Source organism: Gavia stellata, chromosome 23 (assembly GCF_030936135.1).
Source record: "Gavia stellata isolate bGavSte3 chromosome 23, bGavSte3.hap2, whole genome shotgun sequence".
NCBI classification, from domain to species: Eukaryota; Metazoa; Chordata; class Aves; order Gaviiformes; family Gaviidae; genus Gavia; species Gavia stellata.
Genome location: NC_082616.1, coordinates 4,053,534 through 4,166,759, shown reverse-complemented (window position 1 = coordinate 4,166,759; position 113,226 = coordinate 4,053,534). Strand labels below are relative to the sequence as shown.

Here is a 113,226-nt window from a genome sequence, read left to right as displayed (position 1 = left end):
AAACAAACAAGTGAAGTTGGACTACAGAAAGCACTGCCGATCAGTGGTGGAGATCCTGCAGCATCTGCCATTACAGTGCTGGAGAACTCAGACAACTACAAAGATTGTTTCCACGATGCTCTAACACTCACTGAATTTCTCTGTATAACAAGATATACACAAGTGAAGAATCACAAGCTTTTGTGAGTTCTCCCACTGCAATCATTGGAGTTTGTAATCTTTGGACCTGCAATGAGTTGCACCACTCAGGTATGAGCACATAGATACAATTAGATCTCTGTCAGAGACAGGCGTAAAAGCAATGACAGCTTTTCCATCAATGCTGATGCCAAAAAATCTTAAATTAAAAAATAATTCATAACAGCACATCTGCATTGACAAAATATAAGGCTTTGATATTCTGTTTTTCCTCATTTGGACAAACTTGCGCCTCAATGCTGTCATGTACAAGTGCTTCATATGCTATTCATAAGGCCTTTGTTTCCCTCCCCCCAAGAGCAGACGCTCCTACTCCCTTTATCCCAAATAGCAAGGAACAGCCTGGTATCCCATCTGGTAACTTCTGCAGCCTTCGAACAATCCTGAGAGAAGCAATAACAAACTATCAGTTGATGATGAAGGCAGCACAGACAAGAACCATATGACTGTCTTGGAGGTAAGATGGACCTTCTGCCCACTCTCAGCATGGTAACTACAAGGTTAGGTGCCATCCTGCTGTTACGGGAGTGACTGCAATAACGTCATTGGTAATACCTACATTAAGCTGCAGCATATGCACTACAGGGACCAAATGTTCTCAGAAGCTTGAACTGAATCATTATGAGTTTAATGTGAACCCCAGAGGACCTTGTCTGCAGAGAAATGGCAGTAGCATGCAATAATATCACAACATACACTATTTTCTGACTATAATGGCACTCTTCCACTCAGTCTAAGTTGCTATGCCAACAGATTCACCTAAGCTACTTCCACATTTCAGACTTACTGTAGAGAACAAGCCCTGGCCAATTCTATGTATAGAATATATAGTCTAAAGTTAGTAGATTTTTTCTTTTTTTGTTTTTAATTAACGGTATTATTTTTACTTCTGGCTTCAGAGACATCTCTGCCTACCTACTACACTACAGGCAAGCTGAGCAAATGCAAGAAATACCGCTGCGTGAAAATACAACTGCAGTCATCCTTGTTCTGTATGGTAACTATGTGACTGCACTCCAAAGATTTAAAAGCATTAAAACAAAACAGAAAGGCTTCATGCGACTTTCAGTTCTGTCGCAGACTGAACACTGTTCAAAAGGCTTGCAACATTTTGTCTATCAGAACAAGGCAATAGTCATATATAAACGTGCTGACCATCTTATTTCCAAATGCACAATGCTTACACTGAACTTTGCTGCCCTTGAGGTGGACTGTTAAGAAACCAAGAAAAGGTGCCAGATGCACTCCTGGTACAAAGTTCCACCAAAACGTATGGAGTTAACACCAGGGACAAATTTGCCCCAATATGCTAATATGTGGATTAACAGCCCTTGCTTAAAACAGAACTGTAGGAATTTAGACCTATCCATCTTAATACAAATGAAATATAACTGAGGAAATACTTCCAGAGGGGTTATTTGTCTTAAATACAGTGAAAAGATTTGCCCTATCTCAGAAAAATCTTCCTTTTTCTCCAAGGATCAAGAACTAACATTTTGTGCTTGTATACAGGTACAGAACCAGTTATATAATGAGCTAACAGAGCTTGAAAGTTTCTTGCACTTTTTTTTGTTTTTAAACTAAAACCAGCTATCAATTATTACTTCCTTCTGCTTCAGCCCTGCAATGCCAGCAGCGGCAGCCCTCAAGCACAAATAAGCAAGCAAAGAAGGAATGCTGCCACATACTTAGCTCCAGGACTGAGATATGATCCAAATAGCACAGGAAAGGGAGATTATTAGCCACCTTGTCAGTCCTCCTATAGCCTTTATTCTTGGAGAACCATGACTAGGCCAGGTAAGTATATGTCTTTTTTTTCCCATGCATTCCATTCTACAAATCCACAAGTGATCATGCCTTATCTGAGACACCGGCTTCTATCTAAAGGGAAAACAGTGGAGGGGCATGAGCTTGGAGTCATGGCACTATAGAAACAGCGAGAGAGACAGGAGAATCTCAGAGCGTATCCAAAGACACTGAGCTTTTGACACACAGGCAGCGGGGGAAACAGTCACTAGGAGTCTTCGAATGAAAATATAACAATACCAGAGAACACCCAAAAAAATTCTTTTGGTAGGCTCCAGCTCAATCATCTCTAATACTCCTTCAAGGTTCTGCTAGAAAGACTGCTCCTAACCTCAAAAATCTCCTACAGAACTTCCCATGGTTTTTATTGGTAAGTAGCTTTAAGCTTCTGGCTCACTAAGCTCAGCATCAGTAACTTTCCACAGATTTCATACCAATCTCAAAACTTTTCGGATCTCACTAGGGCATTCTCCAGGCAGCCAGTAGTTGTTAGTGAATACTGTCATAGCTTACCTACCATGCCCTAACGTCCTGCCTCATCTTGCATCCATAACGGAGAGACAAAAGAGGCTTTCCCTTCTCTCACCATTTGTTGTTCAATCTATTACTCATTTGCCTTGAAAGCTCTGCAGTAAGTAGCTATTTACAAAACTTGTAAGGTCCCCAGTCATTCAATAATTTTTAATGTAATAATCCAAGGGGGTAGGGGAAGCAGCGCTATATTCCATATTCTAGGACAGGCAAGGAAGCCCTTACACAGAGGGCATACCGACTGAGTACATCAACACCCTGTGGAGCAGCACCCCTCAGAGATACTAGGAAGTACTCAAAGCAGAAGTTGGCACAGCTTGGACAGGCAGGGTTCATTGCTCTGATTTTGTGCCATTTTCTACTCTGGTTCAAGCAGCACTACTGCAGTCTTTGAACTGCCTTCCCGTGAGGCACAGCTATAACAAAAAAGAACAAGTGGCTAAGGAAACCAGAGAGCACTTCTTAGTTCAGCCCTGTCCGAAGCCAAATTCAGCACCAGGATAAAATGTGGACATGCAGCAGCCTGCTTCCTCTGACTGCTGCATCCTATTTTCCCACAGAAATGAAACCTTGGGCAACAGTCCAGGTGTAAATCAAGACTGAAGGACTCGCTGTACTCTTGTAGGGAAGCCTGGATAGAATACAGCGTTAACCTGTATCACATCATGACCAGGCTAGCCTCTTAGCAACTGTCTCACCCATCTTTATTCTAATCAAAATACCAAAATGTAGACATTAACCGTGTTGCCATCACAGCCTTCTACCTGCTATGTCACTACTGATTCTCTAGAAGAGCAGATTATGAAGAGAATAACCTTATACTGGGAGAAGAGGCACAGATTCTCACTGGTTAGCACACACTACTTGTTTTTATTTCTCTGGCTCCAAAGAAAAGACAAATCTAAACTGTTTAGCAATCCACCTTCTGACAAGTACTTGATGCAAGCAAGCTACTCTTGGCTGTGAAAAAATCAAGTAACTGGAATCCTAAAATCCAAAGTGATTATTTCTGCAGAAGGCACCATTTTTACAGTGTTCTTCTACAGAATGGAAGTGTTTTCTCTGCCAAGACAAAGAGCCCAGGAAAACTCAGAGACAAATTTCACTGTCACTGTTCCCATTTGCTTGTTCTAAAGACTGTATTAATTTTATTTTTATTTTTCAGATTCTTAATTTCTGCATGCTACAAATCTCGATGTAAGCTAATAATTTGTGTGGACAAACAATGCAGTTACTTAAATAGCCATGTAGTTTTCCCTTTTACAGTACATTTGGTAAAACAACTAGTTCCTACTTTCTGGAGAGAAAGATGACAAGAACTCACATACCCATATGCACATTCAGACACAAGCACACATGAAGAAGTGTTTTAATGTGTTGAACATTAGCCCCAATTTTAAGGATTATTTACAAATAAAAAGGGGCAAAACCCAAGTTAACAGCAAGTTCAACTGTCAAATTCAGGAAATCTTTCTCCTTTATGTGCTCATTACAAGTGTCATGCAAAGACCTTCCATTTCACAAGATTCAAGCTTGTTTTACTCCATGTTTTATTTGATACTGGAAAACTTCAACTGAAGAGAAAAAAGGTGGAATCAATTTTTAGTCCATCTCCTTCCTACCTTCTGGGCTTTTATTAAACAGTCACAGAAATGAAAGATTAAATGAGGTAATGGTCCTTAGGATGCTGTGAAAAAGTAGGCTGGCTCTATCATATCTCAGATCAGTTATGAGTTACCTGCTGAGGATTCTGGGATTTGAAGCAATGTTCTTTCAGCTCACAGTTGCTTCACAGAAATCATCATCATGTGAATACTAAAAACATAGCAAAAATTTTTACTTTACTTTTGTTCTCAGTAGTATATCACAACAAACCATAGAACTTAATATCCTGTCTGTCTCCTGTGGATTCTCTGGTGCTTTAATATTACAGTACAACTCATGTTTCAGCCCATCTGTCATTATGGACACTAATTTCAACTACTCTACTCTGTTCAGATATGTAAGTTCATAAAACCCGAAGCAACTCAGTTTGGGACCTCAGCCCCTCTTTTGATTTTCATGAAAAACATTTAACACTGGGGGTGGAGGGGTGCAGAGGAGGAAGAGCATGACAAAATGCACTCAACACAAGCTTCAATTTCTTAAGAAACCAGACTAGAATTCCCACAGGGGAAAAAGCAGCAATCAAAAATACTCCAGGCAATCACTAGATGGTGCTACTAAGAGGAAATGTACCATGAAAGAACTTTAAAAAAAACGAGGAGCCACCTGTAAGCCACATGAAAGACTCCCCATTCCATTTGTAACTGTGTAGGCCACTTCTCCTCCCACACAAAAGCACTAAAATCTTGCAGAACCTAGTGCAAGTACTTATACACAAAAGGGACTCCCCTTTGCTATTACTGAGTTTCTTTTAATTCAAATTGGCACCTGAAGAGCAGCAGCCACCGAGTGCTCTGTGGTCCAGAAGATGAGAGACAGACAGAGGTCTGGGGAGCTCACACCTGACTAATAGGGCGCTTCTGACAGCATCCCTCATTACCCTGACTTTAGCCTTTGTTGCATGCAGCCTCATGAGAAGTTTCTGCTTTCCCACAGGTTCAGGAGCTTGCATTTTTGACATGCACAATCATAAGGACTATTCATCCAAGCTATAGCACCTTCACAGTTCTTATCAATTAGGATACTACTTCCTTAACAAGAGCAACTATTCCCCACTTTAAAGATAACTCCAAACTGTACCAAAATGAGCAGGTACACCGTAAGTTTCTGAAAACAGAACTAAATCTCACTTCACCATTACATATCACAAAGAATGTGCCAAATCACATGCTTCTGTAACCAAAGTTATGTCCATGTTGCTGTGTACCACAAGCTAGAACCCAGCTAGCTCTGAACAAGATCGTAATTGAGCATTTTGCCAGTTAACAGGATCCCAATACCCAATCTCAACACAGCATTTTTCTGCAGTGGGTCAGCAAACTCTGTGCTGTCTCAGTCCTCTACCTGGCAATGAATCTGAGTTGGTAAATGTAAATCTCCACTGTAATGCTAAATGATCTGTCTCTCCCCACCGCCTCCAAAGTGCTTCATTCTCAGGGGAATAACATTAGCATTTATGGAAGTAAATGCCTCAGGGTTTTGCTAATGTGCTAATGAGCTAGAGCCTTCCACCTTCAGATCACAAGCATGAATCTTATTCAGCTCAAAGGTAAAAATACTGTTTCTAGCAGAAATCTGATATCAAGATGAGTTCTAGTTACAGCTCCTCCATTACAAATTCATCTTCATGCTTCCTATGCGGTTGTATTTTGCAAGTAAGACAGGGCTTTGAGCTCAGCAGAGCCTTCTACCAAGGACCCCAAATTGCAGCAAGATCCAAAATTATTTTGATACAGATCTTCAGAATATACAGAACAGATTATCACACTTAAGAAAGGGAAAAATAGAAAGAATTTAAAAAAGTAAAAAAGTTCTATGAACTGGAATTCACAGAAGTGCCAAAAATACTGAGGCTTTTCAGCAGAGCTACGGAAAGAAAAATCTGTATAACTATCAGCTGCTTTAGACCCCTTTAACACTAAAGATTCCACTGCGGTCACATTATATTATTTAAACTACCCAGTTTTGCCTACACACAGCAAACAGCTTTAATTGATAAACATTTTTAGAAAGAAGCTATACAAAAGCTGAAGAACTTGCTTTGAGAAAAAATAACAGGGAACAGGGTTTTGAATTCCAGCATCTGAAAACACCTACAGAGCTTGTGCCCCTTTTTCCTGGTAATTTAAAAATCACAGTGTTATGCCCTAACATTGCTCCTAGTCACTGCAGAGGTTCCTCGCTTCCACAGGAGGGAGCTTTTCTCTTGCAAAGATGACTGAATCCCTTTCGCAGTTCTCATTTTGGAAACGTGTAGGAGCTCTAAACAGTTCTGGAGGGCCCCACGCCTGACATCTTCCACACAGGATTAGCAAAGAAGATACAGAAAATGAAGAAAAAAAACCCAGAAAACGAAAGATCAAGCATTTCGAAGCTAAACCATTCTTGGATCCTTGTCTTGTATCACACTATTACTCCTCCCCACCCACCACCCCAACCCTAATGCAATTACTTATGTAGCAGAAAAACCTGAAAATGTCAAGTCCAACACCGTTTATGTCCAGACATATCTGACATATATAAAATTCACTCATGTGACTGAAGGTATCAGCTATGTAGACAGTACTAGAAGAGGGACAATAAACCACAGCAATTCAAAGAGCATAACATCTCAAGAAGAAATCTGTCCTAACAGCTGAAAGAAATAACTGAATACAACTTTGAAAACATATTTTAAAGGACACAAATGAAAGCAATCCTCTCTCTGGACAACCATTTATTAATGCAGCAAGTGACAGTCAGCTTTTGCTAGGGTTAACCTGGATGGCTGCTTTTTCCAGAAAAACAGCTCACTTCCATCATTCAAAATTCTGTGCCACGCTTGATCTGCAGCTCTGAGCTGCAATTTCTATCAAGGTAGCATTGTGCTATCATCATGTATCACAGCTGCTACTTCCACTACTGTTTCCTTTGAAAAAAAAAAAAAAAAAAATCACAAAATGCAGAGATGACAAGCCAAGTAGGAGCAGTGCTTAAGCTGTGCTGTTCTCAGCATCTAATAGTTAGACAATTTCATATTCCCTGATGTCTAAGTTCTAGTCCAATGGGTATATCCTCCTCCTGATGTGTATAGCTAATTCCCATTGTCAACAGTGGGAATAACACATGCACACAAAGGGGACAATGAGCCCTTGAGGCCTGTTGTGATAGTAATTTCAAAATATCAGGGTAAACATATTTTGCATGTGATAGGTAATAAGCCTGGGCATCAGTTTCTGTGTTTCAGAATGCTTTATGGGTTTGCACCCTCAGAGCACTAGAGATACCCTACTCACCTAGCTTCCAGCTTTGTACGAGTTTCAAAAATGGTTCTGCCGTGAATAACTAGCTGCTATATATACAGATCTATACACAGAGATCTAATCACAGATCAAAGCTCTGTGGAGCAAAATGGGGTAGAAAGGATTAGGCGAAATACAGCTTCTGCTCCAGAGGTCTTAAAATCTTGATTTATGACTAGCTACATAAAAAATAGCACATGCTGCTCAGAACTCTTTTCTCCTATTAAAGTCATAACTTAAAAAAATATTACAAGTCTTCCCTGTCCTCAATACTTGCTATTCCTTCAAAGCCAACTATGGTATAAGCATGCAGCTGTGTTTTGGCTTACACATAATCAGCACTAGTAAAGATAGATTCAGCTGCAGGCGATGATCAGCTAAACAGAAGGCTAAATATTAAGTCAGAAAAGCCAGCTCTGGTGTGATAACTTCGTGGTGTTAAATTTTCTTTAATTAAAGCCCTATCTAACATTTTAGAAAAAACCCACATCCAACAATCTGCAGACCACATCAGATCACACTCTATGCTCAGAATATTTTTTCATAACAAAACTTTTCCTGTTCACAGGTAATTGACCCTGCAAAATTATCATGCTATATGGTAAATGTAAATTGCTAACAAAATATTAATAATGAAACAAAACAGGCCAGACAGCATAGTTTGAGAAAAGACCGCCAAGTCCCAATACAAGCAAAGGCAACCAGAGAGGCTTGTTTGTATAACACTTAATAAGTCTCAGAGGGAAAAGGGACAGCTGTGTAAAGCTGCCTTGGTTGTCCCTTTTTTTCCTCATAATTACATCTGTTGCTGATGTTTCATACAATGAAAAGTCCAGAATGTCTCCTGAAAGTTCAGTGTGAATACTGATAAAGCTTGAACATAGAAAGCAGATAAAAAACATCCTCAGTGATACATTCTGGAAGGTAGCCAAGATCATCTTGGAAGGTTAAATCTCCTTAGGTCAAGTAACTCCTTAGATCAAGAGGAACACTGCATTTTCAGCACTTCATTTGACTTATTTTGAGTACAAGGACTTAAAGTGAACTTGACATCAAGTTTCCCAGTAGGACTTCTAGCTTACAAAGACAGCATGTCAATATTTACACTCACTCCATGATTCCTGTTCTATTTCTTTAAGTAGATTTTTTTTTTTTTGCTACATTTGAAAAGAAATTAGGGACTTTTTAAAGATCCTGAAAAGAATCGCTCTCTTACAACTTGAAACTGCAACTGAGAAACACAAAACACTGGAGTAGATTTTACTCTTAAGATAAAAAGGCAAAGGACAGAGTACAAGGTGGGTAATTAGAATTGAATTCTAGGAAACAACAATTATTTGGTTTCACTCCAGTTCCAATAATCACTCTTATAAACTGATCCAGAATGTTTTAACCAAAGCTAGATACCTGGATATATAGCTTGAATTTCAGAATTGCTAAGCATTTACCTGCTTTATTTGACTTGAAAGAAAAAGGGACATCACAAGCTGTAAGAATCAGAAAAAATCTCAGACAATTCTGAAAAGGGAACAGTTGTCCCTTGTTATTTAAACTATTTCCTAATATTAAACGTCCTTCAGAAATGAGTTACTCTTCTAATAAAGTTCAGAAAAACACATGCCAACTAAAACCTTATCAAAACCTTTTCATTTTCAAGCATATTTAGCAGAAGTGAAATATTTACACACAAAAAGTTAACTGGAAGTTTGGGACGCTTAATTTGTTTGATCTAGTAGCTGGAAATTTTGTAACAGAAAGTTTAGATCAAAACAGTTTTTTGTAGAAAAAAGCTATTTCTCCATAAGTAGTATTTCATAACTAAGATTGTCTATAACTAGGTAGTATTATAGACTACTTACCTCTGTATCATGACTGTAAAATTACTATGGCTCATTGACATAAGACTGATAAACATCAAGTGTGATTTTTTTTTACCTTCTAAGTATTGCTTTCTAACAAGATGAAGGGTTAAAACGATAATTTGGCTCTCTAAGGTTCCCTTGGCCTCAACCCTTTTTATTCCAAATTAGCAAAAATAAATGGTAGGGTATGATCCTTACTAAGCTACATACCTACTTAACCCTGAACATTAATGAGTACCAGGCCTTTTATCCCAATATGGTTCCTTTCTGTGCTACTCTTGCATAGGAGGCATACCACAATTTTAACTAAAGAAAAGGGGATGTGACTGGAGAGTCCAAACTGCAGTCTCCAGAGGGCATGATTTAACTCCTGCCTGGCAAAGTGAGCACAAGAAGTGAGCACAGAAAACCAGAACAGTTATAGGGACTTTTCTGCTTCAATTAGACTGCTATTTGAGCGTGAAACTCAAACTTTGGCAACTACAGTGCCTCCAGCTTAGGAGCAAAGTCAATACATTGATTTGGAAGCTCACTTTTATGGAACATGAAACACTCACATGGTGCCTGGACATCATTAAAACATGTATGAAGCTTTACAGAAGGCATTGAATCCTTTTAAAGGGTTTACCATCCAGAATGGCTTTATTTAAGGTATTTGACCTGCCTGGTAAGAGTGCATTTACAACATTCTATGTGATGCACAGCCATTCCTGAGTAATTCGTATCTGTGAAATATCAATGGAGACAAAAGTGTTCTACTTTCCATACTTTGAATACAACAATTAAATAAGAGCAGGAGCCTGCAAAAGTGCCTGCATTGAAGTAGAAGTGTAAGTAACTAAAATCTAAAATTCTCTACATAAATACCTGCTATTTAAGAAAAATTGAGAAAGCATATGGACAGCTTCACTAATATTTGAAACAGATTGATCATATTGAAATAGACGAACCGAAAATGATCCCTTTTTGGCAGTTTAGTTCCTCCCTGATACACATGAGTATTGGAATTACTCCAAATTGCTTTTAATCATGTCTATAATGGGAAATAATACTAAACCAAAAATAGATCAGCAAAAGTAATTGACAGTAGAAAAAAGGGCTGAGTCCAGTTGTGATAAAAGGTTTCAGATCCCATCAGATTCGCTGGGATTTGAGAGAACACAAACTGTACTGAGTCAGGCCATAACTCTATTATATCTCCAATTCTAATACTGTTCAGTGAACTTTTGCACCTGTATTTGCAACACGCCAGAAAGCTAGCACAATCATCCCCCCAAATACCAGCTGTCTCAACTTTTCAGGAACTGAAAACTGGGAAAAAAAAATAAATCTGTCCTTAGTACCAGAAATAAAGAAGCTTGGTTTCCTGAGCACTAATATTCCATATTTGATTGTCTGGTCTTTAAAGAGTTGAGACCTCCAGTTAAAGCTTTTTATACAAGTAGGACAATAAGGTGTTAGTCCTCTATGGATTTTTGGTGTTTAACAAAAGTTAGTTTTATATATCTTCCCTTCCATAAGGATAATACAAAAATCTTTCTCCTCTGCTCTGTGGCCCGTTTTCACACAGGTAACTTAGTATTTTGGAAAATTTTGCTTGTCAAATGCAGCTGATCATCACTGCATAGACCTTGTTCCTTAAAGCTAGCTAAAAAAGGCTTCTCAAAATGTCAGTGGCAGTAATACTCCTTCCCTTAGCTGTGGTGTTTTTTTTTTTTTTAAAGCTCAAATAGTTACTGGCATTCACACCAGCAAAATGCATCTATCTACAAGATTTTAAAGCAAAAAGGGGTGTGTGGGTGTGGATGTCTAAACCAGAACAGTTATAGCCATAATGTAAGCACTGTTATAGCTCACTGCCAGCATACCTTAACCCTCATCTGGGAGGACCACATTTAGCCTTTGTATCCATTCCCTGGAAGAGCAACAGGAACTCAAATGTTCCAGCAATGACATTCTTTTCATCAGCAGTGCCAGAAATTTAATGTGCACAATTCTTCCAGGAGGCTACCAGATCACTCAATCTGGCTAATAGAGTAAAACCTTGCACAGTACTAACACCACATATGGAGAGCTGCAGACTCCAGTTTTCTTACATCTATGTTCTTTTTTAAATGGTACTCAGAACACGCACAAGATGTTTTTATTAGAGCTGCAGTCAAGGACACATCAGCTATAATGAAACAGGAAAATTTAACTGCTGCCAACAACATTCTGCTTTGGTCTACAGTCAGCAAGCTTCTGCCCAACATCCACTTGCTATCAGGCCCCCATACAGTGACACTAAGCTGCTACATCAAGAGTCTTAAAGTTTATTTTGCTTTTACTGCAACTCTTCACTATGCAGTTGCGCAGTAGTAAACATGACCTTAACATCGAGTGGAAGTTTGGCAACAACTTGATTGCAAATGTAATCTACAACAGCCACAGAAGTTAACCAAGCCAAAAGCAGAGTTACAGCTCTTAAAAACTCAGACTATAAATGGCTATACAAGATCACATTTCATGCTGCAGTTTGCTAGTGTGATTAACTGTAGTGCTGTGTTACACCTGCAAATCATTTATCTTTTTGAAACTACTACAGAAGTAATGTAGATGCCCCAGTACCTCACTGTCTTCAAATCAGGTAACAGTAGGAAGAGTAATAAATCAGCGGTACCAATTGAAACATCCATTGTTAAACAAGTGTCCAAGTCTCCGTGGGATCAGGACCTTGGATGGTGACGTGATGATCTAAAGTGCACTGGAAAATAAAATGGCACCATAATTTTAAAGGCTCAAACTGAAGGCCTGGTTAACGTAGCAGATAAAAAGTAAAAGCCCTCATCAAGTTTTTAGGATAAATATGTTTTTGAAGCTGAGTCTGTAAAGTTTTGTAGTTATAAACCACATTCTATTGTAATGTTTTAGAAGGCAGAGGGAGCAGATGAAAAAGGAATACATCTGAGATTTATTTACAAATACGCTACAGAAATAGCTAGCTACTACCCTTGCTGCTGTTAAAAAGAAAGCTGAAGCAAAAAGATGAGGCTTATCTGAAATAAATTGTCTAGGTACAGATAAAAAGAAGATAAAACTGAAACTAAAGAGATGCAGTAAGTTGATTGTAACAGAGCTCCTGAAGTGAACATTCTGATAAAACACTGTGGCCACTTTTCAGAGGTCAGTGTATGAGAAAAGACATCAAATTTCCATCCTTTTAGCATTTTCTTTTCTCATAACAGCACTTCAGTATAGGCAGTAGATACACTTGGCTCGGGAATAAAAACACTTCAAAATTAATACGTGTTAGATCACTTTGACACTTTAACTGGTTTAACTCCCAACCCAATACCTGTTTTTCAACGATTTTAGCTACAGCATAGTCAGGCCCTAAACAAGTAGCTCCAGCAGTAGCTTCATGATCAGCTTAATTTGTAGCTGTCTCCCCGCACTTACCACAATCACACATTCTTGACCCTTCTCAGTGTCTCAGTAGTGCTCATGCAAGCATGTGATCAGCCAGATGAGAAGGACGATTTGGTACACAGTAATTTTTGGGGAGGTTATTTTTCAGTCACATTAGCTCCCTGATCCCACCATGCTTGCAGCCACAGGAACATGAATAGTGGGACAAGGGAGAGAGGTCAAGAAGGTGTAACAAAGACTAGCTGTGCCTCATCCAACTGTGAAACCACACTTTCATATAGAACTTCAAGCCTTGGCTCACTACAGTGTATTTGCAACCCTGCTCAGCAAAGCACACTGACTTGAGGCCTCAGTTACTATGGAGATGAGCACGAAATAAATGTTTATATATAATTAGATAAATTCTCCCTTCGAGGAAGCAGTTGTCCTTCTCACAGGCAGCTAATCATATTTTTTTTAACTAAACAGATGTAAAAAAGTATTAAAATTTTAAAGCTTAACAATCAGTATTATTCATTAGTAAGTTAATGATAATTTAAACCTATGGCAAGACTTTAAAAAGCACATGAAAAATTAGTCAATGAGAATCCCATCTCTTCTGAAAATTAAACTGCTAAACTCCCTAGAAATGAAGCTAGTGCTTGGTTTTATGCATTTTAGGTTTCTGCTTAAGAAAAACAGGAATTTTATTACTAAAACTCTATCTCATTGTTTAACAAAGCTTAAGAAATACTTATTTGGATAAAAAAAATGAATGCACAAGCCCTTTTCTTCTATGCAATCACTAAACTGAATCACCCCTACTTGTAAAATCTAAGCAGTATTTCCTAACTCTAAGCTTACTGTAAAAGCAGTAAGCTGATATAAACAAGTTAACCAAGTTGAAATGCTTAGTTCATAAACTCATGATGAGTAGCTCCCTTTTTCAAAAGATCATGAATCAGTAATTACAGTAGAACCATCTGCCACAAAGATGAATATTCTGCTTAGGGTTTTGGGGAACCCTTTGCCGTAACATTTACATATAACTTGGACTCTTTTTGATTAAGAAACTCCAGTCCTAAAATGTGATCACTAATCATATTCCTTAGCATCTAGAATTGCTTTAAATTTAAAGCAATTTTAAATTCAGAGTAGACAAGATGATTTCCTGGGATCAATGACTATAAAAACTAATGACAAAACTTAACCAAACACTGAATTCTTCCCTGAAGAAAAACAAATAATTGGCAAAATACGGCAGAAACATTGCCAGCTGATGAGCTGCCTCATTCTTTCCACTATGATGACATCTATTGCCAGCTCTTCCCTGTCCCCATGCACTACACTCCCTCTGACTCTCAGCCTGACCCAGATCCAGCCCTGGTCTCAAGTCTGACAATGAAATCCAGCTTTACCTACCCTACAGGTGTCAACAACTACACCTCTAGTTGGAGGTGGTGCTTTGGTGACAGTGGGCAAGTAAAGAGGCTTCTCCTCCCAGCCACCGATTACAGCTCTTTTCTTTCACTGAAATTTTTCTCCCTTCTCCCCAGCCTGCCAACATAACTGTATTAGCTTTCCAACCCAACTGTTGGAGTAATTAACTTTAGAAAAACTTCAACTGCATGAAGTGTTTAAGCTAAGAGGGATAGTATTTTAAGAACTGAGTTAGGAAGCAGCCACACACAGTTCATGCAAGTAGAGCATATGGGGGAAACTTCCAGTAAGAAGGGCAAAACCAACTTTTCTTTTCCTGCAGCACAGTAGGAGCCAATATACACACCTGGAATCTATCCACACACTATAACCTAGCAGTAAAGAATAGTGAGATCTTAATCCTAATAAAATCATTGAATAACATTTCAGTCTTTACATTTAGGCTGTAAATTTCTCCAAGACAAAGACTTTCTTCTGTGCCTTGCACACATCATTGATACACAAGAGATAGAAAGATGTACAGCTGTTCATAAAGAAGCAGAGTGTAATTTTGACTTGCTCTAAGAATAGGCCAAACGCCTTCCTCCAGTTTGCATGCAAATTTATTACTGAAGACAATGCAGGTATTTGAGGGAAGAAACTCAGCTTAGAATCTGAATATCCCTTGAGGGACCATCCAAATCAAAACCAGATCTTCTCAAACACTGAAGTCTACAGCTTTAGCATCATCTATCAAAGGATTTTTAAGTGACAAACATTTACATACTTATAGAATTGATCTTTGTTTCAGTTTAGTATTTAGCTACAGCTGCAGGGAACAGTGCGTTATTGCAAAAGGCAATAACTAGATAATTAGGTCAAACAATCTCCTTTTTTCCTTAAAAACCATGCATTACTATTAATTCACAAAACATTCATTTACATGTACAAGATAATCCACAGCAAGGGACCAGACATCCCCAAACACTGACACTAGAGCCATCGGTTGCGCTGAGAGCCAGGTAAATTGCTTATTGTACAGCTAAGCAATCTCAAAGTGGATTTTCTTATTAATATCTTTAATATTTTGAGTAATTTTCAAACTTTATGGTACACAGTCTTAGAGATCCTGTTTTCATTTAAACATGAAAAAGTAAAGAGCTGAGTATCTTTACTTAAAAAAAAGGAATTACTATGAATTTAGACTGTAGTACTGAAACAAAGAAAATACATAGTTTAAGATTTTTTCTCCCTTCCAATACCTGAAATTTGATTGGTGAGCTATTCTGTTTCTCTCTTACAAAGACTTTTGCAGATCATAAAAGTTTCCAAGTGTAATCTATCAACAGTGTTAGGTGAATTTTTTTAAGTCAAGAAGCAGCCTTTTTTTTTTTTTCATTTTTCCTCTGCAAAAAAGTATTTAGGCTGGACATGTCAAGCAATGTTGGATTTACAATATTTGAAAATCATGTACTTTTTTGTAAGCAATTATAGATTATACTATGTAAATATCAATGCACATATAAATACACTACGTATTTGTGTAAAAATTTCTAAATCCTCCACCTAGTAGTGCTATTGTCTTTCAAAGAGGAAATTTCAAAAGAGGCCTTGAAGTTTACATGCCCACCTGAGATACCCAGGTGTGTAAGGCCACATAGCAAATGAGTGACAAATTTGGTGATAAAAATCCTCTATTTAGACTCAGCGGTGTGAACAGAGTATTAGTGGAGGTGTTCCCGAAGTGACATCCAGAAAAGCACATATGCTAGAAAACCCGTCTTAGACTTTAATAGGTGGATAAGTGTTAACCCTAAAGTGATTGATTTGCTAATAGTGGTAGCAAAGAATCACTGTGGTCCTGATCAGGGTTTGGCATACCCAACGCTACAGAAAACTTAGCACTGAAGTAATCCCATAAAACAGAACAGAAATAACAGGGTGTAAACTAAACCTTATGCAGATAAGAATGTCTGAACCCGTTCTGTGGTCTTCATCACCACAGCAGCAGGCAGGAGCACATTACTACAGATTAGGACACGTTTGACTAAGGTGTGGTTCCTGAACAGGACCACACACCGCATGGGGACTGTAAGGATGCTGAAAAGCCTATGTGCTAGCCCTAAGGGAGTGGGCACAGGGGCTGCCCACAGCAATAGCCTTTCATTGATCTGCCCAGGGATTAGGCATGCTTCCAGCTCAAGCTCCTACCTCAGTGGAACCAGACACTCCCTGGGAAACCATTTTCACTTCTTAACTGGAAGTTACCTGCAGAGCTCCCCCCAACCCAAACTCTCTCAAAATGTAATTATCATCCCAGAATTGTCATGAAATACACAGAAGACTGAAAGCTGGCTACTTATGAATGGAGATATTGAGCAAACACTTAAAACTGGCTACTATGATGCCAAGAACTGAATATTTTAAGCTTCCATGTTCTATAGCATACATCTACAGATGTATGCATTCAGTCAGAACAAACACCCACATATTCAGAACAAGATAAATGTACATGTTCACTAAGAAATTAACGATTTGAGCAGTAAAATGGGCGCTGAATGTTACTAAAATACCAATAAACTAAAGGACTTATCATTGGGGGGGGGGGAGCAAGTTCTCCCTTAACGATTATACAAACCAGATATTTAACTGAACACTGTACAAACAAGATATTTCCAAACCTGGAGTTACAGTAGTGCAAGTTTTTCATTTAATTTTTATACCCATTTCACTCCACATTAATATGAATTAAAAGATGGCATAGTCCCTGGTTAAGTTGTATCTTAGTTCAGTTAAAGAACTCCCAAGAATCTAGTGCTTTATCCACAAATCCCAAGTGCTTTAGAAGATTCCAGCTCCAACAGCTTCAATGATGGATGTTTTTCATCTTTGTACCACAAGCTTTACTGGCTTTAGACACTCTCCGCTTTTTTCTAGCACCTTCAGGGGCCTTGATCAGGTAGCAGCTTTTGCTCTTTAAAAAGTCCATTTGCAGGGTCACTCAGACTTTGCAGGAACTGGAAGGCTCCGAAAGTAACACAGCTCTGATCTGGGAAAGCTTTTTATTTTGTTTTATTTTAAAACACTGCTTATTCCACACAACTATTTCAAAGACTCTAACCTCCCAAGGTTTGCAACAAACAAACAGTTTTAGGCTATATCGGCTATATCCAAAGGTTTCTGAGTGTTGACAACCAGGTTATACTGATAATTATTTCCCTGGAGAATTAATCTAAAATATGTTCTATTTATTGCACTCAGAACAGCGGTGCTTAAAAAAACCTAATAGCCCACACAAGAAGGGCTGCAGGTTGTTCAACATGAAAGGTAGACCTCCATTTACGTGTCTGAGAAAGAGGAATCCTCCATACATGCTGGACAAATTCTCTCACCATACTAGATGTGGGTACATCTGGCACACTATCGATCAAGACTGTCCTGGTCAGCAGAGGGAGAAAGGGGTTCACTCCCAAGAGGATTACACAGCAGGCCTCTTTTCCCCCACCTCAAGCTAAATCCAGTAGTAACTGCTCCTGTATTTGATCAGCAGAAGACTAGGTATGTGTTTCCTGGTATCGAGGCATAAATTAGCCCCGTTCATCCCAGGGTCTGATTACAGGATGAGGCACAGGGAATGAAAGCTCTCAGTTGCTTACTACTGAGGTCCTGCTCAAAGTATTGCTAGAGGTAGAACGCTCATATTCAACAGGGCAAGATAGTATTGATGACCTGTATTTATTCTTTGCTACAAATGCCAAAATCAGTAAGTAGCATGCTGCCTCACCATGCCATGAGGGGTGTTTCTCAATAGTTTCTATTTGCAAGAGGCCCAGAACATAAACATTTCCTAGACATGTCCTACACTTTTAGCTCTGCTGGTTAGCAACAGGAAGGTAGCAAAATACTCCTGTGAGGACAAGCCAGCCAGAAAGCTGCACATTACATTCACCAAAAAGCCACTACACCGTTGTTTATTCTAGTCCAAAATTGGTGTGAGCTGTAACAGGAAAGAAACACTGACTGCAACTACACCAACAAGGTTTGTCAGAATGGCAGTACTGTCTCATCCACAGGCTGCTGTTACCTTGGGAATAGCGGGTCCAGCAGAACTGTAAACACCTCAGTAAATCTTCATTCAGTTTTGACCCATTCAGTTGTAGAATTACTCAGAGGTAACATGCTTATTACAACACTAAACAAGTTTCCATATTTTTTTAATACCGAGTTTTATATGCATTACAGAGCTCTCATGGTATTGTGAAGTACAGTTGTGTACTTCACCTACTTGTACATTAACTCGCCATTGCAATTTTACCAGGTATCCCTAAGTCCGCAGAAAGGGTCATGTAACAACTTCAGTTGAATGGGAAAAGACATGAAGTTGAAGTCCTTTACATGATAAGATGATTTTTTTCAACACAAATAGTCTTACCTCATTAGTATTACCCTGCTAACGTATAATCAACACTATTCTTTTTTGTGTGACACTGTTCTCTTAAACCTCCATTCACCTATTTTATGCATAAACACATGCACCCAAGTCACAACATGTTCTTTTGAGTTTTCCACCAGCTGAAAAGCATTAGAATCACTACCGGCCTTATTCTTCCTGCCACAGACAAGGCTTACAGGAGTGGGTTTTTTGAAACTAGATTTCACATTAAGGACAGCCTGGAGCATCTCTTGTTGTGTGATATATGCTGCTTAAACTAGGGACAGCACATTTGAGGAGATTATCATCCAGTGGTAAAGTTATTTGGGCTGTAGTAAAATACCAATGGCGGTGCTCTACAGTACAAAATCTGAAGCCGTTTTCAGTGTGCAAAGCAGGCTGCAAAATAAAATGCACAGTTTCCAGAGAGCAGAATTCTTCCCTATTGACAGAGGGAAGAAAAATAGTACTGTATGACTAAGTCACCCAAAATTTAATGGTATTTATTTAGGAACTTCACTTTCATTATGCATACCTTTTGTCTGCAGGGAGACAGAAGTAGTAGCGGGAAATCTGATAAGAAAATATGAGCAAATGTCTTTATTCTGACTTTTGAAATCTCCTCTGGAAACTCTGCAGGTCCTTCTGGAAAAGGAAAATCTCCACTTTTTTTCTTGTGGGAGAGTTCAGCAACAGCATGATTGATCAGAAGCTAATGTTAAATCCACTGAAGTTGTAAGTCCATTCCACCAGAAAGTAGATGGTACTTTGCCAAATAGGTAGGAGGCAGAAGCATCATGACTTACAGTGTACCACAGTAACAGGCTGCACCCCATCCCTAGCAAGTGCCCCTTTTAATTAGGCTGTCTTTTGCAACATGAAGGCCCAAAGACTTAAATCACACAAGATCTTCAGATTAGCACAGATTAACAGCAAGTCCAGCCAAGTTATAATTCCTGTATGGGACTCTTTAACCTCTGTGCAAAGCAAGAGCTCCCAGCAGCTGTAATGACTCTGCACAAAAAAAGTTGCAGTCTTTTTACTACTCTTTCTCTACGGAAGAGGATGCCAGGGAGCTAAATCTTTTTATGATTCCTTAGGTGACCATACTATGCTAAAAGTGTAAAGACCAAGCATTCAGTGGCAGAATCTACCCCTTTCAGCATCAGGGTGAAAGGATGAAACCTAGGATGTCCAAACAGAACAGATGTTCAGAACCTGAACCTGCTTTATGGGAACAAAACACAGAATCCCCATCCAGCAGCATGACAGCAACTTCACTTTTCTACTGAAAGCAGCAGAACAGGACTGAATCTTCACCCACCACCAAAGAGCTGACATGATTTTCTAGACCCATGCTAGAGATCCAGAATATCTGAAGACTACCATGGTAAGAAAAAGGCAGTATCCAATGATGATCCAAACACTGACAAGACAGGCAGAGATGACAGACTAAATGTTTTGTACCTTGAGAAAAGAAAAAACGTGTCTTGCCATGTCTAGAGTAGTAAAACCTGTCATGGCTCTAAAAATACAGGTAGTATTCTGTATTAACACCAAACTAGTTCCTTCGGAGTTCCTAGACACACTTCTGAATTCCTGTGGCAAAAAAATCACATCCTGTGGCAAACAGACCTAGTTGGCTTACGGGATTATACTCCCTCTTATTTCTCAAATTGAAACAACAAACCACAGAGTCCTCAATATACACTCCCAAGAAAGTCTCTGCATGGAACAGAGGCACAGAGTGGATAATCACACACGCACAGTGCTTACCTCAGTATGGTCTCACCTCCTCAGCTGAGAGGGCCTTGAACATTGACTTGAATACATGTGATCATGGTGCATCATGTTTTCCCTGAAAGCTCTAACAAGCCACTTCCATTTTTCATACAGATGACTGCATTGCAAATGAAAACAGATTGCCATGATCTCGGTGCTCATGTAATCAAAGCTATGGAAAAATGCACAGCTAAGATGGATGCAATTTACCATATCGTATCACAGACAGCATTTGTTAATACCATTATTTTTCTCTTCCATGACCACAAAAAGGGTTAATAGACACAGAACTTCACACTACATTCATTGAATTCCCCACAACTCATACCAAGATGCTAAAAGGTACTCCACATGACAACATCATCTATTTTAATTAGTTTTGAAAGGGTCAGGTTACTTACCAGTATTCAAAATTTGTCCCCAACTCAAACTGTTAGGGAATCAACAATCAAGCAATTCCCCAGTTTTGTCTCTGCCACAAGAAAAAGAAAGAACAAATTAAAACCTTTTGGCATTGTTTCAGTTCAGACTCTGTTGTTTCATTAAATTATCGGTCTAGTTTGCTGCCTGAGTCATCACCTTCAGAATTTGTACTGGCCCAAACCTGAACCAGTCAGCCAACACATGACCAGTGATAAAACAGGTACCACCTTAAAATAATTCAAGTGGTTGTTTCCACAAGATTGAAGTTACATATATTAATAGCTTATTAATATCCTGTGCAGGCCAACTTCTACTGCCTAATCAGTTACTGCAGGAAGATAAGAACTTCACAAGTCAGACCGACACATTTATATCTCTAGCAGAAATAAATAAAAGCAATAAGCCTTTACAACAGTGGTAGGCAAGCACATCAGTGAAAAAAAAATCAAACACTGTATTCGTGCTTGCAGCACTTACCTCCAGTTGTTGCAAGGTCTTTGAGCAGCCAGCCCACAGCTCTTATCAGAGCTCCTCAGAACAAATGTCTTAAGAAAAAAGCAGCCAATTATACCAACCCCAGCTACAGCTGGATGCCATAAAGAAATCTTATCACCTGCTAGGCAAATAAGATCAGTACATGAAATTGTATTATGCAAACAACAGAGTCTCAAGAAAAATGTAACCTTTTAGTCCCAGCTTTCTTGCAAATTGTTTCTATATATTTGTTCTGCAGAGCCCTATCTGACACAATGATAGGATTACAGGCACAGGGTCAAAGATACAGAAAGCACTTTTATCCCGTTTATCCTAGCCAGAACTGGCAGCAAGTTTGAGAAATCACAAGACCAGTCTTTATAACCCATTTCTAAAAAAAAAAGTTTCATGCAATGATTTTCAATCTGTGGCTTCAAGTCCTTGGGGGCTGTTAATTATCATCAAGAGCTGAAAAGGGTACCCGAAGAAATAATCCTACTATCAGGACATTTAATTCACACCACCTTAGGCAGCAAGATCCACAGATCAGAAGCATTTTCAACCATTGTTTCAGTCAATAGACATATGCTAGGGACAACTATCCATCCGTACTTGCTCAAGCAATTTTAAATCCAGCATCCTGCAGTGAGGCAGAATGACCCAATAGGTAACTAAAAAGCACTCTATTAACCTACAGCTTCACAAGGCTCCTGTGGCCCACATCTTTCTTCTGGTCTTAAGGAGAGTCCAGTTCTTCATCTTCTAGGTAAAGAAAGCAGTGTTCCCCTGCATCCCTAACCCTTTTCATTTGACAAGTTTTTTCAGCTGTGCCTTACTGGATCTGAAATGTATCATCTCCCGCTTCTCCCAAATCTTGGCGATTTATACATGCTCTCACAAATATGTGAGAAAATAAGGGGCAGACTCCCTTCGATTTCTTTCAACTGAAAAGACAAATGTAGGTGTAAGAGAGATACAATGAGAGACACTATCTTTCCAACCATTTCAGTTCTACTCAGTATTACATCTTTAAATTTGTTTATTATTCTACCTGTTATTACAAATGAAATTAGATTAATAAATATGGTGCATCAGTTTTACAGACATTAGAGTTCAGGACTTGCAGTAATAGGGCAATTCAAACATGCTGAGAAAGGAAGTTTTTATTTCTATCTAAAAAGGCTTCCTCTTTTGCTGATAAAATACAGCTTCCCCTGCCCACTGTAGCTGAAAGCACTTTCCCTTAAAGCCAGTTCATAAAAGGTGGCTTTCCTTTTTTTCCCCCTTCTAGAGCATTAAAGAGTTTATTTATTTTTATAAAACACTACTGAAGCCTATAAGAACACGCATATGCTTAAAAATCATGCATTTTCAAGCTTTACTGCACCGTCCCAAGAGTTTACCTGCTTTGCTGGGAAAAGCTGCTTATAGCCTCTTCAGGGTCAGGGCAGAAGATTATTTAATTAGGTGGCAGCCCTCCCCCTGGGTTAACAGAGAGGGGAAGGCTCCATACAAAATACATCCATTTACATTTGTAAGGGATGTTTATATATAGACCAGCACAAGGCAAGACAAAGAAGGATATTCTCCGGGAATCAAAGATACATGCTATATTAAAACACCTCAGAACTTAGAGACAGATAAGGCATCACAAATAGCACTTTAGAAGCATGCCATGAAAAGAACTGCAGCTAGATCCAGACACATAAGCAGGAGCATGGAAATTGGTTTCCAGACATTAGGTCAAGCACTATGCAAGCCACATCATTATTGTTAATTACACTGAACAACTCAAACAGGTACAGAGTTTACATACCTGTTTATTTATCTGTAGCTAAACGAGCTTCCAATTACATGGAAATACATATTTATCCTAGTTTGAATGGTTGTAATTATGCTGCAAAGGAGCTTTACTAAAACCAGAAACTGACAAAACACAGAGTTGTCTGAAACTTACTCTAAAAAAAAATTCAAATATCAATATTTGCAAAAATACTAGTCAGAAATACAGATAATATAATGCAAAGTGTTAAATGCACGTCATGGCTTTCTACAGACTCTTATCTACATACTAACAAATGTCATCTTGTATTTTTAACTCTTTGGAAGTCACATATAAAAAAGAAAAGCAATTTTGACACATTTGCACAACAGAAAAAGGAACTAAAAATGAATTAGCTCATCTTTGTACTGTATCTAGAGGTTCAAAACTAAGAGTAGTGACATAACCGCATTACAAGATAAAAATTGTATTTTCATAAATTGTTGGCTGTCTCTACTTGGAACTTAAAAAGGTAACAATTAAGGCATTGTATTCCTCATTTCTGTTTATTTTAGTCCCATTACATTATGTAATAGAAATTCTAGCCACATTCAACTTCATTTAGCTGATTTTACTCCAGATTTGCATCTGCTAGATAAGGCTGCAGTGACAGATATGTACGCAGCAAGAGCGTTTTACATCAGAATTTCTTTTACTTTTAGAGATCTTAAGTTATTATTTTTTATTTTTATTTTTCGGCTAGAGTCCAGTCAGTTTTAATACTAGTTTTCAATGAAACCTAAGGATGTTTTATTCCTAGACATCATAGCAACTAGAATTTTCTTTAACCCCAGAAGAATTGTCCTAACCACCTGTATCTGTTAGTAAGAAAAGGCAGGAAATTCCTCCCCTGGATGAGACCATTTTACCACATATAACCTCTCACTGTGGCCAGGCCCAGGTTCTTACCAGCAAGGCCTTTTTTGTTGATTTGCTATTAACTCAAAGCTTACAGTTATGCATTAGTGTTTGTTTTGCTTTCTTCTGGTGCAAATTACCTTTTGTTCGCCACCACTTATTTTCACTCTTCACCATGTTCTTCATTCACTTATTTTTGCTAGATTTTTTCTGTGCAGTCTCCCTAATCCACTCTTCATTCTTCCTGGTCAAGCTCACCCCTTTCTGCAGATATGAAGGCACGCCGAGTATCAGTTTTCGAACAGAACCTTCGTCAGTCATTAATAATTTTAAAAACCACACATTTATTGCTGTGCTTTGCTTCAGTCTTTTAGATGAGAACTTCTAATCTGTCTTTAACTTCACGGTCACCCTTTATTCACCTAGTTTCCTGAGCGGGCTTCGATATAGCAGATTCCCCATTCCTCTTAGCATTTGCCCATCAGCATTTGATTTCAAGATTCCAGGTTTCTCCAGGAACTCTTAAGGTAACCTTTGCTAGCCTTAGACCAGCTCAAGACTCCCACAAACAGGGCAACAGTGACGAGGCAGTTCCTTTGCAGAGGCAGCTGAAGGGAGAGGAAATTACCATTTTAGACTGGAAAGCTCATGCTTGGCTACAGTCCTAAAAAATTAACCTTGTTTTAAAGTAACAATCCAGTCTTCCCTTCCCCCACAAATTAGGTTGCCATTCACCTTGAACTTGGCAGGATTGACTTGCATTTCCCTGGCAAAGTATCTAGCTCTTGTGAGCCAAATAACAAATGCCTGAAAAACAACATCAACATGGTACCGAATCTTCTCTTTGGCAGTATTAACACAACAATATTTTATATGTAATTATTATTTTCACATCACCACTTCATTCATCACAGTGTTATGCGCTGTGTCATGGTGCTCCAAAATAAACACGTTCAGCAGAGCGAGCAGAGAAAGAAGGGCAAAAACAGCAAAGGGAATGTGAAATCAACCCATCTTTACTTACTATTTTACTTTACCCTTCACAGAGGTTTTTAAAGGTGTCATCTGGCCTACTTAAAACTTTACAATATATAGAGATCACTCCCTGAGGGTCAGCATTACTTATGCAAGCAGTTGCATTGCCCTAAATCTTGCCTCAAAGGGGTTATTAAGACTACATCTTTCATCTTAGTTCTCATTCAACTGTTATCAGTCATTTTATTTTGTAAACTGTCCACAATACAAAGCATTAGCTACCAGCATGAAACCACAAACACACAAGTAAACACTTTTAAGAATTACGTCATCACAGCGCAATTCCTTTAGTTTTGTACAATTAACTATTAACACTACTGAAACACAATACCCTAAAATCCATTAAGTACTGAGCACCATCCAGCCTGGATAACCTCTTGCAATACAACATGAAAAACCTGAAGAAAATAACAGCCAGAACATAAGGAGAGCAGGTGCCACTCAGAGCCACACTTCTAAAGGCCCACCTGTGCCACGACTTCTTGTTGCCTGAAGTTTTTTTTTTTTCTTTTGCAGAGAGCAGAAGTCACACAAGGAACAAGGAAGGAAGACAGAGCAGCAAAAGCTCCAGCAGCAGAGCTTATGAAGTGGCTGAAAGAACCAGCATAAGCAGAGGATGTGTGGGAGAACGAGAACAACCAGCAACTCTGACAGCCCCCAGAGCACCTGAGGGAACTCCTCCCTAGGCCTAAGGGAGCAGGCACAGGCCTATTTTGTGGTAACGCTCAAGATCTGAGGTATTGCAAAAGGGATCTCTTGGCAGCAGAGCAGTCCCTCAGCCGCAACTCCCACATCCCAAGCTTCACAAAGCCTTCCCATGACTCTTAATGAACCCAACAGAGCAGCTACAGCTGCAGCCGCTCCCGCCTACCTACACCCCCACATCCCCTCCCGCCCTCACCCCGCCGCCATTTTGTACACCCCTCCGCTCCTTTCCCTCCCCCGCCTCGCTGGCTGACGTCACGGCCGCGCCCCGCCCCTCCCGCGAGGGCGGTGCTCGGCGCGGCGGGTGCCCGGATGTGGGAGGCTCCGCCCCCGCTGCCGAGCGTTAGCGCCGCTCGCGCCCCCTCCCTCGCTCCCTGTGCGCCGTTGCGGGTCAGCGCGAGCCACTGCCGCAGTGAGGGGAGCCGGAGCCGGCAGCAGCGGCGGGCCCGGGCGCGCGGCGGCGGCGACGCCGAACACGCATAGGCGAGGCCGGGGCTCGGTGGATTCAGCTGCGGGGGACACGCCTGACGCCCACCCGCCACCATGGTGAGGACCCTCCCTCGCTTCCCCTCCCCGCAGAGCCCCCCGCTCCCGCCCCGCCGGAATATTCCAGACCGGGCCGGGCCGCGGGGGTGGGGGGCGAGGCGATGGGCCCCGCGGCCCGGCCCGGCCGCCGCTCCGCCTCGCTGCTGCTGCCCTGCTTCTGACCCGTCTCCTCCGCCTCCCGCCCCCGAGCTGTCCACGTCCTCCCGCGGGCGAGCGCCTCGCTGGGCTTCCCCCCTCCCTTCCTCCGGGCCGCCGCTGCGGCCGCCCCGCGCCTCTCCCCGGGGGCAGGCACGTCCCCCCGCTTCCCCTCCGCCGCCCACGGCGGCCGCCTCGCCCCCGTGCGCCCCGCCGCCTCTCCGCCTGCTCCCGCCGCCCCCGGCAGCGCTCATCGGGCTCGGCCCTTCCCTTTCTCCCCCGTCCCCCGCTCTCCGGCACCCCCTCACCTCACGGCCGCCCCCAAACGCGTTCACCTGCCCCCCGCTTCCCCTCAGGCCGGGGGTTCGCGTTCCCCGGCCTGCGCTTCATCTGTTGTCCAGATGTATCAGCAGCGCCCTGAGCAAGCCCGGCATTTTGGTAGCGATGTCTTGTGGGGGTTGTTTTGCCAGCTAATCTCCGTAGGGTTCCCCCCCCCCCCCCCCGCCCTTGGTGCAGCAGCGTTTTCTGTTCATGTGCAGACCGGAAAGCTATAATGCACGTCGCCCATGGCAGGGAGGCAGGCTAGATAACGTATACTTTAATTGGTCCGGGGTTAGAAAGCTGACACTTCAAATATGATAGGCATGTGGGTTTTGAGACTGCAGGAAGAAGGTATGCGGTATGTCCAGGTGTGTGTATTTGAGTTGCTCTGTTTTTTAAATCATGACGATTTAAATTTCCCTTTTACTGCCGTAAAATTAACCCGGAGATACAGTATGGAGTCCTGTAGTATTTTACGTCGACACTAGGGGTGTCTCCTGCTTTTCACCGCTGCCAAGAAATCAACGCCCTTTTTTAATAAACATTTATTTTAACCTAAATTATCCAGTACCCTGGCTGCAGGAAGACTCTGGCAATATTTTGGTTTTACAGCTGGAGAAATACAAGTGGTTTAAACTTCGTAGTTCTTAACCCTTTAAAAGCAAGGCCAGCTGTTTATCACATTTTGCATTAGACCTCCCAGGGCCTGAGAGCCGAAAATGGGTTTCCTTTTGTTTTTAAGGAGGGGATTGCAGTCTGTCTTTTAAAAAATAAAGTTATAGCAGAAACCGTTGCGCCATGCTCGGGTTGTCTTTGTGTGTACACTTGAATGTCTGTTGGACGTGCATTTGGAGAAATATTTTGAAATGTGTAAAGGTTTGGTTTCAGCTGGGGACTAAACCAATGTGTTTACTGAATGCCTTCGCGCAGTCTTGGAGTACGTTAAGGCTGTGAGAAAAGAAGGCTTGTATTTTGAGAACAAGGAATTAATGAAGTAGACTTAAAAAGAAAAAAGTTATGATTAGAAATTACATGATGGTTGCAATACTGTTAATTGCTGTGAATGTGTAGATGAACAGTGATCATCTTCCACACAACAGTTGTGCTCGTGCTGCTATTAGTTGGGTCTTTTGTGAAAATTTTGTTCTCGGAGAATCGCCTGGTGAGATATGCTAACTATGCATAAAAGGAAAGAAAATGATATTTAACCATGATGCCATTGTGTATGTTAGTGACCTGTAATGAACCTAACTTTCATGAATGATTAACTTTTTTTTTTCTTTCTTCTGTTGTGACTAGAGCTGTCCTAGCATCTTTTGATGGTACAATCATGTTGATTATTACTGTGTGACTTCTTGAACAATATTTGTATATGATCAATTGCAATGTGTAAATGCAGATGCTGGGGAAAAAAAGGTATGCTGGATATTATCTCTGCTGGTAAAGGTGTTCACTTGCTCACATAAGCAGTAACACCAGGAGAGTTTTCACTGTAGCTGTATCAGTATGCTGGTTCTGATAACACCTGATCTTAGGTGCCTTATAGTCTGAAAACCAAGCTAAAACTAAACAGCTGATAAAGATTAAAAAACCCCCGTTTCATTTAAGTTGCCATTCTTTTTGCTGCCATTACCCTGTGGATGTTTTCACTGAAAGAGTTCAGTTCTAATGAAGAAATAGAGTACACCTTGTTTCAGCCTTTACTTTATTAGAATAGAGCATTTTTTTTTCACAGTTTAGAGTAACATTTCTTTCGTGCTCTTACAGGACCAGAGAGCTGACACTTACAGTGAAGAAAGAGGTGAACATACTGTTGTGTTCATAGTAGGTAGCTTAAGATAAAACATAAACATCTAGTGAGTCAAAGAATGTAGTTCTGGATGTTTTGGTATAGCCAGTTCTAAAATAATCTTTCAGGCAGAGCATAAGATGATGAGTCCATTACGTAATGCTAGAAGTAATGTTGATATGCTATTTCTGTCAGAGTTGACTTAGCAAGTTTTTCCTATGAGTAGTATTTTCTAGGAAAAGGTAAATAACACAGGTAGATGCTATTAAACAGTCTTGGGTTTGGATAGATAAATTCTGTTTTCTTGGGATGGTCTGCATTCTGGTTTATATCCAGCTCTTGAGCTTTACAGTTGTACAGGAGTCACCCAAACCATGTTACGTACCCATCTTCTTAGCTAGGCTCTATTCAGTTGTTTTGACTCACTTTACTTGAGTAGTGGTGCTTCTGGTGCATTTTCTCCAGCTGAAGCTGATCTAACAGTGTTTCTAAATTACTGAAGCCAAGAACCATCAGAACATTTTTTTGCAATAAAACAAAAAAAACCCAGAAGACCATCTTGAATAATCGTTTACTGTTTAGCAGGGGGGGTATTAAATAAGTTGGTTCTTAGCTGAAGGAAAAAACTACTTATTCTATTACCAAATGATAATTTCAGTGCTATCATTACAAACATCTGAATGAAATGTAGTGAAACATCAGTTGAGTTTTGTAAGAGGTGGCAGGAACTGAGAGGCACTCACATGGTCTGTCTTATGTCTTAAAGCCTACTGGTGGTCTTCTGCCACAGGTGGAATGACTGGTCTAGGATTCAAACTGTGATGCTCATGTGTAGGTCTTAAGAAGTATTTGATAGGCTTATTTAAGCTAGTTTGTTCAATAAAAGATTTCAGTTTGGAAGTAATTTTCAGAGGCATAGTTTAGAGGCTAATTTGAGTATGCGAGTTTACTTAACTCTGATCTACAAAGGAAGACAGATCCTGTTGGTGGAGGAAGAAAGAGACTTTTTAAAAAGTAATTACATTTTTTCACTATTTCTGTGGTTGAAGTAGAATTCTGTCTTTATATGGTTAAACTATTAATTTAACAATAGGGAAGAAGGAAAATTGAGTAGTTTAAGGGAAGATGGTTTGTGGTGGGCATGCCTCGGGAACTTCAGAATACTCATCTTCTAAGGCATCTGACTTAGCACTAAAAGGGAAGCTTTAAAAGGGAGTGAGATTAATCAACATCTAAATTGGGGGTTTTATTCATATCTTAAAGGAGATGGGACTATCTTCTGTTGATCAGTGCCAGAAAAGGAGGCTTCGGTAATTCTGGTATTTCTGGGGAAACAAAGGGGGCAGAAATGCACATTTTAGTGCCAAACCATTTCTTGGTCTGCTTCTGCCTCCTCATTTCCCTCACTTTTGTATGTCAGAAGGACATACAAAAAATTGTTAAGGTGTAGCCAGGCTACTATTAGAAAATTATTTATCAGTTTTGATTGACATAATACATACTTTCAAGAAGAAATGAATCTAGTAATGAAGATCTTACAGCTTTCTTGCAGCTGGGTGTGGAATCAGTGCTTACCTGGTGGTGTTGCAGAAGGAATAGCTTTTTTTTAATTGTAGGTATGCTTAATAGTGTTCTCCTACTGTAATTCATAAATTACACTTGCGTAAGATTTTTCAACATTGCTTTGATTTCCCTGCTAGTAAAAGAATTCTTTTGCTTTCCCTCCCCTTTTTTACTGCCTGTGTTTAGCTGAGTTTTGTTAAAGAAAATTGTGTCTTCTCCTAAAATGTAAGTCTGAAAGGTAGTTGAGCATGAAGCTGTTAAGGCTTTGGTTTAGTTATATGAAATGGTGACCAAAAATTGTGTTCATAGGAAAACCTTTTTTGTAATCTGAGCCAATATATGGCTACTTGAAAGTGATTTGCTCTTGATTTCCTTGCCCCTCCTCTTTCCTCCCAAGCCTGTTCTCCGGGCTCTGGGTAGTATCATCTGTGAATTTCTAATCGGGAGAGAAATTACACTGCACTGTTTGTTGATTAGCAGCCAATTCATTTAGTGACACATTTTGCTATTTTCCATCCCTTCCTTCTTCTGGCCTATATGTTTTTCTCTTTTCCTAAGCTTGTTTATTCCTGTGTGTTCCCTACAGAAGGAGCACGGGGCAAAGGGGGCTGGCTGTTCCCATGCTTCCTACATGCTAGTTCTTTGCCAGAATCGTCAGCAGAAATAGGGAAGGTGCTGCTGGGTGATGTCCTTGTCATGATCAAACTCCTCTGCTTCTGGAGGAGCAAGCACTGCAAGGATGGGGGAGTAAAGATTGAAGTGATGGGGAAGGAATGATGAGAGGCATGGATCTACATCAAAAGAGAAGAGTGAAAAGTGCGTATGCTTAAAGGTTACACAGTTGGAACCTTCTGAGCAGGATATTGTAAGAGAATAAGTATCTTGTTTTACTTGCATGCCCCTGTTAATTAAAACGGAAAAAGAAGTTGGGACTCCTGGAAACTGTAAGAGTTTTGTTGGCCGACTTGATTATATAAATTACTTAAACATGTTCTTTCTTTCCCAAAGACTATAAGAGCTTATCTTTCTGTGCTCTTATGAAGCTGGTAAATATTGTCCTTGTTGTACAAATGAAAAAGGTTGAGGTCATGGCGGGGTAATAACTTATCCAAGGCCCTTTTTATTGTTTAGAAGTTAACATTAGTATGTGATGTCGGAAATGGATAATGTATTTGTAGCTCTGAAAATAAAAAGAAGCCTAAATCAAATTAACTGCTACAAAATTTGAGGTCTTGGGGCTGATGAGTTATTTGAGTTAGAATGCAGCCACTAGAAAACTTGCTGTACTCTGTCCATTTGGCTTAAGGCGGCATGTGATGGTGTGCAGTGGTTGAAAGCTTGGCCATACACTACCTTCTTTCAACATCTTTGTAGCATTGTGTTAGCCACTTGAAGTGACTTCTTTCAGAGATTAGACCTGGAAATGGGCCTTTTATATTCCATAAAAGCTATTCAGTTTCGTAGATGTCAGCAGCCTAAAGTAATCTTGCCACCAGCAGTTCGAGAAAGATCTGCCACAAAGATTACCTTAGTGTGCTGAGTGAAGTGGGACAGGCTTGGATGTGGACCAACCAACATCTTTTAATCTGGAATAGATAGATCTTTCAGTATACCAGTTCAAGTATTTTGGGAATGTTTTCACTGCTGTTTCTCTGGATCAATGATCAGGGAGCTTAAATGACTTGAAATTCATGATTTCATAATGATTTAAGTGCAAGACTAGAAGCAATATATTCTGCTTGATGTATGATGTAGCTAGATTATTTTGGTCACTGTTTTGAAATACTGTATTTCCTTAGTAATATTGAATATTGAGGTAAATTTAACCAGGGTTAAACTTTAACTATGGCTTGTCTTCCTGTTCAGGTCTGGTCTATATAATTTGGATGGCAAAAGTCTGTGGAGAGGGTTGTTGGTTGGGTTTTTTTTTTAAAGTTCCGGGTATGTTTAAGAATAAAACCCACATCTTTCAAGTGAAGTAATTTTTTGAGTGACAGTTCTTTTAAATAGGAAAATTTAATCTTGACATTTTATGTAGCTTTCTAAATGTGTAACTTGAAAATTTTAATTTTGTAACTATACTTTATTAGGCCTTTTCCACAAAGACAGACCTTTAAAATGTTTTAATATATTGCTTTTAGATTGTACCTGGCACAGCCACAAGCACATTGTTACTTTAACTGCTTGGGAAAACTGTGTAGATGGTGCAAAAGAGGCTGGAGACTGTCTGACTTGCTTGTAACTTGACAGTCAGTTGGCCCTGCTATTGATACTCCATTCCACAAATAAGGAAGAATCCCTAGTGATATAAATAATAATCCTTAACTGTGTTAAAGAAGTCTCAGAAACCATTTAAATGCTTTGGATTAAAGGACAGCATTGCTCATGAACTGCCAATAAAAATCTTGGCTTCCAAGCTGTAAACAGGTTGTGCCAGTTAATACATTCAGGTGAGTATTTGTGAAGTCTGTGTTGGTAGGCATTTTCAAGCAAACTGTTAAGGCAAAGAACAGGAACTCCCCCAGTAGGCTGATAACTGTGCCTATTTTAAAAAGCTGATGCAGTCAGTTTGAAGTTCAGAAACACTTTATATCATTGTCTGAGTTAGGTAAAGTAGCAATTAAAGAAGTTGTAAGACAGTTGTTAGTTAAAGAACTTCAGTCAGAATTTGGGAGGGGCAGGAGAGGGAGGGATTGGGTAACAGATAGGAAGGCCAGGGTTAATATGTTTCTGGGAAGAAACTCAGGTACTGGAAAAGTGGATTCAGCTGTGATTCTCACAAGAATGTAATCTTAGGATTATCTTTAAATGCTGTGGAACTTCTTTTCTTCCTCCGGTATATTTGTGACCTTTATTTTAAGCAGCTGGAAACTTTGGGAAGGAAGACATCAGCTACAGTACTCCTCTCTCTTTCTGCCCCGTCTCTGTTGTCACCCTGTGAATAGCTCTTCTGTGTACATTTATCAGGTGTTTCAGTCTTTTTGTAATAGGTAGTAAAAGACAAAACAACTGTTGTTTCACTGCTGACTGCATAGGTTCTGAATAGCATCACTGAAGTTGGAAGAAGTCACTTGAATACCCTCTGCTCAATGATACTATGGCTGGCAGAGAGGACTTGAAAAGGAGGTTTTTTGGAAGCAAACTCCATGGGTATGACTTTAGGCTTGAACTTATGAAGGAGAACTTCTCATGTACTTTGTAGGCATGATGACTGAACAGCTTTTTCAGTGTTGTGTATGTAATGGTGTTCCCTTGGGGAAGTTTAATTTAGTATTAAGCCACTGCTTAACAGGCTTAGCACCTTGGTATCTGACCAGTTGTGGGTCAATTTTGTTGATAACACTGAAGGAACACTTCACAGATTTCACAGGTAAAAGTTTAATTGCATGTAGATCTGCTAACAAGTCTAGAAAAAAAACATGATAAATAGGAGAACTTCTAAACAGCAATAACAAAAAATGCCATATGAATAAATAGACTTGATTTTCATATTTGACTTAAGTAGACTATCTTAGTACTCTAATTGCTGTTCTTCATAGGGGTATCTAGTAAAATACCTGTTCCCTACTTATTCTTAAACTTTTTAGAGATTCTTATAAAAATGGTGTTAGTTTTCCTGAAGTATTTTATTCAAAACACTACATTTGGTTCTTTTAGTAAAAAGATTAAAGCATTTGCATTGGGTACCACTGGTGTTAGTTTTTTATTTCAGACAGTACGTTGAAAAATCAGAGTAGTGATGAACGTAATTTATAAAATATGAAAGGTTAGTAAGTTTGAATCTTGTGTAGTCTTTAATGTTAGAGTGCAACTCTAATGTTGGTGTAGCTGGGTTTGCCGGAGTTCAATTCTGAAAAATTCTCTTTGGAGAGGCCTTGAAAAAATGAACAGTGAGCTAGAAGGTGGCCAAATTCCCTTTCTTGGTGAGGAAAAAAAGTCACATGACTAAAAGGGACTAAAGTTGAGATGAAGTAGAAGATGGTGGTATACGATTTAGGCATTGTATGTAATGATGTAGTAGTACTGTAATGCTCTATCGTGGGGGGCAGAGCAGCTAAAGATTCCAGAAAAACTGGGAAGAATTGATTTGAGTGAGTGATTTTTTTAGCAATAGTTTTATCTTGGCTACTTTCTCAGAAGTATTGTTTAGCATCTGTGCAGTGTCATAAATGTTTTGTGAAGTCAATCCATGTTACCCAGCATCTCACAAAGAGCAGTTAGAACACTTATTTTAAAATTAGAAGTGTTCTTTGATTTGCAGTTCATATTACAGACTGGTGTACAAATGTACACATATTATATGCTGTCTTTAAGGTTTGCAAGCAGTAAATTTTTGGAAGGGTAGCCTAGGAAGAGGTAAGATGGGAAGTAGCAGAAAGATGGTAGCCTGTGTTTCTGTGGGCAGACTGTGTACATGTGCACAGTTGTGTCAGTGAGTCTTTGGGGGATGGATGCTGTTACTTGTACGGTGCGTTGGACTAGGATGACTACATTCTTGATCGCGAGCCTCCAGAGCAACTGGAAATTATTACTGGAAGTCACTGGGACTCTGCAGGGGTGCATCTACTTGACTTATTTTGAGACCTGTGGACCCTATAAATAGCAGTAATTTATGTACATTTACAACTTCTGAAAATTTACAGCTCTTCAGGACAGCTGTTTTTAATTGTATTGCTAGTTACAGCAATTAATAAGCTTTGATTTCTGACAGGAAGAAGGAATCTTTTCTTTAGCAAGTGCTGTGAATCTTTACCAAAAATAATGCTAACATCTATAAGTAAATGAGATTTTTGATAATTCTTCAAACATTTAACATAAGCTTGTTTATAAACTACTGAAACTGGGTTGGAATTCTAATGTAATCTTTTGAGTACCCTTTTATTAGCTTGTAGCAAAAGTGCTAGATGTCTCTATTTGATACTGAATGTTAAATATTTGCATTCCTGTACATAAATATAAGAAACAAGTCAGTTCCTGCACTGAAGAACTTAACCTAAAATATTCTATCTTTTTAATTGCATTTGAATATTATTTCATGTAACTAACTCCTGAATGGACACGATCTTAGTATTATTATTAAAAAAAAGTCAGTCATTTTGCTTTCCTTTGATCAGAAAGTCTATGATAATGATAATTGGGAGACTTTGGATATTTGCAGTGCTTCTTTTTCAGAAAATAAATTCCTAATTTGCTGGAAATTCTAGAGTGCTGGAAATTGTAAGTATTCACTTAGAATGGAAGCTGGTAATGCCTGGAAGACCTGTTTAATGTTTTGTAAAGTTCTTGATATTTTAATTACAATGGTTTTGATCCCTCTGTATTGGATCACAGTGTTGGTAGGGACTGTTTTCAAACCATATGACTCATCTTTATTCTTTACTGAATTCTTCATGAGTCCTTGAGTGGCATAAACTAAACCAGAGCTTGTTAGAATGTCTCAATTTAATAGCTGACAAGCTGTAAGTTCTGATGAAGTTATTTTGCTTTTGGAAAAAAAGGGAATTAAGTATGAAGATTAGTGTTAACTGTTAGAGGTGGTTAAGAATACTGGAATACAATGTCTATTTTGCAGATTCTGTATCTATGCAACAATTCCCCTTCAGCATAGTCTGCTTCTTCCTCTGATTTGCACGTCTTGCCCAGTTCTGCAGCTTTGCCTCCTTGATTGTTTTCTGTTCTTGTGAGCTCGTGAAATCAAATCCCATTTTTGAACTATCTTTCCTCTTTTCAGATACATGTCCTTTATACAATTCTTGGCAATGTTCTTCAGCATCTTTTGTGATAGATCCTGAATGACATTTTATTAATTGTCTACTTTCTTTTGTGATCTTTTATGCTCTACAGTTTCTGTTTTTTCTTGTTGGCCAGCCATAAGACATCTCCCTTTTTTCCAACTCAGATTTCCCTTTTTCTAAGTGGTTTTAAACTGTTTATAAGTTTCTTAAATGGGAAGAAGGGCTGGTGACAACATCTATTCATGCAACCTGTTTCTGTGCTCTTGTACCATTTGATCAAGTACTGTACACTGACCTGTGTCACTTCCCCGAAACTTTTAAGTAGTTGTGGCATAGCCTATGTGAATTGGCGATGTTCTCTGAATTAGCACTTAAACTTCCCAGCTCAAGGATGTTTGACTCTCAAGCTGTTAGTAGACTGATGTATACTGTAGAGCTGCATCAGCTTTCCTTTCCCTCCAGGCCTTCTTGGATCCATTTAAAAATATCTGTGCAACTGTTCCCAAAGCCTTAACCTTTGCAGTTAACTCATTACTTGAATGCAGTGTTAAAATCTAAAAACTTAGGATAATCAGTTGGTAGAGAAAGATCCGCTGGTCACATTGTTCTTGACTATTTCCAATCTATTTCTGTGAATAGGGAATTATATTCAACTGTAGTATAGTCTTTTACACTTTGTGTCTTCATTTCTACAATGTATCTTCCCTATTTTCTTTCCCCTCTGCAAATACCACTTGCAGCAGTACAGTGAATCTGCTCTATCTAAACCCGCTACAAAAATGAAGCTTTCTAAACTTATTTTATAACTGATACCGATCCATTCTTTGCTTGCACAAGTTGGTGAACAATTTGTAGCGAGGGAACTTTGGTATACCAGATACCTTGGGAACCAATACATTAATTTGTATGTTTGTCGGTTGCTGTCAGAGTATAACATGCTCCATTTCATTTCCAGCTAGGTTCTCATCTTTCATATTTGCCTCAGCCTGAAACATGTGTGAGGTATCTCTGATCAGTCACAAGCAGGCCTGTAGCCATTTCTCTTCAAAGAGAGGTATTACTCCATTTTAATGCTCACAGCGTTGCTGAGGAGTAGTAGTGTGAAACAGATCTAATGATTATCAGTTTTCTTCCTGCCTGTAGAGTTAGGGCTTTTAGTGTTATATCTGATCGTTTTGGTACAAGCAAAATCAGGAAGTTCAGAAACTTCAGAATACTGAGCCACCCTTAGTTTTACTCACTTTTTTTGTATCTAGAGTGTCACAAATCATATTTTTAAGAGGTAAAGTGTTTGATTCTACAGATGTTGATAACACTTGCCTTTAGCTTTTTGAAAATTACTCCAAAAAAAAGTTTAACTTTGCAAGTGTGGTAACAAGTACTATACCTTTAAGTGACAGCAATTTCCACAACATAGTAAAGTATGCTTAAAAAACAATGCAGAAAAAAGAAAAGCCTACCTTTTACGCCCCTCGTCAATACAGTGGCAAAAGAGCTTGACTGGAAGTATTATAGAGAATATAACTTTTTTGACTGTTTCTGTTGATTTTGGAGGGGAGGTATTGAACTACCAATTAATTTGGCAGAGTTTTTACTGGGATTGTTCTAGAGAGCTGTTTGAAGCTCCCTAGTTCTTTTTGGTTTTACAGTACCTGGAAGTGCTGAGAATTAAATTGGCATAATTGAAAACAGCCTCATGAGAGTATATCTATATATAGCAAATTATATTTCAGTATGGCTTTAGGTCAAGTTAATATCTTCTTGTAAAGAAACTGTCTGTTCCTATTTCTATGTAGGTCAGCCAGTGATTAATTCTCAGTTTTTATGGACCACTGTTTTATTGCTTTGTGTTGGAGTGAAAGTTTTGAACATTGTCTGTTTTCTGGGAAGGTACTCCAGACAAAAACTCTTTTGTCTCCAAATAGTTGCAGAGAAAGGGAGAAGCTGAGAGCTTTAATTGCCTAGTAAATATTTTACCTGTAGAATGGGTGTTTTGACTCTTTTGGGTAGTTTTGTGTTTCTTCATTTGACAGGCTATAAGATGCTAAATAGTAGCTTAAGTATAGTATGTTAATTAGTAGTGAAAACTGTGTGACTTTGTCCACAGTCCCTCTGGGTTCTCCCTGATGCTTCCATACTTTGGCTTAATGTTGAGAATGAAGTTTTATTTCCTTTGTTCTATGTGTTACTCTATTTTTCCAAATCTGAAGTTGTTGTTCTTTCACACAGGCATGTACACAATTTACTGTTTTCAGCTGCTTGGATTTTCTATGTTCATATTCACCAGTAAAGGGAAAACATACCTTTTTATTAATAAAAATAATTAAATCAGAGAAGATTATAAATGGCTGATATCCAATTTATATCCATTACTGTCCCTAAGAACAAGATCAACATGATATGCTTTGGGTTTTATTCCCTTTAGTATCCCCTCAAGTGTAAGGTGTCTTTGATTTTGAAGGAATTTGTGGCCTATTTGACACCCTACTCATTGTCATTTCTTTGTTATTAAGATGTTGACCCTTAACTCTGATAATCCCGTGACATCTTAGTCGCTTGTTATAATCTTCAGTCATGTTTTTTGCTTTCTCCCATACTGTTTATTATAAGCTTTTGCACTATATGCTGACAAACAAAATGGCCTTATTTGAAATGCTCTCTAAAACTCTTTAACTCCGCTTTTGTTATGCATAGAGGTTTATGGTTTGGTTTTTTTAATTTGTCACTGACATGTCTGTTGCCTTGCAGCCTTCTCTGTATTTTCTGCATTGTTTTGTACTTGGATTACAAATTTTCTGGTTGGACAGCATGGTCTTGTTTTTGTTTTCACTAGCATGGTCTTTGTCAATGTGACAACACAGTCATGGAGTGGATTGGTTGGGGAAACTATTGCAGTTACCTTTAAAGTTGGGAAAGAAGGCTGCTGTGGGCTCTTTAGCTAAGGGAATTGAATAAACTTCAGTGAAGAGACTTGTGCAGTAAACCTGCTAAGAGGTTTTGTAGGTGAAACCAATATGTTAACATAAGTGGAACAAATCAATTAGTGTCTTGCAAATTTTTTGTCACTTCGCTAGAAGCAATGGAGGACCAACCTGTCTCACCCCAAAGACTTTCTAATGTGAACTCTTAATTGCATCAGAACTTACTTTGATTTAGTGGTGACAGAACTTTATTGTTCCCCTACTGAAGGTTGAGTTGCTTCAGAGTCTTTCTGGGAAACTCCTTTTCTTGGCTTTTGAAGAGTTCATTATTCATTTATATGCAGTTAAAATTACAGGGTTCTGAGAACTTTCAAGAGTGATGCAAGCTTTAGAAATGCCAGCTCCATAGCGATTGCATAAGTAGACTGGGTTGCTACCTCTAAGACTAGTGGCTGGGAACTGCCAGAAGTGAAATTGTCTAATAGCACACAGGGAATTGTACCTTAGCTCATAAAGTTAACACTTTTTTTCCTGTGACTCTTTTTCTTTCAAGTTTATTTGCAGATTGCAGTGCTTATGCAAGTTTTTGCAACGACAGATCTTGTTATTTTGGATGAGAGTTTGTAGTTTCTTGTATGTACAAGGTTTTGCTTTTCTTCAAGTAACAAGATTTATTTGTTAGTTTTCTAAATATGGCACAATCTTTTCTCTGCCTCACCTTGTTTTAAAAACTGCATTGTGTTTGTCTCAAGCACTGTTAATTAACTCCACCTGATGTTGCAAACTGTCAGGGAGGTCGTTAAATAGAGCAGAAAACTTGAATATTCGCACATTACAAATGCAACGATGGAGTTACATTAAGTTTAAAGCAATCGCAGTTATCTTCTAGGGTTTTATTATGCCTACATCAAACTTACGTAAGAACTTCTGGGCATAGACACGTATCTATTGAATGATACTGTCAGTGCTAACTGTATGCTTTGGCTTGGTGGCTCCTTTTCTCCTCTAAATTCAGGAAAAGGACTTTGCAGTTAAACAGTTTTCCATCTATGGATCATGCTTTCTTCTTAAGCAGTTTTAACAAACTGTTTTCTTTGGTGATTCTACTGAGTCCTTATGTCTCATTCTGTCTTAGGTGACAATTCGTCTTGAAGACACTTAGTTTATCTGCAGATGAGTAAGTGTAAATGCAATGTTGCGTGTGTATGTATGTATAGGTATGTGATTAAACCAAGCATTTTATTGTACCTTCGAGGCCATGCAAGTTTAGATTTTCACTGAAAGCTCTGCAATTGTAACGGAGTTCAGATAGGAAATGCTGTGGTGTTTACGTACATGAATATAAATCTCATAATCCCTGCTATAACTTTACGGGTTGCTTTTTGGTCCTGAACACTTCGAATTCAAAACATTAAAATTTAAAATGAGTGGTTTTACTCTATTTGACTAGATATGTTTTATTTCTATCTTTCCTTTAATATTAATAAAGCAAAAGGGCATATTAAAGATAAAGGCTGAACCCTCTTATAATTATACTCTTGCTTTCTTTAGTTTTCCTGTCTGGTAGAGGCTTTGGCAACAGTAGCTATCTCTAATTTTGGGTTTGCTTCTTGCTTCATTGGTATAGGGCTTCCCTGTGGTATCCTAGAATAGCTACTTGACTGTGATGGCCTTAAGCCATTAATATCTCATTTTGGAGGAGACCCATGGACAGTGGAGGATTTAAATAAAGCATAGCAGAAGTGACTGGCCAAGTGCCAGCCAGAGGACAAGTGGCTTCCCTTAAAATGACTGACAGAGCTTGAGCAGAGCCATGACTGGATTAGATGGTGACTAAGGGGTAAAGTGCAGGCTTTTCCTAAGACTTGTACAGTCTTTCTTGCCTCCTGCATCCTGAGGGGGGATGTGATACAACCTGATGTACATCCGAGAGGGAAGAATCTTCTAAAGAATCATTACTACTTTTGTTATGAACAAATTGAACAAATGTATCTAAAATAAGGTTTTTGTAGTAAGACTTTTTCTTTTTTCAACATGGCAAAGGGAATTTTAACACTTAACTCTGCGTACTTGCAAAGAACAACAATGCCGGAATGCTGTAACAGCTTTAACCTGACCTGATCTCTACTGTAATCCCAAATCCGGCAATCCACTTTGCCTTGGTTCATTATCTCTGATGTCTGCAATTTAAATGCCATGTTCAAGAATTAGGTATTAATCTTTTTTTGAGTTCCTTCAGTACTGAAGGTCACAGAGCGTTTTCTTTAGAGGCAAGATTAACAAATTTAGGCTACTTTAGGGATAACACACTTAAAACTTGGAATCTTCTCCTTCCAAAAGTAAGTTAAAAGAAGCTGTGTTTTTTTTTTTAGCAGTGCCCTTTTTTGACTACAGAATGCTTGTAGCCTTCCTTAATGTTTGCTGTTGATTAGCATTCAGGTGAGATATTGAGTTAGACTATTAACAGCAGCTGCAAGTCCTGTCCCATTTACCTTTGTAGTTTCACCTTTGAGTTAAGAACATACATAAAAACTGAGCGCTGATACAAGTTTGGTAGTTTATCGGAATTCTAGTAAACTTCCCAAGAAGTGTAACCGAAAGTGTTGGGCAAACAGTTACCATAGCTTCAAGGGACGATGATTACGCTCATTGGCAGGTACAGAAGAGAGCACAGTTTATGCTGTAGTCCCGGAATGGAGACTGTAACCAAAGATGAAGGTGGAAGGAAGCATATGTTGGTAGGCTTATGTTATTGGTCTTAAACAGCTAGGTGGAATTGTAAGAGAGATGCTGAGGAGTTGTGGATGTATCATGTGAGATAGTTGTATCCTCTTGACAACTCTGGCTGCCAGAAAATGGAAAATGTCTCCACCTCCTCAAAGGAAACCATAAATTAATTGGACAACAAAGTGTTAACTAAATAGAACTGTAAGATTTTTTTAATCCCACATGAAACTCCTTCATTTTCTCTAGCTCTTTGAGATTATTTTTTTAAAGAGAAAAGATTATTAGACCTTCTAAAGCATTTGACACTTCAGTTATTGCATTATCTGGGCCATTAAAAACATGCTTCTCAGTTTTTTTTCAACTCTTGTAGAACTGAAATTTGGATAATATTTGTGTATGTGAATAAAAAGTGGAGGAGAACACGTTAGCAATCCCTTGGCAAATTTAGAGTTGAAAAATGTGTACATTTTATGCATTAAGGTGCAAGAATTAGATGATAACAATTTTCAGTTTCTCTCCGTTCATTTCTTTGTGGGCCACATCTGGTTTAGTGTCTCCAACATGAGAAGCTTCAAGTATTGGGTTGTAGCTGAGTCAGAGAAGTTAAAAATAGTTAGAGAAATCCCTAAATAAAATAAACTCTTGTACCAGAATAAGTAGTCTTCCTGCAACTTTTTTCCTCATGCTTTATGGGTTTTTCCCAATGACCAACAGTCATACTTGGGAAAGCAAGTATGTCCCAAAACCACTTGGAATAACTTTAAAGCAAGTTCAAGTTTGCGGGATTTCTTAATGTTTAGGGTGCATCCTAAAACTTGGTGGATGCTGAATCCATTTCTTGTCTCTGTATACTTAGGAAACTCCTAAACAGCTCATAGGAAGTACTAACTAAATACCAAGATTGAAGGTCTACATAAATTTCATAGTTTGCTTCTGTATATGTATCTTGTGTTCAAAGTCCAGGAGAAAATAACTATAACCCATTGCGGTAATATGCACCTTGTTTCTGATTGACTACAGAATTAAAGAAATAAATGGTGGATACTCTTCCATAAAAATACTGTTTATTCTTTTGCTAACATAACGTTGCAAAATTTATTTGGTAAAGACCATGTTCTGTGTTTCTTCCATGACCCATGCCATTCTGTGAATTCAATATATGATGACAATTCTAGCTTGGAGTTTTAATAATAAAAATTATCAGTTTTAATGGGAAGTTTTACTCAAAGATCAGAAGATCACAACTCTTAAGTACCAACTGAATGCCTGAGTCCTTTACTGTCACGCTTGTGGTCTGTGCTGCTTACCTGGTACCATTACTGCAGCTTCTATGTTTTTCTTCCTTGCCTTTTCTTTCCTTATTTTTTTTCTGTAATCACTTGCTTTTCTGGATAACCTGTAAGAATTCTTTGCTTGTTTGTGACCTGTTTAATTCCTTCTGTTGCACATGTGGACAACGGAATGTTCACACCAAAGGGTAACAAGGTGCCCAGATTCGACAGTCCAAATGCCAGAGGTGAAATGAGATTGTTTCCAACTTTCAGGTGCTGTATTGGACTTCTAGGTAGACAAGATGATGACTATGAAATATGTGGTGGGACTCTTCCACAGCTTTGGTTACAAAAATGAGTGGGGCATAAGCAGAGCTGAGGTTGTGAAAATTGTGTAATTGTGAAGGTTCAGTAAATTGTCATCTGAGTTGGATTCAGCTTGTAAGTCTTGCATCTTAAACTGCTGTCGTACTATTTTAGCTTCAGGATTAGAGGGGCAAGGAATTAGACTGCCCCTCAGAAGAGTGAATGGATTTGTTGATGGCTGGGGAAAAATAATGTCAGATTGGGCAGTGTAGTATGGCGTACCACTAGAAGATACTTAATTTTGGAACTTACTGAATGTGAGGCGGGTGTCGGGCATTTTTATGTATTTCTTTAATTCCTTCTGTGGGTCATGATCTTAGAAACTAGGCTGAGAATTTGGGGTCAACAGTGAAACTATCACTGCTCTTAAGTTGCTTGAACTTCAAGGTGTCTTCTAATTTAATGCCCTGTAATTTCTTGACTTCACTTAATTCTTCTGCATCACAGTATCCGGCTCAACATTAGTATGGTCATAAGAACCTCAGAGGTAGATCTATCCTCTTAGTATTTGAGCAGAAGTCTTGTGCTAGAGAGCTGCTAATTCTGAGAAGCTAGTATTTGGGGGAGTTGCACTTTCTGTGCCTGGAATACTTTTATTGAAAGCAAATACTTGGTATCTGCTTTGCGTAAAACAATGTAAAAGTCACCAAGTTGTTTTACATGCTAATTTCTAAATTTAATTCTAAATTTCCTCACTATTATCAGCTCTTAAATTAAGTCCAGTCTTGTTTTAAGTAGATTTCTTTTAGTGGCTGCAATGAAAAGCCTAAAAGGTGACTTAATTACTCCGAGTCAAACACAAATGCCAAATTTCCTAGCAATCTTATCTAGGACATCTCCTTTACAAGTTTCCTTTTGTAGTGTACAAACAGATACTCCTGTTAAATATACTGGAAGATAATCAGTAGCATGTTTTTCTTGATTCATGGGCTCCTCTTGGGCTAAGTCACTTCTCTGTATTGGGTAGTTTGAGTGTTTTGTTTTTTTCTAATTAGATTTAACCAAAAAAGGCAAAGTATATTCACACTGTTTCTGAATGGGTAGATGAAGGTGTGTTTATTGCTGCTTTTTTTCCCCAGTCAAACCTTATTCCTGTTTGTCTTGTTTTAAGCTGTATTTGTTGTGGTGTCTACAGAAACTTTAGGCATGTCTTTTCATCTGTGCTCTGGTAAACTTCTTTTAGGCTTTAATTGCTCCAGTAAGTTGCATATGAAATGTACAAATTACAGTAGGTGACATTTTGCATATTTTTCTGACCGTCAGTTAATTCAGAAATTCAAATATTTAAGTGGCTTAAAGCCTCTGGGCTTCGTCTAAAATTCATTTTAACAAATATTTAAACCACTGTGGATGTTGTCTGTGTGCCGTGTTCTATTCACGCGAAAGTTTCTGCAGCCTCGATAACAAATACCGTCCTTTTTAGTTTGCCAACTTGCCTGGTGGTTGTTGATGAAGCATACAGTGCCAACCTATGACAGCCAAAGCTCTAATAACTTGTTAAACAAGGGCTATTAAAATAAAAACAACAACGAAAAAACCCCCAAACTCCAAACTTGTCTTCACCAAGCTGGCAGTTCTTCATTGTTAAAGCTTTGTGAAAATGGCAGTGCATGGAAAATGAGCTCAAAGGAGGACGAGGAGGAGGAAGAATTCTCTGCAACAGGTAATTTTCATTAATTGTTAATTTTGGTGGTATGGGGAAGCATGAGAAAAGATAGAGAAGCATTTTGTGTGTTTGTGGAAGAGGAAGGAGGGTCTTCTGAGTAGGCTCTCTTTAAATGCTGACTGCCAGCCTCTGCCATATTTCTTCTTAATACTCCCATTCTTTTCTAGTTGTGGTAGTAGGTGATGGAAAACAGCTTTTTGTGTAACTGGAGAATTGATTATCTTGATAATCCCTAGTCCTGACCCCCAGCTGACATGGCTTGGCTAACAGTTTCACTTGCACACTGTAGTTTCTTTCTTGTGATAACAAAGATAATTCGTAATGTAGAAGGTGCAGGAGCAAATGCAGGAAGCACAACATACAGCATGGTGACAACACCCCACAAGGTGCCCACACATCAGAAACACGAATGCAGAAACATTAGTAATGTTCCTTTTCTGTGGGAAGCTTTGGTGCATAGGTGTAACAGCTGCAGCTCAAGGCAGTTTGCACGTTTAAGGCCAGTTACAAGGATGAGCTTATTACTCTTCTTTGCATGTTGCTGCAGAAATCGTAGTAAATCTCTGACAACTACTCCTGTACATGTACTAAACAGATCTTGGGCGACCACTCTTGCTCTTGCCACTTGTTGAATTAGTTCATTGGCTATGGAAACAAATCAAAAGCTTTGAAACAATCTAACTTTTAAACTCTCCCAGGAGGTCATTTGTATTTGTAGTCCCTCATACACCACCTTTTAAGAACTAAATTTAGATGAGTCCGAAGCTTGACGTTGTGGCTTGCTGGCATTTAAACACATTTTCTGCTTTTATAAAAGCAGAAAGCTAATTGAAGGCTGACGCTATAATTTAAGTCTCTGAACTCTTTACAAAAAGATTTACATCATGTAGAAAAGTAACATAGAATTAAAGAGGTCTAGAAAGTATATTTTACTAATGTATGCTGAAGAACTGTTCTGCAGTCTGATATCTTACTGTGTACAAGCTGTTTTGTATAAACAACTTCAGCTAAGAATTTAGCTTCTGTTGCTAATTTTGCTAATTGCGAATTTCCTTTTTTATTTTTTATCCGCAGCTCTTCATGTCTTTCACTAAGAGGAAACTTGTCAAGATAATTGCCCTTAACTATCCTACCTTGGAGGAGTATGTACAAAACTGATCTTAAGAAGAGAGAGCGATTAGTATTTGAAGTAACTGCCAAAGAAAGAAATCAAGAAGCACGTTTTTATGGATAACCTACAGAAGAAATGAGGCTAAAGTCCATTGATAGGTTATCCTTAATCAGTAAAGAGGCACAGTTGCTGAAAGGAGAAAAAGGAAAATAATTGGTAGAGAATAAAATTGCAAAGAATATTTTTATTCTTAAAGGAACAAACTACATGTCATATGAAGTTCTGAAATATTTTAGTGACGTGTTTTGACTTATCTCTAGTGAACTGATATTTCTGCAGTATTCAGAACTTGGTCAGCTTTCTGTTAGTAGACTCTGGGCTGTTCCCTGATCTATAGTTATTTCTGTCTATAAGCCATGATTTTGCTCCTGTTTAACCAGGAATTAACTTCTAGGGATGTAAATGCATTCAAAAAAATTCCAAAACTATTCTAAAAGGATAAGGCTGTTCAAAATATCTGTAGTATTCCAGCTGCTTGTTCTCATTGTGTAACTCGAGAGGGAAGAGTTGAACTCCAGCAGTATGGTAGTGATACCCAGATGCAGCTGAGGAAAGCATGTTTTATACTAGGCGTAGGTGACAAGTAAATCTGTTGTGGAGTGTTGATGCTGTACAAGCTGCATTTCTTCAACAAACCATGTGTCACTTGTTTCTAAATGTGCTAATATGGTGTATATGAGAGGATAGTCTCACTTCATGTGAGGTATGCTAAATATGTATCTGGCAGGAAAGACTAGTATTATAATGAGTTTTTTTAAGTTGACAATCTTAAGAGAATTGTATCAGAACCTTGTTACTCTACACATTGATTTGTATAAATTAAGTCTGCATCCGAGGTGAAACGGCAGATGCTGTTTGGAGATTTTACAGTGACTTTTGTCTTTACAAATGAGTATAATTTTTTTAAAAATTTATAAAATAAAAAAAAGTCAATGCAGTGTTCTTCTGCTGAATAAGGTTTATAACTATGATGTAAAATTTTCTGTTAGTACATCCGATCACAAAGTTATATTTTCCAGCATTCTTTGGAATCCTACCTAGTCCTGGTGTTAAACTGTGGTAACTGTTTACATTAAAACTGTACAGATGACAATGGGTAATCTATTTTTTTTCCTTTTCTTAAAGGGCTCATTTGATACTTTATGAAGCCTCATAGCTGTGCTTCCCTCCCTGCTTTTTTTCGTAACACATTAATGTAGCTAGACCTTCATCTTAACTACCTACCTATTCTTAAGCAGCAAGAAAAAATTCAACCTATTTAGCAGTTGTGTTTCAGGGCTTACATCTTGTACAGCGTGTACACCTACTGATTGTATTTGGGGATAAATAAGTGACCTTTTTGTACTGCTGTTCAGAATACGATGAAAAATGCCTGCCCCCAAGACCAAATCATTAATCTTCATGTCTGAGGATCAAGTCTTTGGTATAGAGGAACACCTCTGTGTTTGTTCAGGTCACAGCTGTGCAAACAGGAATCTTGGCATGAGGAGCTTGAACACTTATTGGTACAAAAAAAAAAAAAAAATCAAAATATTTTTAAAACTTAGTAGAATTTTGGATTCTGCTGTGAAGATCAACACTCAGCACATCAATAGCAGGTAACTACTTTTTAAAATACCTTATTTAAATACTATGTAGTAAATATTGAATAATCATGTAACTTTTACATTGTCACTTACTAGATTTTTCTAATTTTTTGTAGATACCGAAGTTCCAGTCCTGGATAGGTAAGTATTCTTAACACTTCTTTTTAGCAGTAACTGTTTCACAGAAAAACTAAGCTGAAGTTTATTCACTGTTTTCTCTGCTCTCCAAATATTTTTTTAGGCTACTTCATGTAGATAACTTGATTATGGCTTAGCATGTGCATCTAGACGCATAGTAAGACTCCTTATAAATACTACACTTAGTTCACGAAATGAAAAAAGTTACTCCCGTTTTTAATTTTTCCTGCTCAATTTTCAGAAGCATTTTATGCTTCTTTAGGCAGATTGATTTTAGTAGCCTGTACTAGAAATTAACTTTCTCCCAATACCTGAAAAAGGATGTAAGTGCCCAGAACAGTCTTCAAATGTAGTTATGATTGTTTATTTGTGTGTGCATGTGCATAAGTGCACTGGTTTTAATTCAACTTTCTCCTTTAATTTGCAGCCTTCCAGTCTGGTGTTTTTCTTGCCTCTTCATGACCTCGTGTCTTGAGCAGCCTAGCTGGATCCCCTGGTTCCTGTTTCTTCTTGTTTCAAAATTCTGCTTTCCCCCATTTTAAATCCCCTACCCTTTTATATTCATATACATACAGTAGGCTTTTACTTCCTGTTGTGGTCTTCACTGTTTTTAATAAGACTTTGACTGGATTCTTTCCAAGGTTTTCCATGTGGCACTGTTCTCCTAGCTTCTTTGCCACAGTGGAATGAGTTTCTTTCGTAGAATATCTCAGTCATGCTTTTGAGGTTTTTAGGGACCTGATGGCCGTTGTCTACGTTTCTATCCTGCTACTATGTCTTGCTATAAGTAGACATCGGGGAAGAAGGGAAGAAGTTAAGGCTGTATCTTTTGCTGTTCTACTTATAAAGCAAGTGTATTAACTTTTTTAAAGAAGCAAGAGAGCTTGTGGATTGTGGGGGATAAGCAAAGTGTATGTGTTTTGGATGTTAAAAAAGCAAACAACCCCTCCACAACAACACATCTTCTCAGACATGTTTAGATTCATGAGACATTCGTTCTGCCCCTTTCTGTCCTTATTAGGAAATGCAGTTGCATGCTTCCAGGCTAAATGTAGTTCTTCCTTTTTTTTTCTTCTTTCAAGTAATCTCTGTATTTCTGTTCAATTTTGTATAATTTTGAGGAGTCTTTCTGTGCAAGTGCTCAGCTATGGAATCCCTTACGCTCCACACCGTTAAGAGAATCACTGCTGAATAGAATGTGTCTTAGACTCATCTTAAATATGTTTTGTTCTCTTGTATAAAACACTCCCTTAAAAATAACTTTTTGAAAATGTTTGGTTATGAATCTCTTCAGTTATCTGGTCACTCCTTTGCTGACTGATTCTGAAAAAATATTAAGCATGTGTGTATTTTGATCTTCTCTGGATCAAAGGGAAGCATTTGGGAAACAATACCAACTTTTAATTTTAGTGTCTTTTGGCGTTCATGTTGCAGTAGTTGTGGATTTCTGTATGTGCAAGTTCAAAGTGGCTGTACACTCAAAGTTTTAATTTTTCTTTCTATGACTGTGTTGTAGTGCAGCAAGGATTTAAAAATCTTAATTTAACTTTCCATTCAGCTACAAAACAGGAACATATTAACATAGTACATTACAAAAATATTTAAGTGTAAAGCTGTTATGTCTGAATTTCTGATCATGTAAACCACTTTTTTGCATCATTCTTCCTGTGTGAATCCTTTTTGGGGGGAGTGGGCAGGTGGCTCTGAGGAGAAAATACACTGTGATTTTCTTATGCTAATTGGGAAGGTTTGTCATGGTAATTCGTAAGGACATGTCTGTTTCTGTGTATAAAATAAAATGGTAAAGCAGATTATGTGAAGTCTTGAAATTAAATATTATTTTAACTTGAAAAGTAGCATTTGCACAATATATAAGTAGTGAGGGTTTTTTTGGGAGTTTAGAATATGGGCTTGAAGTTCTTATTGTGTGGACTGCTGATATTTTCATGGGAATTCTCATCAAAGGAGACCTCTCAATGGTTTTATATTTATTTGTATGTTTTGGTAACACAGACCTGTCCAAATAAAACACTGTCTGTGGTGGTTGGGTTTAAATTTTTTTTAAATAACCATGTAACTTGTATTGCCCGAGATCTTTACAGTGCTGAAACTTAAAATAGCTCCTCTAAGCTAACTTGGGAATAATTGCAACTTTATTCTTTTTTTGTGTTTCAGGGAAATGAGGCAAGCTACCCTTTGGAAATGTGCTCGCACTGTAAGTTTTTTAATTTCTACATTATATTGTTAGAGAGGTTAATCTTATTTGGAGATGGATACGTACAACTATCATATATGAATTTACTGAATTTAATGCTTGAGAAGTTACGCAGTTTATATACTAACCAAAAGAGTAAAATTAAAAGGTGAAAGATTACCTTTGGAAATAATATAGCTTTTGCTGTTAGATTGTAAAATCAAAAAGCAGTTCATCTTTAAAAAAAAAATCGCAAAGATTTTTTTATTTTTCCATTAGAATACAGAACAAACTTATGGTAGTTTTGATGTCTGTGCAGTGAAGCGTTATAACTGGTAGTTCAACTGGTGGGGCTTTTCCGTCAGTCCCAGTTTCTCAGAGATGTGGAACAGCTTGTGCTGCAGTATGTGCTATGTTAAGAGCAAAGCGTTTTGCCTAAGCTGTCTTTGCACCCTCAGAGGAAAGAGAGGTTGAGGCTAAAAGAGCATTTTTTTCCTCTGTATGCTTGCAACCAGGCATTTAGGTGAGAAGCCACTTGGTGTTACTTGCTTTTGGCCACGTGAGCATAAAATTCATTGCTTCATCTCATGGGGTTAGTCTACCCTGTAAAAATAACAAAGTATTTCTTTCCTAAAGCTGACCAAAGAAATGGTTGTCTTGTGAAGCGTCCCTGTGGTGTTATGCTAACTGTACTTATTTTTAACTGTTTTTTTTCCGTTAATGTTTTTCTTCAGCACTAAATCATGCATAGACCTCTGTGTGTGTATGTATATATGGACTGCTTGATAAAATTCCCATTCTTCGGTTAATCAGATCTTGTTCTTAAAACAAGATAATAAATTCTTCAAGATCAGGATGATCTGCTGCTTTCACAGTGCTAGTCATAACTGAACTCCAGGTCTCATAAGTCAAACAGTCATACAAAATACATAATCATGGAGGATTTCTTCCTAAAGAAATTTTTCAGAGGAATGAGGTTTTTGCAAGTAATTTTAAAATATTCTATGCTTAATATACATGTCCACATGAATTATAATTTGAGTCATCAGTTTGTAAACACTTGAGAACCTTATCCACAGCACTACATTGCTGTGTTATGCTCTCAGTGTATATTTTGTTAAATATGGATATGTGGGTGGAAGTTTCATATTTGATGAAGACTACTGAAGTCTTTTTCTGGATCATATATATTAATCTCAGGTTACTGTGCCATTGGTCAGTTTTTCCTTAGGGAAAGATATTTTTTTAACTAGATATGTCTCTGCCAGAGTTGTAAGCAGTGTGTTGCCATCCTTAACTTTTGATTCTAGAACACACTATATTCATTGGTAGCTACTGCCAACCTAGAGGTATATTACTGAGCTTGTTTGCCCCCTTTTGTTGCAGAGAAGGAGGAGATTTCTGCGTTATATTCTGTGGTTAAACTGTATTTTGGGGATATTGTTGTGTAAATCTGAGGTTTTGCATGATTAAAGCTTTTTCTGCTTTGATGGCCCTTCTCACAGTAGAAAATAAGCCGCTTCTCTGGGCAACATAACTACATACACTAGGGGAGATGTAGTTATCACAGATGTCCCTTTGGTTGTGCCTTATCACTGGAGTGATTGCACTGGGCTTAAAGATCCTGCATGCCTGAATATACCAAAAGAGCAGGGTTTGTTTGGGGCACAGATGTGTACAGTAGCATGGCTGTGAGTAAGTGCACTAAGTAGGTATTCACCTTGTTCTTCAAATGTTAAATGTTCATGCTGCTTCCAAGTAGTTGTCAGTGACAGGACAAAAGCTTTTCAGGGCAAGACCAGGCAATGTTTTTGAAGATCATTTGATAAGGATTGTGAATGGTTAGACTTCTGTGACACTGCCAGTTAGCAATAACATATTTATGCTGTTTGCGTGGTGGCATTGGGTCATAACCTCTGCCTGGCACTGCAGTCACTATTTTGGTGTCTCATTTTAAAAGAATGTTTTTGTTTTAAAGTTGGCAGTTACAGGAAGCAAATTCAGGATACTATGCAGAGGATGCACACCATTAAATAGTCAAGAATATTCTTTTTACCCTTCGTTTTAGAACACTAGTTCTTTTCAGTGGGTGAATTAGTGGCATTGGATTCCTTAAAACAGTATGGGTTTGTTTCTTGGCTGTGCTGTCTGAGAAATTACTGAAAATCTAGTGCTGTTTTGAAAATTTGATGTCAGCCAAACTATGTCAAATTACCCATAAGAAAATGTTATCACAGCAAAAAGCTGTGAAGAAAACTTTCAGGATATAGAAGACAGTATTTTGTAGTGTAGTATTTTATAGTAGAAAATAGTTTATAGTATTTTATAGTATAAACAATATTTTATAGTATGTTTTGGTTTTGGGATAAGGAGACTAGGATCTCTTTTCTAACTTAGGAAAGGGTAATTGACACATCTGAAGTCATGAAAAGGATTAGGCCAGCTGTGTGTAAGCATATACAAGACAAGTGGTTGAATGTGTTCTCAAGGGCGTCATCTTTTTGAAATCTGATCTCCAAGACTGAAATGGCTGTCTTGGTTGCTACTCTGAAACATTATATTGGTGAATCAGACAAGACTGTAGATAGAGGTGAGAGCTTTTGCTGAAGGTCTGTTTTATTTTGAGATGTCTGCAATCCATTCGTATTAGGAAAAAACATTTTTTTTTTTAACCTGGAAACATTTAAAACAAGTTTCTGAACATGTTTTATTTACTTTTTTACTAATACCTTAGTAATATTATTTATAATGATCTCATATTTGAAAAATATGCGGAAACTAGCCTCTCTGTGACCACACTCTGGTCTGTTTTTTGTTAGTTATACCTTTGAGCCAGTATTTTAGGAGTATTTGAAAAGCCAACCTTTTAAATACAGGTTTAAACATTTAGGTAGACAGATTTCAGAAGTGCTCAGCATCTCTTTGAGAGAGGTACATCTTTTCCAAGGTTTGTACACTTCTGCTGCGTGAGCGTTGTGTAGTCTGCAGCGATGGATGTACAGTGCTTCTGAATACATAAGCAATTATCCTGTTAAAATATCACTGAATCTAGTGGATTTCAGAGAGATCTGTATTTTTAAGGCATTCTTTACTTTTGACTACCATATTACTAGGAAGCTAGCTATGTGCCTTTATGTTGACTAGAAAAAAAACACTATAACTTTTTCTGAAATTACTTTTTTCAGTGTAGAGCACACTGCACTCCAGAAACTTGCTTTTAATGAAGCTTTTTGAGTTGCCACTTGAATGCTTTTTTACAATACCATCTGAGCAACAGTTATGTGAATAACAGCTTGAAACAAACACTTGTTTTAAAACATAATGGATCATCCTCTGCTGTTGTGCTGGAGGAAAGGAGGGGGATATTCAGTAGTACGTATCAACGTATTAGAGTGTCCAACTGGAAGGTAAACTCCTGTGCTAAAATGGGAGTTACACAGAGCATTTGCATGTGGTTTCTTGGAAGCATGGAGTTCTTGCATTTTAACTGATTCATCACATTTTTAGATGTATGCAAATGAATTCAAGATACGAAGCAGGTATTGTTGGTTCTAGAATTTTAATACTTAAATGGAAGACGAATCTTTTGAAAATACTGATAATTCTTTAACAAAAAATGCTTAATACTGGAATGGCTTAAAAAACCCTACCTTGTTGTGTTAGTTACAAGGTGAATGAAATTCAAAATGGATTATGAAATAAAGCACACTGAATTATTTATGTTTAAAACAGTGGATAATTTGATGTTTCTACAGGGCTACTAGAAAAGCCCTTTAAAAGAAAACATTTAACAGGTATTATTTCCAGCCAGTTAGTAAGTTTGTAAGCTCAGGCATCAGTGTCGAGCTGATGGGATACTTAGGGGTTCTGCTGAAAAGCATCGGAAGCATAGAGCCTCACGTCAGCTGGTGAGCAAAGCACAAAAAAGGCTAACTTGAGTTTGAGGTTAGAGGAACGCTGACTGCGGCCAGAGCTCAAGGAAGCTCAGACCGCTGTGATGAGTCACAGGCAAACTCTGCCTCAAATGATGTAAACAAAGCTTGATCCTCCTTATTTTGCTCAGTGATGTTATCACCCTGTTTACACTGTTGTGGACTTGGACCTCCTTGGATTTCCTAGTGGTTTCATCTCTGTCCTGGTCTCCTGAGCTTGTCCTGTAAAATCCTGTCTGCTGCTGCCACCATCAGTCTTTCCGGCTCGGAAACTTTCACTGTATCCGAACTACCCTGTGCCTTGCATTTCCAGTATAGCTTCAGGATGTTTGTGTAGGCACTAGGTTGCTTGTAAGGAGCCGTCAGAGAAGAGGTGTTTTGCTCAGGCTCTGATAAATTAATTCAGTACTCTGTTCTTCAGTGATAGCTGTGTGAAACTTCAAGAAAGTCCATTGATAAATACTGAAGAAAAAGTGGTCTTGTAAAAGTGGCGCATCCATCATAGATGAGGACTGTTGTATATGTGCGTTCGTGAAGGAAATCGGAACAAAAAATGAATAGGATATGTTTTAAATTTGCTGTTATACATAAGTGTTTGCTGTTTTCCTTTAAAAATTCGAAACAAATCAAACAAAACACAAAACCCAGAAAACCTACATAGTTTTTAGGTAAGTTCAGCCCAGGCAGAGAGAGTCAGCAGAAACGACAACTGTGAATTGTTGGAAGAAAGAATAGATAAAAACTACGCAAATTTAAAATAAAGCTTATACTGTAATGCATTCATCCCTTATTTTATATTCTTATTTCATTTTTAAAGCTACTTTATGAAGACAAAGATGTTACTGAAATATGACTTTTCTAAAGTGTATAAGCTTTTAAATTTCAGCTTGTGGAAAGGATTTTAAAGGTAGGTGAGGTGCTTGTAATATATTTAAGGAAATAATGAAATTGTTCTGATATGAAATTCTCACACAGTCAGTTATGAAACACTGATCTGCAGATGTTGCTTTTATCCATATATGTTCATTACAAACAGAGGCTTTTATGCTTATGAACTATTAAAGGAAATTTTCCTAATCCTGTAATTACTTTGATTTTTATTAGATCTTCCTCCAAGTACTCTATCCATGGTGTGTCTGTTGCCAGAAACAAAATGTTGGACGAGATTGATATTTGGACAGCTTTTGGCAGAGTTACTAATTTCTTCAGTACTCTCCTTTGACTTGTTTTTTTTTCCCCCAAGAGTAGAACCTCTCTTAGCTCTCTAATGCAGGCAAATCCTTTGCTTGAATGTTTCCAGGTTAGGAATGAGAAATTTGTAATACCCATTTCTAGTAGAAACTGCTGCTAAACATATGTACCTGGACTCTGTATTGCAGGTGAACTGGAATTGACCATAGGAGCTATGACATTGGATGTGTGTACATGTGCAGAAAGAGTAATTAACATTTTTTTAAGCATGAAGACTCTTTAATTTCATAATTTAGGCGGTTGTTGCTTGGCTACAGTTCAGCAAAACACAAAAACATTCTTAAGAATTGTTCTTACATGCCTCTCCAACCTCTTCCCCTTCCCATTATCTGATTCTTGTCCTTATCATCCATAATCTTGACCTCCTTGACTACGATCTTTAAAAGGAAAAAAAAAAAAAAAATGGTGATTAATCTTTTCTTAAGCATTGCTGGTTTCTATGTTTAAGTATCCGGCTAATTGCAAACGCAAGGCTTAACTGAAGAGTGGATCTTAGAGCCAGCAGATGATGGCAGAGCATGTATTTTCAACATAGCATCGCTTGTTAACGTTGTGTGCTGTGGATCTGTCTCTGAAAATCCCTATAAAATGTTCTTTTTGAATTCATAGTGGTAGGTCCTGCTAAAAGATAGAGTTAGAACACTGCTGTGTTCTGATACTTAGGGTTTTCTTAAGTTTAAGTTAGAAACATTTCAAAACTTGCAGTTCATTAACTCAAGTTAAGTGAGTCTTAAGTGAGAAGAGATCCAGCTATGTTAATGCTTCTTTCATTTTTCTCCTGTGTGTGAAATTACAGAACTGTGAAGTATTTCAGGTTGCTTAGGAGGCGTTAATCTTTCCATTTTAGTCAGTGCTAGTCTTAATATTGGAAGTGAGATTTCACTGGTGTGGTAAGAGGACGAAGGTGCATTACATATACTATGGATAATACTTTCAATTTGCTGCTTAGTTGTTTAAAAGTGAAGTTAATTTTTTTAAAGAAATAAATAATGCCTGTACCTTTTATTGTTGTTGTTTTTTCCAGTAGGAGATAGTTATAATAGTAACCCTTGCAGAACTTATTTCAAGGTTTCCCAGCATGAGTTCTAGATGCAATTGCAAAATTCTGATTTCAAAAATAGATAATTTGTGAGGGATTTGTCTTAACAAAATAATGGCCAGTTACTTGAAAGATAAAGTGATTTCTGAGTCCAGGTAAGGCAGCAGAAGAGTTGTGGTTGGATCAGGACAGCATTTTAAACATGACTAATAAAAGTAGAGAGAGACTAATGTCGTGGCTGGACAGGTCCTTATGCACATTATTGTAATATAGGTATAAATTATACCTATTCATACATTCATTTTACATTGGAAAAATCTGTTTACATATGTAGTGTGGCTAGCCACACTTAATGGTTTTGTGCTTTTTTCAAATGCTTATGCTGTGAGGATTTTTTTAGGATATTAACTCTTTTGATGAGAGTTGCAAGTCTGGAATAGAGCTTGCAGTAAAAACGAGATTCCCATGTTAGCAGCCTGCGAAGGTGCTGGCTTTGCATTAAACTGTAATGGGTCCGATCATTTCAGGGTGGCAGGACAGGGAGCGGGGTAGGTAGTGCCTATCATTTCAAAAACTGACTGACTTCATTTACAGTTTTAAGATTTTGAGGAAAATGCAAACCAAGGAGTTTCTGTGGACAGAAGCAAGAGTTGGCGAATATCTTCAGTATATTGGTGAGAAGAAGCATTTTGTGCTGGCAGAACTCAAAAGCAACTATAGAGGCTAATTGCCAGTGGAGCTCTGCTTTGCCATTCTCTTCTAATACTGTATTCTTTTAGTCTCATGATTATGCTCTATATAGAGCTTACCATATGGTGATACGGCTCCTTTCGTGTGATCCGGAGGGGCTTCTGTATAGCTATGCCGACAGTAATGTGCCTTTGATGCTGCAGTGCAATGTCGTGCAGTTAAGGGCACACCTTTGATCATGTTCTAGGTTTCTGCATAAACTGGTGGAAAGAGGAATGTGGTTTTATTGCTGTCGAGTGCCTAATTAACTGAAATACCAAATTGCATACTGGAAACTGAGGAAACAACCTTAAGCCTCTGCAAATGCTGTTTAGCCTTATTTTTAGGGCCCTAGAGGCAGACTCAGATCTGTCAGTTGCTGGCACAGCAAAGGGAAGATTGTTCTGGGAGTATTAACCCTTTTTTGCCCTCTGCCTCTAGTTGCAAGCAGTTACCAAGACTGACTAACTGTAGAATGTCAGAATTTATTATTCAGGCAAAATGACAGAAAATCATCTTCTGCTTCTGGACTTCTGGTGTGCTCTCTTCCTTTCGTTCTGAAATAGTGCAGTTGTGTGTATCTCTGGATGTGTCTGGTTGGTTTTTAGACAAGGATATTAAGAAATTTAAGTAGAAGTTTGTTACTGCTTTGGTAGAGGATCAGGTTTCTGAATCGGCTACAATTTCTAAACATAAAGCTCTGCATGTTGGCTGACCTTACGTATGGGAAAGACTTAGGTGCTGTTTGTTTTTATGCTGCACTTTTTGTAAAAGCCTAAGAAGGTATTAATGTGATGTGAAGTGGATCAGGTGTTATGTATGTGCCTTGTGGAAGTTAAGAAACAGTTTCTTAACTATTGGAGCAAATGCATTAAACGGACCTAAGAAATGTTGAGGAGACTGTTCATGTTAGGAAAGAAACTGGTATGGGGAGTCTGAAAGCTTCAGGTTCTGTAAGGTATGTTTGCTGTGGTTTGCTGTGTGCTGGCCACTTCCTAAGAACCTCAGTTCCTCCTTCGTACCCAAACACAGGGAGCAGTTTGTGAACTAACTTTGGTCTCGTAAATCAAGCTGCTGATAAGGAATTTTTAGGTTGTTACAGGGAAAATTTTTCAAGCTTTTCAGCAGTAACAGAGTATAAGGTTTCTTTTTGGTCATTTTTATAGATTTGCAAATTTAGTCTATTCCTGGCAAAAGCAGAAGTGTAAAGTAGGGTACTAGGTATATGCTTTAATTGAGATTCTCTGTAAATTTGAAGAGGATAGATGAAGTGGTCCTGCTGCAGAACCTGAATCTGCTTTAATTTCTGGGGCAAAAAAAATAGATGTATGCGGGTCGTGGCTACAGGTATGTTCATTTCCTGTTTGAGATGGAGAAAAAAAATTATCTTCGGTATGTCTGGGTAATGTTTTGAGTAGGTGAGTGATAACTGGTCAACAGTGGGACTGTGTTAACCTGCTTAACTTGGCATGTATCCCAGCAGATCTCATATGTTTGGTGTGCTGAAGAAGCACTAGTTTTGCTAATGTTTACTAATATAGTTGTGTTTCTAACTTATTATGTTAGTCAAGTGTAAATGTAATGCTAGCTCCTTCAAAGAAAACTTGGTCTCTTCTTTAATGTCTTCATACCTGGTATTTGTAAGAGCTGTCTGACTTAAGAACTAGCTAAGCATCCTCAATCCTTAAAAACGTTGTGTCAGCGTGTGGTATTCAGTGGGTCACAAGGCGAACTGTACTATGGCTGGTGCAGGGAGGAAAAAAGGTAAGGTTTATTTAAAAAATGAAAAGGCTTGCGTTTGTCCTCAGAATTTGACATTATCTTTATAATCTTCCATGAGAGTGTTTAATAGTTTTAATAAAGTACAAGAAATTCTGGTAGGAAAGCAATAAAGAAATATGTGTTGTGCTTAACTGGCAAAGAGTTTACTGAAGTGTTTCTGAGAACAGGTTTGGTTTTTTTCCTTTCAGTTGATGCTGATGAGATAAAACGACTAGGAAAGAGATTTAAGAAGCTTGATTTGGACAACTCTGGTTCTTTGAGCGTGGAAGAGTTCATGTCTTTACCTGAATTGCAACAGAACCCATTAGTACAGCGAGTAATAGATATATTTGACACGGATGGAAACGGAGAAGTAGACTTCAAAGGTAAGACACAGTGCTTTGTGACAGGTGGTGGGTGTTATTTTATCGGAATTCCTGGAGCGCTGGTTTTCAAATTTTACTTCAGCTGAGAGAGGAGTGGTGAAGAAAACTTGTTAATCAAAATAAGGTGCTAATTCCTAGTGCAACTGAATGCCGACAAAACTAGTTTCTCTGGCGCATTAGGGCAGCGCACTCCTGAATGAAATGCTTAAAAGAGCAGGTTCTTTAGTAATAGCTTTCCAGGACATACTGATTTAGGAATACTCATTAAGTATCTCCTTAAAGTACACTAACTCAGACTTTTAATTGTGGTGCTATCTGAAGTATATTCGTAGGCTGAAGAGACTATGAAAAAAGTGGGGTAGGCTGTGTAAGTGGTGTGTCTGTGCATAAGTTGTATTTATCCAAATGTTATGAGATCTTTTCTGCAGTATTTTGAAAATAGGTTTCTGAATTGTGAAAAGGGTCCAAAGTTTTCTGTTGATACTTCCCATACAGGATTCTTTTTATGATCTTAGGTAGACAATTCAAGCGAAACCCAAAAGTTTTGATTTAGTGCATTCCTTCAAAATTTTAGACTTATTTTAAATGTTCATGATTAAAAGGGCCAGCAGGTTAAAAATCTTCATTCCTAGTTTATGTTAAAACAGTCACTGACCCTTCAAAGTGGTAATGTCTGTAACTTCTCTTCAAGGTAATACATATTATCTGTTATTGCTCATGACTAGAAAAGGTTAATCAGTTTTTCTTGAAATTCTTTTTTTATTTGGAAAAAGTTATCGAATCTCATTTATACTGACAGGCTGATGTTTTAAATAAAACGATAACATACAAAAGCTGCTAACCTTTACAGAACCCTTTACAGTTCTATAGGGAGAACTACAGTGTAACTGGAATGTTGAGTTTGAGACTTTCTTGGTATCAGCAGTTTCCAAAGCACTAAATCTTGTATGTAACTGTCCAGAATTCCCTTGTGGAAAATAGGCGGTGATGAAAGATGGTGGTATATTGGATGTGACATTGAGCTGTGATGAATATAATTGCCACGAGCTGTTCCTCTTGGGTGGGAACAGGAAGTTTTCAAAATTCATTTTCCGTAGTAAAATGATGCTGCTGCAATAAGTGGCAATGAATTCTATTGTCATCTGGCCAAGTTTGAGTCATTTAATTTCTTTATTTCTGTCTCAGAGGGAAGCTCAAAGGAAAGGTTTTAAACTGACGGGGAATAGGTTTAGATTGGACATAAGGAAGAAATTTTTCATCATGTGGGCGGTGAGGCACTGGAACAGGTTGCCTAGGGAAGTTGTGGATGCCCCATCACTGGACGTGTTCAAGGTTGGGTTGGATGGGATTTTGAGCTACCTGGTCTAGTGGAAGGTGTCCCTGCCATGGCAGGAGGGTTGGACTAGATAACCTTTGAAGGTCCCTTCCAACCCAAACCATTCTGTGATTCTATGAAAAGGAAAATTACTAGTGTGAGGAGACTTGCATTCTTTTGTTGAAAGACCTAAGATTTTTTTGTAGATTAATCTTTAAGCATAATGATGAAAAAAATAATCAAGTTATCAGTCAAGCGTTTTGTTAATAAATCATATAGGAACTCTTGATTTAATTTCACAAAACTTGTTGAAATGGTAGTAGGCCTTTCAACCTATACTGCTATACCTCTGTATTATCTCTATACCATAGTTCAGCTTGTAGTTTTGAACTGTTGTCATTTTTACCACCCAAAGCTCTAGGAAGTCTCATTACAGGCTCATCACTTGCCAGGGTTGTTTGGGTTTTTTTGGCAACTCACGAGTTTGCTCGTGAGATAATGACTTCATTGTTAAACAGCGTAAGCTTTCTTTCTACCCTATTCCTTATAGAAAAATATATTTTTTTAGGAATTTATTTTAGAGCAGTTTTCACTTTGCTCTAATTCTTGCTTCAAGTTGAGAAACCAATCTTGAGAGGAGCTGTACAATTAGAGTCCCCACTGGAGTAGCTTTAGTAGAGATCTCGAGGGAGTTTATATCAAATTCTGGTGAAAGTCTAGTTCAGAATTACTTAAACACTGGTGTGAACAAGTCTGTTCAGTGAGCGCAGTACTGGATTTGAAGTGCGTCCCACTAAAGAACATTAAAGGATCGAAGTATGTGGACACTTAAGTGTCACAAGGTAGAAAATATTTTAAAGATTTTAGGGTAATTTAGATTCCTTTTACAATTTCTAAAAATTTCTGAGTGTTGATTTCCTTGGTTTATTAAAAAACACACTTTTTTGTAAATGTTGTTCTTGTATTCTTTAGAATTTATAGAAGGAGTCTCGCAGTTCAGTGTCAAAGGAGATAAGGAACAGAAGTTGAGGTGTAAGTATTATGATTTTCCTTAACAATTTTTTGATCCTCGTAAATATACTTTTTGTTATTTAACATTGAAAAATCAGCAAATCCAGATTCTTTTAAAAAGTGGGAAATCACGAAGGCAGATTGTAAGCTTTTGCGCACATTGTCATTTGTGTGAAGAATTCGCCAGCAGTCTTTTCTGCAGGGAATGTTTGAGGAGGTTGCCTTCTGAGTATCTTCAGTTGCTTCCCACTTCAAAAAAAAAAAAAATTCATTTAAGGGTACTTAGTTCACAAAACTGTGTAGCAATGTGCATTGCTTTATGGGAGCGTAAGAATAATATTACATTTTTTTGCTACTACAGTAGAACAGCACTAAATTCTTGTTTGAGAACACAACGTGACCCAAGCTTTTGGAGTGGCGTTAAGGGATTGGTTCAGTCATGGATGTAGCTTTCAGTAACTCAGACATAATACAGGTTTAGGAAGGAAATCTGCTGTGCTGAAGTGTTTAAAAATAAATTCAGTCTTAATGCCAAACTGTTTGCAGCAAAGTAACCAGGTGGGATTTTGATTCATGTGTTCCCTGGAAGGTTGTAATTTTTTCTGCTTTGCAAGTGAGCTGCTACCTGGGTGCTTTACTTGTGGTGGTGAAGACTTCCCAGTTCAGTGTTTATAAAGTTCTCTTACTGCTGGTGCTAAAATAATCTCGATCGACATTTCTGAAGTGAGTTTTTTTTCTTTTAAATTCCATAGTAGCACCATTCATTGTATTGTTTCTGATGTTTCATGTTTTTCAGAATGAAACTGAAAGGCTGTTAAAAATCTCACTTAAAATCAGTATTGTTCTCAGTTTGTGCAGGATTCTGTCATCGCTTATTGTTAATGCAAAGCACATGAATGCATATTGCTCTTTTCCAACCACATTTGTTACCGAAAGTTTTACAGATACATATATATTTTACTTCTGCAGTTGCATTTCGCATTTATGATATGGACAAAGACGGTTATATCTCAAATGGCGAGCTCTTCCAGGTGCTGAAGATGATGGTTGGGAACAATCTCAAAGACACTCAGTTACAGCAAATTGTAGATAAAACCATAATTAATGCAGATAAGGATGGTGATGGAAGAATATCCTTTGAAGAATTCTGTGCTGTAAGTAACCTCTAAAGAAAACTTGGATAATTTGGAATTAAAGTGAAGGAGGAAAAATGATAAACAGTATAAAGGGTAAGGTTATCAAAGCAGAGTATTTTTTCTGATGCTGCAACAGTCACCCTTTGACACAGCTTCATTATAGATGGTATTGTTGTCTCATGGCTTCCAAGAGAGCAACGTGTCTTACGGCGTTATGAGCAAGTCGTGAATGGGTTCCTTCGGGATGCAGGCTTTCTCCACTGAATCTAGCATGCCAGAAGAAGAGGGTGTTTCATTCAGAGCACAGCAACTTGTATAAAGTAATTTCTATGTCATTTTATGACGTAATAAACACAAGATGAGTCCTAATTATTTTTGCATATAGATGGAAATGCTAGACTGACAGGAAGACATATATATTGGGTTCCAGTCTCTACGCTGGTAGAAAATAGCAGCTTTAAAGATGAGTTGCGAGTGACTGGCTTGTCGTAGGAGGCTGGTTTTCCTTGTTTTCAATAGTTAAATTTGATTAAAAAAGCACCAGCACTTTCAGTTGTTTTAAATGTCTCTAGCTGCTTAATAGAATACACTGAGTGAAAAAATTGGAAGCATGGTGGGGCAGGCATGTACAGTCTGCCGAGGGAATAAAAACACTTCAAACCACCTGAAAGCAGTAAAACCAGAATAGGTCATAATGGATCTCTTTCAAAAAGTGTCACTGTCAGGGTAGGGGGTGCGTGGAGGGGAGAGGTGTGTTCCACAGAGGTGAACTTCAGGTTAATCTCCCAATCTCTAAACTAGGTGTCTGCTCCAAATCACCCTTTAGAAAGGTTTATCGTTGCAGGGTGTGGAGAGAGCCTGGGGAGATTATCACCAGCTGCGGAACATGGGGATTTTACAAAGGCCAGGGTAGTGGGATTTGTGTCAGTTACAGGGAGAGTAACCCCTCCAGTGCTGCTCTTGAAAGAGCACAAACAGTTGAAAGGTGCATTGTAAAAACTCTTTGGGTATTACTGAGCAGAATGCTTGAATGTAGTGCTTGAGACTTGAAATGGTTGATTTTCACCTATGTTGTGTATTTGTTTAATTAGTTGACAGCAAGTTTTAAATTTCTTCTCTCTTTAAAGAGAAGTAAATGACACATTGAAATGTGAACATTTGAAAATGGCAATAATGAGTGTTTACACATTGATTTTAAATGGTGTATTAATGAACATACACCTGGGTAGTGCAATTTGAGTCAATAGGCACTCAAGCATTGCTTTTGTTTCCTACTCTTTGAATTTACAACCTCAGTTCAAATGTAACTTGTTTATGCACACAATCAATGCAAGTTCTAAAAAAAAGGAAAAAAAAAATAATCTGCCTTCTTCCAAAGTATTAGAGCAAAATAGTTCTATGGTCTGCATAGGTTTTTGTAGAGTTATTTTCATGGCATTGTGTGAAAACCTGTGGTCATCTGCGAAGAACTCACGATGAGTTCTTCCTTGAACACAGCAGCCTGCGAACACCTAGATTAGTGAAATACCTGTTTGTTGCTTGCACGGGGCGGTCTGCTAGTCACCCATCAAATATAAAGTTGCCTTTTCTTTTATCCTTGGGCTTCGCCCAGACTTCCTGTCTTGTACTATTTGGTTTGCCTCTTCCTTTCTTTTAATTTCTTCAGTTTTCATTAACCTCCTGACAAGACACCTCTTATTTCTACACTCTTTTATCCCCTTCCCTCTTGCATTTTATCTTCCTCTGAATTTTGTGCCATCTATCTAGACAAGTATTTCTTTTGTGGCATTTGGCCTTTGAATTTTGTTTCTGCATTATAAAAGGCTCCTCTGACATCGCATATTTCTTCCCTTCTCTATGTATGAATCGTACACCTTTGAACACTGGTAATTCTTTTTTGGGTGCATGTGGTTTTGTCAGAAATCCTGCTGCCTTTCCTAAGGCCCTTTGCTTCTCCTGTAAAGATGCACAGTTTTACAGGCTGTTCTAGAAGTAAAGTTAGCATTCCATTTAACGTGCAGGAACATCAAGGTCAGAATATGAGGGGAAGGAGAGCCAAAACAGTGTAATTTATACTGGTTTTCTCAGACACTTGAGTGTGGAAATAGTACTAATATAATTACCTGGGTTCATACGTAATTCATTCACATATCTCACAGTACTTGTGAAATGTTAATTAGTTTGGCGAGGCCAGGGAAGCACTGTAATTATGATGGACCTGAATGCATCCTCTGAGCAAAGTGTGTTCTTTGTATCTTGCTAACTCAATTCTCTTCTCTTTATGAACCCTTGTTTTTCTCCCAGGTTGTAGGAGGCCTAGATATCCACAAAAAGATGGTCGTAGACGTGTGACTCTGTAGGGCACCACCCAACACTTTTGCTTTCTTCTCCATCTCTGAAGATCTGCTCAAGACGTCCAGCAATGCTCTCTGTGTATTTAAATGGAAGTATTTTTCTCTGTGAAGCCACATTTTCCAACATGAGCCTCATGAAGCCAACTAAGTGTTATTGAACTTTTATTCTCTCAATAACTCAGTGTAGCACTTTAAAGTCTGAAGGACAGCAAAGATGGAAAGAGCATATCAGTGTGGTGGAGAAAGGGAAGGGGGTTGGCTTTTTAATTTATTTTTCTTCATCTTTTATAACAAGGAAATATCTATCTATATATATATATGTGTGTGTGTATTTATATATAGATATATATGTAGCTTTCTATATGTAGTAGCTAGGTGGGCTTTAATTTAATATACTTGATTCAGAAACAAAACTAGAGTACAAAGTGCCAAGCAGAATATTAACAGTTCAATATATGGATATACATCCTTACTTTTATTTCACACAGTTTTATATATATAGTAGAAGAATGTAAAATTTTAACTGGGTGTTAGGTCAACTCTTTTCCTTTTCCTGTGACTGTTCAGATGTTTCTATATATTGACTGGCTGACAAAGCATTGCTTCTTATTAATTCACCTTAATTACATTTTTGTAACACAGGAGACTAAGTTTATTTATACCTGTTAATATATTACCAGGGACTGTGTCTCTTTGCTAAATAACTTAGTACATTTCAACTTACTATGAGAATAGAGTTTAATGCTACTGCCAAGAACTAGCCCTCGTGTGCACATAGTAACTGCAGAATGCTTTGGCCGCTAGATTTCGTCACCTAGGAATGCGGAGCAGTTGCAGCTGTCCTGAAGTGAAGGCGAATCTGCTGTCCGGGATTCATTTTGGATACAGCTGCTCAAGGTGTTAGACGCATTCATGATTTTTCTCTTGTGCTTAGCTTAATGAAATTAGGATGGACATAACTGCAGGATTCCCATCTACTTATTTTATACCGTACTTAGATTATAAAATGTTCTTGCCATTTAAATTCTGTTGTTTCAATCATGATAGTTTCCCCTCTGCATTTAAATACTACTACAGGTAGCATAAATAACTGGTAATATTTTATATATATATGTATATAGGATTCATACAGGGGGAAAATCTTGTTAACCTATGCCATAGAGGAGGAAGACTTCACACTTATCTAAATTTATACCTCTTGCGGTTCTCCAGTCCTTTGCCTGGAGGATGTTTTTCTTTTCTAGATTTGTCCATATCATAATTTGTAACGGATGGTAACTTGATATATTTTGTGTGATATAAAAGTAGCGAGCCATGTTTTACAACTTTATATCATCCCTTCCCTTTTCTGCAATGGTACTATTGGCTGGAAGAAAAACATTTGCTAGATTTTTTTAGGGCAGTACATCTTTCCTGTATAGTAGTTTTTCTATTAAAAAAATGGTTTTGTAATCAGCAGTGGAAAGCGCAGGTTGTCTGAACCTACTTCAGTCGAGCACCTGTCTGCCACAGCTGTTCCTTCAACTGAGTGCTGCACATCATGGGCTCTGTCTGTGAGAGAGAAATCCAGGTGCTTGGTGTCCTTGCATGACATGAAGTTTTGCATGTAGATCGATTTGAAATGTTCCTCTTGTTTACATAATTTGCATAATTTAAACGATAATGTTGCCAAACTTTGGTAAATGTTAATGTTCAAAACAAAAACCTCCACTACATGTAACTTTTTTCTTCCTCTGGATCAGTACGTGGCTTACAGTCCCGGCCAGTGGTTGTATCTGTTCCAGTGTCAACTGCCATGTGCTCTGCTTCAAGGGGGAACTAGTCTTTTGTGAATTTTTTGTACATAAGTATTTGTTACAAACATTTTAGCAACTGCTTTCGGTTTCTCTTACTTGCTTGTGCATATCTTGGCTGGCATTATAGAAGTTAGTGCTAATGTTATTTCCTTAGGGGGACTGGAAGGGGAGGGATGAGGTTTTTTTTAAGTTTGTGTGGGGAAAAATGATTTATGTTGAATGTTTAGTTTTTCCTCTGCATGCTACATCATATGTTGTGGGAACTATAAGAACCTTCATACTATATGAATACAAAATAAAATATTTGAACCTTGGCTGGGGTGCTTCAGTACTTACCTAGGCCTTTCCTCTTCAACTTAAGGCAGCTCTGCACCCTGCTCTCAAGAAAAGAGAACCTGCTGTTCATAGTTTTTGTCCCTTCTTTGATGAGAAAGATTTACTGAAAAACTGCAGGGTGCAGACAGTCCCCTGAATACTTCTAGGCTTCATTTCAGTGTTTCAAGACCACTTAAGTATTTTTTTTTTTTTTAAGGCACGCCTCGTTCTCTTTGCTCTGTCCCAGTTGGATAAAATACCTTGTTTTAAATCCTACTAAATTCAGAATGATTGTGGTAAGTGGAAGGTGGTTTAAAAACGAAAACAAACAAAACAACCCCCTAACCTTAATGTAGGTGGGGAATGAAAGGCAGCCTCTTTCTCAGGGAAAGGTCTGAGAGCTCTGCTCCTGAAAACAGTCCTCCCTGGGGCAGGTATGTCCTTTGCAGGAGCTGTTTGCTGCTGTTTTGTGATGCTGCCCTCTCCCTTTCTAGTGCTTTGGGTCGCTGTCAGTATGCTCCTGCTTTAGGATAAAGATTAATTTACTTCTGTGTGTCCTTGCCTCGCTCTCCCCTTATCTTTCAACCGAATTGAGATAAATGATGTAAGCAACCAATGAACAGAAAGTGTGCTAACCAGGTGCGTGCACGGCTTTACTTTGAGCTGCTCAAAACCAACACGCTCTCCCCTATGGAGCTCAGACTGCAGCAACCTGTATGTTCAGGTAACTCAGCAAGTCTTAAATCTCGTAGCAGCTGAAGGCTTGAATGAATTTGGCTGGAGTAACCATCCCGTACTGCAATGTGCTGCACTGGAACCTCAGACATTGAGAGAAGTGCTTACTCGATTTGCTAATGGTTTTGATAATCTCTTTCCACTTTTTGTGTTCGTTCACAAACCTAAACGGAATTATTTTGCAAGAGACTTGGTAACAAGTTTGGCTGGCTGGGCGGGAGAAGAGGGCCCATGTTTAAGTCAAATGGGGACTGTGGCTGGGCTATGTCATCTCTGCCAACTCTGTTGCACGCAGGTAGCATTTTAAGGAGGAGACACAGCACTTTGCAGTTGTTTGTGCTCTTGTACACTGGCAAGTATTTAACTTGGAGGCTCTTAGCTCTTACAGATCATTTGTGAGAGAAAAAAAATGAATACAGTCTCTATAAGTGCAGATCCTAGGATTAAGTTCAAACACTACCTCTTTGTCGTCTTACCATTGTCCTATCAGTAGCAGAGACTCGGGCAGCCTGCCCTGGAACTTTACATTCCAGTTGACTCTTCCTTTTCCCAGGAAGATACTGATCGGTGGTGTGTGGTTATGAGCACTTAACTATGCTGATTCCTTGAGGCTCAAACTCAAAGGCTTTCTCCTCACAGCAGTCTCTTTAATACTTTGATGTTCAGAAAGTCAGTAATGAAGCGTGTTTTTGTTCAAGGATAAGTTTAAATAAAATCAGGTACTTACACTTTGATATAGACACAACCCGTTTAAAATAACTTTTAATCACTGTACAGAAATATTAAGCGTGTTCAAATCGGATGTGCTGACTGATTTGAAATTAGACTGTACAAACAGTGCCTGTTTTCTTCTGGGCTTCCAAATCAAGGAGAATACAGAGCACTTGTGTAGGTCCAGGCCCCTCCTGCATACTGAAACCATGACTCCCAGCCCCAGTCCTTGGTGGTGCAGCCACGCTGCAGCTCAGAATCTTTCAGCTGCTCTGCTGGCCACTGCCCGAATATTGCCATAAACTTTGGACGGAGGACTTCCTGCAGAAGAAAGCACAAATTCAGTCAGCAAACAAGGTAACGTATGTCACAGAAACAGATGTTTTGCTCTCATGTCTGTGTTAAAAGTGGAGAAATAAGTCCACAGGTGAGGAGGATGGCGAAGGTTAGCCACCCTGTCTATTACTGCAGGCACAGAGTTAAGCTGCTGCTGTGGCGTGGTTGCCACCTTTGGCTTTCTAAGCAGTGCATTCAAAACAGCCCCTCGGGGAACGCTGCAGCTAACGCCAAAAGCAGGAAGGCAGGAAATCTTCCTTCTGCACCACAGAGGGAGGTCTTCCTTCTGCTCCAAGCCCTGGGCTTGCTGCTTCTTCCCCAAACCCTTCTCTTAGGGGCAACAAGACAACTCCCAGCAAGCTACCTGCTCCAAATGCAGGTGTGGAGCCACCAGGGAAGAAGGTAAGGCCCACAGAAAGCTGTTTCTCAGACTGCAAGATTTATTTATATGTAATGGAGAAGATTAGGTAACAGGACTTACCTAAAATTAGATTGCAGATTGCTGTTCGTGCCATTTTAATGTTCTGAAAAGATCCCAAAATATGAATTTTCCTGTAAAAAGCAGTCCAAGTAACATTAGTGAACGGAAAAAAACCTCCCTGTGATTACATGGCTAACAAAGCATCTAAGTTGGAGGTGAGAGATGAACGTGGAATTTCAGATGAGTGATGCACAGTTGTAATTAAGAAAACCCCAAACACTCAAAATCAGAAAAACCTACACCACCGAACCTGTGCTCTTCTAAATCCTGTATAAAACAGATTTACAATTGGTAAATTTACCAGCGTAGCAGCTTCAGGAGGAAAACATTGTTGCCGGGTTGGTGGGTTCAACTTTGATTATTCAGAGGAAGGAATTCTTATGCTGTGTAGAATCACTCGATTCTAGCTGTCCTGGTGACATTGTCATCGTGCTCAAAAGGTCAAATAAATACTCAAACAGTTGACGTTCATTAAAAATAACACATCATTTGTCTTGCTACTGTTCTACACCAGTTTCAAAAATTTCAAGTTATCTTTGTTCCTGGAAGAGGACAGGGATTAATCTAGGGACTGTGCTCTGCCTAAAAGGAAGTCAGTCAATACTTACGCGTCAGCAAGAACGATTCGCGTCCTGGTTACGTTTTCTATAGTGAATTTTGTTTTTCCGCCTTTCCCGGCTATTCTCCCTATTGCTCTTGAGAGATGATCTCCTTTCAAAGGTTTGACTAAAATGAGAATAACGCACTCAGTAAAACAGCAGTGCTCTGTATTTCTGTAACGCTTCCCTTGTTGAAGTTAACTGGAAACAACTCCTTTTAAGTAATACAAAAGCAACTCTACTATAGGTGAAATAGATGTATCTATATTCACCTATGACTAGAAGTGAAAGTTGCATCCAGTAGTACATGACCATGGGTGTCGGAGAGAACTCATACAGAAGAAACTGCAATGGAAGGCATTCCCTTCATTACTGAGCAATTACGATCGAGGCAAGAAAGAGCCAGAGCGAGCACAATTAACACCGGTAGAAATTAAATGAATCACATTTAGGTGCTGCTCTCCTTGGAGCCAGCTCCAAGGAGGTCCAGTAATACAGGAAATAATAAATCTTCCCACTGCCTACTTCCCAGCCCTTGCTGTCAGGGTCGTGGAAGGAACAAAGCCTGTCCCAGTTTAAAAATCTAGTGGATGTATTCCCCAAAATGCTCCATGTCACCTTTAAGTTTAAAATGTTTACGCTGTGACAAGGAAACTCCAGTCACCGACAAAGTGGATGAAGGTTTGGGGGGTTTTGTTGGGACATCTTACACAAACGACAACTCTTTCAAGACAGCAATACCATGTATTGGCATGAAAGTGTTCCTGATCCCTGGGGATAAGTGACACAAGTGAGGCGGGGGGGGAACCCCAAAAATGTGTTCGCAGATGGTATGTACAACCGCTTCAATACCGCCGCAGAAACTACTTACCGTCTGTAACTTCAAATGATTCTAGAAAAAGATCGTCTAATCTGATGAGAGCAAGAGCGTCCTAAAATATTAAGAGATTTGTTATCAGCACGTGTTACGGTACCACTGCAGAGCTGCAAGCTGATACGTCATCTTTACACATACAGATGACATCAGTGGTGTTTCCCCACCTAACATATCAAACAATAGCCAGCTGAAGTTAGATCAGCTATTTTTGCCATGGCAATATAAGCATTTCTTTCCGTGTGGAGACCCCTACAAATGCTTACACCCCCCACATTCACTGCAGACACACCTATACTAGGGAAGTCAGTGCAGGTCTGTGGCAACGAGCAGCCTGTACGATACTGCAAAAAGCGGGTTTGTTTTCTCCAAGTAAATCCTGAGTTTTGAACAGACTGATAGTTGTTGACTGGGACGAAAGCAAAATGAACTGTCTCTACATATGCAGGGCACCTCGTGGCCAGACAAAATGTAATTTCCTGCTTGCCTCTCATGTACCATTAAATACCTCCTCCTTTTCCTAACTTGAACTATGTGCTGTTTGAAGATTACCTTTTTGTTCTGCATTGGTGTAAGACATTAGACTTCCGCTCCAGTCACAATTTCAAACAAATTTATTTCTAGAAAACCACCTAACAATTTTTATTTCTTTTTTACTGTAATTTGCAGAGAGGCCGAAGGCTTCATGCAAGCAAATTCAAGCAATCCCACAATCGAGCTGTTGGGAGACTCACCTCTACTTGAAACCCAAGTATAAATGCTTTCACAAAATCAGCTGCTTTCGTGAGAGCACTGAGATCCTTTGTCTCCTGACAAGTCTGCAAGAGAAGAAGTTATGTTTGCAAATTAAGACCATGCAAATAGGATCAGGACTTGAAAAGATGAAGGCTAACTGTTAAAACCCCACATTCAGGTAATGCTCCTATACCGCGTTCCCCTGAAAGACCCAAAGGATAAACTTTGTGCTTCTTCATAATGTTGACCCTCAACCACAAGAATGCACCAGCTACCAGAGCCTGCGTTTGGAGGGGAGGGAAAAGAGAAACTGCTGAAAATCCTCACCACCAGTGACCAAGAAGAGCCTTTTTTATGAAAAAAAAACCACAAAATCAAAACCCAAAAAACAACCACAATCAAACCAAACCAAACAACCCCAAACTAAACTGCAACACAGAAGAACAGAATAAAAGAGAAGGATGGCAGGAGACAGCCTGAGGAGGGACAGTTATTCTCGTGACAATATCCTAAAGATGTTTGAGCAGGTGATTAGAAACATGGACGGGTTCAATAAACATACAGGACAAGAGAAACAAGGTATCTGGAACAGGACCAAATCCACCTGACGCATCCACAAGTGTCGGAGTTTTATACTTCCCCCCACCCCGCCCCAGCAGAGGCCACAGGATTTGTTGCCGGGGGCATTTTTTCAGCTCATGTTCTAAAAGCGGGCCAAAGCATTCCTCTGCTGCCAGCGAAAAAGTCTGCGCACATCTGCGCTTACAGATCCTAACAGGGACAACTTAGGAAAGAGCAGTCTTTGAAGCTGTAAGAGAAGAAAAGCAGGAAACAATGATTAAGGAAGATAATTATGTTCAGGTCTGGAATACATCAAAGGTCTTCTGAAGCGTCATTCACAGCTTCCACACCACTTCAAAGAAATGACAGAAACTCATTTCAAAGTTTTCAATTGTTTTATATTCGCGATAGATACAGGCAAAGTGAAATCGGCTCGATCCAGAACACAACTACCTTCCTTTCCAACCAGACATCGTTTCATATCAAAAAGCGGTGTTAAAATCCCAGGTTTTTCACCTGGGCAGTTACTCAGTGGGATTACTCAGGAGCGTTCCTGCTCCGCCCTAACCTTCCTTCAAGTTATTTCTAGGAAGTGTGAATAAGGGATAGGCCGGTTGCCTGTCCTAATAAGCTGGCCAACTTGTTGTTAACGACACATTTTTTTTCCTCTAGTCACTACCATCAAACCTGTGGCAAGGTTTCAAGGTTAGGGAGCAAAATTACTGCCGGTGTCAGTATTTTCGCCATTACGTTACAGAATCTCACACCTCAACGCTGCCAGTACAGTAACTCGTACGTCAAAGGCATAGCACGAGCTTTGCGTATACACTTAAAAACAGCTAATCTGAATGTTCCTGAGAGGGAAGAAGAATGAAGGACAAGCATCTACAAGACTTAACGATTATATACCGGTGTCTGTTCCCTGAGCTATTTCAGTGCAACCCGTTAAAGAAAAACCACAAGCTATTGACCTACAGGCCCTTCTGCCACAAACGAAAGACGTTAGAAGATTTGGTGGCCCCCTCAAAAGACAGTTAGCTCAAAATTGTCACCTAAGTGTTTAGCAGCCTTAAACAGCCGGAAAACATTGTGTTCCAAAATCGTATCTAACACGTAGACTCGTTAATTCCCGAGTACATAATTTCCTCCTATAAAAACCGACACGCACACACACCGCCCAGCTTACGCTGGCCCCTTCCAGAAGAGGCGAACACTTTTGAATGTCACTCGCATTAACTAGCTGCTTCCAAGCCGTAACCGACAGTCTGTTTCCACCCCCAGCGGGGCTCGCCGGTTCGCCGACGCTGCGTCCCCTCCCCGAGTGCGGGGGGCACTCGGGGGGCACTCGGGCCCCTTCCGCAGCCTCCCACGGGCGGGGCCGAGCACCGTGAGGAGGGCACCGCGCTCCGGCGCTGGCCGGGGCGGCGGGAGCGCCTTACCTTGATTTCAACGTTCCTCGTCTTCAGGTTAAACCTGATTTGCAGCTGCAGGTGCTCCACGACCGGCGTGAATATCTTCATCCAGTTCTCCTTCAGCGGGGTGTACCTGTTGGCCGGCACCGCCACCTTCCGCACTTCGCCCCTTCCGACCTAGCCGGGAGAGAGGGCGGTGAAGCAGGGGCAGGCCGGGAGCCGCGGCCCCGGCCCCGCGCACCCGGCTCCTCCCGGCCCCGCGGCCGGGCCGGCACTGCCCCGCCCGCCGCCCCGCCTACCCCCAGGGCCTGGGCGGCCACCGGCGGGAAGGCCGGCCTCTTGCTGGGCCGCGGCTCCGCCGTGTCCATGGCGGCCCCCGCCGCCGGGCCCTCCCCGCCCGCCGCCGCCCGCCGCTTCCGCCGGCTCCGCTTGGACAAGACGCTGGTGAAGCCGCCCTCGCCCGCCGCCGCCGCCTCGGTCTCCATGGCGACGGCCGTTGGAGCCGTTGGAGCCGTTAGAGCCGTCGCCCCGCTCCTTCCGCGCGAGCCCACGTGCGCTCCCACCGGCCGCCGGAAGGGGCCTCGCGGCCGCTTCCGCCCCGGCAGTCCGCTTCCTGCGGCGCCCGCGGCGGTGCCGGAGCGCGGGCGTCAGGCGGCGGGGCGGGCAGCCCGGCGGGGCGGCGGCGGCGGCGGGATGTCGGCGGCGGGGCTGGAGCGGCCGCAGCTGGTGGCGCACGTGCAGCAGGCGCTGAACTACACCCTCTTCGACTGCAAGTGGGTGCCCCGCAGCGCGCGCCTCCTCTGCCTGGGCAGCGCCGCGCGCGGCACCGGCCTCCTCCAGCTCTACGAGCTGCGGGGCGGCCGCCTGGCGCTGCTGCGGGAGGTGAGCGCCGCCGGCGGGCGGGAGGGCGCGGGCAGCCGCGGGGTGGGCCTCGGCCGCAGCGTCCCCAGCCCCGCCGCGGCGGCGCCGGGCCCGGGCCCGCCCGGGGAGGGAGACCCAGGCGCTTGTCCGGAGCCAGCGGGACTCGCTAGCGGGGAAAAAAAACCGGGAGGAAACGCAGGATATTGGGTCTGGCTTGCGCGTTAGATGCGCTTGCGGCGTAGCGTGCGTCGCTCCGTTCACTCTCGCTGGCCTCGGCGGCGGGGTGTCACGGTTGGCGTTACAGGGAACGCCGGAGGCTCCGGTTGTGTTGGGTTTTGGGGGTTCGTCCTCTTTTCCCTTACCTCGCGCCGACCTGCGGGGATGCGGTTGCCGGGGGGCCCCGCCTCGGGCGCACGGAGCCCCCCGGGGCGCCACAGGCGCTGGCGGCCGAGGCGGGTCCGCAGGGGCGAGGGGCGGTGCGGGCCGGAGGCACCGGCGGGAGCCGGGACTCCCGCCCCGGCTCTTGGCAAAGCGGGGGGGCGGCAGCCTCGGGGTGTCCCTCGCAAGCTGAGGTGAGAGGGGCTTTTAAGAGCACTAAACTGAAGTCTCCGCTTTTCTGCGCGCAAAGAAATAAACGCGAAGTGTAATTTGCCTTTGATAGCGTTTTGGTGGTATTTTACGCCAAATCCTACGTCCGTTTCACGGAAATCTGCCACCCGTGGCCTCTGAAGAAACTGCTGCCGCGGTCTGCGGTTGTGTTGGTTTTTTCCCGTGTGCTGACGCAGAGTGTATCCTTTTTTTAAAAGATTGAAAAGGCTAAACCTATAAAATGTGGAACTTTTGGTGCTACATCTCTGCAGCAAAGATACTTAGCTACAGGAGATTTTGGTGGAAACCTTAACATATGGTAAGCACACATATTCTTTCAAAGCTTTTTCATTTGATGTCGTACGTGTCTGTCTGAACTGATGTTTCTGTATGTGGCTGGCTCTTCTGTAAGATGCTCTCTGTGCTGCGTATGGTGGGGACCCACTTGTAAGCTTCGCTGGCTACCGTGTTGGAACACGCCTGTTTCATAAAAACAGCATGAATTCTGCAAAATGGTTTAATTCAGCGCTGTTTCACTTGCATCTTCTGTGTGCCGCTACAAAAACCTCTTAAAGTTCTGCTAGGTCCTCTTCTGAAAAGAGGCTTTTGAATGGATGCACAAGTACAAATAAGAGGTTGTGTTCAACCTAGAGTTGATGTCTAGATGAAATACATACTTTAAATCTTGAAGTTTCAGATGTTTTTTCAGGTCGCTGAATAATTTGTATAATTAATTTGTCTAGGTAAATTGGTTATCAAATGAAGTTATAGGGTAAAAAAGGGGTTGTTTTATGTTGCTGTTATATTTCCCTTGCCAAGGAACTATTGGTTCTATTTTATTGGATTCAAAGCATGACATGGATTAGTCACTAGTTGAAATTTAAAATAAAATTCAGAAGGATTCTCAGAGGATGAGAATCAGTGGGAACGAACCGTGAAACCCACAGCTGGATGCAGCTTTCACGTGAAGTTGAAGAGCAGTAGTCAGAGCTAGGTGGGGATCAGTGGATAAGGTCATTTTATACACTTACTGAAAGTAAAGCTAATTGGAGTATTTTGATCTGTAGCGTGATTAATTTTGAGCCCAGCATAAAAACTGGTTCTTAAGGGTTGCTGTGGCGAATCCCGCAACTGCCTTTACAAACAGGAAAGTCCAGAACCGAGCAAGAACTTCCAGACCAGCCTAAAGCAGTAGCCAAAGAAGGAATCGAACAAAGACTCGTGGTTCTTAATGGTGATATCCATGTTTTGCTCCCACTGTTAATCTGAGCTTATATAATTTGTGCTCAAGTTTCCTCTCATTTTTATATAAATCCTGAGTGTCAAGGAAAATGCCATATTATCTGTTCTTTTTCTTTCTTGCCTAGGAATTTAGAAGCTCCTGAAATACCAGTGTATTCTGTGAAAGGTCATAAGGAAATCATAAACAGTATAGATGGTGTAGGTGGCTTAGGAATTGGGGAAGGTGCACCAGAAATTGTGACTGGCAGTCGAGATGGTGAGTTAGCGAACTCTAAAAAGTCCTTTCAGTTATTCTGAGAAAGTAGTCTGCAAGCTTTGATGGCAGGGCGCAGTCTGCCATCTGAACTAGTTACAGATCCACTGCAACTAGTTCTTCATACGCTGTTTTTTGATTCTTGCTTGGGACAAATTTTCTCTAATTCTTTTAGAAGCTGCTGTAGATAAGCAAAAGATACTGTTGTGACTGAGCATGGGACAGAAGGAATAAAAAGCAGAATAAATGTCAAATATCAGCTAGAGAAAATATATCCTTAACAAATGCTTTTGCTTTATTTCTGGTTTGGTTTTTTTCTGTCTGCTAAATGCAGTCTGGCTTTCTGGAATTGAAAGAGAAGCTCCTGTGTTTTGAATGATCAGGCTGAAAAGCAAAGGCCTTCCCTTGGAATATGAATGCAACATGGCAGTGTATCCAGAACGCAACATGGCAGTGTATCCATAACACAAAATCCACTGTCCTTCTTCCACAGGAACCGTGAAGGTATGGGACCCGAGACAGAAGGATACTCCTGTTGCTAATATGGAACCTGTACAGGGGGAGAGCAAAAGAGACTGCTGGACAGTAGCATTTGGTAATTTATCAGATTATAACTGTTCCACCCTCTAATATGACTGTGCTTTGACAGTCATCAAAGTATTTCAGGATGTTATGAAATAGTTTATTTTGTATGGACCAATAGCAGGTTTTGCTTTTCAATGTTGTCAAATTTATGTGTTTTTCAAAAGAAGCCAATTTTGTGATGGCTGGGTTTTGGAGTCTTACCACCTTTGGTCAATCACTTCACAGATAACCTGTGCCAGCTTTATTTCTATGCCTAGGAATGTAAAAACAGTATGTCCAGCTGCGTTGTCCTGAAGGAGTGTAAATGTTGCAGTGCACAAGGAACCAATCGCTGTTGTAGCGTAGTTCCAACTATCAAGCGTTAAGGCATTTATTTAAGAGAAGATCCTTGAAGCTAAGAGCTAATTAAAGGCAACAGAGATGCTTGATGTGTGCTCTGCATTTTTCCTTTGGAGAGAGAGAACAAGCTGCTTGTGTTCTACACTAGCTGGTATTTCTGGATTAGCTCTGTTTTTCCCTTCAGAGTCAGGGATTGAGTTTTACAGACTGCTAATAAGAGCGTGGATTATAATAACAAAAGTGGTAGTAAGGAGAGGGCATTTTGTGGCAAGAAGGTGCAACTGCAATGCTCATTGCTATTGATACCTTTGTCTTCTGCTTTGATGAACGGAGAAAAAAGTGGCCTCGTATTTTCGTCAACTTTCTTTTGAGTTACTGAAGCTTGAGCCAAGGCCAGGTTCATCTTGAGCGACGTGCTCTGGGCTAACTTCTTTCAGACACTGATGTGCTTCCTTGATCCTGTCAGCTGAGAGTTTTTAGAGGCAGACTTCTGCATCTGTCTGGTGATGGCCGTGGTAACATGCAGAGCCTCCCTGCGGGTCTGTGTCTGCAGAAGAGTCTTCTTGTCCCACTAAAGTTTCACGCTTGAGAGTCTGGCTAAGCAACTGCTTTCTGCCCTGGTGCTGTCTGGGGAGCGTGGTTTAGAGCAGATGAAGATTTAGAGAAGGAATGTATTGTACAGGTTTACAGGAACAGTGCGCAGTACTTAGTCTGTGCGGTTTAGGCAGTACTTGGCATGGGGAATAAGGATTTTGTGCTTATTTTTAAAAGAAACAGACTGCCAGTTTTGAAGCTGTATTTTCTATACCTTTCATGTTTGAAAACCAGACTGTTCATTAAATCTTAATATCCCAATAGTAATATTTTTCTGGAATAAATGTAAGTTGAAATTGCAGGCTTAGGAGGTCTGAAATTTACAGACTAAAGAGGATTTCTGTATTCTGATTAATTCTTTCTCTGTGTCCAGGCAATGCTTACAATCAAGAGGAACGTGTTGTATGTGCTGGATACGACAATGGGGACATTAAATTGTTTGACTTAAAAACCATGTCACTACGATGGGAGACCAACATTAAGAATGGGGTAAGGAAACCACGGAAGTATTTTTCATTCCAGGTCCTATGCAGGAGGGGAAAATTACAAGGACTCTGTCTACCCGAGATCTACCCAGAAGACATTTCTGCTGGGATTGTACCTAGGAATCGTTTTTGAGTTCACCAAATTGTACCCCTCAAGTTCTTGGTCTGGATAGCATGGGGTATTTTTCAGTGGATTCATGTTTTCAGATGGTTTTGTTATTTCCAAATTGGTGATGTTGTCATTGTAAAAACAACCAATGATTAATATATGTTTACAAATAGCAAATGCCTCATTTTTTCAGCAGTAGCTGAATTTCAAGGCTGAATCTGGTTTTTTGTACTTCCAGGTTTGCAGTGTGGAGTTTGACAGAAAAGATGTAAATATGAACAAGCTAGTGGCCACATCACTTGAGGGAAAATTTCATGTTTTCGATATGAGAACTCAGCATCCAACCAAAGGTTTTGCTTCTGTTTCAGAGAAGGTATGGGGAGACAGAGAATTTCTTAGTAAGAGACAAACTTTTTGAATGTATGCTGTCGAAGTACCACAGGTCTGTGACTATTGTCTTCGATAGTTAATAGATGCTCAGGTTACTGGGGCACAAGCTGTGTGGTAGCATGGCTGGTGTGGCCCCAGGTGCGAGCAGTGAAGGGGCCCCTGTGTATCTAGCTGCCAGCACTCACCCAGGTTTCCTTCCTTCTATAACCTGATATTTGGGCTTCTCTTGTCTTTGGGTCCTGTTGCAGGTTCTGTTCCTATGTGATCTTGCTGTTTCCTGGCTGAGATTTAAGTTTGAATTGTAGATTGTTTGTTGTGTTTGCACAGTGTTTGTAGTATATTTCCTTTCAGTAATGACTTTAAACGATGTCAGACATTGAAATTAACCTTGTGGCGACTGTGTCACCTAAGAGCCTGAGAATCCTGTAGTTCTAGAGCAGTTCCTAAAGACATGCTTATGCAGCTACTTTACCTCTCTTCAACCTTGCTCACATGGCCGGTCCCGAAGAAGCTGAAGTACCAGTGAGCTGCAGCCTTGGCAGGGCTGCTGCCTTATCCCTGTGGAAGAACAGGGTGCGTTGGAGGCCTGACTTGGCTTCTCCTGTGTGAGAACTGGCTGCTCTTGCGGCAGCAGGTTGCAAGGCCAGAGGAAGGGAGGGTACCTCAGAACAGACTTCCAATATCCACCATGAGAAGGCCGGGTTCTCTTCATGCAAGTGATTGCTGTTTCAGATTTTGCATCCTTTCTTGTGAAGCTCACCCGTAACTGACTTTCTATACAATGCTGGTTTGTTGTTGTTTTTTTTTTTTAATTAGGCGCAAAAATCTACCATATGGCAGGTTCGGCACCTACCACAGAACAGAGATATATTTATGACGAGTGGAGGAGCTGGGAGCCTTCATCTCTGGAAATAGTAAGTGATCACTCTCCAGCCTGCAACAGGGGGAATAAGAAACCAACCATTTAATGTTTTAAGAAAGAATCTTCCTGAAAATGATGAGTGGGGTCCTGCTTCCAACCTCAGAATATCTAGTTAAAATGATTGCTTACAAATGCAGTAGAAAGGGTGATTTCAGTGATCTGGAATCTTGAATTGATCCCTAAAAGGATGGGACAACGGCACAGGTGAATTCTGCCCTTGTCAGTTTTCTTAACATAATCAAGATCTAATTACATCCTTGGTTAAGAAGGTGATAAATGGAAGAAAATGGGTTTCTTAAAGTTCTCCTATGGTGGCAGTTATGTGTGAAAATATTGAAAGCCTGGGCTTTTAATGATTCTTATGTTTACATCTTCTTACATTACATGGCAAAATAATTTAATCATCCTAAATGCAGCGAAGTAGGTGCATTAAGTTTCAGAGGGATAGCTGAGATAAAATTTTCTTGCCTTTGGCAAAAGCCAAACAGTTAAAAAATGAAGGGCTATAGGAGAGAGGTGTCAGGATTCAAAACTTCCTGCCTCATTTTTTCTTTCATGAAATATTTAGTAAATATGCAGTGTGGATACAGCTGGATATGATGATTCATTATTTTTAAGACATTTATTTGCCTTATCTTGAGAACAGAGGAAACTCTTCTTTTGAAAATAAAGAGGATAATGATGTGTTTGTATCAGTAAATTCTAAGTGCGTTTTACTTTTCTTATTGCCAGTGAGTACCCAGCTCAGCGCTCGAAGAAGGATTCTGAAGGAGCTGAGATGGGGGTGGCAGGTTCAGTCAGCCTCTTGCAGAATGTGACTCTGTCAACGCAGCCCATTTCTAGCCTAGACTGGAGCCCTGACAAAAAGGGACTGTGTGTCTGTGGTGCCTTTGACCAAACTGTGAGGGTGCTGATAGTTACGAAGCTTAACAAAGTTTGACAGGAAAACTTAAAATTTCTGATGAGAAAGCAATGTAGTTTGCAGTCTGTAAATATGGGAGGGAAAGCCCTCCTGTTTCTAATTTAACTTTTCCTTTATTAAAACTGGATTAAAGAAATAGAAACCAGATCTTTCTATTGAAAGTTCAGACACATGCAGTTAGAGTTGTTTGCCTGATTGTGCCGCAATGACTTAAAGTTGCCTGGGCACAAAACTTTTACCTTCTAGAAATGTGAATTTACATTTAAAATAAAGTGTGCCTTTGTGTTAACGAAACCTGTAATTTCAGAAATCACTTTAAAATTGTTTGTGTGCAGTTTAATCACAGTGCAAATCTGTTCAGACTTGTTAAATCTTTTGGCTTTTTTATATATAGTATTGTCTGTATGCATTCATGCAATGGAAACGACTATATCCTCTCACAGAAACTCTTGTGTTACTGGATATGTTAATTAGAATGTTTGCTAAAGTGACTTAGGATTCTTTAATACACTATAGAAACTAAAATGATGCTGAAATATTCAGGTTTAATGGAGTAAGCTTTTTATTGAAGATCATATTGAAATTAAACTATTGAGCAAAATGCACTGGTTTATTATTTTAGTTTGGTTTCATAACAAGTTTTTATGTTCTGTTGTTTTTATATCTGTTTGTAACTTGGTATTCTACAAATAAAATTACATGGAGTGTTGTCTTAATACGAACAAAGTATATTATTCAAACCTCCAGAGATTTAGAGAAGGAATGTACTTCTATATGTTTACAAGAACAGTGTGCAGTACTTAGATAAAGCTTAGCTCGTTTTGCAGCCAAAGTCACTAAAACTTACCTTCATCGTGAAAAACTTTATAAGGTAGCCAAAGTACTGTCTCTTTTTTTTTAACGGATTCATTATTTCTTCAAAATCTGATGTGACAGAGTAGCTTTCTTTCTGTAGTTTCACCTGAACTTCTTTTTGTAATTCCCCTTATCTCCAATGTGTTTCTCTTCTGATTTTACTAGTGTGTGCTGCTGCCAGTTATTTTTAGCAGGCACATCCAGTTATTGTGCTCTATTTGTGGATGAATGGTGGGGACTTTCTTAATTTCAGTAAGCAGTAATTACTTCATTTGTCACTTCTTGGTCTGGTGTTAGCTTTCAGCTGACCTGTATGTGCATATGCAAGTTTCAGGTAAAAGTATTTAGCCATTTCTGAAACTAGATTGTGATGGGAAGATGTTGGCTTTGTCCAGGTTAACAACCAAAAAGCCCCTGTGTGGCCATTTGCAAAGAAGCTCTGTTTTCTCAGGCTTGGGAATGAGGAACTGGTATCTGACAAATGCATGTGAGTTACCTGCATGGCATCAAGCCTGACCTTCCAGGGGCTGCTCCTGAAAACCAGAGCCTGTTCTGCAGAGAGAGAGGTGCTGGGGCTTTGTCTGTACTGGTCCTGCCACCAGCTGGTGCCCAAGCAAGATGCAGGAGGAAGAGGAAACAGCCAAATACTGAACGTTAAGGTAGGGAAAGTGGGAAATAGGAGAAGCAGTGTGGAAGCCAGAGACTACTGAAAGTAGAATGGGAAACTGGGTTGAAAGGAGAGGTGAGGAGCTGTAGCAGAACGGCAACACTGAGGCTGCAAACCTGGCACCATGTGATGTCCTCAGACTTCTTCCTCTGATCTAAGATTCCAGCTAAATACAAGTGAGAGAGAATTGTCCTTATTAACTCCTGGGTATGTTAATTGATTAAAACAGCTGAGGAAAAAGAGAGCAGGCACCTGTGGGTAGAAAAGGCTCACAGGCTGTTAAACCTTAAGCCTGGTGAAACAGAGAAATGATCAATGCTTTTGTATCAGAGAGGGGCCAGCAGGAAGATTGTAATAGACCATAAACCCAATGTGTCTGTGGAAGTCCATGGTTCTAGTAGGTCAGTGATCCTCAGCTCTAGCCTGCCTTCAAATTTAGTCTCCTCTATCTTGGGTTCAGCAAGAGCCAGCAGGGATGAAAGCACAGTAACTGATAGTAACAAACTGGGAGGCATCTGAAACTTAACAAAAGTTTATTTCCAGTGAAGCAGACCTTAGGTCTGACAAGTGGGAATCTGTTCCACCGTCAAGGAGGCATCTAGCTCAGTGGCTTGGCACGGGGAAGGTGCCCCAGTATGGCCAGAACCATGGGGATGTCCTGACGAGGAAGATTCCCAGTGCTGTGGGCCGGCACCAGAGCTGTGGAGGCTGAGCCCAGAATTTCAAGATCCCCGAGCAAGGGCTAATGAGGTCTGTTCATCTGTCAAAAACGTGCCGTGCTAACCTCTGCTGCAGGTGTACATGCAGGTTTCACTCTGGCTTGGCAAGCAAATGGCAAGTTGTGTGGCATGTTAGATGTACATAGGTCCACAAGTGCTCTTTCAAGGGATGTAGGGTAAATATTTGGTGGAAGGCAAAGATTTATGAGATCCAGCTGTCTTCCCTAAGACCTGATGGTTTGCTTTCAAGTGTAATATTTAGTATATGATTTTTTTTGACACAAGTAATCCCATCTGCTTGTGTGCATAGCGTAATGCTGAGAGCATATTCTGGAATTATTTCGAATGTTGTCCCTCTTAGGGTGCATCCCAGCAGGAGGGAACAGGGGGAACTACTGCTCTGCAATCTTGGCTGCAGCTTGCTTTGAAAAACTGGGGGTGTGGAGTTCAAAGAATCAATTCAAGTGCTTTGAGTCTAAAATGTACTGTTCAGAGACGGCCTCCATTAGCTTTGTGTTGTAAATAAAATACACTCACCGAAAGGTATGCTAGGCAGTGGAAATTTGTGGAAATATGGTTTCTCTCTTTTAATAGTAATTCTGAGTCAAGCACAGAGTAAGGGAAGAAAAAACTCTCAGTATAGGTACCTGTGAGGGAAAACGAAGAACTCTGGGTGCAGGACTGAGCTCTTGGTGGTATTTTTATTACGTATTTGGCGCACAGCAAAAATGTCCCTTCCTTCTACAAACAACTCCAGGGAGAGCTCCTAGTGAGCCTACATGATGGTGATACAAATTAGAGCAAGAACTAATAAAGAACACTTCTTAAAGCTCCCGGGGCCTCCAAAAGATGAAATGTGTGTTACCTCAGGGTACTTAATTTTAGGATTAATTTTATCTGTTGTTTTGAAAATGAAGGAATGCACTTCCCTCACAAGTAGCTGGTTTCATGAAAGCACATGATGGTTTGTATGGCAAGAGTTTGCAAAAAGCTGAGAGAGCTGGAGGGAAGTATAGATGAATGGTAGCGCTGTCCTTGTTCAGGAAAGGCAAGTGGCTGTATCTGTGTACCTAAAAAATGAAAGGTAGTTACTGGCTGGAGAGACGAGCTGTTGCTAGTGCCTGTACTGTGCTGTATCTCCTCAGCAGATTGGATTTCTGCTTCTCCCAGGCTAAACAAGAAACTTAAGCAGACCAAGAGCTGCCTGTGGCAGCCAAGCCTGCTCTGTTTATAGTCCTTCCCCCTCTTGCTGAAGACTGGCGCCTTGCCTCTGCAGCCTGGAGGCTGAAGAACTAAAGTGTTTTCTAAATAAAATCATAATGCATCAGAGATGAAATGCACAGGGCCAAATCCTCTCTGACGCAGCACCGAGGCGCGCTCTGGAAAACCCCTGCCTTGCCCAGGGCCAGGGAATGGAATGTGCTACTGAGTTTGATGGCTCTACCGTGAGTGACCACATTTAACAAGTATATCTGCTTGGCAGCTCTCTCGTTTCCTGTGCAAACCATCCTTGTATGCTCATGGAAGAGAAAAATCTGTTTATGGGCAAGACTGCAGCCAGAATATAGGTACGTGTTACAGAGTAGGGGTTTTGGGGGTTTTTTTTTGTTGTTTTTTTGTTTGTTTGTTTTTACCAGGTGTTGCCCAAATCCCCAGCTATTACAAATTAGGGTTTTTTCCTTCACATCGATATAGTTACTTTGACTTTCAACACTTGTACAGGTCCTTGGAGATTACAGCCCTCCCAGTTTTCATCACAAAAAAAAAATAAGTATTTATAGCTTAGCCATGACTTGGATTGAATTTTAAGCAAAGTAAGGCAAGTTATAGCTCTGTATGGGAAGCCACAATACAGTGTGCTGTTGAGGTGAGTGAAACATCACCTATTGTCTCTTATTTTTTCCAGAATTCAGCTGTGATATAGAAGGTATTCAGAACCAGTAACAAAAAAGCTATGACAGAAGACAGGACTGAGGAAAATGTTAAGTAGCATGCCAGTATTTGAGAATTTACCCAATTAAGTTAGAATTGCTCATGTGTGAACTGTATTAGTGTATAATTACTTATTGCTTGTGCCAACCAAGATTGCCCTGAAGTTCAGAGTTACGGTTGCTGAGTTGAAGCAGGGAATAAATGGCAAACCTGTGAGGTGCCCAGCATATACTAACATTTGGAAGTGCACGTGCCCTTGCCTCTTCACAACCACTGATGCTGTAAGGGACATCATGGGATTGGTACACAGAAGGAAGACAGGGAATTGCATGGAAAAAAAGACATCTGTCTTCCAGTGATAACTTCAGACACAGCAGATACAGCTTGCCAGTAGAATTCAGCTCATCTTCCCTAAATTATTGCCATCAAGTATATTCAATAGCAAACAGGGATTTTTTGGCTAAGCTGACTGATTTATAAGTAAGAAGCTACTAACTTGTGGCCTGGATATTCATCACTGTAATAAAGTTGTCTAACTGTAAAGTTGGTATCGACAAACTGCCAGGAAATATGTTGATTTACTATGCTTTGGGGTTTTTTTCCCAATTATTAATCCTGCATTTTCCTGCTCCTGATGCTGTTACTGCTGTATTTTCAGTAGTAGGCACTCTGAAGAGAACAACTGCCCACTCCTCAAAGAATCTCCAGATCACAGTCCATATGTCTGGAGTGTATTTAAAGCCTTTGTGCACACAAGGTATTTTGTAGTAGCAAACACAGCCAATGCAAGTCCCGGTACTTTGGGCACGGGCAGCTGCTAACTCAGGCAGGAGCTGAGAGCTGAATTAGTGTGCAGTGTAAGGCATGGCTATGGGACTGCTGGCGGCAGCACAGGTTCAGCACAGAGGAAAGACCAGATGGGATTTCTGTGGAACTCGGCCAGAGCTATTTGGCGACTTGGTGACGTGGCCGGTTCTAGCCTTGGCCATACAAGGTTTTCATTCCTTGCTGGCCTTTTTGGGAGGACTTGCTTCTCGCTGCACAGCCTGCCCTTGCAGTTGCACAGCATTGTCCGCAGAGGGCACTGGAAGTGGGTCAGTGTTGCTTGACAGCTGCAAGAGTTATCTAGCGTCTCAAGGGCAGTGAGTAGCTGCCCCATGCTCTGGCCTTTCTCCTCCTCAGCCACCAATAAGGCAGTTGCCAGTGAAGAGGTGGAGAATTTTTGCAGGACCCTGCAGCAAAGGGGATCACAGCAGAATACCTCTTCCCTATAATACCCCGCAGTGTTACACTCTTAACTAATTGATCTGGGCCAACTAGCAACTGGCCCAATAATTTGCTGGTGTGATTCAGGACTGTAGCATGAGCAGGGGCAGCTCCCCATAGGCAGCCTGTGTGTGGCAGCCCTGCTTTGGAGACCAGCTCGATTTATCAGTACGGCCACAAGCTGTGCCAGCTGGTCTCTGAGCCAGAGAACAAGCCTGTCGCTGTTTAGCTTAGTAGTACAGCGACAGCCTCTGGGACAGATGTGTCTGCTCCAGTTTTCTCTATTTCCAAGAGATCTCCTTCCTTCCTGCTTGTACTACCCTGCCTCCACAATGTTAGTAAATCTTTAGCCACCATCTCCATGTCTGGGGGTGTGCAGAGAGAGCTGAGCTGCAGAACCATGTGGAGGCACCTGTAAGTTCCCTCCTCTGTCGAGCTTGGCAGTAAAAACAGCCTGTGCAGAAGGCACAGATTGGGCTTCCCTTCCCAGACCAATGGCTTCTTCCTCTCTTGTCAGTGTGCAAGAGGCCACCCAAGGTTGCCAGCGTCTCAGGGTATTTCCTGATCAGAACATTACACCCTGACCTTCTTAAGCATGGCAGTGAAGCTGTTTTTCATCACTATGGAAAGCACATCAGCAACATAAATAAAACAAGCACAGGCAAGCTCTCCTAGGTTGCTTGGGATTTTAAGGTTATGAAACATTTAAGACATTCTCTGAAGCCAGAGGCTGTGTGGGTTGAAGAATGGCAGTAAGGCCCACAGAACTGCACAGCAATCAGGACCTGATGAGACCTTTTTTGTGGCAGTGATTCAGAACTAGTAGCTCAGCCTCTTTACCAGATTGCATTGTATCAGTTGCCCACTGTTAGACTGACTGTTACAGTCTTGCAGTTGAACCTACTCTTTCTTTCAAGTAAATTACTGGTTAAGTCTCCAAGTCCTAGCTGCTTTCAGTTCCTTCTCTTACAGGCAGGGGCTGCTTACATTAAAACCTATCACTGGCAATATCTCTGTTTCAGAAAATGAATGTGATTTTTTTGTGCGACCATTTCCATCAGCACAGATATCCTCACTTTGCACGGATGTGAATGACTACACGTGGCACAAAGCCTTAAGTTGGTCTTATTTGTGGATTTGCTGGGAGGGCTAAGGGAGCTGCACCCTCTTGCCTCCTTCTCTGTCACAGAGCAGAATGGAGCTGTACACCTCTTCTACTGCAGTTGTAGCTGTTTCTGCCTCTGATTACGCTGGGATGTTGCTTCAGCCTGTCCTGCATCTGTCCACCAGAAATAATCCAACACTAGCGATGTCCTCTGTGTACTAAAGGCTTTTTCCTTCTGCTCTCTTAATCTTTCGCCTTTTGCTTATTGTTTACAATTTCTGAGACAGAGACAATCTTCTTATGAGTACTTCCAGCTTGGAGCACCATGAGGCTTACGTTTCTAGGCAGCGCTGCAGCAACAATGAAAAATAAGAATAGAAGGTAGGTGCAGCTAATGAAATCTGTTCAGTTCAGTTGCATCCCATGCTAAACCTTTCATTTTCTGAGTCATCAATCTTCCTGCAGAGATGACAGAATCTCTCCTTCATGCTTCTTTCTGGCATAGCTCAACCAGGCAGGACTTTGGGGCCTGTTCAGCAGATGTGGGGGACAGACCCTTCCTGCTGCCTTGCAGAAATGTGCAGTGGCACGGGCCTGTGGCATCTTCATATCCGGCAGTGTTTTCCCTTCCTGACATTCACATTCCCTTCCTCCCACATCCTGCTGTTGCAGAGTGTATGAGAAACATAAGCGCAGCCACACTGGGTTAGACCAAAGATCCTTCCAGTCCTGTATCCTGCCACTTCAGGGGCCATGTGTAAATAAATAAATATAAAAAACCCTTTAAAATTACAACTGCAATTTGGGTCCTAAGTTTAATTTACTCCTAAAGTTGTCCTAGACTTCCTGCTAAAACAGAGTATGAACTCTATGGTTCTATTCAATTTATGCACAGAAGCTGACAAGTGAGAATGGTGGAATGCTAATGCGTTTAGAAATAAACCTCAATTTCTAATACAATTTACTTCCACAATCTTAGTGAGAGAGACAGCTATAAAAAATTACAGCTTTACATACTAATTGGGAGAAATGCAATCTTAGAACAATTTCAGAACAAATGCTCTACACATGGTAGATTGCTTTCCATTTATTTCTACAGTTTCCATATATAAAGGCATATAACCTAATAGATATATCTACATTCAGCGAATAAAGCTTTGTATGTAAAGTAACCAGATATGGTACCCAGCACTTCACCACATCCTGTCATTTAATCTAGTTGGCATGAACACAAGCTCTTTTGATCTGTACTAACTATCTTTATCTCAGTGTAGATCTCATCCTCCCTATGTTATGTTAAAAAAGCTTTAATCAGAGGGTTTAAGCTAGTCTTATTGAATTATATTATTTTTCCTCCCTAAAACAAAGCTACATCAAGCTCAGTTTCCTTCTTTCCATGTACTTTTACATCTGTATTTTGATTAGAAATGTTATGTTTTCAAAAGGGAAAAGAGTCTGTGTTTAGTAGGTTTAAAGTAATTCTAATTTAATTTGAGTGCAGAAAAAAAGACATTTCCAGAGCATTTTAACAGAAAGGTGAGTCTAAGTTCACCTGGGCTTAGGTTGCCACATATGCTGTCCCCAAGTCCAGCAAACTGTATCACAACATGGAAAATGATGGAGGTTACACTTTTTTTCCGCTGTCCTAAGTGTCACTGCTACAGGTTTTTTAGTTCCTGAAGATGTGAGACTTCCCTGTGGGTTAGCCTCTATTCCCCTTCTTACCCTTTCCAGTGGCTGGGGCACAAACGTGGCAGCCAGATACCTTGGGATCTCTTCCGGGACTCACCATCTGCCTTGCAATAAATCACTGTAAACTCTCTATTCCTGCCCTGCCTCCCCGCTCCCTGCATATATCTGGTCTCTGTAGAGTACAAGCAGAGACATAAGTTACCGTAAACATGCCATCGAGCCAGGCAGCTGCCTGTAACTGTCCTTTTGCAAGTATTTGTTTTCTGATGTGCCAGCAGAAACATCAGGTACTCACCCCTCTTCCACTGAGTGGCAAGTACACGCAGGCAGGCAGGTACAGGCAAGCAGATGGATGTTCATGCTTCAGCTTACTCCTGCTACACCCTCTTCTGGTAACTTGCTGGTCTGCCTACACATCAGATTGCAAATTCATTAGATTACACTGCAAAGAAAGAGGCCTCACAATCACAAAATGTCTATCTCAGAAATGCCCAATGTTGCTGAGGCCCTCCAGACACAAGTGAACTACACATACTAACATCTCCCAAGCTGGTCTGCTCACTCCGACCTGGGATTTTAAAAGGTACCGTCTCATACTCTGCTTTTTAATGACTTTGGCCATAACTTGACTTTAAACATGCTAGACCAGGAACTGTCATGAAATGGTCTGCAGCTCAGGTTACCCAGCTGCAGACTAACTCGCTCTTGAAATAGTTTAAAATGTGATGTTGCACAAATTTAGACAAACACATTTTAAACCCAAGCTACAGACTGGCCAGAGGTAACGCAAAATTTCTCAGTTTAGTTTCAACACAGCGTAACTGTACTCTCACTGACTTAATCTCATTTAGGTCTGCACTGGTTTAGCATTTTCAGCATGGCTGCTGAATCTCTAGAGGTTTAAGACAGACTGACAGAGTAAAAGGGAATGTTCTCTGTGTCCGGATGTACTGGCTTTCTAGTAATTGCTAGAAAGGGCTTATGGTGGACACTGATAAAAAGTGTCGACTTAGAAAGGTTGAATTATTTAATGAAGTACCTCTGCTGCTCCCGTTAAGACTCACATTAAAAGGCCAAAAAGAGCGATTAGCGTCAGAAGAAGCTGGACTTGCAGACAAAGCGATACTATTGCTTTATTTTCTCCCTTAGGATGACTGTCAATGTCTGTTACAACCCCCTTTTGCTTTTGGTCTGATTTTAGCATCTGCATTTTTATTCTGCCAATGATTCATTAACCGTTTTGTTACAAGTAGCTTCTAACATCCTTATTTGTATTCACACCAGATTCACAGCAGAAGAATCTAGGCTTTTTTTTTTTTATTTATCTTGTCTTCTAAATGAGCACCTCCAAAAGCTGTTTTAGTGGCATTGTTTCTGGGAGTTGGAGTTGCCATAGCTGGTCTGTACGTCAGGCTGTGGTGCTTTGCATGACCCAGGCTGAGGTCAAGGCTACAGGACTTGGCCTCCATGTCTGCTCCGCAAAGAACATTGACTCCGCAGCAGTCAATACTATGTGGAATGAATGAGATAGATACATCATAATAAAGGAATAATTATATTAAAGAAGCCTGTCACTTTGACTACTTTGGAGAAAATATTCAGGATTGTTTTCTGTTGTTTTGGGAACGATAGAGAAAAATCAATAATCATTCATAGGCCTCTCAAATGAAATGGCTTCCATTAAGTACCGGATGGCAGTACAGCTTTTCTTGGATAGATTTTTGTATATATATCCATATATAAAATCATAATATATTTTCAGAGTGGCACTAGCATAAAACAATTGAATTATATGAGCTGTATCTCAATCAGATTTTGACTGGGATAAATGTAAATCCTTAACTCCTCACTCTCTGCTCTCAAAAACCAACCCAGCAACACAGCCACTTTAAGCAGAAAACTAATGCTTATATACCTAGTAATCCTCTGAGTGAACTGCCTCAAGAAACCCCAAGACCTATGGCACTCAGTATAGGAATTCCAGTTAATGGAACAAAAGTATAAATCCATAGTAGTTTGGAGCCAGTAGCAAATCTGTAACAGATGTAAACCACTAGAAGGAGACAGAGAGCCACACTGTGTGATCATGAAATACTCTGACTCCAACCTGTACTGCATTACTGCTATACGTGGTTACAATCTTCCGCAAACAGACTTGGCTGAATCTGAACATTGATCAGCATGTGTTGCATTTTCCTTTGATCTTGTAATTGAAACAAAATATTGGGTTTAGGAAATAAGAGTCTGGCAGAAACTTCCTACCTAACGTTTGGTAAATTAATTAGTCTATCAATCAACCTCCCTCTCTGTATTTCCCAACCTGTGGCATGTGAATACTGAGGTAAGAATGAACTAAACATATGTCAAGTGTTCTGAGGTCCTTGTAGACACTTGGCACACTGGAATTGCAAAGTATTATTTTATTTGGGAGTGCAGGTCTTGCTATTTCTCTGCTACCCTTCAGACTATTGCATTTCTGAATTTTTTTCAAAAAAATCTCTCCTGAATTCCTTTTTACCTGCTGTGCTCAATTCTGTAGTTGTACTAGTAAAAATTAACACGATAAAATAGTTAAGACTGTGTTTTTTGAAAATAAGAAATGGTTATGAAAATTCAGTGAAACATTGTATTATTACACTAAAATATTAGAAGACAGTAGGGATACCATTCCCTACCCCAGAGGTTCTACTATCCGTATGTGCATCCCACATACAGCTGAAAGGCTCTTAAGGAATCGCTGTGTTTGCTGCTTTCATAAATACTCTGTTACAAAAAAAATATTTGTATTGCTTTTGCAGCCATTTTTGGTTGAAACTGAAAACCTGAACCTCTAAATCTCCTGGAGGAAAAGGAGATGACAAGATGTAAACAAGCAACTACTCCATCTGAAGATCTTTAGATATGCTTCCAACCGGGAGTAGGGAGAAAGACTCTCATTTGCAGCCATACTGATTTAATTAGAATAGACACAGTATAGCACTTACTTAGATGTAAACCAACTTATTAAACGGAGGCTCACTTTTGCAATATTTTAAATTGCGTTGAAGGCACAGAGAAGTGCACTGAAGCTAGGTAAGACCCCAAACTTCTAGTCCTGTTCCCCCTACAAACACACCCTGCCACTTTCCCCAGCCTTGACCTCGTCCTTCTTCAGACTGAACCTGTTTTTCTTATTCTAGAAACCCTGATGCTGAGTAAGCCAGCTCAGCACATTCCCTTCAGGCAACCAGCCACGACTTAATCAGCCACATACACTCCTGCGTAACCTATAGTTGAGAACAGGCCCTCTTCAACCACACTGAAGGATGCCAGTGATCCGATCTTAATCTGCCTTGGAGGGGATAGGCTGCGGACTTTAGTTACAGTAAGCTTCAGATGAGATTGTGAACAGAAAGGAGGCAAAAGAGGTCACTGGCTAGCAATGCCAACACTTTTGATGTGGATACTGACTTCCATTTTACTATTTTTCAGAATGTATATCTGTAAAATGTGGATCTTGTCTTCGGGAGCCACAGAGGTGTTTGTACAATCTTCCAGTCAGTAAGCTCTCACAGTGGAGAAATAGTAATCCGCTGCATTTTGAACCCAGATTTATTTGCGGAAATCTTGAGGAGAAACACAGTGGAAATTACAACTAATAACGCTATTAGAAACCAACCCTCATTCGAGGACGAGGTGAAGATGTGCAACGTCAGTCAGGACCTGATGCCCTCCCCCTGGGATGCCTCCGTGCAAGCAAGGGCTGTCTGCCATTAAGGGACCCTCTCTCCAACCGGTTTGTGCCTCCCTTTTTCCAGGAAGCAACTGGAAGCGTGAGGGAACAGCCGGCTGTTTACCTCCTCCACCTAAAGGAGCTGGCTGCCGAAAAGCACGTTTTCTGCCCTAAAAGAGCGGCCCCCTTCTTTTTGCTACGGACGGAAGTCGCCGTCACCACCGTAACTGGCACGTCACCGGTACTCCGGCTACACGCGGTGAACACCCGCACCGCGGGCAGGGGCGTCCGAGCGTACGAGAAGCGGCTACCCGCCGGGACGCGGCAGGACCCTCTCCCCTTCCCCGGAACCGCCCCACGGCGGACACGCGTGCGGCGACAACCGCCCCTCCCGCCCGGCGGCCCTGGAACTGACGTCACAGCTGCGCGCCGGAGGAGGCTCCGCCCCCTCGTCGCTCTCCCCCGCCCCACACGCGGCGCGTGGGGCTAAGCCGCTTGCCCGGAGGTAAGAGCGGCTCCTCCCGCCTTCTCCCTTCTCCTCGCCCCGCGCGTGGGGCTGCGTAGGCATTCCCCCCCCCCCCTCCCCGAGATGGGCTCGCCCGCTTTGCCCCCCCCTTCCCCGGCGCTGGGTGGTACGGCTCGGGGTCTCGCGCAGCCGGCGAGCCGGGGCGGTGGGGGGCCGGGGCGGTCTGCCCGTGGGGTCGGGGTTGTTACCCACGCAGTCAGATGGCTTCGCGCGGTTTTAGGGGTTTTCAGAGGCGCTTGAAAAGAGGGAAGTGCGTTGTGGGGAGTCAGGGCCTCTGATGGCTGTTGGCCCCTGGGTTTTCAGGGGGTGGAGAGGCAGAGGTGAGGTTGGCGAGGAAGGCCGGTGTCAGGCCGCGGCCCTGTGCTGTACGCAGCAGTCCTGCCTGGGCCTTCCAGGGTACCTCCAGCGCCTGTAGGAAATCCTCTGAGCGAGTGCCTCCGGGAAGTCGGGTCAGATGCTAAAAACTCCATTTTACCATGTCTCTAAAGGATCGGTAAGGTGTTTCATCTTACAGAGAGGTGTTAGAACAGCGGGGTTTGGTTCTAAACCACCGGGAAAGCCTCGGTTTGCAGGCGTGCCTGCTTCACCTGGTGTGCCTGCGACCGAGGAACCTGTGTGTGGCCTGAGAGCTAAGCTAGGCTTCCAGGGGAGCTGTAAGTCAAGGTTAAAACAGTCCAAGGTGCTCTGTTGTCACTGTCCCAAATGCGTGGATGCTCCTCCGTAACTTCCCAGAACTGAGGGGCAAGTTGTGTGCGGTACCGATTCTATTGGTGAGCATAAACACGGTTTAATGCGTGACTTGTTTAGTTACCCATGAGGAAGAGAATAGGGACTACAGGCTTTTCAGCTGGCGCCATGCCTTGTGGATGGCTGTGCCTAGGAAGGTTGTACTCTAGGCAGTGAACAGTTATGTTCCTATTAAAAGTCAGTAAAATAGTGTTGCAACTCGAGGAGCCTTGAGAACTGGGTAATTGTTGTAAGAAGAGTGTGATTTTCAAAGCAAAGATACAGTTTGCACGTACAGGTCATGGTTAAAATAGTTCAGCAGCACGCTTTTCCCTTAACAGAAAGGCAGGTGATACTTAAAATTACTAAGCTCAAGTGCTTTATTACAAAGTAGACCTCATTACGTGTCTCATATTGCTGCAAAGGTGAAGATGTCCCCTTCCTTACGCTTTGTCACAGCTTTCTGACTGCAAGATTAGTTGCTGCTAGCAACTTACAAGGGACTTTGACTTGCAAATTAAACTTTAGATTATGCTAACTAAAAGGCCTCATTTTTGAGACAAACAAAAATGGAAAGACTTGATTGTAAAGTAAATGAAAATTGAAAGGTGTCTGGCACATTTCTTGGTTTTAAAAATATAAAATAACACTTCAACCGAAAATACTTGGGTATTGCTTATCCTGTGGCAGTATGACCCTTGCTAAAGAAATCAGAAAGCACTTAAGGCTATAATCCAGAATGTGAGAAACTTGAAGGTGCTTGTTAGAATTCTTAGTCTTCCTATCAGAAATGGGGTGCAGAAATCACACAGACCTTTCTGATAAGCACATTTCTCTTTGAAGATTTTTAGAACCAGTTCTTCATCTTTACACAGTTGGTCTGCTTTTCGTATGAACTGCCAGCTTTTAGTAAAGATTGTTTGCTTGTTTTTAATGGCAGCAGTAGAAAATTCTAGGATGTATATGGAATGGAATGGTGAATGGAGAAAAACATCAATTCCTTTAAATAAATAAACAGTGCACTGGAATGGTACTGGTCACCACAGCTCCAGGTACATGTTGCAGAACCAGAGCTGGAAAAGGCAGCACAGAAAGAAGAGACAAAGGTGACTGATCGAGGGGTAACAATGAGAGTCAAGCTTGACATTGTTAACTTTAGAGATGATGCCAAGGGGATGTCATAACAGACTATGAAAGCTTTGAGGTTACCGACTTTATTACCTTTGTCTGAGCTCTCTTTGTTCACTATAACTATGTGCTTCTCTCCATTCTTCATGCAGGCTTGCTATGAGGCATTCTGCTGGCAGTGTTCCCCATGCATGCTGTTCTGTATGAGCTCCATTTTTCTGTGCTGGGAAATTGCTCAGGTTCCTTTTTCCCGTCTTTCTCTGTTCTCCTGGTTCTTTGTTCTCCCTTCCATGTCAGGCTGTGGTTACTGCCATGCCCTTGCATCTCTGTTCTCCATCCTACAATGTTTGATTTCATCTATTTCAATCCTTCTGAAAACTGAATGTCCCCAAATGAGTTTCCCCTATTACTCGCTCACTTCTGTGATTTTGTGCATTCCCTTTCTTTGCTCATAGTAGTTGGTCTCCTTTTTGTCAGGTTATCAGCTGTTAAATTCTGTTTAGGGGATAGGTAGAAAAGAGTTTCCCTGTTTTACTCCGGCATCAATAAGATTGATGCTTAGAACACAACATCCCACAGTTACTGCATTATGTTCAACCAAAAAATGGATAAATATGCCTGTAATAGTTGAACAGAGTCTTGTTAGCACAGTCAAATAATGACCAGCCAAAAATAGATTGGGGGTCGCTGTTCTAAACAGTAGAGAAAGGTACTGCATGAAGTGCAAATACAGGAAATGGAATTCTGGTAAAAGGAAGTACTTTTTCACACATTGTGGAACTAGTGGCTAAAGGAAACAAAGGAGGTCAGCAGTTTAAAAGGATTAAAAAACTCCTTGATATTAATGGTGCTGATACCAGTGGAGAGTGGCAGCAAATTTTAGAAGAGGTAGTAAACTCCATGGTTTAGAGCGTACAGGAGCTATAGACTGGAGGCAGGTTATTTCCCGTTCACTGCAAATTCAGTAGGAGGAAGTATTCAGTATTGAGTGCTGTCACGAACAAAAACCCACTGGAATACAGACATACTGAGTTTCATCCACTCTGACGATGTGCAAACTTTTATGCAAGGAGACAGTATTTTGCTGTACAAGAAGTTCTTGCTAGGTTCAGTGCAACCAAAAATACATGTTTTAAAGACCAGTTTAGATGTAAAAATTGTAACATTACTTTAAAGCCCCAGTCTTGAACTGAGCTGTGGTAGCATAGTCTGAGTGTGAGAGCTTTTATGAAAATGTCTCACTAAGAAGTGTTCTGGACATACCTAAAGAAAGCTGGTTTTATCATCGTACTGACTGAAGGGTGTACTGACAGGTTGGAGCCAAACAAGAGCCAGGATATATTGGATTTGTTCAGAAGAGGAAACGACTATGTAATGAAAGATGTGGAATCTAGGACAGCTGATTAAAGAGAATAAAAAAAATATGAATCATGCAGATCGAGTTGAAGGTTTACATCAAAGTTGGTTTGTGAGGATATAGATGGGGCTGCAGTGAATATGGGTTGTTTAAGCCAAGCTGAGATACCTGTTTTCTCATGTGATATTCCCCATGGGCTGAAGTGTAAGTGAGCCTCAAAAATACTATTCCCTCCCTTTAAATATTAATCTTCTTTTAAGACAGATCAGAATAAACTTTGCAAATCCTCTGAGGCTGAAGAGAGTTTATCTCAGTGGCATCAGCAAGAACCTGGTGGCTGTGAAATGTTTAGTAGGGTTCTTCTGTGCACGCTGGGATGCTGACTGGAGCCTAGCTTTGAAGGCAGCGTTAAAAATGATTGCTTGGCTGTTGCCCATTTGTAATATAGCGCAAAGAGTGCATTGGATAACTACCATGGCTTGAGTTGGGATATTTTTAAGGGGATCAAGATAAGCCCATTGGTGCATACTTGGTATTTCATGGTAGGCATAATTACTTTTGCAAGGGAAATCTTTCTTGTAAACAAGATTGTGAGTTAGCATTGCAAGAGCGCTCTGACTAATTGTACTAGATGTGCTCTCCAGCTGCCCCAATCTGGCTTGAAAGGCATTAGTAGCAAAACATATCTATGGACACAGTGATGACTAGGGGGCAACTAATTATTTATTATGCAGCAACAATGCTGAGGAATCTCTGTCACAGATTAGAGCCTGTCGTACTTAGAGCTTTGCAAACATGGAATAAAGCGGATTTCTCTGCCCAAAAGAGGTTTGTGATCAAAGAACTTAGTCATGATCTCTGGTAGCTTTAAATTTGAGATGCTTGTTCCTTGTTGCTCTGTTATCCTGTAGCTCCAGCAGTGAACTACAGTGTTAAAACAGAAGGGACATCTCTGCTGTGCTTGCACATCAGCTACATTCACTGCAGGTTGTGAGTCGAACTCAGGAGAGGGAGGACAGTGTCAGTTTTTAGGAGCTGGCAGAGATGGTTTGTCATCTTGATGTTGCTAATGCATTTGTTTTGAATTTGAGAGCGTTTTTATACGCCCTGGCCAAAAAGTTTTGGGGACACTGAGCATTTTTTAGTTCTGTCTTTTGGGGTTTCCTACTGCCACGTTGATATATGCATGTAGCCTCTGTTACTTTCACCGTGCATCTTCAGCAAAATCTCTTATAGAGGTGCCTAGGGCCTAATTAGAGTTTATATCTTTCAGTACGACAGATACAGTTTTGCTGTGGGGGTGGGCAGGAGGGGAGGTTTGGTTTTGCTTTTTAAGCCAGCTGGCAATTACTTTGTCAGGCTAGTGTTAAAACACCAGATATATTAAAAGAGTATTCATAAAAGCCACCTGCAAATTCTCTGCAGTTTCCCTTTTTCCTTTTCTTACCTTTGTATGCCAGTCACAGGTGTGCTTTTCTTGAAAGGAGTCTGTGGAGTTCTTCTCTTCATTCTCCTGAAAGATAAATGTGAAGATGGATGATTTTGCTAGTTGTATTGTGCACAATCATCTGTATTTTGGTTTTTTTTTTATTTAAACTTCCTTAATGCAGCATTTAACTCAGTTGTATCTTAGATCAATAGTCACATTAGCACTAAGGCAAGCTACTTCTGATTGTCATTGGTTTAGTCTTTTTTATACAGAAGATGATGTATTTTCTTTTACTTTTTCCTTTCCGTATTTGTGTCTTTTCTGTGGTTCATAATGTCTGATATTTCCCTCCCTTCCCTTTTTTCAGGTTGAGTGTATTACTTGATCTGATTTATATTATGTTGACAGTAGAGAAAACAAGGTGTTCCTTGTTTTCTAAGCAGAAGTTTACATAAGTGTAGTCATGTTTCTGAATAAATGATAATTTATTCAGAATTTTTCAGAAATTTTAGAATATTCAGAAATTTTCCACCTGTGGAAACTCCTAAGACAATTTTTGATCAGACTTAAATGCAATGAATAAGTTTTCCCATGAAAATGGTTTACTTTTGTGATCTGAAGTCCTTTTCTTCCTCAGGTATATTTTTCTTTTATGCTCTTTCCCCAAAAACTACACTGCAGTTTTTGAGCTCAGGGTTAAAAAGGGAAAGTTGTTTCTGGTAGATTGATATTATGAAGTCATACCACATTTTTCATCATTATTTGTTTGCTTCAGTGTCCTTAATCAAAGTAGGCCTTTTCTCTTCTATTTTATGTTTATGGGTTGTGAACTTCTGAAAATTAAAGATCTTACAAAATATTATCATTATGCACACAACCACAGATTATGTGTTCTGCATCGTAAGTGTTATTACTTGATAATGAAAATGCTGTCTTATCCTTATTTCTCTTAGACTTCCCCATTATTCACATGCTTATCCAGCAAGTATTTTCATAACTTCTCTTATCTGAATATTTGTACTGTTCTTAATTTTTTTAAGTGGAATCTCTGTGCCAAATAAAAGTTGGTTGAAAGTCAGCAAATCCAACAGAGAGAACCTGTATAGTAAACATCGTCTTCAGGAACTGAATTAAATTTCTGCTTGTTCAAAATATATAGAGAAACACATGTGAAACTTTGAGGAAAATTTTGTTTGTGGTTTAATAACTGAAACATAACTATTGAGGGCAGTATAGCCTTTAGGTATGTTTAGAGAATCACTGATGTGGTCTTAGTTCCTCCCATCCTTGGCTTTGTCATTCTGCAGGTGTGACTGTGCAGTCTGTATGTTGATTTTGGCAGAAACAATTTTGTGGAGTTTCCGGTGTTCACGTTTTCTAACGTAGTGTAAGTTTGCTCTTGTTTATTTAATGTTATCAAAACTATTTTAGGCTATTGACTGCTGCCTTGCTGTTGGCATGTGCCAACACTGTAACATATCCTGCTTAGAGATTAGTAATGCTGAAACAACAGTCTAATGAAAAGAGAGAGGTCCCTACGCAGCGGGAGTAGGAACTTGCTAGTTCCTGTTGAAATGAACAGAAAACACAAGTTCAACAAATTCTTCCCCCTCCCTGGGCAGAAGGAGCAGACTTATCAATGAAGGGCACTGTACATGGGCTAATGTGCAGCCTTATTCCATTGAAGGCTGATGCATTTTTTCCCCTTTCCTTGCTAATTGACAGTGTCAAGTAAACACTTCGTGATGCGAGGGCAAACTTAATTCTTTCTGGTTCATGTGACAGCAATTGTAGAAAAATACATTTTGTCCTGTATCTGTTATCTTTCTATCTTCCTATTCTTTCTCTGTCTCATTCTTTAGGTCTAGCTTGGGATATCGGAAAGAATATCATATATGCTCTAGTAACTGTTTATCCTTGCAACTGCTGTAAAATAGTTCGAGTTAGTTTTGATTGGTAACACGTTCCTGCTACAGGAGTTTGTTGGTGGGCGTTTTTTTCCTGCATTTGCTGGTGCTGGATGCCCTGATAAAGAGAGAGAGAAAGTTGGACTTTATTGGTATGTTCATGCATGTCCATCAAATTAAGACCATAGTAGATTAAGTATTGTAGTGATGGTAAACTCTGTAGATGATTGTTGGATTGGATTACACCTCCCTCCCTGTATGTATGACTGTGTACTGACAGATGCCTTCTAACCAGGCTTAACTGTATTAACAGCTGGGAAAAATCTCGTTTTTTCTGTAGCTTTGAGTACTTTTTGTGCTGTATTATATGACTAAAAGTTAATAACTTTCAGTATTAAAAAAACTAACAGTGTTTCTGGACTCTTTTAATCAACTTAACAAGGGTGATTATAATGCAAGTGGCCAGGACGGAATGGAACACAAACCATACAATCATAAATGGCAGAAATAATTGTATTGCCTTTCTGTGGGCGGTGTTCTTGTAGGTCCAGCTCAGCTTTCTTGCTTAGATCTGCTGCAGCTGACTGAAACAGTATTTAATGTGTGAGTTACATGCTGGGGTAGGAGGGGGACCTTCAACATGTCATGGTTAGCATTGTGATTTCGTACTCAATTTGAAAAACAGCTCTGACCAGGATGAAAAGTCATGCAGCAGAGTAGGATTGTAATTCCAAACTATGCAAACAACAGCAGTGAAACTGGGCTTGTTAACTGGCTGATCGCATTTCTGGAATCACGCTGGTGCGGTTAAAACTGGAGTTGCAGACAAGCTGGAGTAGCTCCACACTGTTTTTCCTCCCAATCTTCCTCCTGTTTGACCTCCAGGAGACAACATAAATAAAAAAACCCCTCTCTCACACATACCATGCTCTTGCCAGGAAAAGATCAAATCTTTATCTAAAACAAACTCCAGTGATGTGACAGCTGTTTGCAGTTTCCTTGCTGTTTGCACTGGCTGTGTGGCTTGGTGTTCATAGATCAAATTTTCAAAGTGCAGTTTCTCCAATTTACGTTCCCGCCCTCTGTACTCAGCGGCTGGGTAGTGGGATTATCATGCTGATCCTAAGTAGGAAGGACTGCAGTGATCCAGGTGCTCCCACTGTTCTTGATGCAGCTCACCAAATGGGCAGGAAAATTACATATTTCTTCCTTTCTTTCCTTACAATGTTCAAAAATTGTTGCTCAATCAGTAGAAGTTGTAGAAAGTAGCATAACTTTAAGTAACATTAAATCCCCAAGAGAATATGTGATTCATGATTTGAGAGGAATTAAAGAAACTGATTGTAAGCTAGCAGCCAGATGGCTTGGCAGCAGTCATGCCATGTTACCATGAATGCTGGGATCAAAAAAAGACTGCTTTGGGATTTTTCACATCTTTGCTTATCTCACAGTTGCTGTGCATAGATGCATCTACAAGATTTCCAGAGTATTCCGAAATCCCCAAATCAACTCAGCTTTGTTAGAGTTATATTGCAGATTATAATATCCCATAGAGAATTCAGAAAACTGGATACAGGGTTCACAAGAAGAATTTCTTGGAGCAAGTCCTAAATTTAGCATTGGAAGACGTAACTGACCCTGACATAACTGGTGCTGCATAACCACTTTAAAGCTGAAGTAATGTCTGCTCCTAAGACAAGCTGAATCCATATCCCTGGGTTTTTTTAGTGTCCTGCCTGTTGCCTGGTGTAGCTCTTTATATACTGTGATTTATAGAGCACTTCTTTTAAACAAGCAAATAATTTCTTTCTATCACAGACCATAAAAGCTAAATGCTGGTTTGGGACTGTTACTAGAATAGGTACTACAGTCATGTCATTTGTAATGCTCCTTCAAGCCATTTTGCACAGCAGTTAGGAGATATCACTGAAATTACAGGACCTTTAACTGTGTCACTATTGACATTACCTGCTAGAACTCTTCAGAAGTAGGCATTTCTTATAATGTTTAATGAATGAGTGCTAATGCTTTGTGTTGTATAACAGTCTTTTGACTCTGTAGGGACCTAATGAAAAGATTATTAGTTTTGTTTCCTCTTTCCAGATGGAAATGTCAGAAGATGATATTAATACAGAAGAATACCCCACTGAAATTCATGATTATCTTGCAGCATTTGAAAAATCTCTTGGTTCTGTAGATGAGATGCTGAAGACAATGATGTCAGTTTCCAGGAGTGAGCTTCTCCAAAAGGTAAATAATCTTCCTTTTGACAACCTTTTTGTTATTAATACAAGAATACCTGGGAACCTGAACTGAAATAAAAGGGTCTGTTAGGCTAGCCACTGCACAGACCAATAATAAATATGACACTTCCTACCCTTGAAACGTAATATTTGAAATTCTTACATTTCTAAGATATCCAGACAGTCTTACAAACTAAGCAATGAAATATATGCGCTTCCAAGCTGAAAAGTGATGATCCTGCCAGTGAGTAATTTAGGTAGAGGACATTCTAGCTTATTCCTGACCTTCCTTACAGTGTGTGCTGAGTGCTCTTTCATAATGGAGAGGCCATTCACATTTTTGTCTGAGACCTTTTCACAACAAACTTAATGGAACTTGGTATACCCAGAAGGACGTAAAGGTGAATTGACAGCAGTGAGAATTGATCCTAGAAGTCTAGACTTGCAGAACCTCATGCATGAAAAACTGAGCTGTCTCCTCTAGCTAAGTTACAAGCACAAGTTGGTAAGATGTGGGGGTGTTTTTTCAGGGCATAAAGACAGGGCAAGGTACTGCCTGAAGACTTCATACAAGCCTCTCTATCTTTTAGCATTTAAAGCCTAACATGTAATTTCTTTCTTTAGGGCAAGAAAAGGCAGCACATGAGGAAACTTCTTTATCCTCTGAGGATTTCTAACACAAATAAATTATGAAGAAAACAGTCTTGACAACACCGATCTTTTGACAGTATCCATGTTAGAACTAGCGAGCTGTACAATGATGTTATCAGAGTTTCTGGAAATCCTATAGGACTAAAATAATAAATTGACTTTGACAGTTGAGGGAAAAAAAACCCCTCATTACTTTTATTCTTCCTTTGCTTTACAGCCCTAAGTATTTCTGTGTTGAACACACAGTCTACCCTGCGTAGTGTTAATGTTCATTGATTGTCTGTAGCACATTATATTCACATTTGTGCTTCTGCAATCTTAAGACTTTTTTTTTCTTCCATTGATAGCAACAACTATTTTGAATTAAGTTTCTGTGGAAAAATTGGGACTTATTTCTGACTATGGCAACAGTAGTCTAAGAGCTACGTGTCGAGATTTTTGTGCTTTTGGCCATATGGGACTGTGGAATGTCAGACTGGGAAAATGGCATTAATGCTTGCAGAGGAGAGAATGGTTCTGCGCTGGCACGGAAATAGGCATAGACATGGTCTCAGTGAACTTCTGGTGCAAAAATGTGCTCATTCAGTGTGTGTTTTTTTATGAACACATTCACAATTATAAAATGTGCGTATTACTAAAATCTGTGCACATCTTCTTGCTTAAAAATGTGCAAATGCGGTGTTCTTTTTCATTCTAGTTAGAGCCTCTTGAGCAAGCAAAGCTGGATTTGGTTTCGGTATACACATTAAATTCAATGTTCTGGGGTAAGTATGTGGTAGGAGGAAAAAGTAGTATTTATGATTGCCATTTGAACACCTTCTAGACAGCTGCAAACATGAAATAATCATATTTCATAGCCAAATAATTAGAAACTTCTAATTACCCCAAGGACACAAATTACTGCTGTTGTAGCGTAAATGATGTTGAAACTCCAAATCAAAAATTGATAATTGCAAAAGCTGGCTTTGTACATGCATGAGGATGTTTCTTTCTTTTTTTTTCTTGGCAAACTCTCCTGTCCTTCTAAGGACAGAAAGTTTAACCTGTTAAATTTTTTTAACTGCAATATTTGATGATAATGGTTTGTCAGATACTTAACAATACAGTTAACTGCAATTCTTAGTAATGGTTTTATGTGGAAACTAGAGTTTTCCTATGTCACTGATTGATTGGGTCCTCAGTCATCACAGCTTTCCATTTCAAAAAAAATGTTTTTTTCTTGTAGTATACTTGGCTACTCAGGGAATCAATCCAAAGGAACATCCAGTGAAACAAGAACTGGTAAGATTCTTACACTGCATGCACTGCAGTATTTTACTTGCTCAGGACAGTTAACTCGTATAGAATTAAAAAAAATGTTTGTATCTACGTTTAAAACTGGTATGTTGCCATAATAGCACGCATATGCTACGTGGTGTTATATAACCGTTCATATCCCCTGCTGGGCTCTCTAAATTAAGAGTCATATTTTTAGTTCCAAACAGTACTGTTTAAAGCAATTTGTAGAGCCTGCTGAAATTAGAAAAGAACGAGAAGATGAATGGTGTCATCTTTTCTTTTCTCCACCTTTGTTTGAGAATTGGATTCTGAACAGAGCAGCTTTTCACTTGTATCTGTTAAATGGAAAAATGTTACATGTCTGATAATAATTTATAACTTCCAGTATGGCATTTTTTTCTTATAAATACTTGGAATCATGTTAATCTCTGAGGCTGCCTTTTCTTACTTTTGTGTGACTCTAAAAGTATAGTGTGGTTGATTTACTAGTGAAGACGGGAAGAGCCCCCCTCCCCCTTCCAAGTCCTCCATTAATTCATTTGCTCAGCAGTAAAGAATCCAGTTCAGCAACAAAGCTAAAAGCTTTTTTGGCACCAGTTGTATGTGTATTGTCCAGTAATTCTGCATTAGTGACATATTTACAACCTATAATAAATCTTTTAGGTTTGTCTTTATATTCCATTTAGATGCATGACTACAGTATAGAAGGCTGGCTATCTTGAAAATTCTGCTGACTTAAAAAAATCAAATCATTTAGCCTGAAGAAAAAATAGGAATCAAAACTTAGAGCTACCCAATTTAATTCCTGTATAAATGAAAATATTAAATCTGGGCAATCGTAAAATACTTAGCTTAAATGTAATCCTTACATAACCAGCAGAACAGAAGATAGGACTGAAAAATGTTGAAAGCTAGCCTGAATAACAAGAATACTTCTATTTTTAATTTTGTGAGGTTTTCAGTAGTCTAGACTGTACCATATTCAAAAATGGATCAGTTAATATTTCATGAGCTTTCAGTCAGTTTCTTGTTCCTCCTATATTATATAGTTTTTGAATATTGTGTTAATTTAGCAATACTAAAAAATAAATTTTATCTCTTCTGCTGTGGATATTTTATGCTGGTATTTTATTTCACAATTGCCAGTCATTTTAACTCTGAAGAATGAGTGAATTATCATAGGCTAGATTCTTATCCAGTTTTCTTTTCCTTTTACAAGTATCAAGGTGAATGAATACACATTCCTTCCTTCCAAGAGCATTGTGATGTTCTTATTCATGTGGAAAGGGAATAAAAAAAGACTTTGTCACAGCTGTTTTGTTTTTAGAATTGCTCTCCTTGTGTACATACAGGGAATACAGGGAGATTCAAACTGTATTAATAAAACTCACATTCAAGCTATCAGAGTTAATTTCTTTTGTCACATTGACATTTGTCAGCTCCTTTTTCCCATGTTGATACATGTAGGTTTGCCATCTGTTCTCATTAGCCATCTCAGTCACCAAAGAAATATTACAGTCTATCATGATTTCAGACCCTGTAAAGCTCTCCTCATTAAAGCTATGTTTTTGATATGGAAAAAGTGGCCAACTTTTTGACAGATCAGTTGCTTATTATGGTCACTGAAGAATTGAAAATCAGTTCTGTAGTGTAGGTCTTGTAACTTTTTGTTCCAGATTCAGAAAGCTGTCAATGGCTGTGTGAGAAATGTGTGGGTTACATAATATCAACATTTATTTAGTTAGCAGTATCCATAAATGTTCTGTTAATCCACATTTATCATTTGGGTATCAGTTGGAGCACTATAAATATATGTGTCTATATATGTTACTGTTGTTTGTTGTTTGTATTACAGTAACACCTAAAGGTCCTAGAGTTGAAGGCCATATTAGGCTAAATATGTAGATGTGAAATCTATCAACTAAACTTTCATGTACTTTACAGAATTACTGTAAGTGTTGTCTTTAGTCAGTGAAGAGAAGCAGGCACTTAACAGAGGGTGATTCCCATCTTAGAGGGGTTTAGTTATTTTCTTTATTGATTGCAGAAGTAGATGAGGATGAGTAGGCACATAAATGAGATTGTTAAGCTGGGAGGGTATACTTAGGTGGGGCTGAATCCAAGCCATGTTTTGTTCCAGAAAAGCTCTTGACACCAAATGACTATGGTAGGCTAAGATGGCAAGAAAGTATCCCCTTGCTTTATGGAATGGCGGTGGAAACAGGCTTTTTTGTTATTTATGGTCATAAAAGGAGCCTCTGGTACAGCTGGAAATTCACCAGGCTGCCTTAAATAGATTCACTGATAAGCCCCCTTGACCATTTCAGGATCTTAACCACAAGACTTCTGTGTAGTTTAATGCTTGTAACGTCATTTTGTGTAAGATGCTTTTCGGCTTTGCTTGGATATGCTGACTTTTTTTTTTTGTAGACAGTAGTCAGACAGTATAATTCATCTATAAATATGTCAAATATCTAAATATGATTTTGCCATCTTTATGTAGGCCAAACTCCAAATTGAGTTCAGTATTTTGTTTTCTAACTTTGCTTGCAAGAACAGTTCTCATCTCACTGTAAATCAGATCTCTGTAGGACTTCATGTTCCTATGACAGTGGAAGTCATGCAAATATTAGTATGGTAGGTACCTGTGATGGAAAATATTCTAAAGGAGAAGGCTCAAGTTTGCAAAGAGCCTGGTATATATATTTAAATGATGCTGTTTTTCTAGGTATTGTAGTTATAGAAATGTACAGTGTGGAGAGCTTGTACTCATTGATTTTATTTTAGCAGCAATCTTGGGAGAATGGTGTGAAATATATTTTTCTTTTTTTTTTAACTAGGAGAGAATAAGAACATACATGAACAAGGTCAAAGAAATAGCAGACAAGAAAAAGGCATCCAAACTTGATAAAGGAGCTGCTTCTAGATTTGTAAGAAATGCACTCTGGGAACCAAACGCTGAAAATGAACATACCTCCAAAACTCCTGCTAAAGGAAAAAAGAGAAAGATGGACTAAATTTTTGTTTCCCCTTATATAAATCTGAGACACCTAGAACCTATTTCAAAATTTGTTTTGCATACTGTATGCATCTTGCAGAGGTGCTGTATAGCAACATCTTGATTAAGTTATGCTTAAGAATTTTACAGGATTGTATTTTTTCCAGAACACTTGTCACTGATGTAATCACATTATATGTGTATCTGAAAGTGCCATTTGATGCGAGAGAAGTAACATTTCGTTATTGAAGTAATAATGACCTGACATAGGCTTGCTGGTAATACATACTAGTGATGTTTTGCTCATAATGCCTAAGAATTCTTTTTTTTTTTTTTTAACTGCTGAATGATTGACACTTTTTTATATGTACTTAATCTCCTGAATATTAAAAAGTCTCAAAAAATGTTATCCAGTCTGTGGTCTTTATGCAAGAGCCATGTTTACTTTCTCATTACATCATTGTGTGAAATGCTGTATTTATAGAGTTTTGTAAGGTTTATTCACTGTGTTAAACTGTTTCCTTTTCAGCTTCTGAACTTGAACGTATGCCATATTCCCTTACTTCTGTTGCCTCTGACAAAATCGAGCTTTAAGGGCCACAAGCAAACAGCCTGGATTCCACTCTAAGCCACTGTGTCTAGTCAATGGAAAAAATAGATATCCCCAAAGGGCAATTTGTAGGGCCTGAAAAAAGGAGCAGGCTGGGGACAGCTATTAGGAAACAGCACATGCAGGGACTTGATTGAAATTTTGGCTGCAGTGCTCATCCCTTACTGCTGACACTGTGAGAGAAAGAAATGTGCTCTGAGGTGGTAGGAGTGTGGTCATCCATTGCGATTTCTCAAATCTTCATCAGGAAAAGCATTCTCTGGTGCGGTAAAAACTACTGCTCTGTATTGCAAATACTCTATTTGTTTTCTTAAAAATGTGAAGCTTAGTCCTTTAGGAAAGGTGGCATGTCAGTTTCTTCAGAAGAACCTCACCAGTTCATTTTTCAATATACTGCAAAGCAAAACTCAATCAGCCCAAAAGCTATTAACAATTAGCAGTAACCTAACTACTTATGAAGGAAAAATAGGTAACTCCAGTTCACCGAAATGCAGTTTGGGCAGCAGTCTACAAAACTGGTTGGGAAATACTGTTACTGTGGAAGACTAAATGATAAGAACAAATATCCAGTATACTTACAGTACTGCAAGCTGGATGATGTACAGCGGATGATTACTGTCCTTAGAGAATTGTACTGCATCACGCAATGCAGAATATAGACTAAATTGATTTAGGTGCTAAAATGAAAGTTCTCTTGTCATTGACTATCTAAAAATATTTATTTGAAAGTAAAAGTTTAATACATTGACAAGTTGTTTAAACTCAAATAATTGTTGCATATCTCTACAAACTTTTTCAGTGACTGGTATGAATTTACACATTTTTGTTTATGATAAACTCTTTGAATAAATAGCAATTCCTTCAATCCAACTAACAAGAGAACTTGCTTGTATATATGTTCATGTAGGTACCTAACTTTGCTGCCTCAAATGTACAGGACTGCTCACGTGAGTATGCATGTTAAAGGCCCATAAACATTTGCCAGCTGAAAGCTAAAATAAGAATGGTTAATGTCATGGTTATGCCAAACAAAAGATCTGTTGGACTCGGGAGTCTTTTTTTTTGTGCGATCAAGGTTAAAAATACAAAAGACCCAAAGTGTGTTCTTAACCAAAGACAGCAATACTTATGTAAAGTAGTTCTTCTCTTGGCGTGCTCAGTAGGTTTGGACAGAGTTTATGTGGAAGTCTGTGTGTGCAAATGATAGCTGTAGACTATTATGAACAGACTTCTGGACTTCCTGTGGATGTAGAGGTCTGCATGTGCCAAAGTATAAAGTTCAAAATATTAATCTCAAAAACATCAGTTTAAAAAAAGGAAAAGAGGCCAAGTGTCCTATGAGCTAATTAGGAAGATAATAGGATAGAAGTGGTCTGAAGTGGCACAAGCCAGAAGCGCTTTAATGTAGAGATTTTCTGGGAGATAACATCTTATACTTTAAGAGACATTGTCTTGAGGAAATGAGTAGCTCAGCTTGTATTTACGCACAATGCTGTTAATTAAAAGGGAATTGAAGGACCTTTCCATTACATGATTTTCCTCTTAAGCTTCAATTATAGCTTTTGTTTTAAAAGGGCAATTTCTGAAAAGGATCATAATTCATTGTCCAGTAAAGTACACAGGTTTCATTGGTAAATGTTTAAACGAATAATGCAAGGCTATTAGCTAAGACTTACTGATGTAGAAGTCCATCTGGTATAAGTAATGATATACAGGTATTTGGCATTTGTGATAGAGCAGTTTAAATAGATGTAACAAATGCAACTTTGTAAATTTTTTTTTTTAAAGGCTTGTATCATTCAGTATGGCTGTTCACAGCCTGGATTTGTAGTTTTTCTTTACTAACACAAAGAAAACAACCCAGACAAATGCCCCACAAACTAAGAAGCGTTAGCCATGTGCTTGTTATTCACTAACAGCTCTATTAGAAAGAGGCTTGAAATATAAGATCATGAATGCTAAGTGGTTTTTATATCACTGAAGAGTTCTTGGAACATCTAGACTTCAGGATAGGTATTTAACTTTACTGAGGTCTCAAATATGAAGTGACTTAACTGAAAGTTCCTCCCTGGAAAAGCTACATGAATATTGGAATAAAAAATAACAACTTTCATGCCTCAAAATAGGAGGCTAGCAAGAAGAACCTTTATTGCAGTGGCTGCGTGCATAAATCTGAATGAGCCATAGTTTGTAGAAAGGTTCTACAGGGCCTGAAAGGAAAGGAAAACATCTGGGAGACTTTTAGTCTCATTGCTGTATGTGCTGAATATGGTGCAGAAATACCAATTCTGCATTAGTTAATGCCAACATAATGCAAAGAGTTGCTATTATAATAGCAAAAGTTATTAGTACCAGTGAATTAAAGTATTAATGAACTTAAGGTATTTAAAGAGAAAATTAAGGTATGTGTGACACCTCCCTGCTTTGTCTTGACTTAGCTATAAATATATTAGGGTTAATTAATATTAGTTAGACATACTAGCTAAGAGAAGAACTAACAAAATTGCTGTTTCTGAGAATCTTTTTAACGCAATGACAAAATTAAGCAAAACTCAAGTTGTGGTAGAAATATATGTAGTTGGACTAGAGGCTAATCGATGTCAGAGTGTTTTGTGTTCGGGTTTTTAAGTTTAAAGTGAAAATAGTATTTATTTTGTTAAAGGTTGTGTTTTGATACATGCATTTAATGTGTTACTGTTCTTGGAACTTTTCTTGCTTTCTAGTCTTTGCACCAAGAAAGTGATGAGGTTGGTAAGAGCATGTGAAGTTAGCAACTATGACTAGAATTTGATACAAGGTTGCATGAGGAATTTTCCAAGCTTACAAAAAAAAGCACTTCAGAAGAGAAATTAAAACACAACTCAAGATTTTAAGCCATACTAGTGTTAAATAGCTACATTAAAATAGCAAACAGCACTTGGGGGCATCCAGAAAGCTCTGTGCTTGCCAAAATTTGGAGGTCATTGGATAGTAGAGACTTGCCTTGACTCATTGACTTTAAAGTCAATGGGAGACTTTCCACTTGGTCCTCAAGGACTTTGGTACTTGAATTACCGTGGCTTCATTGAACTGCTGCAGTTGGACAGGAAAAGTAAATTACTCGGTTACCAAATGAATAGCTCAGGACTTCGTAGTAGATGTCTGGCCCACTACTCAGTATTTTTCAGTCAGTGAATTATCTTTTTCTTAAATGCGTCTTTAAATGTCTAATGAAAGATTTCCTCACCACACACCTATGCTTCTCAAAAAAAATACCGCAGCGAGAAAACTCCGTGTCATTAACTGTCCCAGCCATTTAAAGAGATTTTTACCATAACAAAATGGGCATCTTTGACCTGAGAAACTAGATCTCCTCCCAGCTGTGGAAAGTTTCTGCAGGTCTACTCCTAGAAAATCTCTCTCTCTGACAGAGAGTTTACTGTGGCTGCAAACAAAGGAGGATTCTTACTACATCTTAAATTCCCCCTCTTTTAAATGCTGGCCGTGAGTTGGGAAGTCAACACATCACTGGTGCTCATTCCTACTCCTTCAGTATTTTTATTACTGGAGAACTGCATCCTCTCGAGTGGATGTTTTATTAAGTCCTCCTATTTTTTCCTGGCCCTGAAAATCAATACTAGCATGAAGCCTTATCAAAAAGCATTAATGTTGCAGTTTCATTGGAAATCTCCTCAAAACAAAGTTATCTGGAATGATAAAAGTTAAACAAACTTAATTCTCTCAGAATTAAGAATTTTCTTGGATATAAGAGGGTAGACTGAAATTCACTTTTTAACTGTGGGGCTGGGACCATTACAAATATAAAGGGAAATCCTGGTTTCCATAGTAAATGACATACTTTGCCCAGGGATTGATGAAGACCTGGTTCTGTAGCCCCAGAAGAAGAGACCCTGGTTACCTGGATTAAGGCTTCTATCAGCTGTTGGCCACAGGAAAGCTTTTGGGAATCATGAACAGCAAACTCCAATCTGTAACTGGAAACATGGGTGGAGGTATATTGGTGTTAAGTGGCATTCTGTGGTATAAGGTTCCTTCTGGCAAGATCTCACTGAAGTTTTGACTCAATTAATGCAGATTCTCTTCTACTGCAAGCAACTGCAAAAACCCCTTATACCTAGAAAAAGCTTTCATCTGTTTAAACATCGCTACAAGCTGGGGTATGTGCCAAGTTACCCATAAAAAAAACAAAACCAGGAACAACTTGATCGGAATGTCATTTCTTTCTTCCCTCAGACATGGCCGGCTAGTAATGTATAGCTGCTTTAGACATAAGGAGCATAAGGAAACAATAGCAAACGAATTGGATGCGAATCAGAAGATGAAAAAAATTCAGCTAAACAGTGACATACAAATCAGAATATAATTGGAGAAATGATCATGAGGCTTTGTGGAGATGTTCTGCTTCTCCAAAACAGTAAGTCTGACAAACTTCAAGCCAAAGAAACTTTCCAACTTAAGAGGGTGAAAATAATTAAAAGTGGTTGCATCCCAAATGTCAGCATGTTACTCCTTTTGTCATGAACTGAGAAGTAAAGATGCCAAAACAGGACATGAGTTAAAAAGACTATATATGTTTCTTAGTTAAAAGTTTACTTGCCAGTGATTTAAAAAAAGCGTTAGGCTACAGCAATTTAGGGGAAATAATACAGAAAGTAAATAATGCAATTTGTCATTTTAGAATCGTATGTGACACATATTAGGAAAAAATGCATTAAAGTTCTGCAGTGTGACAGTGTAATTTTTCTTTTTGCTAATTTGCTTTGAGTGATATTCCTTGCAGAGAGTTCCAGGAAGTCCACACGAATGCTTTTGTTTTGCAGATCGCTCTTAGCATCCTTAGCATTAGTGGTAGTCTGTGGTTTTTTTCTTCAATTTCTGCTTTCCAGTATGGTGCACTTGTAATATTTTACTGATAGAACTAACAGTTTGTCTTTTTGCTGACTTTTAACCTTCCCTGTAGGAGAAGATTACAGATCTATGGAATACTTAGTGCTGGTGATCTAAGAAGCAGACCTTGAACTGCTCAGTTTTCATCAGCTGTACCAAAGGGAAAAGAGCAAAAGCTTGTTTTTACTACTAAGCTGAGTGAATATGGCGTGGAAATCTTGTAATGGCAAGGTATCAATTTTGTAAAGTGATATATTTCAGAGGGGATACTAAATTTGACTGTGAATAAAAAGCTTTATAAATGGAACATTTAAGAGGCTATCTTTTACTTTTCAGTGTAGTGTTGCCTTGACATGCATCATTTCAATTTGGCAGTCCCAGCAAATGGATGGAAGCAATTCAGTATGATAATTCAGTATTGCCAAGAGGCTGCTTCTCAGTCTAGTGTGGACACATTCCATGGATGAATTTAAAGCCTATATTAAGTGATATAAAATGTGTCTAGCACTATGTTGTTCTAGCTTTACATCAAGACAATCTTGATATCAAAGGTACCTAGATGGGATATCCAAAGAGTACACAAACAACAAAATAATTTTCAAGCTAAGGATCACCTCAAATTCATGGCGATAGATCTTGCATAGCAATGATCCAGAATAGGCAGAAAAGAAACGAAATTCAGCTGTGCTTGCAAATAAACTCTTTTAAAGTAGTAATTTTGGGGGCAAATTCTTAGCTGCTGTTTACCAGCAGAGTCTGTTACAGTAAACGAGCAGCTGCCAAATTATGCAAGTGAAAAAGTTGTCTGCAAAAGCAGTAGTCTTTGATATTCTCTCATTCGATATGAATGTTCATTTTCATGAATATGTTATAGTCTTTGTTTCCTAGAATATTTATTTTTTCTTTGTCACTTGAGTGTTTGTTGGCCTCATGGGAACAAATTAGTCATTGTTTAAAGCCACAAAGTTAC

The 113,226-nt window shown here is 39.7% G+C and overlaps 4 protein-coding genes across 8 annotated transcripts; 3 read left to right on the top strand and 1 right to left on the bottom strand.

The window, feature by feature from the left end:
• The first annotated feature begins 26,149 nt into the window (after positions 1-26,149).
• On the top strand, positions 26,150-66,833 carry PPP3R1 (protein phosphatase 3 regulatory subunit B, alpha). Of its 3 annotated transcripts, XM_059828531.1 has the most exons (7): positions 47,460-47,489; positions 47,594-47,618; positions 49,791-49,830; positions 58,731-58,907; positions 61,195-61,254; positions 62,203-62,387; positions 64,674-66,833. In XM_059828531.1, the coding sequence occupies exons 3-7, from the start codon at positions 49,818-49,820 to the stop codon at positions 64,719-64,721; spliced, it is 483 nt and encodes a 160-aa protein (XP_059684514.1). In that variant the 5' UTR covers positions 47,460-47,489; positions 47,594-47,618; positions 49,791-49,817; the 3' UTR covers positions 64,722-66,833. The 3 variants fall into 3 exon arrangements, with proteins under 3 accessions (XP_059684513.1, XP_059684514.1, XP_059684515.1); XM_059828530.1 differs by lacking the exons at positions 47,460-47,489; positions 47,594-47,618 and adding an exon at positions 26,150-26,226; XM_059828532.1 differs by lacking the exon at positions 47,460-47,489 and having other exon boundaries at positions 47,583-47,618.
• A 1,425-nt stretch (positions 66,834-68,258) lies between these two features.
• PNO1 (partner of NOB1 homolog) lies at positions 68,259-73,763 on the bottom strand. Its single transcript, XM_059828591.1, has 7 exons — positions 73,578-73,763; positions 73,306-73,455; positions 71,305-71,388; positions 70,568-70,628; positions 69,706-69,823; positions 69,098-69,168; positions 68,259-68,601 (listed from the first exon to the last, which is right to left on the bottom strand). Exons 1-7 carry the CDS (start codon positions 73,761-73,763, stop codon positions 68,534-68,536), a joined length of 738 nt encoding a protein of 245 aa, XP_059684574.1. The 3' UTR covers positions 68,259-68,533.
• Positions 73,764-73,971: 208 nt separating this feature from the next.
• Positions 73,972-81,163, top strand: DNAAF10 (dynein axonemal assembly factor 10). Its single transcript, XM_059828557.1, has 8 exons — positions 73,972-74,160; positions 74,946-75,046; positions 76,095-76,225; positions 76,716-76,817; positions 78,114-78,229; positions 78,573-78,707; positions 79,541-79,638; positions 80,379-81,163. Exons 1-8 carry the CDS (start codon positions 73,972-73,974, stop codon positions 80,584-80,586), a joined length of 1,080 nt encoding a protein of 359 aa, XP_059684540.1. The 3' UTR covers positions 80,587-81,163.
• Positions 81,164-92,988: 11,825 nt separating this feature from the next.
• On the top strand, positions 92,989-107,133 carry C1D (C1D nuclear receptor corepressor). 3 transcript variants are annotated; one of them, XM_059828580.1, is made up of 6 exons: positions 92,997-93,021; positions 99,545-99,741; positions 101,693-101,839; positions 103,181-103,247; positions 103,709-103,764; positions 106,602-107,133. In XM_059828580.1, exons 3-6 carry the CDS (start codon positions 101,693-101,695, stop codon positions 106,776-106,778), a joined length of 447 nt encoding a protein of 148 aa, XP_059684563.1. In that variant the 5' UTR covers positions 92,997-93,021; positions 99,545-99,741; the 3' UTR covers positions 106,779-107,133. The 3 variants fall into 3 exon arrangements, with proteins under 3 accessions (XP_059684565.1, XP_059684563.1, XP_059684564.1); XM_059828581.1 differs by lacking the exon at positions 92,997-93,021 and adding an exon at positions 98,997-99,069; XM_059828582.1 differs by lacking the exon at positions 99,545-99,741 and having other exon boundaries at positions 92,989-93,021.
• Positions 107,134-113,226: the final 6,093 nt, after the last annotated feature.

Excerpts from the sequence above, each read along its gene's own strand:
- PNO1 (XM_059828591.1), bottom strand. The coding sequence starts at position 73,763 with ATGGAGACCGAGGCGGCGGCGGCGGGCGAGGGCGGCTTCACCAGCGTC. Across the intron at positions 70,629-71,304 it reads TACTTGGGTTTCAAGTAGAG|GACGCTCTTGCTCTCATCAG; the intron begins GTGAGTCTCCCA and ends TTAATATTTTAG. Across the intron at positions 68,602-69,097 it reads AATCTGCAATCTAATTTTAG|GAAGTCCTCCGTCCAAAGTT; the intron begins GTAAGTCCTGTT and ends TTTCTTCTGCAG.
- PPP3R1 (XM_059828530.1), top strand. Across the intron at positions 58,908-61,194 it reads CGGAGAAGTAGACTTCAAAG|AATTTATAGAAGGAGTCTCG; the intron begins GTAAGACACAGT and ends TGTATTCTTTAG. Across the intron at positions 62,388-64,673 it reads CCTTTGAAGAATTCTGTGCT|GTTGTAGGAGGCCTAGATAT; the intron begins GTAAGTAACCTC and ends TTTTTCTCCCAG.
- C1D (XM_059828582.1), top strand. The coding sequence starts at position 101,693 with ATGGAAATGTCAGAAGATGATATTAATACAGAAGAATACCCCACTGAA. Across the intron at positions 103,248-103,708 it reads ATTAAATTCAATGTTCTGGG|TATACTTGGCTACTCAGGGA; the intron begins GTAAGTATGTGG and ends TTTTTCTTGTAG. Across the intron at positions 103,765-106,601 it reads ATCCAGTGAAACAAGAACTG|GAGAGAATAAGAACATACAT; the intron begins GTAAGATTCTTA and ends TTTTTTAACTAG.
- DNAAF10 (XM_059828557.1), top strand. The coding sequence starts at position 73,972 with ATGTCGGCGGCGGGGCTGGAGCGGCCGCAGCTGGTGGCGCACGTGCAG. Across the intron at positions 74,161-74,945 it reads GCCTGGCGCTGCTGCGGGAG|ATTGAAAAGGCTAAACCTAT; the intron begins GTGAGCGCCGCC and ends TTTTTTTAAAAG. Across the intron at positions 76,818-78,113 it reads CTGCTGGACAGTAGCATTTG|GCAATGCTTACAATCAAGAG; the intron begins GTAATTTATCAG and ends CTCTGTGTCCAG.